The following is a 144,179-nucleotide window of genomic DNA, read 5'->3' on the forward strand; positions in this document are numbered from 1 at the left end:
TGAAGAGGAAATAGGCAGTCTACCTGAAAAAGAATTCAGAATAATGATAGTAAAGATGATCCAAAATCTTGGAAATAGAATAGAGAAAATGCAAGAAACATTTAACAAGGACCTAGAAGAACTAAAGGGTAAACAAGCAACAATGAACAACACAATAAATGAAATTAAAAATACTCTAGAAGGGATCAATAGCAGAATAACTGAGACAGAAGAATGGATAAGTGACCTGGAAGATAAAATAGTGGAAATAACTACTGCAGAGCAGAATAAAGATAAAAGAATGAAAAGAACTGAGGACAGTCTCAGAGACCTCTGGGACGTTAAATGCACCAACATTTGAATTACAGGGGTCCCAGAAGAAGAAGAGTAAAAGAAAGGGACTGAGGAAACATTTGAAGAGATTATAGTTGAAAACTTCCCTAATATGGGAAAGGAAATAGTTAATCAAGTCCAGGAAGCACAGAGAGTCCCATACAGGATAAATCCAAGGAGAAACACGCCAAGACACATATTAATCAAACTATCAAAAATTAAATACAAAGAAAACATATTAAAAGCAGCAAGGGAAAAACAACAAGTAACACACAAGGCAATCCTCATAAGGTTAACAGCTGATCTTTCAGCAGAAACTCTGCAAGCCAAAAGGCAGTGGCAGGACATATTTAAAGTGATGAAGGAGAAAAAGCTGCAACCAAGATTACTCTACCCAGCACGGATCTCATTCAGATTTGATGGAGAAATTAAAACCTTTACAGACAAGCAAAAGCTGAGAGAGTTCAGCACCACCAAACCAGATTTACAACAAATGCTAAAGGAACTTCTCTAGGCAAGAAACAGAAAAGAAGGAAAAGATCTACAATAACAAACCCAAAACAATTAAGAATATGGGAATAGGAACATACATATCGATAATTACCTTAAATATAAATGGATTAAATGCTCCCACCAAAAGACACAGACTGGCTGAATGGATACAAAAACAAGACCCGTATATATGCTGTCTACAAGAGACCCACTTGAGACTTAGGGACACATACAGACTGAAAGTGATGTGACGGAAAAAGATATTCCATGCAAGTGGAACTCAAAAGAAAGCTGGAGTAGCAATTCTCATATCAGACAAACTAGACTTTAAAATAAAAAGAGACAAAGAAGGACACTACATAATGATCAAGGGCTTGATCCAAGAAGAAGATATAACAATTGTAAATATTTATGCACCCAACATAGGAGCACCTCAATACATAAGGCAAATACCAACAGCCATAAAAGGTGAAATTGACAGTAACACAATCATAGTAGGGGACTTTAACACCCCACTTTCACCAATGGACAGATCATCCAAAATGAAAATAAATATGGAAACACAAGCTTTAAATGATACATTAAACAAGATGGACTTAATTGATATTTATGGGACATTCCATTCAAAAACAACAGAATACACATTTTTCTCAAGTGCTCATGGAACATTCTCCATGATAGATCATATCTTGGGTCGCAAATCAAGCCTTGGTAAATTTAAGAAAATTGAAATCGTATCAAGTATCTTTTCTGACCACAACGCTATGAGACTAGATACCAATTACAGGAAAACATCTGTAAAAAATACAAACACATGGAGACTAAACAATACACTACTTAATAACGAAGTGATCACTGAAGAAATCAAAGAGGAAATCAAAAAAATACCTAGAAACAAATGACAATGGAGACATGACAACCCAAAACTGATGGGATGCAGCAAAAGCTGTTCTAAGAGGGAAGTTTATAGCAATACAAGCCTACCTTAAGAAACAAGAAACATCTTGAATAAACAACCTAACCTTGCACCTAAAGCAATTAGAGAAAGAAGAACAAAAAACCCCAAGGTTAGCAGAAAGAAAGAAAGAAATAAAGATCAGATCAGAAATAAATGAAAAAGAAATGAAAGAAATGAGAGCAAAGATCAATAAAACTAAATGCTGGTTCTTTGAGAAGATAAACAAAATTGATAAAGCATTAGCCAGGCTCATCAAGAAAAAAAGGGAGAAGACTCATATCAATAGAATTAGAAATGAAAAAGGTGAAGTAACAACTGACACTGCAGAAATACAAAGGATCATGAGAGATTGCTACAAGCAACTCTATGCCAATATAAATGGACAACCTGGAAGAAATGGACAAATTCTTAGAAATGCACAACCTGCCGAGACTGAACCAGGAAGAAACAGAAAATATGAACAGACCAATCACAAGCACTGAAATTGAAACTGTGATTAAAACTTTTCCAACAAACAAAAGCCCAGGCCCAGATGGATTCACAGGCGAATTCTATCAAACATTTAGAGAGGAGCTAACACCTATCCTTCTCAAACTCTTCCAAAATATAGCAGAGGGAGGAACACTCCCAAACTCATTCTACGAGGCCACCATCACCCTGATACCAAAACCAGACAAATATGTCACAAAGAAAGAAAACTACAGGCCAATATCACTGATGAACATAGATGCAAAAATCCTTAACAAAATACTAGGAAACAGAATCCAACAGCACATTAAAAGGATCATAAACCATGATCAAGTGAGGTTTATTCCAGGAATGCAAGGATTCTTCAATATATGCAAATCAATCAACGTGATACACCATATTAACAAATTGAAGGAGAAATACCATATGATCATCTCAATAGATGCAGAGAGAGCTTTCGACAAAATTCAACACCCATTTATGATAGAAACCCTGCAGAAAGTAGGCATAGAGGGAACCTACCTCAACATAATAAGGCCATATATGACAAACCCACAGCCAACATCATCCTCAATGGTGAAAAACTGAAAGCATTTCCACTAAGATCAGGAACAAGACAAGGTTGCCCACTCTCACCACTATTATTCAACATAGTTTTGGAAGTTTTAGCCATAGCAATGAGAGAAGAAAAAGAAATGAAAGGAATCCAAATCGGAAAAGAAGAAGTAAAGCTGTCATTGTTTTCAGATGACATGATACTCCACATAGAGAATACTAAAGATGCTACCAGAAAACTACTAGAGCTAATCAATGTATTTGGTGAAGTAGCAGAATACAAAATTATTGCACAGAAATCTCTGGCATTCCTATACACTAATGATGAAAAATCTGAAAGTGAAATTAAGAAAACATTCCCATTTACCACTGCAACAAAAAGAATAAAATATCTAGGAATAAACCTACCTAAGGAGACAAAAGACCTGTATGCAGAAAATTATAAGACACTGTTGAAAGAAATTAAAGATGATACAAATAGACGGAGAGATATATCATGTTCTTGGATTGGAAGAATCAACATTGTGAAAATGACTCTGCTACCCAAAGCAATCTACAGATTCAATGCAATCCCTATCAAATTATCACTGGCATTTTTCAGAGAACTAGAACAAAAAATTTCACAATTTGTATGGAAACACAAAAGACCCTGAATAGCCAAAGCAATCTTGAGAACGAAAAACGGAGCTGGAGGAATCAGGCTCCCTGACTTCAGACTATACTTCAAAGCTACAGTAATCAAGACAGTATGGTACTGGCACAAAAACAGAAATATAGCTCAATGGAACAGGATAGAAAGCCCAGAGATAAACCCATGCACATATGGTCAAGTTATTTTTGATAACGGAGGCAAGAATATACAGTGGAGAAAAGACAGCCTCTTCAATAAGTGGTGCTGGGAAAACTGGACAGGTACATGTAAAAGTATGAGATTAGATCACTCCCTAACACCATACACAAAAATAAGCTCAAAATGGATTAAAGATCTAAATGTAAGGCCAGAAACTATCAAACTGTTAGAGGAAAACATAGGCAGAACACTCTATGGCATAAATCACAGCAAGATCCTTTTTGACCCACCTCCTAGAGAAATGGAAATAAAAACAAAAATAAACCAATGGGACCTAATGAAACTTAAAAGCTTTTGCACAGCAAACGAAACCATAAACAAGACCAAAAGACAACCCTCAGAATGGGAGAAAATATTTGCAAATGAAGCAACTGACAAAGGATTAATCTCCAAAAATTACAAGCAGCTCATGCAGCTCAATAACCAAAATCAAACAAACCAATCCAAAAATGAGCAGAAGACCTAAATAGACACTTCTCCAAAGAAGATATACAGATTGCCAACAAACACGTGAAAGAATGCTCAACTTCATTAATCATTAGAGAAATGCAAATCAAAACTACAATGAGATATCATCTCACACCGGTCAGAATGGCCATCATCAAAAAATCTAGAATCAATAAATGCTGGAGAGGGTGTGGAGAAAAGGGAACCCTTTTGCACTGTTGGCGGGAATGTAAATTGATACAGCCACTATGGAGAACAGTATGGATGTTCCTTAAAAAACTACAAATAGAGCTACCATATGACCCAGCAATCCCACTACTGGGCATATACCCTGAGAAAACCATAATTCAAAACGAGTCATGTACCAATATGTTCATTGACGCTCTATTTACAATAGCCAGGACATGGAAGCAACCTAAGTGTCCATCAGCAGATGAATGGATAAAAAAGATGTGGCACATATATACAATGGAATATTACTCAGCCATAAAAAGAATCGAAATTGAGTTATTTGTAGTGAGGTGGATGGACCTAGAGTCTGTCATACAGAGTGAAGTAAGTCAGAAAGAGAAAAACAAATACCGTATGCTAACACATATATATGGAATCTAAGGGAAAAAAAGAGAAAAAAGGTCATGAAGAACCTAGGGGTAAGACGGGAATAAAAACACAGACCTACTAGAGAATGCACTTGAGGATATGGGGAGAGGGAAGGGTAAGCTGTGACAAAGTGAGAGAGTGGCATGGACATATATACACTACCAAACGTAAAACAGATAGCTAGTGGGAAGCAGCCTCATAGCACAGGGAGATCAGCTCGGTGGTCTGTGACCACCTAGAGGGATGGGATAGGGAGGGTGGGAGGGAGGGAGACACAAGAGGGAGGAGATATGGGAACATATGTGTATGTATAACTGTTTCACTTTGTTGTGGAGCGGAAGCTAGCACACCATTGTATAGCAATTATACTCCAATAAAGATGTTAAAAAAAAAAAAAAAATCCGCTTGCCAATGCAGGAGATACTGTTTCGAGCCCTGGTCTTGGAAGATCCCACCTGTTGTGGAGCAACTGGGCCCGTGTGCCAAAGCTACTGAGCATGCGTGCCACAACTGCTTAAGCCCGTGTGCCTAGAGCTCGTGCTCCAGAAGAGAAGCCACCACAATGAGAAGCCTGTGCACCACACGGAAGAGTGGCCCCCGCTCGCCGCCGCCTGCGCACAGCAAAGAAGATCCAATGTAGCCAAAAATAAAAATAAATTAATATTTTAAAAAATTAAAAAAAAAGAAAACTGCAGGCACAGATCACAGATGGTTCCACCCGAGAATTTTTCCAAACACTTAAGGAAAGTATAATACCAATTCTACACAAACTCTTGTAAAAGGTAAAAAGACTTCTCTGAGTATTGTACCTGATGCCCCAGGTATTAAGATATCTCTTCCCTCTGGCTGATGAAAATGTAATCTCTTCCAAGCCATATACGAGCTTTGGAAATTGTCTGCCCTGCTGGTTTTTGATGATTCTTTCCCGAGCTTGTGGAGTTTCCCCAGATGTGCTGATGAGTATTCAGCCAGAAATTTGAAAGATCCCTCTGCCAATCTCCAAAGATCTCTCACTTTGCAGCTCCCTCTTCCCCAAACCAGCCATCTGGCCTCTCTGAACTTCAACCTCTGTCTCCGTAACTCCTCAGGACTTCTGGACTTCTGTTTGAATTCTTCTTTCCTGCACTGTTACCTGAAAATTACCTCCAGTCAGTCTGTGAGGGCAATCACAGAGCTAACCTAGCTTGCTTCCCTTTTCTCACAGATCACTGCCATATTGAGTCCATTACCCAATGTCTGAAGAAGTGTTGTTTAATGTATTTTCTCTACGTTTCTAGTTGTTTACAACAGGAGTTCAATTCCCATAGCAGTTAATCCTTCATGGTTCAAAGCAGAAATCTTTTAAGTTTTAAGAAATTTTGAAAACCATGATAAAAGGTACATGACCTTTTAATTTAGGTGGGTGTGGCTTTAAGAGCATCATTTTGTGAGAGGACCTAGTCCCAACCTAATAGAGAATGAGTCCCATTGATAAGATGGAAAGACCACAGTAAAGCTACACTTGATGTGTAAGGCTCTGTTGACAATTATTCAAATGTCCTTGCTAGATTACAGACTATCTGAATTTATTATTAAAATTTACAATTAGGAGCTCGTTATAAAGCAGGATAAATGAATCTTGTATCAAGAGCATACCTATTTGTATTATATTAATGTTTCTTCTTCAAAAATACTTTTAATTTTAAAATTATACATTGAACAAATGTTTGATTAAAAGGACAAACATAACAGGTATTTTCAGATGTTATTTTATGGCTGGAGGCTCTACACAGTTGATTTTAATCTGGATTACAAGTGCTCTAAAATGTAAAGAAGAAATAAAAGCTTTTTAAGAGTAGTGTTCTCACAGTATAATTTTTTAAAGCATTTTGTAGCTGTTACAGTGACTAAATGAGTTGCACTGTTTCAGTATTCAAAGCTGTAAGTTATATTCTATTTATCTTCCTAAGAAACTTCTGTGCTAAATGTCCTTTACATATACCCCTAAGTTAGAAACAGTGGTTATAAATACCTAACAGTCTCAAAGAACACAAAGAGCCTTCATTTCTACAAGAAAGTCATTTTAAGACCACTTGCTATTAGAAAACACAATTTTTATATGACATTTGGATATACTTAGCAACATGACTCATTCTTTTCTATGTATCCATTGATACTTATGCATCTAAGTATGTATGTACATATGTATCTATATATTTAAGTAACTGATTATTTTATCTATATACAACATTTTTCTGGAGTATTTAAAAGCATATATTACATATATCATCCCATTTTACATTTTAGTGTGAATTTCTAACAGATATTTTTTAAAATATAAATCACAGTACCATTTTCATACCTAGCAAAATTTAACAATAATTCCTTCATATAATCTGGTAATATATATTTCCCTAATCTTTAATTAAATGCCTTTTTCAGTTTTTTTTTAATAAGGTGCACTTATGGTATTTGTTAATATTTCTTCAAAACTTTTAGTCTCTAACAGCTTCCCCTTTTACAGATGTGTATTTTTTGAAAAAACTGCTCTGCTCTACAGAATTTCCCTCATTCTGGATTCAGCTGATTGCATCCTCACAGTGTTTATTGAACGGGTTCTTCTATCTACATTTCCTCCAAACTGTTATGACTCACATCTAAAGGTTTGATGAGATTCAGATCAATAATATTTTAACAATGTAACAAGCTTTTAAAAATCCCTTTCAAATCTTGACTCTAAAAGACACTCATTATTTGTCACATGATGAATTTCTGAGCACTGGGAAAAAGAAATAATGCTTAGTTTACTGGCTCACTGGGTAATCCCGTATGGTATAGATGTTGGTAATAAAAACCACCATCAGAATAAGCAAAACTTCATTTGTCACAAATTCCTCAGTTTGTAATACAGCATTAACTGTTCCAACATATTTAAGTGAAAAAATGTAGATGAAGTATGTGTGCTTCAGCTAGTACTCAGCATTAAATAAAATACTCAATATCTCATTAGCATCTCTCAACCCATGTAACACTTTTTTTGTCTATTAGCATGATAAGTATAGTTAATGAAGATAAAATTTTATAATGCATGTTATAAAAAGAATTCTCAAGTGGTAGTTGGATGACCAGGGTAGAGTGAGGGGCTATTCTTGGGAGTACAGGAATATTACTAGTACATCATAAAGGGAATAAAGGAGAAAAAAAAAAAAGGAGGAATAAAACACACAGAAATTAACCTTAATGTTGTAATTATGACAACTCTGATGGGAGCATCACTTGCAAATTTTCTCTCCACACATATGTATGTTGGAGAGTAGTCACTCATGCATTTTGAAGAAAACAGATTAAAATTTTAATCTTAGTTTTTCTAGTATTATAATGAAGAGAGTTAGCCTTGCTAGCTAGAGTAGAAATTCAATGAGAAAGAAATTGAAGTATTCTCATTTGAATTTCCAAAATAGGTTCTTGAATCCTACATCAGAAAGAAAAATTGTGAAAGTTCTTTTTGTTTTGCTTTGTTTTGTTTTGCAAAAGCAAGATATGGTTGAGAGAATTACTTCCCTACCATAAAGAAGGGTAGTGCATAAATGTTTAACAAAATACTGCAGAGAATCCTGGAAAATCCAAGCTGACCCACCCTCTTCAGACACCAAACAAATTTCATGTGAGGAGGAGAAGAGAATGGGTAAGATGTGAACATGGAAAAACCAGTAGGAGCCTAAGATGAGGGACATCCTAGTGGATAAGATTGGAGAAAACTAACAGGGAAAATCATGGACAGCAGAACTAATATACCTATAAGCAGTGTCCATATATCCAAATCAGCATCAAGGCATGGCCTGGAACCATATGGCACCAAGACCAGGAACATAATGCAACCTAAATGTCCATCAGCAGATGAATAAAGAAGATGTGGTACATATACTCAACCATAAAAAAGAATGAAATAATGCCATTTGCAGCAACATGGATGGACCTAGAGATTGTCATACTAAGTGAAGTAAGTCAGAAAGAGAAAGTCAAATACCATATGATATCACTTATATGTGGGATCATAAAATATGATACAAATGAACTTATTTACAAAACAGAAACAGACTCACAGACATAGAAAACAAACTTATGGTTACCAAAGGGGAAAGGGGGTGGGGGAGGGATAAATTAGGAGTTTGGGATCAGCAGATACAAACTACTATATATAAAATAAACAACAAGGTCCTACTATAGCACAGGGAACTATATTCAATATCCTGTAATAAAACCATGATGGAGAAGAATATGAAAAAAAATATGTATATATATCACTGAATCACATTGTTGTACATCAGAAATTAACATAACATTGTAGATCAACTATACTTCAATTTAAAAAAAAAGGACCTAAATGGGGACAAGCCAGCACTGGCAGAGTCACTATCACCATTCAAGTGACCAGCACCATCACAGAGTACCTGTGTTGACATTAACCATTCTCATTACTATTTGATGGGATTTTCCTATACTGTTTCCTGAGTATCACCAGTGGCTTGTCCTGCAGAGGTGAAATCTGCTCAAGGGTAGAGACTTAGCCAAAATTAAGTGAACTACTCCAAGTGGAAATTCCCTTTCAATGGCCCTATGGTCTCAAAAAACCTGTTCCATGAATCTCAAAAAGCTTGTGGTTTGGGCTTCCCTGGTGGCGCAGTGGTTGGGAGTCTGCCTGCCGATGCAGGGGACATGGGTTCATGCCCTGGTCCGGGAGGGTCCCACGTGCTGCAGAGCGGCTGGGCCCATGAGCCGTGGCCACTGAGCCTGCACGTCCGGAGCCTGTGCTCCGCAACGGGAGAGGCCACAACAGTGAGAGGCCCACGAACCACAAAAAAAAAAAAAAAGCTTGTGGTTTTATGGAGAGGAAAGGTCCCCAGCAGTCTCTGCACTGGGGTCATACTGGGCAGTGGTGAAACTCACTCCACTGGCCTCTATGGATCCCCATTCACCTCTTCTATTCCACTGGCTACAAATCAATCCATCTATTCTCTTCAGCTTTAGGTACAGAAAGCTACTGCTTCTGATAAAATGGCAATCTGAGAGACACTAATATCACCTCTGATGCTGAGAATCTCACCCATCCTCACTTGACTATCCCATGCCTTTAAAATTTGACCATCACAGGGACAGTAAGAGTTAATGAAATTTATGATAGATCTGAGAATATTAACTGGTAATTGATAGAAATAATGATATACAATCATAGGTCCAAAATCAAATAGAAGTTAGACTTAACTTTCTGTCACTGTTAGTATCTCTAATTGTTATTGCATATGAGTAGGCTGATTGATAATATTGTTTCAGACCATAAATTAAGGTGCATGCTTTTTATATAATTCAATTTCCCACTTTCTGTGAGGGAACACCTGGTGAACCAGAGCAATAAAGCATCACCATCGAGATGATTTTCATCCCAGGAGATTGTTGTGCAGCACAGAACATTAATTATAGCTACTAAGGAGGGAAAGGCAAGTGTCCATCAAACTCTCAGACTGGGAATAATTACCAGGATTGGCAGGTAAGGTCTCAAGGGGAAGGGTTCCTAGAATCTATCTTTTTTTTTTTTTTCCTCTGAACATAAAAAGGAGCCAGAGGAAACCTATTATCTGGTCCTGCTATTATACCTGGAATTTCTATAACACAAAGTTCAATGATTACATGTGCACTTATGTTAATATAATCTTGCTATTCCCAAATAGAGAATCTGGAGTTTGATAAACCAAAGTTTGAAATGGCTCTGCCAGTTTCTAACTTTAAGCAATGGAATGGGCCTTTTGTCTGCCTACTGAACAAACATCTGTTCCTCCTTGGTAAGGGAACCTGACTTCTACTGACGTAATTTGGTCCTATGTTAGTCCCAGTCCTCTAGAGGCAGAGGCTGAGATAAAGATGAAACTGTGATTATTGGAGAGGTGCTAATTAGGGAAGTAAGTATGAGGACAAGAGAGGAAGCGAGACACGTGAAAGGTCAGAAGATATACAGCTATTTAACATTGTGCCAGTGGTGATGGCTGCTTCACAGGAAGCTCTGAAGGACTGTAAAGGGCTGGTCAGCAAGTGCCTTGATTCCATTACAGGTCCTTGGCAAAGGGGAACCTTCTCCAAGCAGTTCCGGGAAGGGAGATGGAGGATTTGTCCGTCTGATCTCCCTTCAATAAATGGTGTTGCAAAAACTGGACAACCACATGCAGAAGAATGATTGAACCTTTATCTCACATCACATAGAAAATCAATTCCAAATGGATTAAAGAATGAAATGTAAGCTCTGAAACCATAAAACTCCTATAAGAAAACAGAGGAAGAGCTTCCTGATACTGGTCTGGACAAAGATTTTTTAGATATGACACCAAAAACACAGGCAGCAAAAGCAGAACTGGACAAATCCAATTCCATCAAGCTAAAAAGCTTCTGTATAGCAAAAGAAACAATCAGCAAAGTGAAAAGGCAACCTATGGAACAGGCAAGAATTATTGAAAACTATGTATCTGATAAGGTGTCAATATCCAAAATACATATATCCAACTCAAAAAGAAAACAAAAAAACAAAACCCTGATTTTAAAATAGAAAAAGGACCTGAATAGACAGTTCCTAAAAGAACATACACAAATAACCAATAGGCATATGAAAAAGTGTCCAGTTTCACTAAACAGGGAAATACAAATTAAAACCACAATGAGATTATCACCTCACACCTGTTAGAATGACAATCATCAATAAGACAAGAGAAAACAAGTTCGGTGAGGGTGTGGAAAAAAAGGAACCCTGTACACTGCTGGTGGGAGTGTAAATTGGTAGAGCCATTATGGAAAGCAACATGAGTGCTCCTAAAAAAAATTGAAAATAGAAGTACTAAATTATCTAGCAATTCTACTTCTGAGTATATACCCATAGGAAACAAAAGCAGTATCACAAAGAGATATCTGCACTCCAATGTTTGTTTCAGCATTATTCACAATAGCCAAGAAATGGAAACACTCTAAATGTCCATTACTGAATGAGTGGATAAATAAGATGCATGATACACATCTAATGGAATATCACTCAGTCTTATAAAAAGGGAGTCCTGCCATTTGAGACCTCATGGATTAACCTGGAGTCTATTACGCTAAGTGAAATAACCCAGATGCAGAAAGACAAATTCTATATGATCTCAGTTATATATGGACTCTAAAAATAAACTCACAGAAACAGAGTAGAAAGTGGTTATCAGGGGCTGGGGGAGGTGGAAACAGGGAGATGTTGGTCAAGGGGTAAAAAGTTTAAGTTATGCAAGATGAGTAAGTTCTGGAAAGCTGGTGAACAGAAATGTGACTGTAGTTGACAATATTGTATTGTGTACTTGAAATCTGCTAAGAGGGTAGATCTTGAGTGTTCCCAGTGGGGGGAAAAAAAAAGGAGAGAGAGAGAGAAGAAGGGGGAAAGGTGAGGAAAGAGGAAGGGGGAAGAGAAAGAAAAATGGTAAAGGTGTGAAGTAATGAATATGTTGACTGACTTGGCTGTGGTGAATATTTCACAATATGTACAGATATCAGGTCATCAGTTTGCAAACCTTAAATATATACAATTTTTGACTGTCAATTATTCCTCAATTAAAGCTCGGCGAAAAAAAGTAAAGGGGCTAATGGAAGATTTTTACTTATTTGGATCTTGGTGCATAATACTTTCTTCTCATGTGAGCACGTAGTAGAACTGTATGAAAGAATATCCTTGCTGGGAGATGTTCCTAACCTTCATAGGCCAAGCAACATGAGGTGGAGACCAGGTAGGGTTAGTTGTCTGGTGGTGAATGGGGGTGAGAATAGTTCATTCATGATTTTTTTTTTTTTGCTTTAGGTAGTAGGAGAAAAAATTAAGAGGCTTTTTGCTGTCTACTGAAAAATCTATAAAATACACATAATTAATGGTAAAATATTTAAAACATTCTTTCTTAAACTAGAATAAGACAAAAATCCTCCTGTCATCACTTTTGTTTGAGATTGTAATGGGGGTTCTAGCATAAAATGAGAGAACACAAATGAAAGAAACAAAACTGTGAAATAAGAGGTATGGGGGAGGTCATCAACTATTCTGGTAATAGCTTTCTCTTACTCTGCAAAATGCATGTTTTAGTAGTATCCTTTAAGTGGTTCAAATATGAGGTATGTGTATATATTTCTCAATGAATGAAATATTTCATATATGTTTAATAAAAGAAAAGCAAAGAAATGTTAGAGCACTTTAAGAATCAAATACAAAACTAATATTGAAATCAGAATAAAGTAGCTTTATACTTATTTTAAAAAAAAACATTAACAGAGGCTTTTTTCTTTCTGCTTTTTTTGTTTTAAGCTCTATCGTCCTTGTATCAAACAAGATGCTTGTTTTGAAACGCCAATAAACGAAACTGAACTAAGCATATATTTTTTGAGAAAAAAGAAAGGATGCAGCAGGTATCTGGATAAATATTTGGGTACTAACTCTGGATGGAAGATTTGGATAAAGGCCCCCCCAAATATCTCTAAAAATTCACTCTTAAAAAATTGTGTGTTTTCCTCTAAGCAAGAAATGCAGTAGGTGATGAGCTTGAATCAGAACAAGTGATACTTATTCACCTCGTAACTGATTTAAGAATCCCTTTTATTTTACTTTCACTTAATAAGTTGTCAATATTTCTCACAGAGAGTTCCACATTAAGATCATAAAACTGTTGGCAAATAAAGTACTCCATGGTCAATTAGAATTGGGAAAAAACCACATAATCCTCCTGCACAGACACAACATAATCCACATATTAAATTCTGTGTGAATTTCTGACAGTAAAAATATTACACTTAGACAAATTATGAGGTTTTATTTCTTTCACATAAACACCTGGGTAAAATCTCTTTCTGTTCATCTAGCTTCACAAAATTCATTTACTCAACATAATTTATTATGACTCTATAATGTGAAAGCTCAGTGACACAGTTAATAATAAAAAACTTAATGATTCTGTATATCTATTGTGCACATTTAGAAGAAATGCCACCTATGGCTAAAATACATTAAATTCCTATTTGCTCCTTCATAACTAATCATTGCTTCTATATATTGCTATATAAATTTATTTGGATAAAGGAAATACTTTTTAAGTTATGTGCTTCTCAATGAAAGCCACTAGTAGTGGGAAATTATTCCATAGTTTAAACTCAAATTCTCATAACTCTTAGCTTTGTTTTCAGGAGAGTAGGCTTTGATGTAATCACACAGAGTCACATTTTTCTGAAAAAGAAAAAATCTTTTAAAATATTTCTACTCAACAAAATAAATTTCACTAGGAAGAAACCAATTAACCAAAGCATTTTTTTTTATTCTTTAAAAGTCGTTAGTAATTTTTTCCCCAATAAGAATAATTCTTTTTAAATTAATTTTTGATTGAGTGATTCAAATCAAAATATTAAACACTCTGGTGGATATAGAAGCAGTGATAGTGTATACTAGCATTTTTAAAATTTAAATATAGAATAATAATAAGATTTAAATTAAAATTTCCAATGATGCATTTAACTTTAATAAGATTTTGGCAATATTAAACAAATGCCAATGAATCCCCAAAATCCTATTTTAATATACAATGATAGCTATGATTAAGTATTAGTTACATTCATTTGATGTTCTTAATGACTATTAAAAAATTAGAATTTGAGAGTTGTAGTCAATGTGTTGTAATACAACGAACAAAGGAATGAGACTAAAGGTGACTGACTTCTGGCTGATTTGAGGAGATCAGATGCCATCTTATTCTGGAGCAAGAATATCAAATCATCAAAATAAATCCCAAATTTCTGAATTAAAAAAAAATAACAATACTGACACATTTAAAGACAAATACTGAAAATAGCTACTGATTTCTGCTGACCAAAGAACTTTAGAAATCCATTTTAATTCCTCTCAAGGTGTTATCAAAACTCCATTCTAGGGGACTTCCCTGGTGGCACAGTGGTTAAGCATCCGCCTGCCAATGCAGGGGACACAGGTTCGAGCCCTGGTCTGGGAAGACCCCACACGCCGCGGAGCAACTAAGCCCGTGTGCCACAACTACTGAAGCCTGCGTGCCTAGGGCCCGTGCTCCACAACAAGAGAAGCCACCGCAATGCGAAGCCCGCGCACCGCAACGAAGAGTAGCGCCCGCTCGCCGCAACTAGAGAAAGCCCGTGCGTAGCAACGAAGACCCAACGCAGCCAAAAATGAATAAATAAATAAATTTATTTTAAAAAAAACAAAACTCCATTCCATAGCAAACCAGAGGCACTGAAGATTGGATTCCTCCGTCTTTCCTTGCTCTGGCTGGGCTGGATATGTTTTGTAGCATCAAATGTGCTTCTTTTAAAATACGCTCCAACCATGCATATAGCTAATTATATTGGGTTAGAGCGTCTCCATGGCTAAACGTTCGACATCACAAATAATTCAGTTAATTTGGTTCCATTGGAAAATACACTGTACACTAAATGACACAATTTTCACATTTCTTTTGAATTGTAAATATCACAGTTTAATTTTCAGGAAGCTCCATATGACCACAGGAAGCACCAAATTAATTCATTTATTAGGTGTTAAGTTACATAGAATTGATAATGCAATAAAATCCCTGATCCTCATTCCTGAGGGGCTCATATCTGCATAAAATTCAAGGAAGCCGTACCCCCTACCCCCACACACGGAGCCATAGCTTATCAAGACAGTAATGATGGAATAAGGCCATTCTTGGAGGTCCAGGCTTAACAAACTTCCTTCAGCTCATCCAAGAAGAAATGTTTTCCTACCTCATGCTCTTTAAACATGTTATTTCCTCTACTGGGCACATTTTCGTCATCTCTCATCATTCTAAAACTCCTCAAACATGCCAGTTTCCACTTAAGGTTTCAGGCTGGTTATCATTGTTTCCAGAAAGCCTAGGAAGTTCACAGAGTACTAGGCACTCCCTTCTCATAGCAGTTACTGCTTTACATTTTAACATCCTGCCTTCTGCTCTGTGTCCTGGAGGCTAGGTTGTTAAGCCCTAGAAAGGTTGGAGTCTTGACTGTTATGTTCATGGTATATCAACAACACTTAATTTCATGCCAAATGAATGAACACACGAATGATCAAAATGAATAGACTAGAAAAGTCCAGGACTGAAATAAGAGAAGTACAATAGTAAGTTAGACCAAGGTCTGTCTAATGCTGTTAGCTAATTTAAGAGCTAAGACTTTTTATAAGGCTTATAAAATATTTTTTAATTTAGTATAATCTCGATACTTTTAAAAAGTTCACTAACTTTTGAACACAAAGAGTCTCTGGATTACTCACATTTTATAAGGTTAGAAAAAGTCACCTATTAAAGAGTAATAAGTACCACTATACTCACTTACAGTAATGAGAATTTATGTGTGCCATTTCCTAAGAGGGCCACCAAAAGGTCAACTGTTTTACAAAAAGTGATTCAATTTTTTAAAAAAATAGGCTAGAAGGACTGCAAATCTACTTAAAACAAATAAAAATATACAGATTGGGTGTATGTGCACACATATGTATATATATATGTGACATATATATATATACATATTCTTTGGAAATATTATTTTAAATTATACCAAAGTACAGCTAATGTTGAAAAACTGATCCTGAGTGGTTGAAGAGTTGATACAGACACTTTTAGCTCTTTTTGGAGTATACAGACCACTGCTGTATATATAATTTCATAGTAAAGTTTGCTCCATTTGATCAATTATTAAAGTGTAGAAATCTACTGATTCTTGCTGCTGTCTGCCCCTCTCCATATTGCTAATCAGCTTAATTCTAATTTTAACCACTAAAGATCTGGAATAACCAAAGCAATATTGAGAAAAAGAACAAAGCTGGAGGTATCATGCTCCCTGATTTCACACTACACTACAAAGCTAATCAAAACAGTATGTTACTGACACTAAAACAGACATGCAGATCAATGGAATAGATAGAGCCCAGAAATAAACCCACTTACACGTGGTCAATTAATCCACAACAAAAGAGGCAAAAATATACAATGGGGAAAACCAGTCTCTTCAATAAGTGGTGTTGAGAAAACTGGAAAGCTATATGTAAAAAAATGAAATTAGAACACTTCTTCACACCATATGTAGAAATAAACTCAAAATGGATTAAAGGCCTAAATATAAGACCAGAAACCATAAAACTCCTAGAAGAAAACATAGGCAGTTCACTCTTCGACATAAGTCTTGGTAATTTTTGTGGGTTTTTTTGGATCTGCCTCCTCAGGCAAGGGAAACAAAAGCAAGAATAAACAAATGGACCTAATTAAACTTAAAAGCTTTTGCACAGCAAAGGAAACTGTCAACAAAACAAAAAGACAACCTACTGAATGGGAGAAGATATTTGCAAATGTTACATCTGATAAGGGGTTAATACCCAAAATATATAAAAGAGCTCATCCAACTCAATATCAAAAAAATAAACACCCAGTTAATAAATGGGCAGAAGACCCGAATAGACATTTTCCTGAAGATGACATACAGATGGAAAACAGGCACATGAAAAGATGCTCAACATCACTAATCATCAGGGAAATGCAAATCAAACCCACAATGCAGTATCACCTCACACCTGTCAGAATGGCTATCATCAAAAAGACAAGAAATAATAAATGTTGGAGAGGATGTGGAAAAAAAGGGAACCCTAGTACACTGTTGGTGGGAATGTAAATTGATACAGCCAATGTGGAAAACTGTATGGAGATTCCTCAAAAAACTAAAAATAGAACTACCATATGACCCAACAATTCCACTTTTGGATATTTATCTGAAGAAAACAAAAACACTAATTGTAAAAGATATATGAACCCCAATGTTCATAGCAGCATTGTTTATAATATACATACATACAATGGAACATTACTCAGCCATAAAAAAGAATAAAATGTTGCCATTTGCAACAACATGGATGGACCTGGAGGGTATTATACTTAGTGAAGTAAGTCAGACAGAGAAAGACAAATACTGTGTGCTTTCACTTATATGTGGAAACTGAAAAATAAAACAATGAATGTATATAGCAAAACAGGAACAGTCTCATAAACACAGGGAACAAATGAGTGGGGAAAAGGGTGGGAGGAGGGGCAAGATAGGGGAAGGGGCCTAAGAAGTACAAACCACCAGGAATAAAATAAATAAAATACAAAGATGTAAGGCACAGCACAGGGAATATAACCAATATTTTACAATAACTTTAAATGGAGTACAATCCATAAAAATATCAAATGACTACATTGTGTGCCTGAAACAAATAACATTGTATGGGTTGCCCGAAAAGTACTTTGGGTTTTTCCATAAGATGTTACATAAATAATACTTCAATAAAAAAAAAATAGTAAATAAGATCATATAATTTACTAATTTTCTATTCTGTCCGTTGTTATTTTCTTTTTAGTTTGCATATTTTTTTCTTCATATTATAGAATTTTTTTTTTTTAAAGAAGGGCTAAAAGTCTCTATGAATAGTTTTAAAAGAGTTCATTGGAACTTGAAGGAAACAATTGAGTGTTAGCTCCCACAAAGTCACCTGAGATGCAGTAAATATATTTTACATACATTGACATTGAAAAGATAGATTTTAGAAATTACCTTTTGGAATATTTTAGATCCTTTGACCTTTTTTTTTTGACATTTTAAGTGATGGCAAATATCTAGCCATGGAAATAATTCTATTAAAAAAAAATCACATGAAGTTAAGATGACAATGAGTAGTAACATTGTACTTTTAAAATCTCTTCCTCAATTTTGTCTCAATCACACATACTCACACAGAAACACACACACACTCACACACTCCTGCAACAGTAAAAATATGATTATAAAGAATTAAATCTGATTTTGAACAGATATCAAACTCTAAATTAAAATCAATATCAAAAGAAATATTGTCAAAAAATTTAAGCAAATGTAGCTCCATGCCTAGATAATGTAATTACTCTTCATGGAGATAATACATACACACACAGAGACACACACACACACATTTATATACATATGATTTTTTAATCTACAAAATTAAATCAACCAATTTATTTTAGCATATCTCATATGTTTACTCATTCCTAATATTCATTTGATTTCTCTGGACATTTAAAAAGATAAGGGTCCATGTTGGTTAAACACTACAAACTCATTTTAATCATTATCTTAGGTGAACTGACCTGCCTTCTATCTTCATTCCTCAATCTCAGTCATGGCTAGCTGAGCTCAATTGGCTATGGAACATTTAGCCTAACACCAGATGTTTAAAAAAATATTTTTAAGACACTTCTGTGGCACAGCTGACTGTGGCCCTTTGTATTAACTTGCATCTGATTTCAAGTTTGTTATTTTAAGATATACATAGTAAACAAGAGATGATTTCAATTTAATGCAGTCCTGCCTGAAGGATAGGGTTGCTTGGCTTTTATTGTTTAAAAAAAGAGATAGATGAGCAGAATAACTGAAGAAAGCTTGAAACATCTGTAAACTTTCAGATTATAGATTTCCCCAATTAAAGTTATACAAAATCCAAATTAAAACACTTGCTGGTAGAGCAGTGGAAGGTAACAAGTTTCCTCAAATTTCTTGAAGGATTTGAAATCTGGATGTAGACTCTCATTCCTTAGTTCTTCTACTGTACTATCACAAGCAACAGGTAAAATATTCCTAACCACTCAAAAGACATTTCTATTGTATGACATCAACTTGGAGTTTTATGGAAGGTAAAACTGAATTAAATTTTACAGTATTAAGATCACTCTAAAACTATAAAGAAACGTAATAAGCCATGCCCAAAGGCCTTCTGAAATAAAAGTGGACGTAAAGACTGTATTAAAAGACAAATTCTTTGAACATTATACCAGAAAGTAGGGTATTCTATTTCTGTAGATCCTCAAGGCTAAAATTTAAACCAATTGCCACTGTTAGAAGGCCCTGGCAATTAGGTCCAAGAAATACAGAGAAACCAGACAGTGACCAAAAAAAAACAACCCTGCTTTCCTTCTGGAGCAACTAGCAAATTATATTTAAAATTATTTTTAAGAGATCATTGTCTAATACTTCTATTCAATAACAATCAAGTTAATTTAGTATCTAATATATGCCAGGGATTGTGCCAAACACTGGAGAGTCAGAGATGAACACGACATGCAAAGAATTTAAAAAGAATCAGAAAGAGACAAATTATAAATGCAATGCCAGAAAACATTTTGTAGAAAGGTGTGTGAGTGTGTGTGTGTGTGTGTGTGTGTGTGTGTGTGTGTGTGTGTTTGTGTGTGTGGAACCTAAATTGGTTTGCAAGTGAGGGGTGAAGGAACAGTGAATGAAAGCAAAATCCTTCTGAGGAAAAAAAAAAAAGGTTTTTTTTTAGTAACTACAATATGGTGAATATGATTGAAATTTGTAGAAAATGGAAAAGTACTAAAAGAAAGTTTCATAATTGCATAGCAGTCACATCATATAGTGTTTGCTCAAGTTTGGTGGGGGATTTTGTCTGATTTTTACTCTAAAGGTAATGACAAGTCACTGAAGAGCATTTTAGCAGAGCATGATGACAAGATTTATCTGTAATCTCTGGTTCACTGTGGTTTGGGATTGGGATAAAAGTAAATGATCAAAGACCAGCTAACATGCATTTAGTTTACAGTAATATAGGGAATTGGTAATGATATCTTGGAAGAATTGGGTACCAGAAGAGTGTCAAAAACACAGGTGTAGAATTGGTAGGATTAATGATTTGGATTGATTGGATATAGAGGATGTGTTAGAGGGAGATTTTCAAGATGACTGACAGGTTTCTGACAAGAGTAACTAGAGGTAATCAGTAATTGTAAAGCAGGGGAAGATCGTGAAATGATAAAATCTAATTTTCTGCTTCCTTTTATTCACAAAAAAAGGTATTAGTCTTCCCAACCCATAAGCATGAGAGATTAGCCCGACCATAAACATATTATCCAAGAGTTGACAAAACAGTCTTTGCTTATTATCTCTAGTTACAATTGCAAGATATTCTTATAATTTTAAAATAGAAACCTTTAGGGTAAATTGGGTATTAGGAAAGTGAGAGAAAGTATAATAAAATTTCAAGATTTTCATCTTGGAAGCTGTGGTTAATCATTAACATACAACAAGAATATATTAATGCTATCAAAGAAGAGTTTACTTTCATAAATTTCCAATTTTACATGTCCTAGTAATAGCCAAATGAAAATGTCGGGTATGAAGTCTGATAGGTCCTGGAGCCTGCAGGACAGTTTTAGTTATATCTGCTTATAAGTGGTTTTTAAAGCATGGATGTGGATGAGAAAACTCATAAAAAGGTAGTGTGAGAACAAAGGAGAAACAGGGAACTGCCCCCCAAAAAAAACACAGCTGAAAAAGTGAGCAGGTTAAGAGGAGCCCGTGAAGGAGAAAGGTCTTAGAGTTTCAAAAAGGAAATGGGGTAATGATGCCTTCAAATCCAAGGAAAGAGAGCTCCAAAAAGCACAGACAACTGTGTCACTGTGGTAGATTATTATTAAAAAATGTCTGCGATTATATACCCCTTTTGTCACCAGCCAAGCCTGTTAACAATTCCCGAGAAATAAAAATAGAATCTGGGTAATAAAAGAAACTCTAACCCTTTTCTGTTCCTCTGTGCTTCGTCTAGTTTCAGTTGCTCACAGGGGGGCATGTGCAAAGGCCTGGCACCCGGCCCTTCAAACACCAGAGCTCCTGGTGCGAAATGGCTGCTCTGACACCTCAGCTCAGGGCCGTGTGCAGAGGCATGAAGATGGAGCCTGCACCCTGATCTGAGCTGTGAGCAGCGCAGCTGCACCCACCCCGCAAGAAACCCGCCCACAGCCTGTCCAGAGAGCATGTGCTCTAGAGCTGACCTCACACCAGTCCACTCTCTGATCCAAGAATAAAGCTCTCCTTTGCTTCTGAACCCAACTCGGTCTCGTTCGGTTGGCTTACACCAAACAACACTCGGCAGGAGGCACAGAAGGGTGTGTAACACTTTATTTACAGCCTTTTTCAATATAATTTTCACAGCTCTTCCCATCTAGGGTGGATTTTTCCCCCACTCCTTGAACCTGGGCTACGTCTATGACTTGGCTTTGACTAACAGAATGAAGGGAAAACATCACCATGCAATTCTGTGTCCAGCCCTCAAGAGGCCTTGCTTCCTTCATTCCTTCTCTCTGCTTTCACAATGGGAACAAGTCAAACCAACAAAACCCCTTAAATCTGAGAGCGCCTGGACTGGAACAAATGCACGTAAATGTAAGTTCGTGTTGACTGTACACAAGAATTGCCACCAAGGTGACATAGAAACTTATGACAAATAACAAATAAATGTTGCTCTGCAATTTGTTAAATGATACAAGCATGTATTTCATTGAACTTGAGTAAGATGAGAAAGAAAACCATTTAAATTGTAATTTTTATCATTTTTGAGTTAATACTTGTTTATTATGGTGGTATTAACAGAAGTCAGATAGTAACACTCTGGAGAGAAAATGGAGGTTGGGGAAATGGATGAAGGGCAGAATCAGGGCTCCTGGAACATTCTTTAGAGAACAAACTTCAGTCATTGGAGATTTGCGAAGGATTTCCCAAAAACACTGAGTGCTCTCCAAGCTATTTACAGTGACTCTAGAATTGTCCCTATTGATTAGATGGAGATGACAAACATGGTTTTATTTGACTGGACAATAAAAATGTAACCTGCAAAGGCAAGATGAAAAGAGGACTTAGACAGTGAAGGACAAATACTGTATGATTTCACTTATATGTGAAATCTAAGAAAACAAAACAAATGAAAAAACATAACAAAACAGAAACAGAGTTATAAATACAGAGAACCGAATCATTTTGCTGTACACCTGAAACTAACACAACATTGTAAATCAACTATACTCCAATACAAACTAAAAAAATAATAATAATACAGAGAACAAATAGGTGGTTGACAGAGAGGAAAGGAAGAGGAAAGAAACTGGTGTGGGAGACTAAAGGGCACAAACTTGCAAAATAAATGAGTCACGGGTATGAAATGGACAGCGTGGGAAATATAGTCAACAACCATGTAATATCTTTGTATGGCGATGTATCTTAACATCCTGGTGATCAGTTTAAAATCTATACAAATATCGAATCATTATGTTGTGTAACAGGAATTAACATAGTGCTGTACGTTAATTATACTTCAAAAGCAGACAGACCAACTCACTTATTGAAAAGAGATCAGATCTCTTTTCAGTGGCGTGGGGGGTCAGGGGAGGGCAAATTGAATGAAGGCAGTCAAAATGTACAAAATTCCAGTTATAAGTAAGTACTAGGGATGTAATGCACAACATGATAAATATAATTAACACTGCTGTATGTTATATATGAATGTTGAAAGTAAATCCTAAGAGTTCTCATCACAAGAAAACACTTTTTCCTATTTCTTTAATTTTATAATCTATATGATATGTTGGATGTTCACTAAACTTGTGATAATCACTTCATGATACACGAAAACCGAATGATTATACTGTACACTTTAATACAGTGCTGTACATCAATAAAACTGGGGGGAAAATGCCAAGGCAAGATGAAAAGAGAACTTCTTAATAAAGAAAAGATTCAAAAGGGAGAACTTAGCTTACAGGAAGGAAGGGAATTAGATGACTGGGAATAGTAATATAGTTAAAACAATAATTGAAAAACAAAATAATGGTCCAGAACAAAGGAAATGGCTCCCAGCATAAATCAGTTAACAAATACTTGTGAAAATATTCTGAATCAGGTATTCACACAATTCCCTTAACCAGATGAGGAAATTGGGGATCACCAACATCATTTATCTTTGCAAAGTTTACACAACTAAGAAAAAACTAGGATTACATCCCATAAAGTTGTTTTACTCAAAATTCACTGGCAAGTTTGGAACTCTATCTCCATTTTCATCCAAGAGCCATGCCAGTATCAATGGATGCTTTTCCTTACAAGATGTTTACTACAACTGACGAGCTACAAAATTGAGTTCACCAATCAATGTTCCTTCTCTGAACATTTCTTTCTATTTTAAGAAATGCTTTTGGGCTTCCCTGGTGGCGCAGTGGTCGAGAATCTGCCTGCCAATGCAGGGGACACGGGTTCGAGCCCTGGTCTGGGGAGATCCCACATGCTGTGGAGCAACTGGGCCCGTGAGCCACAGCTACTGAGCCTGCGGTCTGGAGCCTGTGCTCTGCAACAAGAGAGGCCGCGACAGTGAGAGGTCTGCGTGCCGCAATGAAGAGTGGCCCCCGCTCGCTGCAACTGGAGAAAGCCCTCGCACAGCGACGAAGACCCAACGCAGCCAAATAAATAAATAAATAAATTTATTAAAACAAACCAAAAAAAGAAACGCTTTTAAGTACATTCCCATACTTTGAACAAGGAGTAGGAATGAATACCATTAACGAAAAGTATACTGAAGTTTATTGTGTTCTTAATAGTAATGATATTCATGTTCAGTGGTAATATGGTTATTAACATTAAATTCCAACTCAACTGAAACTGAATTTCTTTGGTTGACTAGAGTTTCAACTCACAAAAACCTTAGTATATTAAGTTTTCAAAGCTACATCTATTAAAAATGCTTCTGTTTCCCCTTCTTCATTAGAAATTACAGCCCTCATTATCTTATGTAGAGAGAACTACAACACTGCAGGAGACTATCACCTGGATTAGACGTGAGGTGACACTTCTGATTAGGGAAGAGGGGATACTCATGTTCTCTTTCTATTTGCATTTGACTCAGAAAACCTCAGGAGAGAGAAAAGACAACTCTGATTCAGGAAAGCGTTCAGACTCATTGAATTGTTAGAATTACTTTGTTCAAAACAGCCTCCAGAGATATAAGTTATGTCATGAACCTAATTCATAGAGTGACAAAAGGTACCCATTGTGCACCTCTAACTTTCAAGCTCAATGGTTGTTAAGCTTAATAATGAGTCTCTGATTTGCTAAAAGGCCCAAACAAGGCTGTGTGTTAGGGAACATGAGGTATCATTCACTCCTTAAATGCAACTGTGTAGGGGAAAAGGGGTATAGAAATTGCAGATCTTGTTCTAATGTGGAAATAGAATGAAATTGATTTTCAGTGGAAATATTCTGAGCCAATGGTAAAGCAAGAAGATCCCATAGCAAATACAAATAGTAAATGATTAAACAAAAAAATATTCAGAGAAATTAAAGTATATATATTATGAAGTCTTCACTCCAATTCTAATCATTAGATTCTTCTGCATATAAAAATATGCATATTTCTAAAAATTTTAGAAATTTCAGGAAGAACTCTCTTCTACATGAACACAGTGGGTGATGCTTCTCAAAATCATTAGTATTTCCTAATTTATTAATTATATATTTAATGCCTGATACTTTCATACAATTCTCTTGCTTCCATTTAACAAAATTCTGTCTCAGAGATTCAATTCCTTCAATCTCACTGGTGTATATAATTGATAATAGATTACAGGCAGAGTTTTTTAATTTTTAGATATTTTTAGAAACTATTAGATGTTCTATGATAAATACACATGATTTGTGTGTCTATTACACCTCTATCCATGAGATATAATGCATAATAGCTCTGAGAATGGTTTTATTAAATAAACCCATTTAATTATTTAATTTGCTTAACCAATTTTTTTCAAATTATTTAATAATGAAATATTACACCTCTGTTTCCTCCTCCCTGCCACAAGTTACCGATTAACGTCTTGATGAAGGATATTTGTCAATATATTATTGTGGGAGATCCTAAAGTGTTATCACTCTCGGAAATAATAGCTTTAAATGGACAGAATCCTTCCAAATTCAGTAAACAGAAAAGGAATTTATAATTATTGAGCCCTTGCTATGTTCCAGATGTTATATGATGAGCACATTTTATGCTACAGGAGAATGGTGCTTTAAACATTTTAATTCTGGCTTGGAGATATAGCATGCAGACAAGGGTGCTGTTCCCACATTTATAACAAGAAAAAACCTGGAAAAACTAAAAACAACTTCTCTTAAACTCATTGGAGAACTGAGGTTGCAGGGTAAACAACTGACCCAAAATATGTAATGAGGCATTCACCTGCAAGTAGAAACAGGATGAGGGCATTTACTTACCTGTAAAAGAAAGACATCACAGAACGCCATAAAACCCAGTGAGAATTGCCAAAGGTCCATTATGGGCTAGTGTAAGAGAATAAAGCCTTCGGGGGCCATAGGAGGGACGTTTCACACTCCCTGGCAGGATTTTCCTACAGGAACTCTACTAGGTGCTTGCATTGAAAACCACAGAGCTTTCTGAAAATGCTTTCCCATGGTGCTGGCTGGAGGAGGCGACCAGCAAGCCACTGCCAAAATCCTCCCAGTCCTATTTCTATGATTCTCTCTATAGAACAAAAGCCCTACTCTGAAGGGGGAAGAACAATAAACACTGTGCCTTCAGAGCTCTCATAGAAACTCACTGCCTCTGGTAGAGAAAATAACTTCAGTCAATCATCAATCAATCAATCAAGCACTGTCCTTTGAGAGGAGCAGAATCCCTTCCTCTGATGGAAGGGTCAGCATTCTATCTGGAGGAGAAGCAGAGCACTGCGAAGGCCGTGCCCGTGAGACCAGGCTCACAGTGCTGGCCAAAGACTAAGGTTTTATCAGATTATCAGGGCAGCCCCCACCCGCCTCCACCACCACACTAGGAGGCGTCAAGGAAGACGAGAGTGGAACACCACTGGAAGGGCTGCCAAAGACACAGTCTCCTAGGAAGCAGTGCAAACAGAAGACCAAAAGCCAAGTGGGAAGACTCAACACCAACAGGGATTAGACTCTGAGACAAACTCCTGAAAAATTAGCCCATCCTGTAAACCCAAGGTGTAACTAAGGGGATTTGGAGCTTCTTAGGCACTGACAATAGCCAGAGCTATGACTTCAAGCCCAGAAAAATGTGTGACTAGATTAACACAGATCTTCATGTAAAAGGCCTTGCAGGAGGGAAAGCATCAGTGAACTTGCATAGGCCCATAGAAATGTGATGAAACTGAAATGCAAGTAGAAAAAGTAAAACACTCATACACACACACGAAAACACCATTATTTACATAGTACCCTTACCAACTTGATTTTAATACTGAAGAAACTATCAGGCAAATCTAAAACTGAAGGATTCTAAAGGAAAATTTAGACTCTTCCAAAATGTCAAAGTCATGAAAAAGAAACAAACAAAAATGGGCAGGGAACCATTCTAGATGAACAGATTTAACAACCCAAGGCAGTAAATTACCTTGATGATTAGATCCTGGTAGAAAGATGAGAGAGGGACTGACAGAGAAAGAAAGAAAGAGGAAAAGAAAAAGTTAGAACAAGAACAAGAAGAGGCAGAAGGAAGAAGAAAAAGAAGAGATGCCACCACCAACATCACAGTGAACTTAACCAAATGCGAAACATTTCATGGATGTTCATTACATTTTTCTTTCAAATTTTCGGTAGGGTTAAAAAAATTTTTAAGATAAAGAGAAAAAAGGAATATGATAGTTGTTTCTTTTGCCTGGCCTTCTTTCTATATACCTGTCAGTATCATGACAGTTTCCTAATCAAATAAATAATTGCTGAATGAAAAAATGAATGTGTGAATAAATAATATAAAATGCAGTTTTCTTCTGGGGCCCATACTAAAGGAGAAAAATGTTATATTGAATCAGACTTTCTCTATGCTATTAAAAAATAAAAACAATTTTTGAGAACACTTTTTCAATTCACCCGCAGCTCTCTCAAAGTTTCAAAAACCGAATCACCTCAAAGGACACAGACATATTTTATGAATTTTAAGTTCAGTCACCATTGTTAATTTCTACTTTGCATTTCAAGTTTTCATTAAGAGTAGACACTTATTCGCTAATAATAATAATCAGGATATTTTCATACACACAAACTATATGGAACGTGAACCACTTGGAACTGAACAACTGAACAACAGTTCAAAAAATCCAGATTAGAACTAAGGTAAAATTACTTTCCAGTAAAATGTATACATCGAAAACAGCATTTACAGATAGTTACATAAATTCATCCTCTGGAAATGTAAACTAGGACTTTAGAAGAACCTGGACAGTTTTAGGTACCGGTTGGAAGCAAGCACAAACCAGAAGTCAAGAGGAAGCGAGGACAAATTTGACAAAGTTGAGTAGGAGGTGAAGGAGAGTGGGAAGAACCTGAAAGTGAGGAGAAGGAGAAAGTACTGTCGAAGGGGAAAACATATTTGCATCCCTGGAATATTCTTGTTCAAAGAAAACCTCTTCTAACACCCCTTCTAACATAATTACACTGTGGAGATGGTTACTACTTTCTAGAAAGTTACAATAATTTTCAAAATGGTTAAGTAACTTCACTGTAACAGTTGAAACAATTTCAAGAAACTTGATTAGATTCTATTCATTACATATAAATTTTGCAAAGTTCAGCTTCTCACATATGGTTTCACATATAAGAGGAATGTTCCAGTATTTGTTATCCACTTTTAAGTGTGACTTTTTATTCCTTTCTTTCTTTTTTGTAGAGCCTTCTCCAAATAACACTTTTTTTGTTGTTTTGGGTTTTGTTTTGTTTTTTTTTTAATTTATTTGTGTGTTGGTTGTTTTGTTTGATGTTGCAATTCATTAGCTCTAATATCAATCAATGATTTAGTCAATACTGTGTCATTCCATACTATGTGTATACTTAAGTGTTAGGATGTTGGGGCAATTAAACTTTTTCAAAATACTGAAATGAAATGACCTATAATTTGTGTATATACATATTCATTCTGAAGAATTACCATAATTATTATTCATTTTGAAATGATATTTTTAATAGTACCAGCATCAACACAGTAAGCATGTTTATTTTACTGTTTTTTTCTCCATTTGGAAGCAATTGATTTTGAGTTATCATTTGTGCCAACATTCTCATAGCACTTTATAAATACACGTGTTCTACCTGCAGATTTTAATGAGGAATGATTCTGTTCACAGCAGATACCTCAGAACATCGGTCCAAGCGATTGTGTTTGGCACACTAAGCTGTTAAATTTTCCTATCATTTATGTGTATTTTTAAAGCACTGCCTGCGGCTCTGCTGTTCATTATTAAAAGGAAAGCACTCTCAGAATCTCAACTGGTTTCTTCTGCCTGAACACCAATTAAAACCTGTTTAGTACAACAGTGGAAATGCACTCTAATTCATCACTTTGTAACAGAATTTCTTGGCTCTAATAAGTCTCTTTTTATACACTAAAATATGTATTAGAGTATTTCTCAATTCTGAGGAATTACATCTGATTAGGAGGAAAAAAAATAATCAAGTTATAGGAATTAGTTGTCTAACCAGGAAAAAGGAAGCTGGCATTAAGGCCAGCCTTTGTCTTAATTAGAACTGTGTGAGGTAACAGTGAGACATGAACTTGAGTCTAAAGATACTGGGAAAAGGCATTAGTGTGTGATTCTGTGTTGAATAAGAGGGAGAACAGGAGAGGCCTTGATAACAGAATTCCACGATAACACATAAATATGTGGCAATTAAAAGACAAAATAAAAGAGCAATTAATTTCATAAAAATGCTATTTGCCTTTAAAAGGCAGATCAACATGCTTTTAGTATAACTAAAAAAAAAAAATTATGCCTGGCTTGTAATAGGATACCCCAAAAAGATTATTGAAAACCTCACTAGCTAGTTAATGCAATAGGAAAAGTGAGAAATTTATCAATGTATCAATTTATCAATGAGGGTGATATACCTGATATTCATGAATGAGATAAAAAAAGTTTTAAATGCATGGAGGAGATTAAAAAATAATTTTAAAAGCATCAAAAACAATAATGCATAGCACTTCTATTTAAATTTTTCTGGACTCATAAAAACCCTGAAAAATCAGTCTATATAAAGGTTAAATTACCTAAAAGATGATTTTGTTATTCATATGGAAATGAGCATAACTTCCTAAGCAGCAAATTCCATCAATTTGTAAAAAACATTTATTCTGCAAATATAACTGCATATATAGGTGTGTGTATATATATATTTATTTATTTATGTATGTATATAATACTTTTTAACTGAGAAAAACCTTTTAAGCACTGATATATCTGTATTTTGACTTCAGCAAGAAATAGTATTGTTTGCTGAGAAAAGAACAGGTTGGCGAGAAACGGGATTAGAAGCAGTGTGAGGGGAATGAATATTCTGTGTTAGCCATGCTACACTTACATCTACATCCTTGAACACAGAAAATGCTCAGTAGGCCAATGGAAAAAAGATAGAGCTCTGGGGAGTGGTCAGCACTGAAGATGGCTGTGTGGGACTTATCAATAGGTACCTGGAACTGAAAGCTTTGAGACTGGACAAGGTCTCCTCAGAGGTAGAGTAAGAGAATGGACATAAATGAGACGATGGAGGCCAAGGAATCAGCCCAGCGGAAGAGTCAGCAAAGGAAACAGAATTAAGAATTAAGTAGGAGGGCTTCCCTGGTGGCGCAGTGGTTGGAAGTCCGCCTGCCGATGCAGGGGACACGGGTTCGTGCCCCGGTCTGGGAAGATCCCACATGCCACAGAGTGGCTGGGCCCGTGAGCCATGGCTGCTGAGCCTGCGCATCCGGAGCCTGTGCTCCGCAACGGGAGAGGCCACAACAGTGAGAGGCCCGCAAACTCAAAAAAATAAAAAAAATAAAAAGAATTAAGTAGGAAAGAGTAGTATCACAAACAAAACAAAACAAAACATAATATGGTTTTAAGAAAGGAGAAAGGCCCATCAACAGATGAATGGATAAAGAAGATGTGGTACATATATACAGTGGAATATCACTCAGCCATCAAAAAAGAATGAAATAACGCCATTTGCAGCAACATGGATGGACCTAGAGATTATCATACTAAGTGAAGTGAGAAAGAGAAAGATGAATATCATATAACATAACTTATATATTCAATAAAATATGACACAGATGAACTTATCTACAAAACAGAAACAGACTCAGAGACAGAAAACAGACTTGTGGTTGCCACGGGGGCGGTGGTGGAGGGATGGATTGGTGGAGCAGATGCCAACTATTATACAGAGAAAAGATAAACAACAAGGTCTTATTGTATAGCACAGGGAACTATATTCAATAGTCTGGGATAAACCATAATGGAAAAGAATACAAAAGAGACTGTATATAGATGTATAACTGAATCACTTTGCTTTACAGTAGAAATTAACAAAACATTGTAAATCAACGATACTTCAATAAAATAAATATTAAAAAAAGGAAGAAGAAAGGGTTAAATTTGTTAAATGCTGTTAAGATGTTATGGTAAGGACAAATAATAGAACACTGGATTTGGCAATATGTAGTGGTGATGACTTGACAGGAAGAGATTGCAGAGTTATGGGTACTGAAGCTAAATTGTAGTATTATATAAAGAGAGAATGATGAGTGAGCAAATGCAGACTGTGGGCATACAAAACTCATTTGAATAATTTGCTTTGAAGAACAGAAGAAAAAAAAGGACAATAGCTGGAGAGTAATATAAGGCAAAGTGAGGATTACTTAAGAGTTAAGATACTAGAGTAGATTTCTGTGCTAACAAGAATGTTCCAAGCCCAAAGGGCACAAGTTATGACAGAAGAGAGAATGGGAGAATGAACACAGAAACAAAAACTGCTCATTAGAAAATATTCAGAGCCACATAAAGGTAAGTGATATTTTGTAAAGATAACTCTTAACAATTAGATATTCCAATAATATAATCCTTGTAAGTAGCTAACTGATTTTTTTTTTAAGCAACTTTAATTGAAATAGCATGGACTCAGACTATTAGGGCTCAGAAGCAAATTCTGCCAATTCAATAGCAGTGAATGCCCTGTAACTAGCATGTGAAAAGAAAATGATTATCTGACATGGTCAAGATAGACGGCACTCTAGCTAGTCTTGGCTAACAGTTTCATCAAAACCTTCGGGAGAATGTGTAACAAACTAGGCACTTTGCACTGTAGTTTGCATTATTTATATGCTACTTGTAAAGTGTATGTAATTAATCCCGAGTATATGTTCAGGGTGGGGGTCAGTATACATCCTTCTACTGCCTTTTTAAATGAACCACAATGAAAGAATTTTTAAGGAGAGAAATCAACTGGTAGTCATAATCGTTCTTTTTTTTTTTTTTTTCTGGTCATTTGTTTGTTGTTCCTATTTTTCCTGGTTTCTGGAGTCCAGAGTACATTTGTCACCTTGTTAGAAGTTTCTCTTTGAGTGTGCAGAGTGTCTCAGTTAAAATAGGATCACAATGCAAGCATAGTCCAGTACTTTTTAAGAACATTTGGAACATACTCCTATTACAACTAGAAATGTGACAGAAAATGTGCCTGGACATTTGAACATTGGTACAGGAATCACTTCAGACACTCGCCCTTTCACTCACCAGTCCCTTTTGGTTTACAACTAAACTTCTCATTGCCTCATCCTTCACCACATAGTAACATGAATCCAGACATCTTTCTCCCGGCTAACAGGTACTTCCTTAGGACATTAAAAGGGGCTAATCTTGATGTGAACAATGTGAGAAAAAAAAAAGAAGCAGCACAATAAATGAACAAATTTTATTTCATTTTCCTTCATTGGACCTTGCTTTTCTACCCTTTTTTTTTGACATTTTGGGAAGATACCATGACTTTTCAAGTAACCTTCAAATATTAATAAGCATTATTTTTCAAGTGTTAAATATTCATATCCAGCTTAATAAAAACTCAAGCCTTATTGATAACACCAAATGTCAGCAAAGATGTGATGCAACAGGAACCCTCATTCATTGCTGGTGAGAATCTCATTGCTGGTGAGAATGCAAAATGGTACAGCCACTTTGTAAAACACTTTGACAGTTTCTTATAAAACAAAACATGCTCTCACCATATAATACAGCAATCATCTTTCTTGGTATTTGCCCAAATGAACTGACATCATATGTCCACACAAAAACCCAAATCCACATGTTTATAGCAGTCTTATTCATAATTGCCAAGGCTTGAAAGCAGCCAGGATGTTCTCTGGTAAATGAATGGATGAATAAACTCTGGTACATCCAGACAATGAAATATTATTCAGCAGTAAGAAGAAATGAGCTATAAAGTCATTAAAAGCCATGGAAGAGCATGTTATATAGTTGAAATCATACAGTATGTAGAACTTTCAGACTGGTTTCTTTCACTTAGTGATATATATCTAACATTCTGAGAAAGGCAAAACTATGAAGACAGTAAAAGGATCAGACCAGGGTTTAATGGGGAGGGTGGGATGAATTTATAGAACACAAAGGATTATTAGGGCAGTGAAATGTCTACTACAATGGTGGATACATGTCATTATATCAATTCATTTGTCCATACCCATAGAGTATGTAACACCAAGAGTGAACCCTAATGTAAACTATGGACTTTGTGCAATTACGATGTGTCAACGTAGGTTCATCAACTATAATAAACATGGTGGGAGATGCTGATAAAAGGGGAAGTCATGCATGTGTGGGGACAGGGGTATACAGGAACTCTCTGTATTTTCCACTCAATTTTGCTATGAACCAAAAACTGCTCTAAAAATAGTCTATTTAAATATGTACATACACACACTAGAAAATTTAAAGGTATACTGTCCTGGGTATATGAAAAACATCTTTGATTAAACTGTTGAGATAATTGTAAATTCAGCTGCCTAAGAAATAATTCAGAAAGATCCCATGTATCCTCTACCCAGTTTCCCCCAAGTAACATATGGCAAAACGAAGACATGGATATTGCTATAATGTAATAAATACACAACATTTCTATCACCACAAGCCTCCCTCAGATTGTTAAACATTAGGAATTCTGCTCTTCGATTTGATGGAAGTTCTTCCCATACTCTTTTTAAGTATGCCAGCTGACCTTTTAGAGCTACTCCCACTCCCACTGCCTCTTTAGCCCCTGGCAAGGACTAATCTGTTCTTTATTTCTATGTATTTTTTTTAATTCCAAGAATGCTACATAAATGGAATCGTAAGTATGTAGGCTTCTGAGATGAATTTTTTTCTCTCTTGTCCTTGAGACCTATCCACATCGTTGTGTGTATGAATCATCTGTTTCTTCTTATTGCTGAGCAATATACTGAATACTGAGCAGTATTCCATGGTATGGATGTACCATTGTTTGTTTAGTTACTCTCCTGCAGAAGGACATCTAGGTTGTTTCCAGCTTGGGGCTATGAAGAATAAGGCTGCTATAAGTATTTTTTAAAAATCAAGACTTTGGACTTGACTGGTGGAGCAGTGGTTGAGAATCCGCCTGCCAATGCGGGGGACACAGGTTTGAGCCCTGGTCCAGGAAGATCCCACATGCCACAGAGCAACTAAGCTCATGCACCACAAGTACCGAGACTGCACTCTAGAGCCCACAAGCCACAACTACTGAGCCTGCGTGCCACAACTACTGAAGCCCACGTGCCTAGAGCTGTGCTCCACAACAAGAGAAGCCGCCACAATGAGAAGCCCCTGCTCACCGCAACTAGAGAAAGCCTGCACACAGCAACGAAGACCCAATGCAGCCAAAAATAAATAAATAAATAAATTTATGGGAAAAAAAAATCAAGACTTTATCCAACCTACATATTTGTGTCTTACAACTCAGGCCTGACACAGGGCAGGAAACCTACAGTGGGTGGGGTACCATGTCAATTTCTACTCAGTTTTCAGCTTTACTTCATCTCCCATTTAGTAGCATGGCTCCTGGGTGGGAGCAATTGGAGACGGTTGATAGAGGGTTTAGGACATATTCTTCCTCCAGGTCGCATATTCCTATAATCTGGTTTAGTATACTTTGTGTGGCAGATGCTGGCAGTGGGGGAACTCTTGTAGATTCTTCAGAAAGTTCCCCAACAGGGAGCTTGTCTTCAGATAGCACACTCCAACACAGATCACCTCTGTGAGATCCATGCTCCTAGGGCATGCTGCCTCATAAATAGTACCCTTTCAAGCTGATTCAAGCCCAGGTAAATTATCTATTATCTATTGCTATGGAATAGAGGAAAAAGTAGCTTCTCCTTCGGGAAACTGGATATAAAGTTATCCACATGTTAAAGCTCTCTCTTTCCCCTGTTAACATTAACATGCCTGGTTTTCCTTCATCATATAAAATAAAGTTATCTCTCTCTTTCCCCATTAACATTAACATGCCTGATTTTCCTTCTTCATCATATAAAATAAAGTTATAGACAGATGCAATTTTCCAGAATTAGTACCTTGTTCAGGAGAGAGAGATTAGACATTTGCTATCTTATGTACTGAATTATATACAGCTTATTCAATGTTTTTAAAAATGTTTCTCACTGACTTCCCTCTTATATAACTAATAAAGTCATATCTAAAGTAATTGTAAAAATGAATAAAGTAATTGTATATATTTTGTCATGCTTTGTAACAAAAGAAAAAAAATTATAAATGAATTTGTTATGAAAATGACTCAGTTTCCATGTACAAAAAGATGAAATGGACACAGCTAAGATTTACAAATTTATTTATATATTTAGATGGTCAAAGAATATAGGTGTGTATGCACAAAGAACTGCATTCAGTATTTTTAATTTTTGAATTATTTTGTGATAATAGAGAGCTCATTTAAAAAATATAAAGTACTAAGCTACTGCCTGTACTTACTACCTTAAAACTTTAGCTATTTTGAACCTTTTTTTTTTAGACACAAGAGAGAGAAGATATGGGGATATATGTATACGTAAAGCTGATTCACTTTGTTATAAAGCAGAAACTAACACACCATTGTAAAGCAATTATACTCCAATAAAGATGTTTAAAAAATTTTTTTTTTAGCTATTTTGGTCAAACTAGTGGGATTCACAGTAACCTGAAATATTATTATATGAGACATAAAAAATTACAGAAAGGTACTGAAATCTCAGGAGATGAGACAGCAAGTATCTTCCTAAGGACAGAGATTTTCTGAATGGAATGAGATATCAAATACAGTGCAATACCTTCCTTTCTGAGTTAGGGCTATACCTCAAATAATTTTTGTGTGTGTGTGTGAGAAAGTAAATAGAATTTGACCATTGCCTCCAATCACACATACTAAGCTGTTTAAAAATTATGAGAAATAAATTTTTCAGCCTATTAAAAGTTATTTCAGAAAATAATGTCTTTATTTTTGTAAATGTAGATACATTTTTTTCAAATCACGAATAACCTCAAACTTAAGATAGAGTGATAGTTTCCTGCAGTGTCATGCTGTAATGTGATGCTTGTCAAATCACCTATGTTGAAAGTCATACAGAGAAAGAGGTAGTTGGGCTATAATTGTATTGTTATGTTTACTAGATTTGTTCATCTGTTGAAAAATCAACTCTTTCTCTCTATTGTGTTTATTCTTTTCTTGTAAAAATCTTATCTTATACTGACAGAGATGTTCCTTACATTTTTCATTTGATTTGAAAACTTCTTCATCTTGTCTCTTTCATTTAATGGCTCAGTGCTTGAAAACAGCATAAGACGAAAATCTTGAACTAAGTGCAGATGTTGCACAAATACTGTACAGGACTGTTTCACCATAATAGGCAAAAATATTGATTAAACATAACACTGGCAATTACAGTCCTGAAAGAATATGACTTTTCTATTTAGCAATTCAATAAATCTATTTACCACTTCAATCATTAAACAAATTTGTATTTCCAGAAATATTTCAGGAAAACACAGTAGAGTCTTTTTGTATTCATAACGACATCTCACAAAATTTTTAAAACAGCAATATAAATCAATATATAGCTTTTAAAAGCCCTAACTAGGAATACACAAATACACACACACACACACACACACACACACACACACACACACACACACACTCACTCACTCACTCACTCACTCACTCCAAATTTGCGACATTTTCAGTGACAGGTAGAAATTTCTGTATCGGTTTAAATAATAAATCCAACAATGGATGAGTTCTCTAAAACCACACATATGTTATCATAAACAAATATTATGCAGTCACATAGTCTGCCTAAATTGTAAATTAATAATGAAAGCAAAATTAATTTAGCTAGGTAATAGAATCCCCAAGCAAAGAATGAAGACTCAAGATTAGAACAAAGAAAGAACTTAAAGGAAAAGAAGGTCATTACATAAGGATAAAAAGTCAAATTATCATTAAGATGGTGCTGGGGTCCAGGGTAGGTCACCCCCAAAATGTACCTCCATGGCATATTGATTATTTTGAATTAAAGTTACTAAGAAATGGCCAGTGCAAGAGGGACAGTCTGACTCTTTCTGTCTCCCTGAGAGCAGGAAATAAAACTCTCATGTGAAAGGTGCACTCCCTACATCTGAAGGGAGATGGACACCATTATCTTATCACTAGAGACTGAGAATTCAGGGCTTAGAAGCCTATATAAAGAAGTTACAAGGTCTGTTTAATTCACAACCCCAGTCCAAACTCTCTTTAGATTCTTCACTGAGTACCTGTGAAACCTGAGTTTCTTTATCCTGTCAACTCACAAATGTATTCTTTCTTTGTCTAAAATGTATAAAAGCGCCTTCTTTGGCCACTTCTTCGGTCCCATTTCTATGAGACTGAACTGAGCAGGACCCTGTGGGGATCCACAGAAACCTTTCTGTCCCCCTGTTCCTTGTAGGCAAGACTCCAGCCTCCAGGACCTTCTCTGAGTTCCAAAGGGCAGATCTGAACAGTTGCTAATCAAGGGAGGAGCAGCCAATAAACCACCTGAGGCGAGATTAAAGGGACCAGAGAAGCTCATTAAGATTAGGAGACCGACCACCTGAGACCCAGCACACACCCTCATCTTGCCAGCAACACTGCCCTTGAACTACTGCTATAAAACTCATCAAATCCTCCAGGGTTGGGACACACAGTCTTGAGGGCATTAGTCCACTGTGTCCCCCTTTGCCTGGCAAAGCAATAAACCTATTCTTTTCTACTTCACCCAAAACTCTGTCTCCAAGATTCGATTCGGCACCGGTGTACAGAGAGGCTGAGCTTTTGGCATCAAGATCTCCAGGCACATGAATTAAAATTTGTTTCTTTTTCTTCTGTTAATCTGTCTTGTGTCAGTTTTCTTATTAGTCCAGACACAAGAACTCAAGAAGGGTAGAGGGGGAAATTTCCCCCTCCCCAACAATAGAAACACTAGAAATGTGTGTGCACTTACTAATACAACCTTAAAATATGTGTAACACAACAAATGACAGAAAATTAGGTGAAAAAGATAAAGCCACAATCGTGGCAAGAAATTTTAACACGTCTTTCAATAAATAATAGATGAAAAAATAATAAGTAAATATATAGATGTAAGCAATACAATCAGTAAGCTTTGTGTGAGGGTCATGCTTAGAAGACTGCATCAAAAGTATCAAGGTCCAGGACTTCCCTGGAGGTCCACTGGTTAAGACTCTGCACTTTCCCTGCAGGAGGCCCGGGTTCGATCCCTGGTCGGGGAACTAAGATCCTGCATGCTGCACCGCGTGGCGCTCCAAAAAAGTATCTAGGTACAAATACTTTTCAAGCACATTTAGAAAGTTTATTTTAACATGAACTCTACAATTAGACATATCATTTAATAAAATATATTTACTACCTGATAAAAATATAGCAAACAGGACTCTTAACGATAAGTATTCTGTATAAGAAAAAGAATAAAATTACTGCAGCTCTTAGCTAGCATAATAGGACAAGTTATAAAAAAATTAAGTATTGAGAAAAATATATAGTTATTCACACTTGATAATTTTCTATGGTCTACATAAAACCTGTAAATAAATAATTAAAATATATGGGCTTTGTGAAGCTGCTAATTGTAAAATCAATATGTAGAAATAAACTATTTCTATATATCAACCAGAGATTTCAAAATTAGAATTTTAAAAAGATAACATTTATAGTTCATCAAAAAAATATAAAGCACCTTGACTAAATCCAACAAAAATGCTAAAATCTTGAAAAGAGAAAAATAATAGTTTTTAAGGATATTAATGAAGAAAACATAAAAGAAGAAATGTGCAGTGTTCATGGTTCAGAAGACTAAAAATTATAAGTATGTAAATTCCCTAAATTGATCAAAAATCTATACGACCCCATTCAAATTTCCACCAGCTATTTATTCTTATTTTTTACTTGTTTGTTTTTGTGTTTGGAAACTTGACACAGCTATCATAAACTTCATATAAAAGTACAAAAGTTCAAGAACAGACCTGACACACTTGAAGACCAAGAAGGGTGAATTGCCATCTCGTGTAAAAAGACATAGTCAAAGTAAGAGAATTTAACGTTGTGTGAAATTGCCAACAAGATAACTAGAACAAGGGAACTGAATGGAGAGCCCCCAGGTAGCCATGAATATATCAACATTAAGATAAAAGAGAACTCTTACAGGCCACTCTTGAAAGAGGAGAGGATAGTATGACAACTGGTTTTGTATTTTAAAAATATTTACCCTTTTGGTTATTTTTCCGTTTATAGCCTCATAACAGTTCTCTCCCCTTCTCTACCCTTTTTGTTTCCTGGGGAAGCTGACTTTATCGACTGTATGGCATGGGCTTCCTTTCCCTCTGGCTTCTGGCTGAGTTTAACCAATAGCAGGGAAAAAGTAATAGGAGAGAAAGACAGACGTAGTTTTCTCCTCTGCAGCCTTACTGCCTCAGCTGCGGCAGTCTCTCCATGACCACAGACCCTTCTGGGTGGCTCCTTCCCATTTACTCCAGTGACTACCAGACTCCTTCAAACTTGGGGTGGCAAGGACTGCACCAAAGGCTGAAATTTGCATGCCTAAGCATTCCTTGTTTCATTAATTCCCTTGGCACCTCTGTAACAAGGCTCTTAAATAATCTCTTTGCCAAATCCAAGTTGACTCCACCTTTTGTCCCTGGCTGCTTCCCTGATTAATATAGAACTATAATGTGCAGTCTCACTCCATTTTTTTTTTTTTTTTTTTTTTTTGCAGTACGCGGGCCTCTCACTGCTGTGGCCTCTCCCGTTGCGGAGCATAGGCTCCAGGCGTGCAGGCCCAGCGGCCATGGCTCACGGGCCCAGCCGCTCCGTGGCATGTGGGATCTTCCCGGACCGGGGCACGAACCTGTGTCCCCTGCATCGGCAGGCGGACTCTCAACCACTGCGCCACCAGGGAAGCCCTCACTCCATTTTTGATATTTGACTGCTGACAGCTTTCAAGCCTCCCTTTTCCCTCTTCTCCCTGAGGGCCACATCTGGGAAAACTGGTAAGAAGGATGCTCCCTCTTTTTGTGCTGGCAGGAACTCAACCCATGTGAGCCCAGCCCCATCCTCTAACCACAATAAAATCCCCAAGCCAGTCTCCTTTCCCTCCTTTCTCAAGGCATTTCAGACTCGCTTGAGAGATACACCATGCTCCACAGACAAACCTCAATATTGTAAGTAATAAACACTTCATACCCTCTTAGCATGTATGTGGCATCATCTATTGCAACATCTAAGCCAAATTTTTAGTAAGATTCATCCTGACTCTGCAGGGTAGTCCCAACAGTTGGTAGATAAGCAGGATGACTGGGCAATGGTCACTACCACCCACCTGGGGTCTTTATTTTCTTGCTCTGACTTGCTAACTGGCTCTGATGCCTGAACACAAGCATGCACTTGGGAGTTATAGCCTGCTGACCAGCTTGACCTTCCAGCTGTGCCCCTTGTGTTGCATTGGTGAGTTCCTCCTCAACCTCTGCTATAGAGTTAGCTGACCTAAGTCAGAAATTTCTCTGTTTGGCATTTAGGGACAGGAATATGAGGCCAGAGCCCTCCTTAAAGTGGCCCTGGGTCGTGTGTCTTAGCCCAGACCAATCTCTTTGTCTTAAAATGAATCTGTGACTGACAGTAGGCTCAGGAAAAAAAAAAAACTATACCCTGTGATGCCATGGGTGTGTGTCTCAAACAAGCATTGACTCTGATCTATGTCACACTGAGAGGAAAGACTCCCTGTGGGAGACACAGATCCATCGAGTGGTCACTTATGAAAGAGAAGTCAAAAAAGAGGGAGGAGGGGGAGAGAGAGAAGAGGCTAATATAGCAGTCATTATGTAACGTGCTGAGATCCACACTCCTAGGAGCAGACTGCTCACCAGGATCCGTAAATATTGCTGCTGCTGCTGCAATGCCTCTGTTGCAACAAAGATCCTGATTTTCTCTGTTACAGGAAAACCATCCAGAGCACCCCTGCGTGACGAAGGAGGGGGTGATCTAAACTAGAGCTTGCAGTCATGAAATTCTATAAAGTAACCATTTCCACTGTTAAAAAATACAAAACTGAAGTAAATTTGAAGATCTAATTGACTTTATTCAAAGACCTATAAATCAGGCAGCATCCCATCAGGCAACTGGAAGGACACAGAGTGGTACAGACTGGGAAGTTCTTATAGGCAGGAGGGTGGAGCAAGAGGTATTAGCAAAAAAGAGAAAGAAAGAAAGGATTGTTTCAGGTCCAGCCTCTTCTTTGGGGGTAAGGGATCTGCAGGGGTCTCTATCATGCAGATCCCTCACTAGTGTTCATTGGAAATTTCAGATTGACTGTATTAAAAGTCACATTTCTAGGAGGGGTTGAAACCAATTAAGTCTTGGATAGCTGTAGTGGGGAGCAAATGACTCCACTTCTTTAACACCATGAAGGAAATTTATAAATAAAAGCATGATAGGGTTTCCTCCACCCTGAAATATATCCAGTGAACTAAATAAACAAAAACAAAAAAGAAGGAAGGAAGGAAAGGGAAGTAGGAAAGAAAGAAAGGAAGATAGAATGGAAGGAAGGAAGAGAGGGAGGGAGGGAGAGAGGGAGGGAGGGAGGGAGGGAGGGAGGAAGGGGGTGGGGGCGGAGGAGAAATACAGAATGAATCTTGGATACAGGAGGAAAAAACAAAAGAAAAAAGCAAGCGATGAAACAGAGGTCCACAATATGATCCAATTGGAAATCTAGATAATTACAAGAATTTATACAACAAAACAATAAATGGTTTTGTGCCTCTACAACATAGGTTGATTTAACATCTACATCTGCTGAAGTTCATCAACTGGCAAACCTCATGGACTTAATCAGTACTGGAGATGGAGTTAGTTATACATGGGGACCCCACTAAATGTTAACAAGGTATTGCCTATAATCTTCAGGGACTTACAATACATAAAATAGAAGACAAGTATGCCTCATCTGAACTAAGGCCTTGCCTAAATTCCCCATGGTAATACCACCCATTGCCCTTAAATATCCCATAGTGAGTAAGAACACTCTGATGCAGTCAGTAATAAAGTAAAATTAAATTAAGTTTTTGGCACTTCCAAACTGGCATGACAAAAATGGAACACAAGGACCATTCCTTAAATGTAAATAGTGAATATGGCCTAACAGGGCTTTCAAGATTGAAACAGAGATTTCAAGGTTCAAATCTTAACACACCAGGCCTAGATTGAAAAGGAGTGATTATCGCTCCACTACTTCTCCACTTAACAATACAATTTGGTCTCTTTCTACACTTGGAAATAATCAGTGGTGTGCCTCCCTCGTGGTGGATTACTGAAATCTTAATAGTGTCCTTCTATCTATTAAGGTCTCATATACAATATTATTGAAATTACTGAATTACCCAATCAGCAACTAGTAAATATTTTTCTATTAGAAATTTGGCTTACATGTTTTATTGCATGTCCATTTTGACAGCCTCTCAGCCTCAGATTCTTTGACCTCCAAAGGGGCACAACATCCCTTTACCCATGAGGTACCGCAATAGCCTTTGCACTGCATACAACCTTTACAAGCAGGATCTTAAGTGCATTCAGTTTTCTCCAGAAGCACAGGCATTGCATTACATTAATGACACCCTCCTCCAAGGACATTCATTTGGCACACTGATTCAGGACAAACACAAAGGAGCTCTACAAAGGGGATGGGCGATTGTCCCACATATAACGCAATGCTCTCCACCTCGGTTAAATTTCTGAAACTTATTTGGTAAAGTGAGAGCTGCTCCACACTGACAGTGTCAATAAATAGCTACTGATCAACTCAGCACCCATGATATTAAAACAAGCCCCCAAATTTTAGGTCTTTCTGGCTTCTGGAGGCAATATGGTTTGCACTTACACTGTTATTTGCAAATTGGCCCACCTTGAATGGGGCCCCCTCCAACAAATGGCTCTAGAATTTATCCAAATTGCAATGTGACAAACCATACCACTAGTACCCTTCAGAGACTCCTTCACTCCAGAGGCATAACAACTTGATGTCATGTCTCTTGGAGACTCTGGACATCCACATCACAGTCACAAGCTGCCCATGAATTTCTTATGCAAGAAACTTCCCTCGTTAGCCCCGCATTACACCCCAGTAGAATGGCAATTGCTGGCCACATAATGAGCTCTCATAGAATAAGAGGAGCTCACAGGCTCAGAGACCATAATCCCTCCATACCCAGCTACCCATTGTGCTTTGGATCATGGAAGCAATACCCTACAAGTTCAGCATGGCTACTGAACCCTCCTTGCTATAGGTGCAGCCAATTCTGAGCCCTGTGGTATATCCCAAATGCAGGAGGAGGTGGCCTCCCCTATCTTCAGTCCCCTATCGGGTTCTGGCGGAGATCATCCCTCTCCTAGACCATTTTGCTTCTTGGGAACTGCTGGGGATCAACTGAGTGTTCTACATTGGGAGTCCCTATATTTATGGATGCAATCGCCACCATACACATGATGGAGCTTTGCTGGATAGCTGCTGATTTTCATCCCTGAAAACAAAGAGGCCCCCAATAAGAACCGGCATCCAAGTCTCAGCACAACCGGCCAAACTTCAGGCAGAAATCTTCGTACGAGATGCCCTTGGCAACAAGCTGCACATTTTTACACTCTTGGACCACTGCCTAAGAGTTTCCGTCTTTGGAGTGGAGAAGTCTGGGAATCCCTTGCCTCACACATACTCAAGAGATAAATCAAGGTAACGCATCTCTACATATACTGAGAACATAAACCAAGGTCTCACCGGAACCCTCCCTGTATGGTTCTCAACATTACTGACAGTGATCAAGTCACTCATTTTACGTCTCAGAACGTGCAATGCTGGGCTTTTGAATTAGGCATACAATGCAATGTCCATCTTCCTTACTAGCCTCAGGCTGAAGTCTCACAGAGCAACATACTTGCTTATTTAAATATGCTTGAGTTCAATTAAATAAAACATGGCGTATTTCAGCCATCAGTCTAACATCAGAAGAAAATTTTCATGAGGAATTTGACTCCATTTCTTGGTATCTGACCACTGACATCTTTTAACCTCACCCTCTTCCTCTTACCCTTTGTGTCTCAGATTTCCTTGAAAGACTGAATGTGTAATTGAGTTGCAGCCGATGGAACTAGAGTGAATTAATATGTACCAATTCCACTGCTGGCCCTTAAAAACATGCCATATTTGATTCTCCATGATCTTTCTTTTGCCTTGCTTTGATGCAAATGAATATGTTGACATTGAAAGAAAATTTTTGAAGAGAATAGAGCCATAAAATGGAAACAATCTGGAATTCATGTATAATTGCTTAGAGGAGAGTCATCATCAGCCAGAAACAGTTGGAATTCGTAAGAAATTAATGTCTATAGTTTTGATCCATTAAATATTTTACAGTTTGCTTGTTAGAGCAGCTACCATCATCTTAAAAATGCACTGCAAAATTCCGTTCATATGAAGTTTAAAAACAAGTAAATCTAAGTGATACACTGCTTTTTCAATAAAGATGCAGGAAATAAACTATGAAGAAGGCATGATTAACACAAATATCAGGAACGTTGTTACCTATGTTAGGGAGGAAGCAGGATACGATTACGTAGATACACTGAGGCTGTTCATTTCATTTGTAGTTAAACTTCACGTACTTTATAGCTACAGTTGACCCTTGAACAACATGGGTTTTAACTGTGTGAGTTTACTTGTATGTGGGTTCTTTCAATCGTATATACTACAGTACAACTTGATCTGTGGTTGGTTGAATCCAGAGAGGAAGCGTGTATATACAGAGGACTGACTATAAGTTAAATGTGGATTTTCGACTGTGCAGAGGGTCTATGCCCCTAACCCCAGCCTTGTTCAAGGGTCAACTGTACCCTTTTATAGGTATGGTATAGTTCACAGTATGCATTTTTAATGAATTGGCATTAGCTCTGATATATAATATATAAGCAGAGAATGAAGGAAAATATTTGGAAAATTAAAGCATACGGTATTAGAAATTTGATATTCAGAAAATAATGTAAGGGTAAAAGCACTGTAGTATAGTGGAAAGAATAGTTCTGAAGGCATACTATCTCACACCTGGAGATACTGCTACAGTTCACATACTGGTTGACACAAAAGGCTGACAGTGCTAAGTGGGGCCTAAAGTGGTGCAGGATTCCTCAGCAGGTAGAGGCTTTGGTACTTGGGCCATAAGACGTAAGATATCCTGTCATATCAGGTAACTGTGATAAAAGAAGATGCTATGCACGGTTATGGCAATGCCAAATGGGAGAATCACAATATGGAGGCTTAGGACCCGTGACCATGCTATTTTCAGTGGAGAATTATACGCTTTTTAAAAGAACAGCTCCTAGCGTGCTATTGGAGCCTGACAGAGATGAAACACCTGAAGATAAAACCTTTATAAACCATGTGGTCAAAATTATTCATCATGAGATGGGTTCTGCAAAAATCACCAAGTCATACAGCTATGCAAGTCCAAAAAAAAAAAAAATCATAAGATGGAAGGAAATGACACATCTAGGACTGGGCATGAGTTACAATCAGAGGGCAAAAATAAACTGCATGAATAGGTGGGCTAGATACCCATGTCATCCATCAGAGAAGACGCACCTAAACATCAAGTAAAGAAATGGCGTGGCTATCACGTTACTGGCACGATGTGCAGCTTACACATAGACCCTCACTCTTCAACAATAACTAGCTACTTCCACTGAGAAATGTCAAACTTGCCAACAACAAAGACCAGCACTGAGTCCTCAATATGGAACCATCCTTAAGGAAACCACCCAGCCACTTGATGACAAAGTAGGTTTCATTGGACTCCTTGTACCACTGAAGGGGCAGAAATTCATCTTACCTTCACTGACACATATTTTTGGTTTGGGTTTGCTTTTTGTGCCCATAGATCTGAAGTTAGCATCACTATCCCAGGGCTAAAGTGCAGGATACACTGGCATGGAATTATGCATGATACTGCATTGGCTTCAAGAAATCACTTTATAGCAAAGGAGGTAAAAGTAGTAGATGCATGACCATGGACTTCACCAGTCTAAACTCACAGAGTGTCACTTAAAAGCTGCTGGCCTCATAGAAGAGATAGCCTATAGAAGAAACAGCTGAAGTGCCATCTTGGACAGGGTACTTTTAGTGAATCGATCATCATCAACCAGGATGCAATACACACTCTATAGCAATCGCTGTGATATGGTCTGCAAACACTAGACTACATGGAGCTTAGAATTTAACAGTAGACATAAGAGCACCCTAACTTATTACAAATCCCAGTGATCGACTTGCAGGATTTGTACTTCCCATACCTGCAGCTTTGAGCTCTGTAAATGTAGAGGTCTTGGCTTGCAGAGGGTAAAATACTTGAATCTTACTATCAACAGGATACAGAGATGCTGCCATATAATGAGGGCAGGGAAGACCTGAGGAAGGTATGGTGACCAGGGTGTAGCTGTGTGGGTCCAATCAAGAGACAGAAGCTAGACAGTAGGTTAAACAGGTTGTTTAATATGTATCATGATTAACTACGATGAAAAAGTAACTACGAAACTTAAGGACACTTTAGATGGTATCCTTGGACTTGAGAAAGAACAGATTTGAAAGGATTTCTGACCTCATTGGAGAAGGTATGGTTCAATCCATCAGATAGCAGAATTATATCTGGTTTAGCTAGTTTAGAGCTGGTCTGAAGTTGTTGTATAAGCAACAGACTATTCACCACAGGTGCAGGTAGAGGAGCAGGAGATTAACAAGTCATGGGACAGATATTCAATGTCACTCCAGGCACTGGTGGGACAGGAGGCCTTCAAAGCATGCAGCATGCAGGCCCCATGGGGCTTGCAGAGGGTGTCTGGGTGTCGGCCTAGGCAGGAGGTCTTCAGAGCTTGTAAACTATGCAGGGACTTTGCTTTCTGTGTCAAGAGGGCTGCAGAGAGTTTATCACCAGGCCAAGGTTGCAAAGGGACAATATTCCAGGCTCATAACCAGAGGCATATTCATACCACTCACCCCCAGCGAGTCCGGGGCACAGCAGCGGAGCCTCTTCCTCCTGCAATCCCCTCCAATGCACTCTCCTAAGAAAGCTTAACATCACACTCCCTTTAAAGCAGAAATGCTTAAAAGAATTCCTTTGTGACTCACCAGGCATACAGTGAAGAGTGTATTGAAGCTGAGAGGCAACATACTGATAACTGACACACCAGATTTTGGACTCTTTAGAGATGAGGGTCTGAGTTATCCCACCAGTATGCTACCAGATTAAGCAGACATACCACACTGTCCAACAGTGAGGGGCGTCTAGAATACACAGTGGTCCCTCTTAATCCATGGGGGACACATTCCAAGACTCCCAGAGGATGCCTGAAACCATGGATAGTACCAAACCCTATATATACTGTGTTTTTCCTATACATACATACGTACGTATGATAAAGTGTAATTTGTAAATTGGGCACAGTAAGAGGCTAACAATAACTAATATTAAAATAGAGCAATTACAAAAATATACTGTAATAAAAGTTACATGGATATAGTCTCTCTCTCCTCTCTCTCGAAATGTCTTACTATACAAATTTAATGCCTTTTCCATCTTGATTAGTCACTTTTTAAGCACTGTGGATGCAACTTTTGCAGTTGGAGCTGCAAGAGCAAAACTAGCATCTTTTTCTTTCTCCACAATTTCACAAATAGAAGACTCATTTTACCAAAGATCTTAGCAATGTCAACATATGATTTTTTTCTTTCCTTTGAGTCAAGAACTCTCATCTTTTCACTTAATGAAAGCACTTTACAGCTTCTATTTGGCATATCCAAATTGCCAGCATCACTACTCTTGTGCTTTGGGGCCATTACTAAGTAATAATAAGGGTTATTTGAACATAATAACCCACTGTGATACCCCGACAGTCAATCTGAAAACAAGACGGCTACTAAGTGACTAACGGGAAGGATACTTTGGACAAAGGAGTGACTCACATCCCAGGTGGGACAGAGTGGAACAACACAAGAATCATCAGTGTTTAACTCTGGAATTTTCCATTTAATATTTTTGGACCTCAGTTGACTTCAGGTAACTGAAACCATGGAAAGAGAAACAGTGGGTAAGCAGGAACTACCGTACATATTGTGAAGGATAAAAATGGTGACTATCAGGTGGGGTCATGAGAACAGCTGCAATTTTAGGAGGTGACTATATTTTGTACCATTAACCATAAGACCCTCCCCCCAGGAGAACAGGTGCCGCAGAATCCTGAAAGAGCTGTTCTCGAAAATGTTATGAGTCAAATGGGACCAAATAACCCAAAGGGTAGATTGTAGTAGATGCTATGGTGCTTAGCAAAATCCGTCCCTTCTCCCTCACTCTCCGGCTCCTGAGAATGGGACTGGCATCTCATAGCTGAGACTGCCCTCCAGTGAAGAGAATCACTTCACACAGTGTCATGTCCCATTCTCAGGAGCACCTCCCATCCAGTGACTGTTGATGAGAAGTTTCAAGTCCAGCCCACTTTGTCAAATTTGGGTCAACACTGTTGGTCTTTCTGGCTCCAAATTCTCCCACTGGATTGGCTGAGGCCTTTGTCGTGACTGCACTGCAACCTAACATCTCCCTTGGCCCAGTCTTGATCTTTCTACACAAGTATGTGTCCACAACACCAGTCCTGCACACTAACGCCTACCTCAGAGTCTGCTTTACAGGAAATCAACCTAGGGTAGTTGTCAAGCCTCTGGAAATTATACTTGGCCACAGAATTCTAAAACCAATTAATATCAATATCCCAAATAGCAACTGATGAACTAAAAATTGTTAAACAATGATGCTTTCTCCCAGATGTTATTAAAAAAAGAAAACACTGTAGAAACTCCTTAAAAGTTTTTATATTACTTATTACTAATATCAAGTACTATAAACTTGAGGGTAAAAAGTCTCTTTCAAGGAGATACTTCAAGTGGACAGGCGGTTCAGCATTTGGAAAAACAAAAGCTTAACTTCCAGATTCCCTCCTACCTGAAAAAAATCTCCTGGTACTGAGTTACTATTACCTCTCTGTTACCTCCTGAGTACTAGTAAAGGCCCTATTAACCATTTGTGCCTAGGTGGTTGCTTTTTATTTGTTACATGCTCCCTACATGTAGGCTGCTTATGAAAGACTTTTGAAAATAGTTTCATTTAATTGAAATATATTTTAGGTAGCAAGGTGGTCATGACTTTTTCATACATGATCCACCACAGACAGCGTGTTTTAGAAAGCATTTTGCTTTTTTTTTTAAGTTCTCAGAACAGCCCACAAGACATCATTTTAAAATTTAAAATTTTCATGTCTTCAATTCACACTACTTCTGTAGAACTAAACTATCGCAAAATACATCTGAGAAATTCACTTCCTTAAAAGTCACCAGAAAGTATTGCAACCAAAAAGTAAGTAAACATTGCATGATGAAATAAGACAATATGCTGAGAAGTATTACTGTGAAGTAAAACTGCATGGCTTTATTTTCCTACCAGCGCCAAACAAGGGAGTACCTTAGCTTTCTTCTCAGCTCTCCCAGATGAGGGGCAGGAGGAAAAGGAGGAGTATCTGGGCTTAAAAACTACCAGCAGTCGGGCTTCCCTGGTGGCGCAGTGGTTGAGGGTCCACCTGCCGATGCAGGGGACACGGGTTCGTGCCCCGGTCTGGGAAGATCCTACATGCCGTGGGGCGGCTGGGCCCGTGATCTATGGCCACTGAGCCTGCGCGTCGGGAGCCTGTGCCCCACAACAACAGAGGCCACAGCAGTGAGAGGTCCGTGTACCGCAAAAAAAAAACAAAAAAAAAACATCAAAAAAGGAGTCATATACTTACTATTCCTCTCTACCAGATAAAAACCTTTATCAATCTTGCTTGAGCCTTTTGCCCCTCTCTACCACATTTACCAGCATAGAGTACTTTTTTTGTTTTTTTACATTTTCAAATTATAATAAAACCAACCATTCCAACAATATCATACTTTCCTTAAACCTTGACTTTTCCTCAAATCAATTTCATTCTATTATAATGGAAAAACATCCTGTGCTATGCTTTTCTTAGTAGCAGCTTTACTAGTTCAAAAATATGCACTTAACATTCAACTTCTGAGAAAAATTCTGTAGGGCAATACCTGCATAGATTTTCCTAGGAAAATAACATTCTGATGAAAAAAAAAAATTAAGGTTAAAAAAATGAAATTTGAAGCAGTTCCTCAGAATCTAATAGTTCAAAATAAATAACCTAAAGATTTATCTGACTTCAACACATTCATGCAAGAGAATGTTAGGGAACATCAGATTCAAAGAAGGTATATTTTTGGTATTGACAGAGGACGATGAGCTTACCTTCAAGACTTTAATTGTTTTCTGTGAATCTACACAGATAGGCCCAACCCAATTTACAGTTCGATGCACAGAGCATGCAATTACTTTCTGAGCATCAAACTCCAAATAACTTGTGAATTTCATACCTGTCAGCACCCTTACTTTATGAGATACACTAGGATTTTACATCAGAAAAGTGATTCACCTAAGTGATTTTGAAGATGTTTTTATTCTGTAGGAAAAAAAAATACAGAAAAACTTTCTATTTAGATTTCTTTAAAGTAATTCTTGGCTTAGGATAGAGGTTAATTAATGTTTAATTGCTGCTTTGAAATTATTCTTCCAATTAAATTCACACTATATGACTAACAATAGTATCAGCAATAAAATTTAACTATTCATGTCTGTATATGTATGAATTAAGGATACTATTCCTTTTATAAATGATGCCCCAATGTCTGTCTTTTTTTTTTTTTTTTTTTTTTTTTTTGCGGTACGCGGGCCTCTCACTGTTGTGGCCTCTCCCGTTGCGGAGCACAGGCTCCGGACACGCAGGCTCAGCGGCCATGGCTCACGGGCCTAGCTGCTCCACGGCATGTGGGATCTTCCCGGACCGGGGCACGAACCCGTGTCCCCTGCATCGGCAGGTGGACTCTCAACCACTGCACCACCAGGGAAGCCCTGTGTTTCTTAATGAAGTGAAATAATCCATTTCAAAGCTAAGTGATTAATCCCAGTAAGGTTTATTTGAAAGAAGTCAAAGAAATGGACTGTAAACAAGCATGTTACCTGCTCCGCAAGCATATAAACTTCATGAGGAAATTTCTCTTTTTTTCTTGTTTTCCTTCTATTCCTCAACACCTAGAGAGAGCACTACCTTGAACATAGTTGGTGTACAGTAAATACTTATTGAATGATTAATGAGGAATGGATGTTTCAAAAATGAAATCATAATCTCCGTTACTGGAATCTGAAGAAGAATCAAGTGGTATCAATTATCAAGAAATAGGAAGAGATGATGATACTTGATATCACTTCCTATTCAGAAATGAGCATTTGATTATGACTCGGTTAAGAAGATGTATCTAAGTAGATATTTGTGGAAAGGAGCTTGAACACAAGTGAGGATTAAAATTATCCCATTGAATATTTAAGAATGACAGAGTTCATTTGTAGATGAAACCATTCAGGACTGTGTAAAGATCATGGGGTGGTAGAATGATCACCATCAGTGACTTGACTGATGGTTCAGTTTTTCTGGTTCTACACTTTCCTATCATCTAACCTTTACTTACTAAACATCTCCAAAATCTGTGACTTGTACCGGAAGCTTCCGTAAAGAAACACAAAGAAGGAAAGTACTGATAGGTAGTCTCACAATCACTTGCTTAAGAATATAGTGTAAGACATAAAATACATACATAATTATAACACAGGGCAGAAGAAAAATCCCACCTGCAGAGCAAAATCAGTGTCCAAAAGAAAGATCTGTATTGAACTAGAATTCATCTCAACAATATTTCAAACCTTGTAAAACTGCTGTTTTAAGCTTTAATATGGTGTGTGGTCCCTAAATACCTTGGAGTTCATATTTATACAAAAGAATGTTTTCCTCTAAAAGAATCCTGTTAATAGTATTTAAGTTCTCAATTTAACTTACAAATTAGTCGAAATAGTTTTTCAATAATAATGGAAAAATGTCTGTTTTAATACAATTTGAACAAAATAAATAACCAAAGGATGCACGTTTCATCATTTATAACGAATGCTACAACTTTAACTACAAATATTAGATATTTACTTATCCAAAAATTAATAAAATAATAATAATGGTAACATCAATTTCTGTCCTTGATGTTGTCTATAGGAAAATAAACTAATTCCTTTATGAGGATGTTTAAGGCCCTGACATCATCCCACCCCTAATGTTCCATTTTAACCTCATTTCCCATGCCCTCTACCTGTGCAATAAAAATACCATCATTGGGATTAATTGTTGATCTCCAGCATGTGCTATGTTTGTCTACTTTTGTGTCCTGTTTTGCATGTGTTAGGTTCTACATAATATGTAAAATCTTCATTATTCTTTACAAAGCCTAGCTTAGATGCCCTGTATTCAAAATATCAAGATCTAAACCTTCATTATAAAATTCTTCACTACTTCTTTGTGTGTTGTGTTTGGTTAATTCTGCCAGCCTAGGCCTAGGTTTCCTATGTGATGGATGGTTTATTATGTTTCTCCTTAAGAGCACAGATAGATTCTTATCCATATTTGTATTCCTAGACCTTTGCATTGAGCTCGATATGTAACTGATTTATTTGATTAATTTAAGTCATATGTAATTTTTAAAATGTAGACACCCCTGTATCTTATTAGTAAAATGCTTATTAGTAAAATGTCAGGAGCTCAGCTGAGCTGGAGAGAGAGCTGACTTTTTAGGTGTTATAGGAGCTGATTAAGGCAACAAGGTAAAAATGAAAGAGTTAAAACCTTTAATCACTTACTGAGATAGTATAATAAGCAAAAGCTTAAACAAACTGGGAAAGCAGCTATCCCCTCTGTTTCATTTTCCCCTGTGGAACGTCTGACCAGTCATAGGTCAGATGAATCCAGAAGATGTGGGGTTCCTCTCACTGTTGAGGGATCCCCAAACAAGTCTCTGGCAGATTTATAAACTATGAGGTTAGGGGGAGTGTGATGGGGAAGGGCTGGTAGTGGAAAAGTACTGGGTACTGAGTCATGAGTAGGGAAATGTGTCTTCAGATTTCCCTTTCTTTCTCAACTCTCCCAATAAGGAGGCATCTTATGAAGAAATTTAAGGGCCCAGGTTTAAAGACCTCGAAACAAGGCATCTGGGCTAGGAATGCAAGTATGAAAAGAGCATGGATGGCCTGGGGGATGGTGGGATGGCACTGAGACCTTGGACTGCAGCTTCCTTCAGAGACTACAAGGCTCTGGTTTTGCACCCACTCTGGTGTGGGGAGGGCAGCTTTCTCTCATGAGGCTTGCCGGGTAAAACCTTTGTAATGGCCTATGGTCTGGCCTGAAATATTACGCAAAGGATTTTAACCAGGAGCCAAATTCCTCACACTGCTGTTAATACTCTCTTAATATTATCCATGCTGACACTTGAAATTTTCAGTTTTCCTACTATGTGATATATATCAATAAAAACTTCTTTTTTTTTAAGTGACAACACTAACTGTTGACGAGAATACACAGCAACAGGAACTCTCACATCCTGCTGGTGGGGATATAAATGTTCACCACGATTTTGGAAAACTTTGTGACACTATCTACCATAGCTGAACAAATGCATACCTTATAACATAGCCATTTTACTCCTTGGTGTGTGTGTCACAGAACTGCACGGACTTGCACATCAATAGATAAACACTTGAGGTTTATGGCAGCATTATTAAAAACAGCTCAAAACTGGAAACAACCCAGATATCTATCAATAGTGGGATGCATAAATAAATTATAGTACATTCATGCAATGGAATATTTTATAGTAATAGAAATGAATGACCCACTATAACATACAAGTTACGTTTGTAGATTAGTCTCAAATAAAATGAGTCAAAGAAGACATTAAATAACACTTTTTAAACATTCCTGTTCATTTAAAGTTTTTAAAAGTAAAACATTGTGATATGAGAAGTTTAGCTTGGGAAAAGGGAGGATAGTAACTGAGAGAGCATCAGAGTGTCTTCTGGTGCATTTACCTCAGTGGTGCTCATACAGATGTGTTCACTACTTGATTATCATTTGAGAGCTGTACGCTTATATTCTGGACACTTCTTCTACATATGTTATATGTTTTTGAAGTTTTAAAAAAGTTTTCAAGTATATAAGAAGTTTCATCATGATTCTGATTATTATCTCCACTGTTACAGAAAAAAGACCAGGCTATCCAGGCAAAAGGTAAACTAGACAGAGGTAATGAAACAGCAAGAATACTCTGGTGAAAGTGATATTCTATGAAAAGAAACTTAATAAGAAATATACAATAAATAAAGAAGAAGAGAAACACACGTGGCTCCAGAAGACAAAAATTCAGGGTGAGATCAGAAATGGTAATCACAGGTAACAATTATCTATGTTGGGAATGGGGACATGTTGATTTAGAGTGGAAAGAAAAGAAGGAAGAATCTTACAACTGACCATTTACACCAATCCAAAAATAGCATGTGGGGATTTTATGACTGTAGAAGTATCTTATTTTAAAAATTATTTTCTTTTCCATAATTGTTTTAGAAACACAAAAATCATCCAATAAAAAGAGCATTTTAAATTACAGTGTAACATTTATTAAAAAAAAAAAAAGACCACAGCTGGTATAATTTAGGCATGTTGGTGTGAGAAAAAAGTTTTAAAGAATCTAGATGAATATTTGCTAAACAATATTAAAAAATTATAACATTTTTTGTTGAGACAGATGTATTTTAATACAATATTGTACATGGTAATGTTGATGAAATATTATCTTATGCTTAACCTACTATTGTCAAATTGATATAGGTATAAGGAAATGAAAAAGAGAAGGCCAGAAACTGACATTCTTATACTCTTTGCCATAATTTCTAACAGATACTTCTCACAAATTCCAGCAGTTGGAGGGACAACTTTTATGGAGAAAACTAAAAGCATTTTCCATCTTTTACTATGGAACTGTGTGCTTCACGATGGCATAGAGCAATTGTCAATTTGAGAAAGTAAGGAACAGAAAACTGCTCAATGAATGAATAACTTAATGGCAGGTGCACTGACATGCAAAAGCTTTTGGAGATAAAGATGCTTTGACTCCAAAGGCCTTGTCCTGGACCCACATTGGACTTACCTAGTCACTCCAAGTATGTAAACCATACTCTCTTCAACAACTACTACATATTTCAACAGAGAATAACCTCACAAATCATTCAAGTAAGAGGTCAGAAAAGAGCGATGCAAGGATCAAAAGTCTTCAGTTGTTCCTGAAATGACTCATCCCACATCCCCTCATTAGCAATAAGGCCAGTAAAGAAAGGCTATTAAAGGGTCCAATCTGACTCTTCATTCTCTCATGGATGAACTAGTAGAGAAATCACACGGAAGTTGGGTGGTTCATAATGTGCTGGGGGAGAGAGATGGGAATAGTTATTTGTCATGGAAGAGTTATTCCTAAGAATCATTTAGTTTATAATTGCAAGCACATTCAGCTAAACTTCTTCAGAGCGATCACTGATCATTGGGAAGAAGTCAGCACTTCTGGAGGTGCATTAACTCTTTGGCATCATGGCCATTTAATGCACGAACATTAACAGTTCACTAAACAGGACCCTGATGTTCTAATAGGACCAACGGGGAATACACTGGAAGGAAGGAGTTAGCTATAAATAACTTCCTTCATGTTTTAAAAATATATTTGCCAACCTGTGAAATGTTTCTCTGAAGAAAATTAATTTAATTAGAAATGGTGTATTAATTGTCACATTTTCGTGAATATATTTTTCCTGGTTCTTACAAATCATTTTAAGCACAAGTTGTTAATATTTTTTTTCTTTTTCTTCTCTATTTTCTTATTTAAATAAAAATTATATTAAATTTGAACACAAATGTAAATCTAATACCACTAACTATATGCATGCTGCACTGATTAATGAACAGGCTGTCTGGAATGTGATAACCAAATACTCCATAGGCTTATACAATTTCACGATTTCCTTGACACCTCAGAGTGTGGGAGAGCTCTGGTTAAGCAGATATAGCAAGCTTTCCAGTACCAGTGCTCACTATTCTTGGCTTTTCACTGAAGAATCCTGTCCTGAGGATCTTATTGTAGTAAATTCCAACCCACTGAAGACGATGAGCATGAGGGCCTGTGGGTTATTAACTTCTGATTTTCGTCTCTATCTCAGTTTACCCACTTTTACATTTTGAACTGCTGTCTGTGGCTAATTATCTCCACCCCTCATCTTTCCAATAACAATCTGAGCTGATAACATTTTAATTATTCCACAGTATGATTTTTTTCTTAAAGCATACATTTTAACCTGCCTTATTTCTTAAAAGTATCTTTAATTTTGTGTTTTTGCCTTATCATTATTAAACCTTTAAAATTTTGGATTTTTTTCCCCATAATTACCTTCATTTTTTATTTGTTGACTTTTGGTATTGGCTGAGATTAAATAGGAACAAAATATCTGGTGACTTACTTAACTTTTTTTTTAACATCTTCTACATGCACTTTTTTTTTTTTTTTTTTTGCAGTACACGGGCCTCTCACTGTTGTGGCCTCTCCCGTTGCGGAGCACAGGCTCCGGACACGCAGGCTCAGCAGCCATGGCTCACGGGCCCAGCCTCTCCGTGGCATGTGGGATCTTCCCGGACCGGGGCACAAACCCGTGTCCCCTGCATCGGCAGGCAGACCCTCAACCACTGCGCCACCAGAGAAGCCCTACATGCACTTTTGAATAAAATTCACTTTTCTCTTCCTTAGAGTGTATTTAGCATTCTTTTCCCATTTTAAGGCCTTGGTTTGTATTATTTTAACTCTATTTTACTGTAACTATATTAATTTATTCAACTTATTTTTCTTCTGAACCAATTTCATTTCTTTATGTTGTGTTTTAGGTATACATTTATTCACTGCTATTTTTTTTTTTTATTTTAGCTTTTGATTATTCTAAAATACAGGCATTTGAGAATAGGTCCAATAGCAGTTCATTTCCTAGGCTAGAAAGAAAGCTTTTTTTCCCTCCTTTTGTTTGATTCTGTATGGGACTTTTAGGGCTCTAATCCCATGGCACTAAATTCTTTATTTGAGATAATATAATAAATTAATAGGACAGTATTCCTTTACAGGTATTCTCCAGGAATTTTCAGCTTGAAACTCTGGGATTTTTTTTTCTATGATAAATTAATTTTTTTGGACTCCAAAATCCATCATTACTTCCTTATGCAATTATACAATTAAATAAGTCATACAAATGATATTTTATGAAATAAGAGTAGATAAGAGATAAGAATATTTTATGAAATTAGTAGGAGGATATCTATCACAGGGAAGACCTCATTTCAATTCCCTATGGTTAATCTTAGTGAAAAAGTAAGACAGAAGGAATTTTTGATCAGCAGATCTGTCCTTAAAGAAATGTTTAAAACAAAGTTCAGAATTATTATGAATCAAAAAGACAACTGCTTGTAATAACAATGTATTGGATGATTATAGCATATGGGTAAGTAAAATGAATGATTGCAATACCAAAGGGGAGGGAGCAAGCTACTGGAAAAACTGTTATAAGATACCTGCATTACGCTTGAAGAAAAATAGCTTATTTGAAGATGAGTTATTATTAGTTAAACATATATATTGCAAACTCTAGGGCAATTTCTAACAAACTTTTAAAGTAAGTATAAATGATATACTAAGGAAGGACAAAAGATGGTTATTTTATGAAGTACTCAATTAAACCAGAGGAGACAGTAAAAGATAGAGGGAGAAAGAACAAATACTGGGTTAGCCAAAAAGTTCATTCAGAGTTTTCCATACCATCTTATGGAAACCCCTGAATGAACTTTTGGGCCACCCCAATACAAATGAAGTGAAAATAGTTAAAAACACAGTATAAACCCTTCAACAAATGATGCCAGGAATACTAGATATACACATGTAAAAGAAAGAGGTTGGACCCTTACCTTATACTAGATACAAAAACTAACTCAAAATGGATCAAAGACCTAAATATAAGATGTAAAACTATAAAAGAAGACGTAAGGAAAAAGCTTTGTGACTTCAGGTTTCGCAATAATTTCTTGGATATGACACCAAAGGCACAGGTAACAAAAGAAAAAATAAACTAACTGAACTTCAAAATTAAAAACTTTCATGCATCAAAGGGCACTATAAATAAAATAAAATGGGAACCCACAGAATGGGAGAAAATATTTTTAAATCACATATTTGACAAACAATCAATATCCAGAATATATAGAGAAATCCTAAAATGCAACGACAAAAAACACAAACCAATTCAGAAGTGGGAAAGGACTTGAATAGACATTTCTCCAAAGAAGATATACAAATGGCCACCAAACATATTAACAGATGATCATCATCACTGCTCATTACAGAAATACTATGATCAAAATTACAAAATACCACCTCATACCCACTAGTATGGCTGCTATCAAAAAACCAGAAAACTAACAAGTATTAGTGAGGATGTAGAGAAACTTGAACCCCTGTGTACTCTTGGTGGGAATGTAAAATGGTGAAGCCACTATGTGAAACAGTGCAGCAGTTCCTCAAAAAATTAAACATAGAATTACCACATGATCCACGAATTCCACTTCTGGGTATATATCCAAAAGAACCCAAAATAGGGTCTCAAAGAGGTATTTGTGCACCTGTATTCATAAAAGCATTATTCACAACAGTCAAGAGGTACAAGGAACCCAAGTGTACTTCCATGGATAAATGAATAAACAAAAAAATGTGGTATATACATACAACGGAATATTATTTAGCCTTCAATAGGAAGGAAATTCTGACAAATGCTGCAACATGGATGAACCTTGAGAAAATTATACTAGATGAAATAAGTCAGTCACAAAAAGATAAGTACTGTATGATTTCACTTATATGAGATATCTAGAGTAGTCAGTTTCATAGAAATAGAAAGTGGAATGGTGGTTGCCAGGGAGTGGGGAAATGGTTAGTTATTGTTGAGTGGACAGGGAGCTTCAGTTTTGCAAGATTAAAAAGTTCTGGAGACTGCACAATAAAGTGAATGTATATAACACTACTAACTATACACTTAAAATGGTTAAGATGTTAAATTTTACCTAATGTGCATTATACAATTAATTTTTTTAAATCACACTAGATATTATTCCATCTATATCAAAAATAATTTTAAATTAGAATAGTCTAAATAATACCAGTTAAATGACACATTATCAGAGTAGATTAAAAAACAAATACACAGACAAGACCCTGCTATATACTGACTACAATAAATCCACTTTAAGTATGAAGACTCAGGTTAAAAGTAAAGAAATGGACACAGATATACCACGTTGACACTAATCAAAAGAAACTGGAGTAGCTATATTAATTTCAGACAAAGCACACTTCAGATCAAAGATACATGTGGCAAAAAATGATAAAACTGCAAGGAGAAAGAGATGAATCTATTGTTACAGTTGAAAATTTATTATTCCCCTTACAGTCGTTGACAGATCAAGCAGTCAGAAAATCAGTAAAGATACAAGTGACCCAAATACCACTATTAATCAACCAATATAATTAACATTTATAGAATACTTTATCCAACAACTGCACATTCCAACACATTCTTCTCAAGGTCAGATGGAACATTTACCAATATAGTCTACACTGGGCCATCAAACACACCCAAACAAAATTAAAAGCTAGCAACTTATATAAAGTATCTTCTCAAACCACAACAGAATTAAACTAATAATAAATAACAGAAAGATAGTTGGAAAATCCTCAAACACTTGGAGATTAAATAACATACTCCTAAATAACATATGGACTAAAAAGAATTCTCAAAATATATTAAAATATATTGAAGTAGTAAAAATGAAAATTCAACTCATGAAAATGTGTGGGGTGCAGTGAAAACAGTGCTTAGAGGCAATTTATATCATTGAATGCATATCATAGAAAAGAAGATCTAAAATTACAAATCTAAGCTAAAACTTCAGGAAACTAGAAAAAGAGCAACTTAAGTCCAAAGCAAATGAAGAAAAAAATTAAAGCAGAAATCAATAAACTGAAAACAGTAAAATGACAGAAAAAAAAGTCATGAAAATCAAAAGTTAGTTCCATAAAAAGGATTAATAAAATTGATAGAACTCTAGCCAGACAAACTAAGAAAGAGCGAGGATAAAAATTATTGATGTCAGAAACAAAGAAGTTGTCATCATGCCTGGCCCCACAAACATTAAAAGGATAACAAACTCTATGCACACAAATTTGATAACAGATGAAATGGTCCAATCCCTGAAAAGACACAAACTATTAAAACCCACTTAAGGAAAAACAGATAACCTGAGTAGGGTTTTTTGTATTAAAGACATTGAATCAACAATTAATAACCTTCCAGAAAAGAAAGCACCAGGCCCATATGGTTACACTGCTGAATTCTACCAAACATTTAAAGAATAAATGATAACTATTTATGACAATCTTTCAGAAAATAAAAGCAGAACGAATACTTCTTCACTCATTCTACGAGGCCAGCATTATCTTCATACCAAAACTAGATAAACAGTTATAAGAAAGGAAACTAGAGACTAATATCTTCCTGAACCTAGATGTAAAAATTTTCAAAAATATATTTGCAAATCAAATCCAACAATGTATAAACAGTTATACACCACAACCAAATGGGATTAATTCCAAGAATACAAAGCTGATTCAATTATCATAAAGAAAATTTTTTAATTAATGTATTTTACATGTATTCTAGAGTTCTACATTATTTTCTGTATTTCATTATTTCTGTATTTCTGGTGTCATTTTCCTTCTGTCCAAAGAACTTCCTTTAACAATTTTTGTAATGCATACATATCTAAAACTTGAGATCATGGTGGGGGGGAATCTTAGAGTTTAAAGCACTATTTTATTAAGAATAATCAGAATACCATATAAGACCAATTTCCAGTTTTGCAAAATACTGATTACTCTATATACCTTTGGACCTCATATTTGATCTTCCACTTATTATCAGCTGAGACTCACAAAAACCCTCTCCTGAATGATAGTTGCCCATCATATATAGAAATTTTTGAACTATATATAATTATCTTGATACATAAAGCTTTATTCCTTGGTCCTGTTGTGAGATATTTTTTTCCCAAATTTTCTTTCCTTAGCATACATATACCCAAATACCTGTCAGTAGAACCAGTTTAACATTCTCACTCAGAGTACCCAGCTATTCTCATTTAGTCAACTCTACAAAATCTCTTCCCTATCATAAGCTACCCAGTCTGGGAAGTGAAGAATTAATAAACCTGGTTATATTCTACCTCAAATACTTGAACACTCAGTGTATTAGTTTTCATTTGTTCTGTAATAAATTATCACTAACTCAGTGGCTTAAAACAACTTTCAGTATTTTCTCACATTTTGATGGATCAGGAGGTTTGTGCACAGCCTTGCTGAGTCCTCTGCTAAAAGCATCACAGGACTGCAACCAAAATGTTAGCCAGGTCTGGATCTTACCTGAAATTTAAAGTTCTCTTCCAAGCTTATGTGGTTTGGGTAGATTTATTCCTTTGAAGTTGTAGAATATATGAGGACTCATTTCTTCCAGGATAAACTAAGAAAGATTTTTCTCACCTCTAGATTCTTTGTTGAAGTGCTCACCTCATCAGGACCACTGGGATAATTTCTTTTTTATTAAAGTCAACTGATTAGGGACTTGAATTACATTTGCAAAGAACTCACCTGTGTGATGTATACTAGTTAGATGACAGGAACGGGTCCTACCCATGCTCCTTGGGTGAGGATTATAAAACGGTGTGGGTCACTGGGGATTTTCTTAGAATTCTTCCAACTACAATAAAAAAAAAATCCCAAAAAAACTGTATGAAACAACTGGGTATTGAAATTAATTTACAAAAGAGAAATATATGAAATCATAATGTCACAGACACTTAGTCTGTTTCAAGCCTCTCAAAAAAAGTAACATCCTTTCAAATATTATCAACATCCTTGATTCCACACATTTATTCAGATAATTAATCAAATCTTCACTGAATGTTTAAAAACATTTTTAAAAATGAAAAGATCCCTGTCCTCTGTTCTACTTTAAAAACAAATTAATGACATACACTCCCAAACCTCACCTTTAAAAAAAATCTTACTTCTGATATAATTTAGGTATTCTCACATTCTTTTATTACTCCACAACTTTTCAGAATGATCTTCTCTGCATGGGTTCAGAGTATAGCATTTAAAAAAGCATGAAAGGACATAGGATTCTCAATTTATTAACATATAAACGTGTAATCTATTTTCAGAAGAAAAGCAAAAATGATGAAATCAGAACTATTCTCATAATAGGCAAATAATGCATTCATTAACTGGATTTTAAATATGTGAATTCAAGAAAAAATTGCATGCAGTTAAGAAATAAGAAATTCACTAACAGTACAATGTTAAGTAATAGCACACATAAATTCAAGACATGAACATACAAAATTTTCTGATTTTGTTTGGCTTTAAGATTCTTTCTAATATTCTATACTTCATGGTGATGCGTGGTAGAACTAATGTTTATTTACACCATAAACTTAGAAAAAACTAAGCAAATTTACCAGTGTTGCTGATAAATAATAATTATAAACATTTATAATGATACATAGTAGAATTAATTTTTGCTACAATTTTTTGCCAAAAATTACAAAAAGAAGACCCGTATATATGATGTCTACAAGAGACCCACTTCAGACCTAGGGACACATACAGACTGAAAATGAGGGGATGGAAAAAGATATTCCATGCAAATGGAAATCAAAAGAAAGCTGGAGTAGCAATTCTCATATCAGACAAAATAGACTTTAAAATAGAGACTATTATAAGAGACAAAGAAGGACACTACATAATGATGAATGATGAAGGGATCAATCCAAGAAGAAGATATAACAATTGTAAATATTTATGCACCCAACACAGAAGCACCTCAATACATAAGGCAAACACTAAGAGCCATAAAAGGGGAAATCGACAGTAACACAATCATAGTACGGGACAATAACACCCCACTTTCACCAATTCACAGATCATCCAAAATGAAAATAAATAAGGAAACAAAAGCTTTAAATGATACATTAAACAAGATGGACTTAATTGATATTTATAGGACATTCCATCCAAAAACAACAGAATATAGATTTTTCTCAAGTCCTCATGGAACATGCTCCAGGATACATCATATCTTGGGTCACAAATCAAGCCTTGGTAAATTTAAGAAAATTGAAATTGTACCAAGTATATTTCTGACCACAACGCTATGAGACTAGATATCAATTACAGGAAAAGATCTGTAAAAATTACAAACACATGCAGGTTAAACAATACACTGCTTAATACCCAAGTGATCACTGAAGAAATCAAAGAGGAAATCAAAAAATACCTAGAAACAAATGACAATGGAGACACGATGACCCAAAACCTATGGGATCCAGCAAAAGCAGTTCTAAGAGGGAAGTTTATAGCAATACAATCCTACCTTAAGAAACAGGAAACGTCTCAAATAAACAACCTAACCTTGCACCTAAGGCAATTAGAGAAAGAAGAACAAAAAAAACCCCTAAGTTAGCAGAAGGAAAGAAATTATAAAGATCAGATCAGAAATAAATAAAAAGAAATGAAGGAAATGATAGCAAATATCAATAAAACTAAAAGCTGGTTCTTTGAGAAGATAAACAAAATTGATAAACCATTAGTCAGACTCATCAAGAAAAAAAGGGAAAAAACTCAAATCAATAGAATTAGAAATGAAAAAGGAGAAGTAACAACTGACACTGCAGAAATACAAAACATCATGAGAGATTACTACAAGCAACTCTATGCCAATAAAATGGAAAACCTGGAAGAAATGGACAAATTCTTAGAAATGCACAACATGCCGAGACTGAACCAGAAAGGAATAGAAAATATGAACAGAACAATCACAAGCACTGAAATTGAAACTGTGATTAAAAATCTTCCAACAAACAAAAGCCCAGGACCAGATGGCTTCACAGGCGAATTCTTTCAAACATTTAGAGAAGAGCTAACACCTGTCCTTCTCAAACTCTTCCAAAATATAGCAGAGGGAGGAACACTCCCAAACTCATTCTACGAGGCCACCATCACCCTGATACCAAAACCAGACAAAGATGTCACAAAGAAAGAAAACTACAGGCCAATATCACTGATGAACATAGATTCAAAAATCCTCAACAAAATACTAGCAAACAGAATCCAACAGCACATTAAAAGGATCATAAACCATGATCAAGTGGGGTTTATTCCAGGAATGCAAGGATTTTTCAATATATGCAAATCAATATATGTGATACACCACATTAACAAACTGAAGGAGAAAAACCATATGATCATCTCAATAGATGCAGAGAAAGCTTTCGACAAAATTCAACACCCATTTATGATAAAAACTCTGCAGAAAGTAGGCATTGAGGAACTTTCCTCAACATAATAAAGACAATATATGGCAAACCCACAACCAACATCGACCTCAATGGTGAAAAACTGAAAGCATTTCCACTAAGATCAGGAACAAGACAAGGTTGCCCACTCTCACCACTATTACTCAACATAGTTTTGGAAGTTTTAGCCACAGCAATCAGAGAAGAAAAAGAAATAAAAGGAATCCAAATTGGAAAAGGAGAAGTAAAGCTGTCACTGTTTGCAGATGACATGATACTCTACATAGAGAATTCTAAAGATGCTACCAGAAAACTACAAGAGCTAATCAATGAATTTAGTAAAGTAGCAAATACAAAATTAATGCACAGAAATCTCTGGCATTCCTATACACTAATGATGAAAAATCTGAAAGTGAAATTAAGAAAACACTCCCACTTACCATTGCAACAAAAAGAATAAAATATCTAGGAATAAACCTACCTAAGGAGACAAAAGACCTGTATGCAGAAAATTATAAGACACTGATTAAAGAAATTAAAAATGATACAAATAGATGGAGAGATATACCATGTTCTTGGATTGGAAGAATCAACATTGTGAAAATGACTCTGCTACCCAAAGCAACCTACAGATTCAATGCAATCCGTATCAAACCACCACTGGCATTTTTCACAGAGCTAGAACAAAAAAATGTCACAATTTGTATGGAAACACAAAAGACTACGAATAGCCGAAGAAATCCTGAGAAGAAAAAATGGAGCCGGAGGAATCAGGCTCCCTGACTTCAGACTATACTACAAAGCTACAGTAATCAAGACAGTATGGCACTTGCACAAAAACAGAAATATAGATCAATGGAACAGGACAGAAAGCCCAGAGATAAACCCACACACATATGGTCACCTTATTTTTGATAAAGGAGGTAAGAATATACAGTGGAGAACAGACAGCCTCTTCAATAAGTGGTGCTGGGAAAACTGGACAGGTACATGTAAAAGTACAAAATTAAAACACTCCTTAACACCATACACAAAAATAAACCCAAAATGGATTAAAGACCTAAATGTAAGGCCAGACACTATCAAACTCTTAGAGGAAAACATAGGCAGAACACTCTATGACATAAATCACTGAAAGATCCTTTTTGACCCACCTCCTAGAGAAATGGAAATAAAAACAAAAATAAACAAAAACAAACTAATGAAACTTAAAAGCTTTTGCACAGCAAACGAAACCATAAACAAGACCAAAAGAGAACATTCAGAATGGGAGAAAATATTTGCAAATGAAACAACTCAAAAAGGATTATCTCCAAAATTTACAAGCAGCTCATGCAGCTCAATAACAGAAAAACCAACAACCCAATACACAAATGGGCAGAAGACCTAAACAGACATGTCTCCAAAGAAGATATACACATTGCCAACAAACACATGAAAGAATGCTCAACATCATTAATCATTAGAGAAATGCAAATCAAAACTACAATGAGATATCATCTCACACCAGTCAGAATGGCCATCATCAAAAAATCTAGAAACAATAAATGCTGGAGAGGGTTTGGAGAAAAGGGAACACTCTTGCACTGTTGGTGGGAATGTAAATTGATACAGCCACTATGGAGAACAGTATGGAGGTTCCTTAAAAAAACTAAAAATAGAACTACCATATGACCCAGCAATTCCACTACTGGGCATATACCCTGAGAAAACCATAATTCAAAAAGAGTCATGTACCAAAATGTTCACTGCAGCACTATGTACAATAGCCAGGACATGGAAGCAACCTAAGTGTCTATCATCAGATGAATGGATAAAGAAGATGTGGCACATATATACAATGGAATATTACTCAGCCTTAAAAAGAATCGAAATTGAGTTATTTGTAGTCAGGTGGATGGACCTAGAGTCTGTCATACAGAGGGAAGTAAGTCAGAAAGAGAAAAACAAATACCGTATGCTAACACATATATGTGGAATCTAAGGAAAAAAAAAAAAAGGTCATGAAGAACCTAGGTGTAAGACAGCAATAAAGACACAGACCTACTAGAGAATGGACTTGAGGATATGGGGAGAGGGAAGGGTAAGCTGTGAGAAAGTGAGAGAGTGGCCTGGACATATATACACTACCAAATATAAAATAGATAGCTAGTGGGAAGCAGCCACATAGCACAGGCAGATCAGCTCAGTGGTTTGTGATCACCTAGAGGGGTGGGAGAGGGAGGGTGGGAGGGAGGGAGATGCAAGAGGGAAGAGATATGGGACCCTGTGTATAACTGATTCACTTTGTTATAAAGCAGAAACTAACTCACCATTGTAAAGCAATTATACTCCAATAAAGAAGTTAAAAAAAAAAAAAGAAACATAAAAATCAGGATAGTAGTAACTGTTGGGGGTGAGGGTGAGGTTATGGGGGTGCAGTGCAAAGAGATAAGGAAGTGGGAAAAATGAGAATTACCTAAGTGATTCTTGAGTCGAGTATTTCTTGAGTCGAGTGATGGGATTCCAAATGTTTATTTTATTGTTATGCATCTCGACATATTTTAAATATAGTGTTTTGTAAGTATGATATATTAAATATGATAAATAGTTTTTAAATAAAGAAAGATCATAACATACACCAAACATAACATATACAAAAGCCTATAGGCAAATCGCAACCAGTAGCTTCAAAATCTTCTTGTCAGCCTAGGCAGAGTTTTGTTAATTTTTTAATTGTTTAGAACTTTGGTTTGCCTTTGCAGTTATCATGTAATGAACTAAATATATACCTATTTTACTTTCTTAAAAAAAAAGAAACTATCCATTTCTAAACAATAAGGTAAAAAATCACATTTTAATTCACATTTTACACACACACACACACAAAACACAACTGCAAGAAATATATCCAAAATCAAGAGATTACTTCCTATTTCAAGATATGTTTATCAATGTGTAGAAAAAATGATTGTTATTATTTTCAATAGGCTAGCAAAAAGTTGCAGGAAAAATACTCTCATATCTTCTCCACATACTAGCTAACACTTAAAATTGCTGATCCATCTTAATTTTAGTCACTCTAGTCAGTGTTAGTAGAATCTTATTGAGAATTAAATTTGAATTTCCCTACTGAATAAAATTTATGAACATTGTTTCACATGTCTATTAGATTTCTATACAGCTCATTTAGTGAAGTATGTGTTCAAACATTTTATTGATCTATTGCTGTGATGTTGGCCTATCACTCAGTTGTAAACATTTATTACATACTCTGGACACAAGTCCTTTGTCAGATATGTTTCAGATATGTGTGTTTTCCCTTATTCTTTTCTTATTGGTGATTCTTAAAGAGAAATTTTAATTTTGATGAATTCTAAATTACATGTTTTTTTAGGATTCATGCTTTTGTGTTTCCCTAACCAAATGTCATAAATAATTTCTCCATTCTATAATCTGTTTTGAATAAATTTTGTATAGACTTTTATATTTTCTTCTTTTCTAATGTAGTAATTTGATGCTACATATATCTTTCAAAAGCTACACCATCATATGTTGATGTATTGAGTATTCAGTTTCATTCATTTCAAAATATTTTCTGATTTTTCTTACCTTCTTTTTAATTTTCTAATATTTGTAGATATTTTCCTGTTATTTGCTTTCAGTTTAATTCTGTTATGATGAGAGAAAATATTTTTAGATTTTTAATTGAAGTATAGTTGATTTACAATGTTTCAGGTGTACAGCAAAGTGATTCAGTTATACATACGTACATATGTATACATTCTTTTTCAGAATCTTTTCTATTATAGGTTATTACAAGATACTGAATGTAGTTCCCTGTGCTATAGAGTAGGACCCTGGTGTTTATCTATTTTATATATAGTAGTTTGTATCTGCTAATCCCAAACTCCTAATTTATCCCTCCCCCACCCCCTTTCCCCTTTGGTAACCATAGGTTTGTCTTCTATGTCTGTGAGTCTGTTTCTGTTTTGTAAATAAGTTCATTTGTGTCACATTTTACATTCCACATATAAGTGATATCATATGATATTTGTCTTTCTCTCTCTGACTTGCTTCACTTGGTATAATATCTCTAGGTCTATTCATGTTGTTGCAAACTGCATTATTTCATTCTTTTTTTATGGCTGAGTAGTATTCCTGTGTGTGTGTGTGTGTGTGTGTGTGTGTGCGCACGCATGTGTATATAGATAGATAGATAGATAGATATACACCACATCTTCTTTATCCATTTATCTGTTGATGGACATTTATGTTGCTTCCATGTCTTGGCTATTGTAAATAGTGCTGCAATGAACGTTGGGGTGGACGCATCTTTTGGAATTAGAGTTTTCTCCAGATATATACCCAGGAGTGGAATTGCTGGGTCGTATGGTAGTTTTATTTTTGTTTTTTTAAGGAACCTCCATACTGTTCTCCATAGAGAAAAAATAGTTTTACATTTAACTATTTTTCAATTTATTAAGAATTTATATAATCTATATGATATGCCATATGGTCTATCTTGATGAGTATTTCATGAGTAATTGAAAAGAATGAATAATCTTGTTTTATTGAGAAAGAAGACTGTCTTATAATTGACTATCAGGTGATGCTTTTGATAGTGTTGTTCAAATCTTCTACCTTTTTTAAGAGAGAGCATTTAAATTTACAACTGCAATTTTAGAGTTATCCATGTCTCTGTTCAATTATACCACATTTTACTTCATGTAAAGCCATTTAACTTTATCACATCTCATATTTCTTAAATGTGATTTTATCAATTTATTTCTTGGTCTCTTCTTAAATAGGTAATTTTTAAACCATTTCACATTTTAAAAGGATTTGTCCTTCATTTTCAAATTCCTTTATCATTTTTTTCACTCTATTTGTCATTCTTGGATAATTTCCTTAGTTCTTGTATTTCACAATTCAGGGTTTTGCTGCATTCAGTCTGATGTTTAACATATGAAAATTTTAACTTCCATGATTATATATTTTTTCTCTTCCAATAAATAACTGTTCATTTTCAAAGCTGCTCATTATTTTTAACTGTTGTGTTCTTTTTAGAAATTTAACCTGTATTTGAACATTTTATCAATTTAAACATACTTATTTATCCAGTATCTAAATACATAGGGGCCTATTTCCCATGTTTTTGGTATTTGCTATGTTTCACTCCTAAAATTTAGTTTTCTCATGTATTTTGCTATATTTTATTTTTCATTTTGACATCGCCTCAAGGAGAGTTTTTGTGTGTTGGTGAACCCTGTGCCTTCTCACTCTCAGTATTAACGCAAGGATTTGTTTTACATTGATTTGCCCAAGGCAATTCAGAGCACCTGAGACCAATTTTATGATAATTTATTGACAAGACAGTTTCTATTTTATACACTATAACAGGAGTGTGAACATTTCTTATTTTGCATTTTTTTTCTATCCAGAATTATGAAGCTTCATTCTCTCTCCTTGACCAATGACTGCATTAATCAGTCCATCTTTATTAATTAAGTCCATTAATCAGTCCATGAAGTTAAGTTAAACTTTGGCAAATGGAATTACATTTTTAAAGTGTTCTGTATTTATAAAGATTTGTTAATGTTCACCTCCCACCTTGTTTTGGCCTGAGGTCTCTGTTCTGCTCTGGGATGAAACCCAAGCAGCTGGCAGTTATGCCAGTACAGCCAGGTGCTGCCAGGAGGGAAGATTCTATGGCTATGTCTCCCAACTCCCTTTTTGCTTAAAGAAATTGGTTAATCCCTTTTCTTCTCTTACTGGTTCCTAACGCTTTCAAAATAATTTTGCTCCAGTTTGTGGAACATTTCTCTTTGTTTGTAGTGGGAATATTTCATATTAAGACAAACAAATATTCAGGAAGCTTTGCATTTAAAATTTCCTTCCTAAACATAGATATAACACTGGAGTGGGTTCTGAAATACTGAATACAATTTTAAGAAGTAGAGGGGCTTCCCTGGTAGAGCAGTGGTTGGGAATCCGCCTGCCAATGCAGGGGACACGGGTTCAAGCCCTGGTCTAGGAAGATCCCACATGCCACGAAGCAACTGGGCCCATGAGCCACAACTACTGAGGCTGCGCGTCTGGAGCCTGTGCTCTGCAGCGGGAGAGGCCACAACAGTGAGAGGCCCACGCACCGCGCTGAAGAGTGGCCCCCGCTCGCCGCAACTAGAGAAAGCCCTCGCACAGAAACGAAGACCCAACACAGCTAAAAATAAATAAATAAATAAATATTAAAAAAAAAAAAGAAGTAGAGATAAGTGCATTTCAAGTTTACAGAATGAATTTAAAATATGCATACAGTGAAATGCAGTGTGTTCTCAGTACACAGACACATTTGCCGGAGAATTGGTTACTTAGAAAGATTTTGATGGTGAAATATGAAACTAGAAATTTAGATAAGCCAAATTTCATCAAAAAATATCTTTCAAACAGTAAGAAGAAATTAACATTTTGTCCATGCTATCATTGTATTATTGTTTGTGGAGGTGGTTTCTCCAATACGGGAATAACATTACTGTACTCATCTTGTAATTAAACCAAAGCTAAAAACAAGTCAACAGATCACTTTGTAGCCATGTGCATGTTGAATGGATGCTTGGGTGTGGGAGGAGGTGGGATCTAGTGAGGTCGATTACTGGGTACCTTCAATGTTCTCAATATATTTGAGGGAAGTAATCACACCATCTATACAACCTTAGAATAATCTAATTTGGCCTTATTTTTTAATTTCAAGATATGAAATTGTACTTAAAATGTTTACAACTTATGTCTTTATTTCAGACTTGAATCCCCCAAAAGTATTCCATTACATTAATCAAACATACACAATGCAGTTTAAAAGTAAACATACACTTTTTGAGAATTAAATAAATGCAAAACCCACAAATCATTCTACTGCCCTATTTATGATAAACCACCCTATTATCCCATGCTAAAATTGTCAGATAATTTTGTATCTTAAAATTGAGAAAACAGTTTAATATTGTAAATGTTTTCCTTATGGCATATTATAAATTCAAACTTAGTTGATTCAAACTAATTAGGGGGTTAAATCAGTTAAAATTAATTTAATGTAATAAATCATCACATACTAAGAGCAATCAGAAGTCAGAATCTGTCTGCGAAGCTGGGGTGAGACACAATTTTATTCAAACTAGGAGACAGTAGAAATAAAATACTTGAATCAATCTTCAATCCAGTAACAGATCAGAAACAGATTTTCAAACAAAAACCAAAATCAGGAACACATAAAAAACACTCAACTATTATTCTGAGGTCAGATCTAGGTACCTGTGTAGTGAGAAATCATAGTGGTTCAGATTTACTGAACTGATTGAGGCATAAAGTTCACAAACAAAAACAAGAGTCACAGAAAAAAATGCCTGAAAGTCCTGTGTAGGTATTTGACTATAACTTTATCTCTCTCTTAATCAAATTTCTGTGTGTCAATCTCCTTCATAGATTCATCAAGCAAACTTTTTCTGTTGCTCTGAAGTCTGTTCTAAGGATCCAGGGCTGAGGATGACTATCAGCAGTCATTTCTCACCCTGGCCTTCAGAGTTCTTGAAACTGTAATAGCATAACTGCTTCTCATCTCCCAAATAGACTCCTTATGAGTTTCACTTTTAAAAAATGAGTTTTAAATAACTGGAAGTTCCTTTATCTCAGTTCAACATTCAAAAGAATCACGAACATGAAGTTAAGTTAAACTTTGGCAAATGAAGATTTAAACAAAAAAATAAATTATGCCATGAAAGACAATGGGATAAACCCTTAGTATGCAATTTTATTTACTTGAAAGATTAAGTTTGGGTAATGAAATTGTGTCAAAGGTGTCATTACTGTTGCTCGTGAAAAATGAGGATATACCTGAATGTACAATTTACTTAGCTACTTCATCTCAGTTATGTATTTTTCTACTATCTTACAGGTAAAGACAAGTACTGTATGATATCACTTATATGAGGAATCTAAGAAAAGTCAAATCTGTTAAAAAACAAAAACAAAAACAGTAAACTGGCTTTCACCAGGGCATTGGTGGAAGGTGGGGATAAGATTGATGGTACTTAAGGTACAGACCTGTAATAAGTAGTAAATAAGCCATAGAGATCTAATGCACTGTATAATGAATACAGACAATAATATTGTGCTATACAGGAGTCCCTCTCTCATCTGCAGCTTCACTTTCTCCAGTTTCAGTTACCCACAGTCAACTGCAGTCCAAAAATACTAAATGGAAAATCCCAGAAATAAACAACTCATAAGCTTTAAACTGCACACCATTCTGAGTAGGGTGATGAAATCTCACGCCATCCCACTCCATCTGCCCAGGATCCCCAACCAACAACATCATCATACGCTCAATGATCTAGGATCACCCAAAGCAGACAATCCTCCTTCGGACATATCATCAGAAGATCTACCGCAGCCTAACGTAACGCCACAAGGCCTCCGTCTTTCACCTCACTTCCTCTCATCACATAGGCATTTTATTTTGTGATTTTTACCCATCACATCATCACAAGAAGGGTGAGTATAGTACAATAAGATAATTTGAGAGAGAGACTACATTCACATAATTTTTAACATAGTATATTGTTACAACTGTTCTATTTTATTATTAGTTACTGTTAATATTTTACTGTGCCTAATTTACAAATTCAACCTTATCATAGGTATGTATGTATAGGAAGAAACATAGACTATATAGGGTTCAGTATTCTCCACAGTTTCAGGCAACCACTGGGTTCTTCTAACATATGAATAAAGTGGATGGTGGGGACTACTGTAATTATGTAATGTGATAAATATCGCTATATAAATGTATCAAAGTAACATGCTATATACTTTAAACTTTCACAATGTTACATGTCAAATTTATTCAATAAAAAAAGAAATGGCATAATAACCATAGTAACAGTGCATAACATAATGTTTGCTATGCATCAAACACGGTTCTAGACACTTTAAATGCTTTAGCTCACTAAATTCATAAACTTTATGAAAGATTATTTTTCCCATTTTGTTAATAAAGATCCTGAGCCACAGAGAAGTTAAGAAACTCATTCAAAATTACCTGACTAGTAAGTGGCATGCCTAAGATTTGAACCCAGATGCTTGGCCCCCAAATCCATCTACTTTCCCACTACGCTATACTACCTATTCAGCTTATAGCAGCATGGAAACTGGCCTGAGATAAAAGCCTTATCTGATCAGAAACTATAATAAAAACTTTACCAACAACTACAGGCAATCAATGTTTATATACTCATTAATTCCTTTGTATCAGTACAAATATTTTTATATCATGTATCAGTTTGATCTATTCTTTTATAAATCATTTTAAGCACAGTACTGGTCACAGAGGTGACACTCAATAAACAACATTTGTTGACTGCATTGCCCAAAATGTTTGTATGCATTATTGAGGCAATATATGTACTGGTGGTTCTTAAGTCCAGCTCTATCTGTTACTAGCTCTGTAAACTTGGGCAAGTTACTCATCCTTTTGATGCCTCAAATTATTGTCTGGATAATGGGGACAAAAATTTACTGCCTTAGTAAATTGTTGTATTAAATGGTAAATGCATAAAAAAATATTGATTTCAATGGTTGGCAGAGACAGAGAGAGGAGAGAGTTAGGGAGAGAGAAAAGAGAGGGAAAATTGGAGCAAAACTAAAAAAAGGAAAATTTTGCTATAGACCTAAACCTTATAAATTCATATGTAATCATTCTTTTTAGTTTATCTTTGTTTTTTGTGGTTTCAGTTTCTGCTAGAGTTTCTCCGAGATGTTCAGTTCATCTTAACATGGTGTTTGCATTCTCCCACTGGTTCCTGACCTCTGCTGGGTATTCGTTTTTATTCTTTACCTGTATTTACTAATGCTATTCTTCATCACAGTGGCTAACAGTCTGAGCTACTGACTCACAAAATGGGGAAGAAAATGATCCTATTTTGTACGATCATTTCCTAGAAAATTATAAATAAACTCTTTAGTCTTCAGATAACCCTGTTTACGACTCTCTAGACAACTGTTTTATACTAAGTGCTAATTCTAGTATTCGATACCCAATATTGAAAATAAAAGAGGATCTGGCTTTATATGATTAGTGAAAATATTTTACTCTGACTATATTATCTAAATTTATGTATGAAATATTTTTTATGGTAAGTTCCCTGATGGCAATGGTACTAATTAAAATATTTTTGTTAGCCATTTCTATTTTTACTGTACTTTGAAATAATACATCTTTAGGGCAGAAAGCTCGCATGTGTACAGACATGCTGGACTGGCAGTTTAGCACCTGTAGTATTGCCTTAATGTGGAAGTGTGACAATTTTTTTTTCTGTTTACAAGCAAGGCCTTCAAAAACCTATTTAAATCAAGTTAAAGTGTAGATACAGAATAGAGAAGAAAAACCTATTTTCTTCAAAAATAGATAATCTATACCTCTTCATAAATCTTGATTTCTAAGACATTTATATTTTGGACAACTAAGCAAAATAAAAAGCTCTCTAACAGCAATGAATATATGATATATTTAATTTAAACACAAGCAAAAAACTGTAATAAAGCAAACTGTAATAAACAAAAAACCATGTTCAGCTACTGCTTGTACTTTAACAATAAAAGCAAAAGAAAACAAAATGAGAACAAATGGAAACTAGATATATATTTTTATCTGCATAATGTATGCATTGTTTATATGCCAAAAGAAGAATAATACAACCTTTATTTCTGGAAACAGACCACTGCTACATCTCTAGAGTGGAAAACATAAAATAAACCAATCGATTGTGAAAAAGTAATTGATTGAGATTGCTGACCTGTTGGCTCTAAGATATATAGCTTAGAAGTAGCATATAGCAACTCTCAGTTCCTAAGCATCCTATAAGTTCCATGTTTTCACTTAATTTATCCTGAAAAAGGATAACTTGCTGACTAGTATTTCAAGATTAGATAATGTCATTTAAAATTTGTAAGTAAATATTCCAACTACTATTTTGTCTCATAAAAATACTGAATATATTTAAACAGGAAAGCAAATAAACAACTAAGACCAAAAGAAATTCTGGATCACCATTATGTGTGGTAGCCTGAATGAGACCAAGGGACCTCAGCATGTCCCAAATTTCTTGTCCTGATAGGAGGAAAATATTGACATCCCATTTTGTTGCTGTTATTGTTAAGGTACAATTATATTAAACAGAAATATAGAGGGAACATAACTTCCTACTCCTCAAGTACAGGCCCCACATAATAACTTCCTCCCAAAGAGGACAGTACAGAAATGGGTAAAAAGTGTAACTCCACAGTAGAGAAAGCTGACGGACACTACTTCAGCCAGGAGGTCAGGCCAACATCAACAGTTCTAAGCCATGTTGATGGCGTGTTCCCTCTACATGTGGTGGTGATGGAGACAGCACTTTACCCCTGTGGTCTTCCTCCCCAGTGGCCACAGCCCAGCCTAGTTACCAGAAAAGCACCAGATAAACCCCAGGAGAAGGACACCTCCAAAATGTCTGACAAACTCTCCTCAACACTGTCAAGTTCATTGGATACAAACAAAATCTAAGAAACTGTTCCAGTCAGGAGGAGCCTAAGGAGACAATGTCATATGTCACCCTGGATAGAACCCCAGAACAAAAAAAAGGAAAAAAGGTAAAACTGAGAAATCTGAATAATAATATTCAGAGATCAGATAATAATAATATATTAATACTGGTTCATTAACACTGCGACACATGTACCCTACACATGTAAGATATTAATATTAGGGGAAACTAGATGTGGGAGATAAGGGACATTTGGAATTTTTCTGTACATATAGAACTTTTCTAAAAGCAAAAGTTTATTAAAGGCAAAAAAGAAAAGGAAATATAGAAAAAGGAGGAGAGTAAAATACAAAGTAACTTGTTAAAACAGCACTAAATATTTCAGTAATCTAACAAACATGAAAAACTGCCTATTCCAATTTAAAAGACTGTCAAATTGATTTAAAATAATCAAGTGATATTCTGTGTTAAGATACACATATAAAACAAAAATTAAAAGTCTACAAGTAAAATGTCAGAGGAACTCTATCTTACCAAGTCTAAGCAAAAGAAAGCTGGCATGGCTAAATTAATAAGAGATAAACGGACTGCATTGCAGCAAATGTCTTTTTGAATGAAGCGAATCATAACAAAGTGTTAACAGATTTACTTCATCAAAAGGAATTAGCAATTGTGAACATGTATGCATCAAGAGTATATGAAGAAAAATTGAGTGGCTTACTATGAGAAAATGACAAATCACTATTAGTATATTTTAACATAGCTCTTTCAAACACTGAGAACACTATCAGACAAAAATGTAACAAAGGTAGAGAGGAACTGAATATCAAAAACAAAAAGTTTAACTTAATGAATGGATATATAGGGAATTTTGTATGTATCCAACACTTGGAGAATATCAACTCTTTTCAATCAAACATCAAATACTGCACCGGTAATCATTTTGCAATATGTACACGTACAACACGTTGTATACCTTCAACTTTTAAAATGAGATTTAAAATGGAACATTTACAAAAATTGTCATATAATGGTTCTAAGCAAATCTGTCCCAATTTTGTGGAATAGTTATCATATAGAGCATACAGAGTTAGAATAAGGAATAAAATAGATTTAGTTTTAAAGAACAGAATTTTAAAGATTAAATATCATAAAATGTGCCGAGTTTGAAGTTAATAAGAAAATCACAAATATAAAAATATCGTATTATTGTAAATTTTAAAATATGTTTCTAAGTAATATACTGGTCAAAGAAAAATCATAGATGAATTTTTTTAATACTTAGTACTGAAAATTTTAAAAGAAACAAATGAAAACTATGTGGACACAGTGTTTTTTCAAATGAAAACTATGTGTCCACAGTGTGGACACATTTGTTTTTTCATTTGTTTGTTTTTTCTTACACAGTGAAGCTACTATGATGCTTCCCATAAAGTTTTATACCTATGTAATTACACCTGAAAATATGAAAGGTTAAAAATGAGTTAGTGAGAGTTAGAAAAAGAACAATAGCAAACAAAGGGAGAAAGAAGTATATAATATATAGAAGATGCAAATCAATGAAATGGAAAACAGAGTTAGGAGCCAGTGTTTCAAGCAATGATAGATTCTAACAATAAAGGTGCTACTGGATCAATCCCTGCAGAAAACAGGTATAAAACCTGTATATAATACCAATAAAAAGCAAGCAGGGCTTCTCTGGTGGTGCGGTGGTTGAGAGTCTGCCTGCAGATGCAGGAGACACGGGTTCGTGCCCCGGTCCGGGAAGATCCCACATGCCGCGGAGCGGCTGGGCCCGTGAGCCATGGCCGCTGAGCCTGCGCGTCCGGAGCCTGTGCTCCGCAACGGGAGAGGCCACAATAGTGAGAGGTCCATGTACCGCAAAAAAAAAAAAAAAAAAAAAAAAAAAAAGCAAGCAGACCAGGGAGGCTGGGGGGGATGTATGCCCAAAGGAGAAGACAACTACTTCCTGTTTTTTTGTTTTTTTTTTCTTTGCAGCTTTTAGCTTGGGGCTACATGCAGTTGGCTGGCAAATGCCAGATGGCAGCAGTGGCACCAGGGAAAGATCAGTCTTTCTGGCTTGGGGAAACTAGAAATGCCTAAATAATCCTATAGCTTATTTAAAAAGAAATAAAACAACAAATATATCAAAGAATTTTAAACATTTCAACAAAGATATATTACTAGCTTCAAGCAACAAATCATCTCAATCTTATTAAACTCTTCTGGACAACAGGAAAAAAAAAATCTTACTTCCCAGAACACCTTCTATGATGTCAGTATTGCTTTGATAAGGGCAATACAACAGAAAAATTTTATAAATAAATTTAATTTATTAGTAAGTATTTTTAAATCCTCAATGAAATATTAGCAAATAAAATGCAACTTTACAAAAGATAATAAAGGATAAATTAGACTATTTATTGAGAATGAAATAATATAACACCTAATGACAATTTACGACAATAAAATGTTAAAATATAAAATTAATTTGAGCCTCTCAATAGACGTAGAAAAAAATGTATAGAACTCATTATGAATTTAAAATTAAAAAAAATAAGTACATTGGGAATAAAAGATAGCTATCTTATCCTGGCAAATTATATCTACTAGAAAACTGTCTAAACACCATCTCAGCTGTGTAAAAAGCATTCCTTAAAATCCAAAACAAGACAGGCATACTGCTGCAAGCATTTGCAATTGTTGAAGCCAGTCTAGTAAAACAAGAATAAAAAATTAAATAATTTCTAACTGAAAAGCAGGAAAAACACCCTGCAATATTAATCTGCAAACATCAGTTGCAGTTTAAAACAACAAAGCATTAGAAAATGTAATTAAGAAGAAAATACAATTGGAAATAGCATAAAAAGGCAAGTACCTAGGAATAAATCTTAAAAGAAACAAGCGTTTCTTCTACGTGTAACATTTTAAAGGTTGATTGTGAGATATCGGAAAAAAAACAGACCAAACATAAATATCCAATATTATAGAGATGATAAAATACACTTTGATGCCACATGGCAAGTACAGAACATAAATTTTCTGTATGCCTAAAACCTGAGATTTTCTTAATTTTTCTAAGTTTCCCTTTCTTTTTTTGTTTGGTGTGAATAAAACCTGCCTTTTGGATTGCTGAGATGATGAAATGATGTTAAAAACAAAGCTCATATTTCTTGAAACATAGTAAGATCTTAATTATTCAATCCAACTCTTACATCATTACTAATACTGAAAAGACAAATTAAAAAGTTTAGGAAATAACATGAAAACCTTTCATGAAAAAATTTTTGAGAAAATGAACTTTGTGGAACACTTGAAAGCTAAGATATTTTTTGAAAGATTCTTGGCCACTACTTTGACTTGAGTTTCTAATTTAAAGTGAAGATGTCTTTGCTAAGGTTGAGGTTGTTTTAGGAAACAGGAGAACCAAGTGACTGTATGCATTTCTTTAATGGAAGCATGTAGATGTTTGTGAATTCCTGGATGAGAATGATAGTACAGTGAAAACTGAGCTTCTCATAGCCAGCAAGTCTCTTCCTTGATCAGCATCACAGCAGCAGTGTGCCAGCGTTTGGAACTCTGGGAGTATGGGGACCCATGACATGCCACCTCTCTTCTCACTCAGTGTGGCCACCTTGGTTCCACTAAGTTTCCAAACTCTTGGCTAAAATATCAGTGACTTGATCTAATCTGAAAGTGGGTGTGAATGTGCGTGATGTGTCACTACAAAAAGACATTTCAAATATTAAATGATATTAGTGGACTACGAAATGGTGCTTGCAAAATGATTGCGAATTACACACTGAGTGAGAATACTTAAAAACTTAAAATTGATGTGTTATCTTGGTGGTTTTTATCAGTTATGTCATTATGATATATAATATTTAATTCAAATTTTAATAAAAATAAGAAAAACAAATGTACATTTGTTTGAAAATAAACTGCTCCTGAAAGGAATCCCTTAAGAGTATATCAGGTAAATACTCCCAAAACAACAGAAGTGATAGGTGTAATTTTATTCTTCACTGCTCTTTCTTGACAAATTAGACAGCAAACTACCCCTGTCAATCAGTTGCTGGTTTTAACCCAACAGCACTATGTCATGACAGCACTGTAGTTCTCTACAACAACTGTTATAAAGAGCGATGACACAAAAGTACCACTAAGTGAAGAGGCTTACTAAGTAACTTTTTGGAGCAGAAAATGTACAACAACATGATGACTTTAAGAAAGAAAATTATGTACGTTGTCTTCGAGAATAAGAATTTACCTTCCACTTCCATGTGTCTTTTGAAAAACCACACCAAAGAATTTTAATTATCCAGTCGAGGGCATTTTCACTTTGCCAGTTACATTGGTGCTGAGTGTGTAACAGTGGTAGGAAGCAACTCATGACTGATCCTATATCGCAGACCAGCGGTTAGGCCTTTGAGAGAAAGAATACAAAACTGTTCCTACCAATCTTCATGGATGTAAAATCAAGGGAGATTGTCCCACTCATATTGGTTTTGCTGAAGTCATATAAGGACACTAGGAAGATGAATGAAAAAACCATTAAAACTCCAAATGTGGTTTGTGCATCAGCATGAAACTTAAAACTGGCTGAGTGGCTGTTGGCTTATGTAATAAAATCATTATCAAGATCAAGCTAAAACTATTCTGATTATATTTGAATTGTGCACCCCTCCACCCTCAGCCATTCCACTCTATTCTGGAAGCAATCCAGTACTTACATAATTGCCTGAACAGCTCAGAAATAAGTTGTGAAATAAGATGTTTGTGCTTTTGACAGCATCCTTCAATGGATCTACAGCTCTAGCAATAATGTGTAATAAGACACTAAATTTAAATATGTTACTCTCTTTCAGGGCATGGTTTTCATTAGGTTCCCATCATATTAGTCAATACAGAACATCTTCAGTTCATAAAGTATTTTTCAAAATAAAACAAAATCAAATAAACTGAAGACAATATATTTTCCTATAAAGTTTATACTGTCCTTTAAAAATATTAGCCTGAGGGTCAGATCATGATGAGGGAATAGAAGGACATGGAGCTCACCTCTTCCCACAAATACATTCAAAAAAATACATCTACATGTGGAACAGTTCTCACAGAATACCTGCTAAATGCTGGCAGAATATCTCATAAAACCAAAACTGCAAGAAAGACTGTCACATAACTGGGTAGGATGAAAGGGAAAAAAAAGAAGGGGAATCAGGACAGGACCTGCACCCCTGGGAGTTAGCTGTGAAAGAAGAAAGGTTCCCTCACTTGGGAAGCTCATTCCCTGGTAGGGAGATCAGCCAGCACAGAAAGGGAGCTTCATAGGCTCAGGAGAGTGGAGCAGCTGGGTTGCAGCAGGCAGAACAGAGACCTGCACAGGAGATCTTGACCATCTCACTACAGTCCCCAGCCCAAGACATGCATCTGCTGGTGTACGCAGGGGCTGGGTACTGAAACTCGGACTTCAGAGGACAGACTCAGGGAGAGGACTGTGGTTGGCTGCACAGAGACAGCTGGAAGGGGATAGAGTGTAGTCCAAGCCACAACCAGGGATGGTGCAGGATGGAGCCCAGGTCCACCACTAAAGCTCCATAGCCGGCGTGCACACTCGAAGGGAGGGGCAGGTCCCACTCCAGCAGTCTCATTCTCCCTGTGCTCACAGTGGGCCCGGCTCTGCCTCTATGAGCTCTGGGACCACCCAAGCTCCAGGAGGTTGTCCACACTCAGAGGAGGGGTTGAAATCCAAGCCATCCCCAGGGGCTGCATGACTTCTGAAGCAGGGCTGGACCTGAGTTTCCCAGCAACTATGTGATCTGCTGATTTAAACACCACAGGCTGCTTTGTAAACTCATAGCCTGAGGGACATCCAAGAGGATTACTGGTGTTCCCATGCCTGGGGCGGGTCCTGCGATGGTGACTGTAGGCTCCGTAGGTACAAGTTAACACAGAGGTGGGGCTGGGGTCTGGACTGACTCAGACCCCGCCCCCATGGTGGGTCCAGGTGCACTATGGCAGTCCCAGTGCCTGACCTCAGTGGTTCTGCAGCAACAGATCTAAACTAGTGGCTCTGTGAGCACAGCACTTAAGGAACAGCAGGGCCAACTGCCTGTTTTCCCACAGCTGAGGCAGGGCCGAGTGCAGTGCCAACAACTGTGTACTTTGTGAGCCCACACACAAAGGTGACACCTCAGAGCACACTCCCCAGTGGACAGCTCCCGTGGAGGAATACTCAGTGGCTTCTCTCCCAATGGGAGCACTCCAGTCCCGCCTACCTCACGCTGCAGTTCAGAAGCAGAACTGGGGTATATACTCCAAAAACTGGGGTGCGGACCCTGCCCCTGACAGGCCTGTGACAACCAGAGAGCAAAGAGGAGGCCCTGTTCAATATCCAGTGCAGGCTCTGGTCACCACAACAACAATCATACCACCATCAAGGTGATAATAGCCAGCACATACTGAGGAAAGATGTGGCAGGCATTCATACTAACAACAGACCTCACACCAAAAACAGATTCATGGACACTCCCACCTAAAAACAGCCCTTAAACACCACAGTAGATAACTGTTTCTCCTAAACTCACAGAACCAGAGAAATAAGTAAAATGAAGAAGCAGAGGAACCACTCGCAATTAAAAGATCTAGAGAATTCCCCTGAAACAACAAACAATTAAACAGATATCTCCAGTATACCAGATCCTGAGTTCAAGAAGGAAGAAATGAAAATACTGAAGAAATTAAGAAAGGCTATCAAGAGAAATGCAGATTACTGTAAAAAGAAATTAGAAACTATAAAGAAGAACAGCCAATTAAAATTAGAAAACTCATTTGCTAAGACAAAAGCTGAGCTAAACGCAATAAACAGCAAACTGGATAATGCAGAAGAACAAATAAGTGATCTGGAAGATAGAATAACGGAAATCACCCAATCAGAACAGCAAACAGACAAATTAAAAAAAATAATAAATAAATGAAAGCAATATATGAGACCTATGGGATAATATAAAGTGTCCCAATTTATGCACAATAGGGATCCCAGAAGGAAAAGAAAAAGAAAAGGGGATCAGAAATGTATCTGAAAGAATTATGGCTGAAAAGTTCCCAAACCTAAATAAGGAAACACAGAGGAATGGGGACAGGAAGCACAGAGGGTCCCAAACAAGACGGACCCAAACAGACACACCAAGACATAATGTAATTAAAATGGCAAAAGTTAAAGAGAGGATTCTAAAGGCAGTTAATGATAAACAAAGAGATAATTACAAGGGAACCCCCTAAGGCTATCAGCTGATTTCTCTACAGAAATACTGCCAGCCAGAAGGGAGTGGGAAGATATATTCAAAATCCTGAAAGGGAGAAAGCTGCAACCTAGGATACTCTACCCAGTAAGATCATCATTTAGAATAGAGAGAGAGATAAAGAATTTCTCAGACAACCAAAAACTAAAAGAATAAAGCAATACTAAACCTATCCTAAAAGAAATATTGAAAGGTCTTCTATAAATAAAAAAGAATCTACAGGAAAGAGAAAATTCACAATTGGAAAATAAATCACTTGAATAAGCCAGTACACAATTTTAAAAAAATCAAAAAAATATGTATGAAAGTGATGATAACTACAATGAACAGCAAAAGAAAAAACATGAAGATGTAAAAGAGTACATCAAAATCATAAAATAGGGGGAGGAGAGTAAGGAAATGTAGATTTTTTTCTAGAATGTGTTTGAGCCTATATGTCTACCAGTCTAAAGCAAGTAGATATAATGATGGGTTAACATACTTGAAAAACAGAGTAACCACAAAACAAAAACATACTATAGATTCACAAAAAACCAAAAAGAAGAGGACACAAGCATAATACAAAAAAACAACAATTAAATCACAAAAGGAAAAACAAAAAGGAAAAGGAACAAAGAAGAAATTAAAAAATCAACTGAAAACAAGGTTTAAAATGACAATAAATATATATCTATCAATAATTACCTTAAATGTCAATGGACTAAATATCCCAATCAAAAAGTCATAGAGTGGCAGATTGGATAAAAAAAAAAAAAAAAAAAATTGGCTACAATATACTGCCTACAAGAGACCCACTTTAGGGCAAAGAAAACACATAGATTTAAAGTGAGGGGATAGAAAAGATATTTCATGCAAACGGAAATGACAAGAAAGCAGGGGTAGTAATACTCATATCAGACAAAATAGACTTTAAAACAAAGGCCATAAAGAAAAAGAAAGACACTATATAATGATAAAAGAATCAATAGAAGAAGAGGATATTACACTCGTTAACACATATTCATCCAATATAGGAGCACCTAAACACATAAAACAAATATTAACACACATAAAGGGAGAAATTGACAGGAATACAATAATAATAGGAGACTTTGACACCCCAGTCACCTCAACAGATCTTCCAGGCAGAAAATCAATAAGGTAACAAGATCCTAAATGATATACTAGAACAGTTAGACTTAATTGGTATTTTCAGGACATAACATCCAAACAAAACAAAACAAAACAGAATACACATTCTTTTCAAGTACACATGGAACATTCTCTAGAACTGATCATATACTAGGACACAAAACAAGACTCAACAAGTTTAAGAGGACATAAGTTATTTCAAGCATCTTTTCTGATGACAACAGTATGAAACTAGATATCAACCCCAGAGACATAAGTGAGAAAAAAACATTATCTGAAGAGTAAACAACATGCTATTAAAAAACCGATGGGTCAATGATGAAATCAAAGAGGAACTTTAAAAATACCTTGAGACAAATGACAATAAAAACACACCCATACAAAATCTATGGAATGTAGCAAAAGCAGTTCTCAGAGAGAAGTTCATAACAATGCAGGCCTTCCTCAAAAAACAAGAAAAATCTCAAATAAACAACCTAACCTACCACCTAAAGTAAGTTTAAAAAGAAGAACAAACAAAACCTAAATTAAGAAGAAAGAAGGAAATAATAAAGATCAGAGTGGAAATAAATAGAGACTAAAAAATAGAAAAAAATCAATAAAACCAAGAGCTGGTTCTTTGAAAGGGTAAACAAAAGCAACACACCTCTGGCGAGGCTCACCAAGAAGAAAAGAAAGAGGACCCAAATAAACAAAATAAGAAATGAAAGATGAGAAATCACAACTGATACCACAGAAATACAATCATCAGAGAATACTATGCACAATTTGATACCAACAATTGGAAAACCTAGAAGAAATGGAAAAGTTTCTAGAAGCAAACAGTTCACTAAAACTGAATCAAGAAGAAATGGATAATTTGAACAGACCAATCACTAGAAGTGAAATCAATTCTGTAATTAGAAAAAAATGAAAAACAACTCCCTACAAACAGACCAGATGGTTTCACTAGGGAATTCTACAAAACATACAAAGAAGAACTTATACTGATCCTTCTCAAACTCTTCCAAGGAACTGAAGAGGAGGGAATGCTCCCAAAGTCATTCTATGAAGCTACTATCACCCTGATACCAAATCCAGACAATGCCAAAAAAGAAAATTACATGCCAATATCTTTGATGAATACAGATGCAAAAATCGTCAACAAAGTATTAGCAAACTGAATCCAACAACACATGAAAAAGATCATACATCACAATCAAGTTAGATTCATTGCAGGGTCACAAGGATGGTTCAACATACACAAATCAATGTATACACCACATCAACAAAAAAAAGAAAAAAAACACATAAGCATTTCAATAGATGCAGAAGTATTTGATAAAATTCAACATCCATTCATGATAAAACTCTTACCAAAATAGGTATAGAGGGAACATATCTCAACATAATAAAAGCTATTTATGACAAACCCACAGCCAACATAATAGTCAGCAGAGAAAGTTGAAAGTCTTCCCTCTAAAATCTGGAATAGGACAAGGATGCCCACTCTCATCACTTCTGTTCAACATAGTATTGGAAGTCCTAGCCATTGCAATCAGACAAGAAAAGAAATAAAAGGAAACCATATTTGAAAAGTAGTAAAACTGTCACTGTTTGCAGATGACATGACACTATATATAAAAATCCTAAAGACTCCACACAAAAACTATTAGAACTGATATGCAAATTTAGCAAGGTAGCAGGATACAAGATTAACATAAAGAAATCTGTTGCATACCTTTATACTAACAATGAATAATCAGAAAGGGAAAGTAAAAAAAAAAAAAAATCTCTTTTAAAATTGCATCAAAATCTATAAAATACTTAGGAATAAACCTGATGAAGGAGGTGAAAGACTCATATGCTGAGAACTATAACACATTAATAAAGGAAATTTCAAAATGATTCAAAGAAATGGAAAGCTATCACTCCCATGCTCTTGGATTGGAAGAATTAACATTGTTACACTGGCCATACTACTCAAATCAATCTACAAGTTTAATGCAATCCCTATCAATTACCCAGGACATTTTTCACAAAACTGGAACAAATAATCCTAAAATTTATATGGAACCATAAATGACTCAGAATTGCCAAAGCAATCGAGAAAAAGAACAAAGTTGAAGGCATAATCCTTCCAGATGTCAGACAATACTGCAAAGCTACAGTAATCAAAACAGTGTGCTTGTGAACCAAAAGCAGACATATGCATCAGTGGAACAGAATAGAGAGCCCAGAAATAAACCCACACAACTATAGTCAACTAGGCTTTGACAAAGGAGGTAAGAATAAACAATGGGGAAAAGGCAGAACACACCCTCACACCATACACAAAAATAAACACAAAATAGCTTAAAGACTTAAATATAAGACATGACACCATAAAACTCCTAGAAGAGAATATAGGCAAAACATTCCCTGATGTAAATCATACCAATGTTTTCTTAGGTCAATCTTCCAAGGCAAAAGAAATAAAAGCAAAAATCAACAAATGGGACCTAATTAAACTTATAAGCTTTTGCACAGTAAAGGAAACCACAAACAAAATGGAAAGACAACCCACAGAATGGGAGAAAATATTTGCAAATGATGCACCCGACAAGGGCTTAATTTCCAAAATATTAAAACAGCTCACACAACTCAGTAACAACAACAACAACAACAAAAACCCAGTGAAGAAACGGGCAAAAGACCTAAACAGACATTTCTCCAAAGAAGATATACAGATGGCCAATAGGCACGTGAAAAAAATGCTCAATATCACTAATTATTACAGAAAAGCAAATGACAACTACAATGAGATATCACCTCACATCAGTCAGAATGGCCATCATTAAAAAGTGTAAAAAAAAAAAAAAAAATGCTGGAGAGTGTGGAGAAAAGGAAAACCCCCTCCACTGTTGGTGGGAATGTAAACTGGTGCAGCCACTATGGAAAACAGTATGGAGGTTCCTCAAAAACTGAAAATAGAGTTGCCATATGATCCAGCAATCCCACTCCTGGGCATATATCGAAGACAAATATAATTCGAAAAGATACATGCACCCCAATGTTCATAGCAGCACTATTTACAATAGCCAAGACATGGAAGTAACTTAAATGTCCATCGATAGATAAATGGATAAAGAAGATGTGGTATATATACACAATGTAATACTACTCAGCCATAAAAAAGAGAATGAAATAATGCCATTTGCAGCAACATGGATGGACCTAGAGATTATCATTCTAAGTGAAGTAAGTCAGACAGAGAAAGACAAATACCATATGATATCACTTATATGTGGAATCTAAAAAAAATGATACAAAGAAACTTATTTATAAAACAGAAACAGACTCACAGACATAGAAAACAAAATTATGTTTACCAAATGGGAAAGGGGGTGAGGGAGGGATAAATTAGGAATTTGGGATTAGCATAGCAAATTACTATATATAAAACAGATAAACAACAAGGTCCTACTATAAAGCACAGGGAAGTAGATTCAGTATCCTGGAATAAAACATAATGAAAAAGAATATGTGTATATACGTATAATTGAATCCTTTGCTATATACCGGAAACTAAAACAACATTGTAAATCAACTATACTTCAATTTTAAAATGGCATAAAAAATATTAGACTGAAAATAGTTTTATATTTTCTTGAATTGACTCACATAGTTGTTCACAAGTGTATTAAACTTTGGATAAAAATTCAGACATAGTATTTAAATTTAGAAATGTTCCATTCATGTATTCATTCATTCATTTATTCAACAAAATGTTTGTTGAGAGCCTATTATATACATCCAGGATTGCAACAGAGATTGGTGACAAGAAGATGTTCTATTCTTCATTCTCTCATCAAGATAGTCAATATAAATATAAATAAGTGCAAAAACACATAATGAATGTTATAATGTGTGTGTGTGGATATGTATTATATGAGAGAGACACACATATATATATGAGGGTATTATGAAGAGAGTTGTCACTAAGTGAAAGAAGAGGATACAGGCACCTGTAGACATGAACACAGGGTACAGAAGAGTCTCAGACGTATGGATCCTCAACTACCTCAGCAACACTACAGCATAACTACTAGAAATGGAAGGGAGAGCTGAGAATTAAATTGTGGGCAGGAACCTCATTACAAGAGTTCTGTGTACCATAGGGGGATTTCAGTATTTATGACTGCTTTCCTACATAAGAGCTTGAGGGTCAAACGTTCTTCAGCTCCATTTTGTCTTGGACTACAGACTTCCAAAAGAGATTACAGTAACAGACAAGATAAGCTAAAATACAGAAATTTATATGCAAGTATGAATACATAGGAGAATATTGAGGGGAATACATTCATGCCAGGGGAAAATCAAGAAATATTAGTCACTATGATAATTTTTAAATGAACATTAACTTACTTATATCTTCAACAAATAGTTCTCCATATGTACACGGACTAGGGTGTGAGCAAAAATGGCACAGTCTCTGCCTTTGGAGGTCTTCTTGGAGAGACAAGTGTGTATTGATCACACAAATACAATCCCATTAGTATAACTGGAAAAGTGTCATGTACAAGAAATATAGGCTGCTATTTTAAAATATATTAAACCCTGATTTAGATTGGGGAAAAGGAACAAACTTTTTGTTTGTTCTTAAACTGAAGACTAAAAGATAGATACACAGTTGCTAGAGAAACAAAGTGGTAAAACAATTTGTGTCTCAACCTGGCAAAGGGCATTATCAAATAGGTATCACTCATAGTATTATTTAAATTCTACTATTTAAAAGAATTAAATTTAAATAGAGATTAATAATTTTTATTACTTTTATAAAAATGACACATTTTAGGTCAATTTCATTTGAAACCGATTTGGCAAGTTCAATACACCGTTACACAACTGAATTTAAGAAGTTCTCCACTCAGCAATCTGAGAGTTCCCCTCCTGTTTTCTTTCATTAAAGATCTACTAAATTCCTGAAGAGCCAAGAAGGTTGCTAAACGTGGAGGAAATGATTGCTGAATTTTGAGACTTTACACATCAGCGTGGCAGACAAACAGAAAAGTGGAAGGCTGCTAACTCTTAAGTACCAATTCTACCAATATGTGGTCAGGAAAATAAGCAGCTGCAAATGAAGTTCTTGGCTTAGCCAGGGAGCTGAGAGCTGAAGGTGCAATTCAGAATGGCTGTTGCAGCTGAGGATACAGAAGTGAAGGGCACGTCCCACTGCCCGCAGTTCCATTAGGCAGAGGTGAGCTATACAGCCATTCCCCTAATCACCTGTCCATAGGGAGGAGTGCAAGTCCTGGTGAAAATCCTATGCATTATCTCTTAGACTTACTAGAGATGATTAAAAAGACTTCCTCCGGCAAGCCTCATGGCAGGACGCTGCCCTCTCCACACTAGGCTGGGTGCCCCATCCCTGAGGAGGTTGCAGTCAAGGAGCCTGGCCCCTCGGCCATGCCTACTCTGATGGTATCTGCATTCCTGCCTCAAGCACCTCCATTCAGATGCCTCTTTATCAAGAGGCCTCGGCTTAGGCCCTCCCCAGACACCTCTGCTGAGACCTCCTTACTGGAGGCAGGAGGGAGAGGGGTCTCAAAGACACTTTTCTCCTCTCTCAATTACTCAGTACCTTTCCTCTCCTAGCCTCTCCTTCCCCCACCACCCCCTGCAGGACCCCGGGTCAACACAGGAGCCCTTTTTTTGGTGTTCCCTCAACAGTGAGACAATCCCCTTATTTGTGCTGACGCATCTGGACCTCACTAGGTGCATCCCATGCGGGAAAAACGTGGATCACTGAGGGAGCTGGTGCTTTCTCCTTTTGCTTCTACTATCACAGTAAGTGACTAAAGGCTCCAGTGTTACTTTTATTTTGGCTTGTTGTCTCAACGGACAACTCCACCCCTGACAGTGCCTCTCTCTCCACGTCAGCCCAGCTCTTGACACATAACATATAATTAATCACTGCACTCCTTCAAGTGGGTTTTGAAAAAGGTCTCAAAAACCCTTCCCAACAGTTTCTTAGTCTGGTAATACCAACTGTTTAAGGTGGGCACACAAATTAAATCTATTCATTCTGGGTACACAGGGTAAAAAGGAGGGTAAGGATAGAGTTCATGAGCATATTAATATTTAAATATTCTGGAACAGAAGAAAAGGCAGCGGAAGTACCATCTTGTTTCACGACTATGAATTTGTTGGCAAAGTAACTACACGGTCATTAGAAAATCCCAATTAATTAATGTCAATGCTAATGGCTTTAAATATATGGAGGGCTTAGGAAGCACTTTCCAATCAATGTCCTCATAGAGAAGACAGAGTGAGTATAATTCCTAGGGAGAGCTGGAGGCTGTCAAATGAATGGCCTGCTTGAGATGAGAGAATACAAATAGCATCATTTAGGTTATTCTGTAGTGTTCTGCCCTTCCCCTAATACTTCAACTGTTCAAGCCAAATTCCAGTCCAGTGGCCCTTAAGAGCAACAACTTAATTATGAAAATATTAGATTTTATCATTTATAAATGGTTACAGGCTGGAATTTCATTAATTCAAAAATTTAAGCTACAGAGGTGTGCGTGTCTAGAACAATGAAATGGATATTTTAAGTAAGAATAAAAACCATAAACGGATATAGCCTACTTCACTGGAATTACAAATGTGAGTAGTTTTTCACCCAAGAGATGAAGAAACTTAACTGAGTTTTAAAGGCAGTTGTATTGATTAAATGCTGTATTTTCTAAAGCTATATATGCATCATATATATGTGTGTGTATATATGCACATATATATAAACACATATATATTATACTTCTGGGTTGGAGGACGTTTTCTTTTTATTTTCATTTGTAAAATGAGGATAATAGCTTATTAATAGGACTATGTAAAGGAAAATGAACAACGTAAAGTACTTAAAACAGTGCCAAGCATCCATCATCGACAGATAAAACATATATGTGTGTGTGTATATGTGTATGTATATATATGTGTTTGTGTATAAATTTATGTATCTATAGTACATGCTATTTTCTTATGGTTGAAGAATACAACAGACTCAAGCGACACCAAATTGTATGTCTGAATATGAAGAGAAAGAGAGATACAGGGAGAGATCATATTTAGTTAAAGGATTTGGAATAGTTTCATAAAGAAGGGTATTTTTAGATAAGCCTGGCAGGAAATGAGGTATGTACCTATCAAACTACTAGGAAGAGTGCTGGTAGATAAGGAAACAGCATGGGCAGAGGCAGAAATGCCTCCAGCATAATGGAATAATAGCAATGTTATACCGTTACTTTGTTATAAGGGTTTTTAAAAAATTATTATTGACTTAACTGCACTATGAAAACTGCCACATGATTAAAGTCACATAAATAAGTAAATAAATACAAGCGGAACGATAAATTAGATATGATATGACTCATGTATTTAATAAATTGGATGAAGTGGTAATATAGAAGACATATTCAACATGTTGTTATAATTTGCTTGCTTTGGTTTCTGAAATTTAACTTTAGAAAATGTGTGTGTTCTAAAAGAGGATTTTGAGAAATGAAAAATTTGGAGGTGGATGTCAATATTATTTAAGGAATAAGGGCTTGAACATTCATCATACAAATAATTATCAAATACCCATTTGTTTCCATGCAACACCTGTTCCTCGTGTGCTTGCTTTCTTTTATTATGATTTTTACTTTCTATTACCAATGGTGATTTATCATCTCATTTATTTCAGGTCTTTGGTAACTACATATTAAAATGAAATACAAAAGTGTTTTGGGGGACTTCCCTGGCGGCGCAGTGGTTAAGAATCCACCTGCCAATGCAGGGGACATGGGTTCAATCCCTGGTCTGGGAAGAACCCACATGCCACAGAGCAACTAAGCCCGTGCACCACCACTACTGAGCCTGTGCTCTAGAGCCCGCGAGCCACAACTACTGAAGCCCGTGCACCGCAGCAAGAGAAGCCACCGCAATGAAGAGTAGCCCCCGCTTGACACAACTAGAGAAAACCCACGCACAGTAACGCAGACCCAATGTAGCCAAAAATAAAAATAAATTTAAAAATTTTTTTAAGAAGGAAAAGTGTTTTGCTTTGTTTTGTAAATAAGAAACACATTCCTATTCATCCAGTTTGGGAAAATCATAGTTACGTGTAAAATATTGATTTGTTGCTAGATTGTTTATTTTTAAAACATCATTTCACACCTAGAAGTAATAGCTTTCATTAGCATATACTTTATGCTGCAGCACACAATTGCAGGCAAATTATATGTTAACAAAATTGGCTGTGTTTCCTATTTGAAAAAATGAACCATAGTACGTTGCTTTCAAAAATCATCACCTTTTAGATGGACTTCTGCCTTAAATGCATTGACAATAATCTCAGAGCACAATGTGTGGCAAAGCACATAGTTGAGCATTAGCTTTCTACTCAGAAAAACAAAACAAAACAAAACACCTGCATTTCCCATATCCACGTCACGTACGGCTTAGGTGGGACCACCAGGTAGAATTAAAATGATGGCAAATATACTACAGAACCAACACTTCCTTTTAACTCCCAACTTTAAGCAAGGTCATGCCCAGTGAGTTATGGGACTCATGGCCATCCTTAGGAATGGCCGGAGTGACACTTTTCTCACATCAAAAATCAAGTAAATATCAATTCCCAGAGCTGTCTTAACAGAGAAAAGTCAGTCATGATTATGAGACTACAGATAAAGCATAAAATAAATGGGGGATGGGTATCAGGGAGTTGATTATAGGATTGTATGAAGGTAATTAAAGCTAAGATATTTTAAAGTTTTTTCCAAAGATGTGCATGTGTGTGTGTGTGTGTGTAAAACTAAGCTAGGCTCTTTCTCTGAATGACTGCCTCCCTTCTACCCCCTGACTCTCTTCCCAGGCACTACTATTTGTTTCAGTAGCACAGTACCCTCTAGCTCACTTTCCACTTTATCAGCTCAACTCAGAACTCTTAACGCCTCCGTGAAAGGAGGAAAGAAGAGAAAGTGTTAACTGCACACTCTTTTTATTTTACCTCAGCATCTACTGATGACTTTTCTAAGCAAGCTATTCCAATGACATCAGTATAGGGCAAATGCCCTTACGAGCATAAAACAAACAAATCAATGCTTTGGTAAGGTTTCCTAGGTCTGCGTGCCTTATTAGAACATCCAGTGTTCTCAGGATGTCAAATCAGCTACACTTTGCCTCAGCCGAGGCACTTACGTGTCTCCTTCCTGGCACCCTGCCACAACTGAGTTGCTTTTCATTCATCAAACACTGCAGCACACACCACTCTAACTAGGCCACTGCTCCGCATTTCTGCCCAAATCTCTTTATCATGGAATTGGGCTCCTTTCAAAAAGTTTATCATGTTGAAAAGGGCCTGCAATGCAAAAACAATGCCATTTATCAGCTTAGGCAAGGAGACTGCTAGAAAATGATGAATTTTCCACACATGGCTGTAGTTTATCACCAGTTTATTTTAACTTCTCTTTGTACTTGCTGGATACGTTTGTACGACCAGTAAACTTTAAGTACCTCATGCCCATCTCCCCTGATGAATGTGCTTAATAATGCAGATGTGCACTTATAAAGTTGTCTTCTACCAGAGAGTGTACAAGAAAGGGAAACTGTAAGAATTAGAAAATGTTTTAAAAATACACGATCTTAGGAATCACTTAGTTCCTGCCAGAACAAAAGGCAAAGAATAACATCAAAGGAAAAACTGCTTCCAAAAAATATTTTTACATAACTAAATGAACTGAAAGTTTAGAAAATGTTAAGTGTTAGTGGCATACAGTGAAAACACAGACAAAATCTAGGGTTATTAGTGAACCGGTATTTCACTGCAAACACCCCCACTCTCTTGATGAGAAAGATGCCTTGAGCATCATTAGGAAGCTTCCATGAATCCTGGTGGGGCTGGAGAGTCAGGCTACTCTATCAGAATCAAGTACATTTCAGGAGTGGTTCTCCATGAGACATCACTGACACTCACACGAGGCACAGTCTCTCACTGTGACACTGCACCTCTGAAAACTATAATAGATGCCCGTGAAGGTCAGATCCCTCCAGGAGGGACTCTGTGCAGTGTCTTTTTTGGGGGGCCACTGCTAAGCGCAGCGTGCAGGATCTTAGTTGCTCGACCAGGGATGGAACCCGTGCTTCCTGCAGTGGAAGCGCGGAGTCTTAACAACTGGACAGCCGGGGAAGTCTGTGCACCGTCCTCTTTACCCCATATCGCCAGTTTCTGTATCGCAGCTTTGGAGGAGTTTACCTGGCTTGTGGAACCTAGGCTACCTGCCTGGGCTGAGAGGCACAGAGGCTGGGAGGAAGTTTCTGGATTCCATTTTGAGATACATGGATGTTCATAGGATGAAAAAATTCCTCCAACTAAATGGCTGTGTTTAAAGGCTTGTGGAGCAACAACAGCGCATCCACATTACGGTGTTGAGGCAAAAACTGATATGCGTTTGCAATTGTTTACCTGCACGCTGGCAACTCTTAGTTGAAGACTGCTAAACCACCTTATTTGTCTATTTCAGCTAACCCAGATAATATCAGATTATTACAAAATAAACTCAACAGAAAAGGACCAGAATCCATTCCAATTTTACGCTATTAGCCACTATATGCTAAGAGATTTGTCCTAATACCAACTCTGAATGAAATACAATCTTAACACAGAAGCTTGATTTATAATGAGCTCGTACAATTCAGTTCATAACTGATTCTGACAATAAGTCAAAGTTCAATGAAAGCTCAAAACAATTATGTATCTCATAACAGAGTTCTCTACAGAACTGCTGCCTCTAGCTGCTCTGAGAATTTTGCTTGATAACCTTTGCAATCTATCAAGCAATTAAATGATATATAAAGTATTTTACATAAAGGCCAGTGTGTAAATATGTCCAAGAGGAAAAAAAAGTTATTCTCTTTTAAAAACAAGACAATAAGCACTTTTGGTTTATTGCAGACTGCTAGGACTCATGTAAGTTCCCATTTCAATTTGGGCTTTCACTAAAACCAAAACCTAAGGTAGCTGTATTTTTGGTCTTTTGGCAGGAAGGAAGCTAGAAAGGAGACCTAACAGGCTGTGTGGCTGCAGTGGCGCATTCTTTGTTTAAGCTGTTTACCTGAGATAACTTGGAAGGCAAACTAAATCCCTCCTGGGAATTCACATCTAGGTGAAGAGGCAGGAAACAGAACAAAATGGCAATTAGCAAAAGCCAAAATGGAAGGGAATACAAAGAGTCTAGAAATCTGGGTGCCTGGCAGGTGGAAAAACCGGATGCTTCTAGATTCCAAAGAGCAACTGAGGGGCCTGAAAAATATTTTCAGTGACAAAAATCCAGCAAGAGTTTTAGTCAAACAAAAATTCCTGACAAAATTTATATTATAAGTACATTGTTTTTTCACCTAAAGTTTTTAAATGTCTTAAGAGGAGGAAAAAGTTGATAGGGTCGGGAGGCAGTAAGAGAGGTGAGAAGGGAAAGGGAAAGAGAGGCATGGCCTGTAAAAGTAAATAAATCAATCAGAAATTTATCAGAAAAGAACTTTGAATTTGTTAATATAGCACATGAAACTGACCAAAATTCAAACGGTAAATAGCCTACTAATATTTTGAGAAAACTATGTTTCCAAATAAATCACAAAGCTGGATAATAAATGATGTGCTAATAACTTGGACTTCATCAAAATTAAAACCTTCCTCTCTTTTAAAAGCACCATTAACAAATGAAAAGGCAAGCCACAGCTGGGAGAAAATATTTGTGATTCATATATCTGATGAAGGAATGACAGCCATAATATAAAAATCTCACAACTTGGCAAAAGACAAAGAATTCTGCACCCTAATGTACAGGAGACTTGACAAAAACTTCAAAAAAGATGATAGCCACATAGCTAACAAGTATACTAGATGTGCTCAACATAATTAGTTTCCAATGTAAGTTTATACCAGAATAAGATTCATTTTATTAAAATAGCTCAGGGACTCCCATGGTGGTATGGTGGTCCAGTGGTTAAGACTCTGCTCCCAATGCAGGGGGCCCGGGTTCGATCCCCGGTCAGGGAACTAGATCCCGCATGCCACAACTAAGAGCCCATATGCCGCAACTAAAGATCCCACGTGCTGCAACGAAGATCCCGCGCAGCCAAATAAATAAATAGATATTTTTTTAAAAAGTATTTCTTAAAAATAAAGTAAAATGGCTCAAATTGCAAAGACTGACAAGATCAACTACTGCTGAGGATGGGGAGCAACTTGGAGCTTTTTCAGTTGCAGAGGGAACATAAAATGATACAACCACTTTAGAAAACAATTTTATAGTTTTTTTTTAAATAAAGTGAAATATACACTTAACACACAACAAAGCACTTCAACTCTTAAGTATCCCTCACTATGAAAATATATATTCATACATAGACTAGTATGTACACAAATATTCATAAAAGTTTCATTCATTGTAGTCAAAAATCGGAAACAGTCCATATTCCCACAAACCAAATTTGGTCTATCCATACTATTCAGCAATAAAGAAAAAAATTACTGATACAAGCAACTACATGGATGAAAGTAAAAACATTATGCCATAAAAATTGTGCCAGATATGAAAGAGTACATCATGTATGATTCCATTTATAGTTAATTCTAGAAGTAATATTAATATTTAGTATCAAAAAGTCTACCAGGGACTACGTAAAGCTGAATCACTTTACTGTACAGCAGAAATTAACACAACTATACTTCAATAAAATAAATTTTTCAAAAAAGAATAAAATTAAAAGAACTAAGCCTTCTATGCAAAAAAAAAAATGTCTACCAGGGACTAACTATCCATGGAGTCGCGGGGGTTTTGGCTGCAAAACACGTACAAGAAAATTTGGGGGAGTGAAGAGACTATTCTATATCTTGAGTATGGTGTTGGCCACATTATAACATCTGATAAAATTCATCAAACTATTTTAAAATTGGTACATTTTATTATCTTTTAAAATTTCATCACTTTTTTTTTTTTAGATGTTAATGGAATTAAGTTCTGAGCTATTATGGTCAGCAAGCAATAACTCTTTTTTAAATTTTATTTATTTATTTATTTTTGGCTGTGTTGGGTCTTTGTTTCTGTGCAAGGGCTTTCTCTTACTTGTGGCAAGTGGGGGCCACTCTTCATCGTGGTGCACGGGCCTCTCACTATCGCGGCCTCTCTTGTTGTGGAGCACACGCTCCAGACGCACAGGCTCAGTAGTTGTGGCTCACGGGCCCAGTTGCTCTGCGGCATGTGGGGTCCTCCCAGACCAGGGCTCGAACCCATGTCCCCTGCATTAGCAGGCAGATTCTCAATCACTGCACTACCAGGGAAGCCCCATCACATTTTTTAAAAAGCATTCCATATTCTCGACATTAAACCATCCTCAGGTCTCCAATCATAGGCTGGAAGCATGCTGTAATTATTTACTATTTATTTATGTAACTATTTACTATTTATTTACTAAGCCAAGGAAGTCTTCTAAGAAGAGAATCTCCCAGGGAATATAACCAGGGACCAAGAAAAAAAAAAAAATAAAGCAATTCCTGGAGACCAGAATCAGGGCCTATTTGAAGAATTTCTGCTCCGTCGAAGTAAGGGCCTTCACACTACCTGCCCAGTGAGATTTCAAAACAGTTTTGGATAAACAACTCTTCTGTATCTTCCATTCTTCCATTTTTACAATGTTATACTCTTGTTTACTCTGTGTGTGTATATGTGTGTGTGTGTGTGTGTGTGTGTGTGTGTGTGTAGAGGGTAGGGGTCTGGTAGAGATAAATTGTTACTAGCTCGTAATCACAAGATCTGCCCCTAATTTAGATGAAAACACCAGAGCTCTTGGCCTTTGAACAGAATGGAGGAACTGGATGGGTCTTTGGTTGCCTCCTTTGATGGGGGAAGAAGGTACTGTGTTTGAGAAAGAGAACAGATGAATAGGTGAAAGGAGGTTAGTCAGTGGCAAAGAATAATGCTCACTATCCTCTGCCTATGACCTTTCTCTTTCACTGACCCAGAGCTAACATGTATTCCTTAGTCTACTTTTATTAACTGGGGCCATTACACTGGGCTCTGGTCAATGAAATGTTGGCAGAAGTCATATATGCAAATTCCAGGTCTAACTGCAAAAACGACTCATTCAGTTGTCTATGCATTCTCTTGACCCCTATCTGTTAACTTGATTTCAACGCCAAGATGACCTTGGGAGTCACTTACTGAAGAAGGAAGAGCCACAAAGACGAAAAGTCAATGTCCCTGATTGATTTACATGCAGTAGAAATCTGCGTTGGATCATGATATGGGTGAGAAATAAACTTGTATTTTGTTAGGCCATGGAAATTTTTCTTTGGTACAGCACTTAGCATTACTCATTCTGACAATTTTAGTGTTAAATCACACAGAATTATACCAAAAAAGTTTATAAAAATTATAAAATATTGCAATATTTGAAACTTATCATTCAAAACCCTTGATAAGCTATGAGGGCAAAAAAAAATATTTAATTTTTTATCTTTCAAGTAAATTGCATTACATGAGAGAAAATTTCCTGGAACTGCTTGAAAAGCACTTCAAGTACAATTAACCTTCGGTTGTAAAACTGAGAAAGATAAGTATCATTGAAAATCTGAATTATTGCAATGGCATTCACCAAATTCATGCCCTAAAATGTTGGTCTCAGAATCTTTTACTATGGCTCTATTAGCCAAACCTAGGTCCTCACACTGAAAAAGGGATTTAGTTTTACTCTGTTCCAGATTTTGAAGGAAAAAACATTTTAGACTAAGATTCAATAACAACATACTGATTGCCTCTTCTGATTTTTGTTTCTCATGCTTTGAGATTAACATTTCCAGCGTTTGTTTGTTTTACTGCCTGAATAGATTTCAAACCAGAAGACCTTTCCTCACATCACATTTTCAGAGGCAAAAAGATGGATAAAATAGGTCTTTCAAGTATGAATAGTCCAAGAGAGGAGGAACTCTCCCTTGACACTCTTGAGGTAGATTAAAAACAAAAAAATGCTCCACAGAAAATTTGTTTTAAAGTGCCCTATTCTTCAGGCAGCATAATTTTCCACTTCAATCATGAAGACAGAGTGCCTCATCTATACCCTAAGAGTTAAAGCAGCATTATCCATTTATAATAAGAATATTCATCATAAGAATGCTAATGGGCAGACAGAATCAAATAATATAATTAATATATAATATAGCTGTCTGTTGAGCTGTCTACTAGAGAATCCAGCCCTGATAGAGAATTTCACTCTGGATCTTGGGTAAACAGGGGTGAGTCATTTTGACCAAGTTATTTAACCTCTCTTTCATCCACATTCTATCTGAAAGTAAGGAATAATAGTAGTGCTCATCTCATACGAGTATTGTGAAATTAAGTACATTAATATGGGTAAAATGCTGAATAAAGTGACTTCTATCAGATCATATGCTCAAGAAAATATAATTTGTTTACACATTCACTTATTCTTTCATTTATTTGATGAGTACTCATTGAGCACCTACTTTTTCAGGTACTGGTCTACATGCTAGAAATATAACAGTGAACCCCACACACATAAATTTATGTTCTCATTCATATTATATTGTACTGAAAGACAAGCAATAAGTAAAATATGTAGTATATCAGGCTATAATGAATGCTACAGAATAAAATAAAGGAGCAAAGTTAGGAGGTGATATAGAAATTAAGATTTTAAATGGGGTAGGAGAACATATTAATTTACTCAGCTGCCATAACAAAATACCATAGACTGGGTGGCCTAAACAACAGAAAGATAAATGTAAATTCCTCCTACATGTATTTGTAGTCTAATAGCTAAACTTAACTAATAGCTTATAAAAGGGGGGGATATTAAAAGATGAAAAAAAAGAATACAGAGAAGATATAAAATAAATTGAAACTTAGATATTAAAAATATTTTAAAATAAAGGCATAGAATAAATTAAAATTTTCAGTTGAAATGAAGTAAAACCTGAAAAAAAATTTAAAAACCAAATATATATGGCTTAATACTTAAAAACAATTTATTAAAGATATAAAAGTAATTACACTGAAGAACAAAATGATAAAATAATATAAGCCAATGAGAAAAGAGGTAAGAAACAAGAAAGTAAAATGATTTTTTCTAACTAATATATGAGTATGGTACTAAAATTCATGAAAGTTTCCATTATAAAAATAAACAGAAGTGTAGCTTGAGAATAAGAATTAATGGTGAAAAAAATGTGTAAACATTTTCTAAAATAGATTAAAGATGACTAAAGCAGAAAGCATGGAGATTAGAAGAAGAGATATGTAACAAATACACTAATAAGGAAATAAAATAAAAATATCAAAGTAAAAATATTTAAACCTTTCAAATGTATTAAAATATTTCTTAGCTTATTAACATGCGGTCTGTTGTGAATCACAATCTTCTGGATTACACCAAACATAAGGATTCCTGGCCTCTGCTACACAACTCTGAACTCGTAACTTCTCAACTTGCTGCTCAGGCAGCTGCACTGTAGCAGGCATGCCAAGTTATATGCATGTTACATACATTAATACACACTAACGTATATACATTAATACACATTAGTAATAGAATCGTGGCTTTAAAGTTAAACAGATTTTTTAACTTTATTCAACAAAATTATGTTTATGCTTAGGTAGTTCTGGATTCCTGGGGCATATAGATTCTCATTGCTAACCTCTCCTTTTCAGTCATTAACTTTGTGCTAATTTCTGCTTACTTGTTAGGCAGCAATAGGAAACTATGATGTAGAGTATAGGAGGGAAGAATAATTATGTTCCTGATGGCAAATAGTCTTATTCATATGCCCAGACAGATGCTCTAAATCATCACAGCCCTCAGTCTTTCTAATCCTACACAGAGCCTCAGAATACTTCTTAACACAGTTCTTTGGAAAGCAATTTCTAATTTATCACACTTGGCATATGACTTGAAATGAGGTCTTTTCTTTTGCAGTAGCACAGGTAAGTGGAATACCTGGTATGCTGAACACTGAGGACCCAAAATTATCTCAGTGGGAACTACTCTCTTTCCTTAAAAAAATGTCCACATTTCATTAAGTAAGTCTGGAAAAAATACCTTTTTTCACTCAATGAAGCAAAGATGTTAGCATATTTATTGAGTGTTCAAAATCTTATATCTCTAAGCTAGTACATATTATTTTTTTCCCAAGAAGGAAAAAAAGATATGCTCATATTTTAAAAATAGTTCTTTCATATGAAATGCCAAAACATATCTCATGATTGAAATGTTTCATGGGATTATATTTCAGTCATAAACTATTTTAATTAGTAATTTTATGTAAAAATTATAATAAAATTATAAAATATGTAAAATCTTAAAATATTGTAAGAATATGTAACTCTGCCTTTCAACAACCGAAGCTAGAAAAGCCTCACACATAAGAGCTATGGGTTCTTAAAATGGTTTCCAGTCCATGAGCTTGAAATCTTTATTTTTTCATGAATCTGAGGGAATTTTTAGCAGGTAAAGTTAGCCTGGTTTGTCATCTGATTACAGTGTTGCGGTCACTAAACTTGGTCTACTATTCAGTAACAAATTATCAAAATCATAGCAGCTTAAAACACCATACCTTAGTAACCTCCCAACCTCCACGGGTCAGGATCCCAGGCAGGAATAACTGGTCCTGTGCTCAGAATCTCACAAGGGTAAAATCAATGTGTTGGTCGCACTGCATCCCTTTCTAGAGCTTACGGTAATGTTCCAATTCAAGTAGTTGTTGGCAGAATTCAGTTGTTTGCAGCTGTAGGTCTGAGGACCTCAGCTCCTAGTAGCTGCCTCCTCTTCCCTGCTACGTGGGCATCTCCACAATAGGGCAGTTTGTGTCTTTAAAGTCCACAGACGATCACCTGCTGCCTATTGCCACCTAACTCCAGACTCCCTTTTAAAGGTCAGGGACACCCAGGGTGACCTCTTTTACTTTTTTTTTTAAGTCAATGGACTGACGACCTTAACCACATCTAAAGACACCCTGCCCTTTGCCATATGATGTAACCTGACCATGGAAATGAAATCCACGACATTCATATAAGTGCTACCTACACTGCAGGAAAAGGACTTATATAGAGCCTGTTTACCATAGAGCAGAAATCTTAGGGGCTATTTAAGATTCTGCCTACCATACTAAATCCTTCCCCTCACAAAAAAATTTAGTAGATATCGAGAATGTCCTTTTGTGCTTTCACGTACGATTTCAACTCTGAGATGAAATCCAGAATAAGTGTGAATACAGTGTTCTTAATTAAACTAAGGATATATGAGTAAGAGAATTGGTATGGGCGCTCACATAAACCTTTTAAAACTTAAACTGGGTATAAAATAATGTTCCCTGCTTTCCTTTCCCTACACACACACACACACACACACACACACACACACACACACACACACACACACACACACACACACACACACACACACAGATGGGTCTTCAAAGTAAACACAGGAAGAGCTCCCAAGCAATGAAGACCACTGAGACGGAAAGTAAGGAAAACGTCTAAATTAATTTAGCTCTGTATCAGTATAAATTTAGACCGTTTACAAATAAATAATAAATGTAGTAATATGTAATATCATTATGCAATCAGTTATAGCATACAATATGTAACAGAATATCAACATATAAATTTCAACAGAAAATAAATTATCAATTCATAACTTTTTGATTTTTGATAGATGTCATATAATTATAAAATTACATAAACAAATTATGTTGTAAACACATACTCTTATTTATCATGTTTATATAACAAATTATTACTCTTTTTGGTATTGGTATTCTGCTAGATGTTTTTATTCTAATATTGGTTCATGTACTGACTTAACAGAAGAGCAAATTTCTTGAACTATATCACAGTATTTTCAAGGTTGTAAGGCCAGGGGTCAAGGCCTATATCACACTTCCTTTCCCTTAGTATAGCAAGTATACATAGTTTTTTAAGCATAGGCAACACGTTCCAATGATGAAAATTAAACTAGGTAACTGCCTTGCACAAGCTAGCATTAATTTACAATCTAGTTTAATATTGCTCTTAAGAATTGCAGTGTAAGACAATTTTAACAACACACACAGGAGAAAACATTATGAGGCCCTGTGAAATTCATATTATATTTTCGACCCAGCTAAAATCACAGCATATTGAAAATATCATAGAATTTGCAGTGGTTTGGTAGTCTTTGAACTTGTGTATAAATTATATTTTCTTTTATTATTTTATTTAGATTTTACCAAATATACATTTTTAAATACAAAGTGTATAATGATAAAGTGTTAAAAATAGCAAAATATTTTATATTGAATTTGTTTTGAAGAGTAACTCATTTTTTAAATGTTTTGTATCTAGATTTTAATCACCTTATAAATAATTTGACAGAATCTTAGTTCCTGGTATGAAAGATAAGATTTATGAAATTTCAACATAAGAAAATATTAACACTTCAAAACATCCAGACTAGAATAGTGTTTCTAAGAGCAACGAGAAATAAATTGAAAGAGGACATAGCCTCATTGTAAAATACTTCACCTAATATTTGTTTAGCACTTAAAGAGTAACTGGCACTATGGTGTTTTACACTTGATTTATCATTTTTACCTCAAAACTATCATATGAGGTAGGTATTCTTTAGATTTAGAAATAACCATAGGACGTCAAATACTTAAATCATAGAGGTAGCAAGTGATGATTATGAGATTTCAATCTATTTCTCTTTGATTCTAAAGCCTGAACTATAAACCACTAATATTATTATAATTTTTTAATATGTTTGGTATTACATAATATTACAATCCCCCAAATTCTGAAATTGCAAATTAACCTGTTGTAGAGACAGTTTATATGTGAATTTAATCATTCAAACTTATTTTTATGTTTAATCACATTTGAGGGGGGGATTTTTAATGCTTTATATTGCTCTAATTATAAATTTTCTTTAAATCTTATAGGGTTCTTCCTAGTTATCCTCTAATATAAATCTTGGCTGCAACCAGAACTTCTAGACAGTAAGATATGAGGAAGAGCTGGCTGGGGACCACTAGAGCTGAGTCACCTGACCTGATGTCTGTGCAAGCTTCCCCTTCTTCCCAACTCCATGCAAGTACCTCCCCAACTCACGTGCTTATTTGAGAAGTATTACCTTCCAGTTAGGAGAATATCCTTCAGCCAAGGACCTGATTGCATTATCCATGCCTTGTTTCTATTTGCATTCTCCCCAGTCTCAAAGAAGTAAAGAGGTAGGTCTTTGAAGCAGTAAATTGGCAGGTCTTTAAATAACAAGTGGGAATCTATGCTGATCCGAAATATAATGCTCAGTCATCAGTCCTCATTAAACCTGATTTATGAGCTGCATTTACATAGCTGATCCCTCTCTTCTCAGGATTATTTTCTCTCCTTGTCTGAGGATACTACTTCTGTTCAGAGTTCTCTCGTATCTCTTTGTTCCCTCCTTCAACATCTCTTTTGCTAGTTCCCCTCCAAAATATTTTAAAGCCCTGGTATATCTTCTTTTTCCTATTTATATTCACTTTCTAAATCAATCCATTTAGTCTCATTACATTAAATGCCTTGGATATGCTGAGGAATCAAATTTGTGTATCTAATCTGGACTCCTCTGAGACCCGACTCATGTATTCCAGCACCTACTTCAATGTATAGTTGGCATCTCAAATTTAATATTGTCACCAGGGGATGGGGGGTGGAGCAGGGGATAAACACCAATGATAGTCTGATCCTCTCACAATTACCCTAATATCTCCATTAATGGAAATTCTACCAGTTACTATGAAGAAAAACCCTGGGGTCATCGTTGCCTTTCCTCTTTCACACCTCACATCCAGTCTTTCCAGTAATCCTGTTGGTTCTATCTTCAAAATATACCCAAAATCAAAGTAGTTCTCATTTCTTCCACTGCTACCACTCTGCCCCTAGTCAGCATCACATCACATGGGTTGTTAAAACAGCCTCCTCTTGGTCTTCCTACTTTTGCTCAGTTGCTAAAATTGTGAAGATGTAAGTTAGATTGTGTCACTCCTCTAAATCCAAACTATTCACTGCCTTCTCATTTCATGAATAGTAAAAGAAAATTCTAATAATAGCCTAATCGTCTTAACAATTCTTTACTCTATGTCTGTTTTCCCCAGTGGAGCACCTCTGACCTCATCTCCTTCTGAACAAACACCTTTCTCTCTGGTTGTAGCCATTCAGGCCTCCATGCTCTTCCTCCTGCCCCAGGATTTTATCCCTTTTTTTTCTCTTTACCTGAAATATGCTTCTGGCATCTTACTCCTCCCACTTCTTTCAAGTCTGTGCTCAAATATCCCTTCTTTATAAAGTCTTCCTGGGCCACTTTTTAAAAAGCTGCTCTTGGACAGGAATAAAGATGCAGATGTAGAGAATGGACTTGAGGACACGGGGAGGGGGAAGGGTAAGCTGGGACAAAGTGAGAGAGTGGCATGGATACATATACACTACCAAATGTAAAATAGATAGCTAGTGGGAAGCAGCTGCATAACACAGGGAGATGAACTCAATGCTTTGTGACCACCTGGAGGGGTGGGATAGGGAGGATGGGAGGGAGATGCAAGAGGGAGGAGATATGGGGATATACGCATACATATAGCTGATTCACTTTGTTATACAGCAGAAACTAACACAACATTGTAAAGCAATTATACTCCAATAAAGATGTTAAAAAAATTATTTAAAAAATAAAAAGCTGCTATCCACACTAATACTCGTTAACTTTTCTCTCCCTTTGACTTTTCTCCATAACACAAAACACCGAATGAAATATAATTTTTGCTTATTTATCTTGTTTATTCTATCTCTACCTATTGGAAAGTAATCTCCATTGGCACAGGTATGCTTTTTTTTTTTCTTGTTCAGACACAGAAACTAAAATATTAGAGTGTTAGAATTAATCAATGTGTTTATTGAAGAAAACCAAAAGATAACAATGGAAAAAGAAGAACCTCTTTCCTATCCTTTAGGATTTTCATATATATATTTATTCACTTAACAAGTTTTTACTGAACACCTACACTGTAATAAATATAGTTCATTGTGCAGAAGATAAAGTAGTGTGGGAGCTGACAACGTCTATGCTCTCTGTAGGCTTTCTCTCTATCAGGGAAAAGGGCAAAAAAACTAACAAGCAAGTGATTTTTAAAATACGTTCAAATGATAGTAATTACTGTTAAAAAACAAAACATTAACTAGAATGCTGTGTTAGAGTGTGACTGGGCTATAGGAAGCTGTGTTGGCAAGCATGGTAAGGGACAGCCTCTTTGCTATTGAAGAAATGATATTTAAACTGAGACTTTAAGGCTGTAAATGAGACTGCCTAGTGAAAATATGTGAGGATGTCATTTTGTACTGAAGGTCAAGCATGAACAAAATAGAACTGCAGGCCAGGGCAGCACAGAAGGTCCAGGAACCAAAGGACTTCGGAGTGCAAGGACCATGATGAGTGAGGGGAAAGCAATAAATGGGTTAAGGCAGGAAAAGGACGAAACTGGATTAATATTTTTAAAAGTTCACTCAGCATGTTCCTGGAAGAATGCATTATAATGGAACAAAAGTGGGAGCCAGAAGGTGACTAGGAGACAACTGTCATATTCAAGGCTATTCACGCTAGTTTTGAGGATTAAGGCGGTGGTCGTGCAAAGTAGGGAAAATGGAAAATAGAGTCCACAGAATCTGCTGATGGATTATATGGGAATAAAGAAAGGAGGGAAATAAATAATCAACATTCAATTTTCAGGCTGGAGCAACTCTGTGAATTTTAGTATTTCCTTTTGGGAAAATCAAGAATTATGTTTAGTATGCATTCTGTTTGAAATATCTATTAAACATCCTGGTAGAGATGTAGCTGAGCAATTACAGGCATTTGGAAGTAAGATGAATGTGGAACTGTACCTGCTGGTGATCTTATTTGTCACTTTGTCCCCACTGACAACAATAGTGCCTCACATGTTGCTGAAGATCAAAAAATAAATGTTGAATCAAAGACTGTTCCTCGATCTTCCAAATGTGCATGTGGAAAATCTTACCTTTGTTTATAAACCTAATATTCAAAAATATTTAGAGATTTCTAGTTTTTCTAATGTTTTTCTTTACTGTTGGAAATAAAGTGATTAAAATCTAAATCATTAGTTCTCATCAACTTTTTTGTGGGAAGTAACTAAAATCTGTATTTTTCTAAACACATGACAAAATTATGCTAATGCATGCCTAGACTACTCCTTTTTGAAAGCAGACCATTTGCAAGCTCTAAAACTATGTTAATTAATGCATATGCTAAATCTTTAAAAATCAAATACCTCCCTTGAGACTTTTCTTTCTGGACAAATATTTATGATTATTTTTCTCTTAGAGTTTTCTTTTTTTTTTTGCTAGAGATTTTACTCTTTTAAATATGATAAAAGCTTAGTATAAATGACAACAACACAACACAAAACTTCTATTCTGCTTCAGAGTCTAAAATCTAATTATATTTTATCTGTGAGAGTTGGAATAAAGTAAAAGAAAAGAAGTAGGAAACACCAATACATCTTATAAGTAAAGTGAAGCAATTTCCCTGGAGACAAGAATAACACATATCTTCCAACCCATCCATCTTAGTATTCAGAGTACTGTGTACTAAAAAGATTTTAAATAAAGCCAATATGCTCATCTTTCTTTTTCTTCATCTATTATTAAATCTTAATGGACTTCATTAAATATTCTTAAATATACAAAATGACTGCCTGTCCCCTCTTTGGATTAGACAGTTATTCAAAACTGTTGAATAAGCAAATAATTTCACTTTCAAGGTACAATTTACTAGCGTTTGTGTGCACATGTTTTGAGAAGGGCTTGTCTAACTGCTACAAGCATTATCACATAGTCCCATGGTTAGAACGTCAAAGAAGTGGGACAAAAATCAAAGAAAATTGGAGAAATAGGACTGATACGATTAATTATATGCACACACCTGTCATGAGTGTGTTTTCTTTGCTGTACTGTTATTGGAAATAATATACTGTTGTTTTGAAATATTTTAAGACTGTTCTAGACGCTATTTTAGAAATTTTAATAGGCTAGTGACAGAGGCAGCTTCATTATATTACATTACCCACTTTTACCTGATTTTTATGCAATAGGCCAATCTGATATGGTTTATTACATCATACACACAAACTCCCATTCTAATTTACAATGAGAAACAAGGAAGAGAATATGTTCCTGGAACATTAAAAAAGCAAAACTATATAATTAGAAAACAAATCATGTGTTTGGATATATTAGAAAGCTAAAGCAAATTAAAATCAGATTACACAAGAAATTATTCATTCATTATGTTTCTATTTTGTTATATCCAAACACAATTATCAGTTTGTGTTTGCAGTAAATATTGCAGTAAGTTTCAAAATCATCTGAAGTGTTTATTGCTTCTCTCTCTAACCTTCCCCTTCACCCCCTTCCTAGTGCACAGGGGTCCTTCCTTTCCCTCTTCCCTCCCTATTTCAATCCCTTCTACCCTAAGGGCAAGCAGAAGTCCACTTGGCTCTGTAATGCCTTTCTATTTCTTATTGACTTTCCTTAATTCCACAGCACATTGTTTTCTTTATATACTATTTTCCAAAAGAATCCTGGAATAAGAAGAGATTCAGAGATTACTGAACTCACACCTAACCTGCTACACACATTCACTGTCCTCTATGACATCACTAATAAACACATCCATGGATAGTCATCAAGTGAACTATGATTCATATGATTCGTGAGGCATCTCATTCATTCAACAGTTTAAAGGGTTCCCCCCACCCTTTGCATTCAGTCAAACTCTACTTCCTAGGCGCTAAATGCATATCTATCTCTTCACTGTTCAGTAGTCTATAAATTCCTAGATGGGAGGAAGACTATAATTTGAATAGTGCCTGTGCAAAATGGAATCAATAGGTATTTGTTTGCCTGTCTTCCAAAGCAAAACTTCCGGTCTTCTACCCAAAGCTAAACTTCTGATCTTCTACTCAATGCTTCAGGCGATGTCTGATCAGCACCAACGGAACATGTACATTACTTGCTTTATGATGAACACCATACATTTACTCATGTGGCCAACCATTATACTAGACATTCTGGCAGACCGATCCCATGTCATTAAATTGTATTGAACTTTCAGTCAGCTAAAATCTCAAAATCTTCCTAATATTTTGTGATGTTTAGCCCTCATCTCTCAGTTTGAGTTGTTTTAAGCACAGAATTAATATTTCCCATTTACACAATGCCTGATATATAGTAGAAATGCCATATTTTTACAGAATGAAAGACCTTAGAATGAAGCAATTTATCAACGCATGATTTTTTTAATCTTAGGAGTAAATGAAGGTTCTTTAGAGATGTAAGCTATAAAAAGAAATACATCCAGCCTGTTTTAACTCTGGACTTTCTCATAACTTCCTTTTTTCATCTACCATGCCCTAAACTTCATTTATAAATGAAAGCTAAAATCTAGAAAAATAATAAAACAAAAGAAATCTTGTGTGTGCTCAGTAAAAGGAATATATAAAACATTTCCAATAAAAATCTTCAATATAAACACAGCCACAGAGAAATATTACCAGAGCCTTAAGAGCTTAAAAATACAGAAAATTAAACAAATAAAAAGTCAGATTTCATTCAAGAAAATTTTATAAAAGTAGTCCACTGGTGAAGGTTTAGGTTAATAACCCTTGAAGGGGAATCTCAGGGAAAGTGGAGGAAAATAAAATTTCTACAAATTGTGTGGTCACACCCATCAGATAGTCATCAAAATCACATCTTTCTCCATCCTCAAAAACCTCCTTCTTGTGCTCTACTTAAAAAACTGCACATAATCTTTAAAGTTCTTAATTCCCTAACTTGTATTTCCCACTTGATATAAAGCCTAAGTGCTGTTCTTTCATGTATCAATTTTCTCTTTAATACAGATCAAGCACTACTGAGTACCGGATACTGTGAGCACTGTGTGGTACAGTCTGGGAGAGGCAAAGTCCAACAAGATGGGGGAAGCTATTCATGGGTTCTGAATTTGGAGTTACAGTGATTAGTGACAAGTAAGTAGTTATTACGAAGGTCTAGAAATTATTAACCAGGATTCACAACAGGCAATATAGCAGAGCCAAGAAATGGGAAACCTTGGTGTAACAAAATACAAAGAAATAGACCCACATTAGGCATTAGAGAAATGTACATCCAGAAAAGTAAGGTACTGAGCATAGGAAAGTTTGGAAAATGCATTTACTCTCTCAGTTCATTTACTAAGTGGTAAGTAATATACACATCAGTCCTAAATAATTAAGCCACATTGCTAAAAGCATCTGCTTCACACTAGATAGTTGTGCTCTAAGGAAGGACCATTGGGAATATCAAAAGCAACAAAGTCTTCACACCTATGGGATCCTGTGTCCTAAAGTGATAATCCAAAAAGGTAAGCAGGCATCAGAAAGTAAGACTGGAAGAGAAATGTGGGATAAATTCTGATCCTTGGAATAAAGTTTTAAAAGCCTATATCTAGTAAAAAGGACTGGAGGGCAGAGCAAATTAACAGCAGAACTGCCATGGGTAGCAGACTAGGAAAACTCCTTTTAAAAATGGTCCCTGGTAAGGCAAGACTGTTCTCAAATTCAGTCCTCAGACTAAGCCTGGTCGGACGATGTGGATGAATCACGTGACCAAGGCCTTAAGACGAGGTCTAGAGAGGCAGGAAACCAGATGGATTATTACTGTAAAGTGGATATTACCATGTATTATCCTAGCATACACTTTTGGCCCATTAAGAATCAAATTTCCTTAGGGATAGTAAAGACGTACAAAGCCAACATCCCTCAGTACCTTCAAGTTTTTGACATTAAGCTGCAGAGGAAGGGAGGCTAGTCTCTATTCAAACAGTGACTGAGAAACTCACAGAGGATGGGAGTCCATCCACTCCTTGTTTTGGTATTTCTGTACTTCAGTGTGCAAATTGGATTGAGGATGGAGGAATAAAGGAAAAAAGGGATAAAGAGATATTGAAAACGCCCATTTTCTGTACAAATTTAAGTTAGAGCTACAAGAATATTTAATCACATTGCCTGCTAGCTGCAAAAGCACATCAACTAAGTTTACCACAGTGATTACTAATTGTGTGTCTACTGTTATAAGGACATTCTGAAGTAACGAGGAAAAGGCAAAGACAGAGAATTCCCCTAACAGCATTTTGCATATATCCAGAGGAGAATTTTGACATAGTTATTAAACTTTAGAGACATATACATATATATATACACACACACACACACACACATATATATATAGGATGAAATAGATACACAAAGGGGAGGAATGACCAAACTTTATACTTGTGTTGGTCTTTTACGTATCATGAAGAAGGGATAATAATTCAATTATTATAGAGAGATGCAAACTATGTAAAGAAAACGATAATGCACAATTACAAGAAGGCAGTTTAAATAAACCATGATTACTCTGATTATCTGTGTTGCAGATATCAATAAACAACAGAGCATATAACTTTGGAATTATTTAGAGACGTTACAGTTTGAATGCCCTGTAAGAGTAAGAGAATTGGACAGAGGCAATATTTGAAAAGACAAACGCTGAAAAACATCTTGAGAACTGCTGCATTTATAGATCCATGAAGCTCAAAAAGATCTCTGCTGTTGCTGGAAAAACAACAGCAGCAGAAAAAAACTATGATTAAAAACTTCTAGATAAGTCATAGTAAAACTGTCCTACACCAAAAGCAAAGAGGAAATCTTAAAATCACCTAGAGGAAAAACAAAGGATTATCTTTAAATTAGATTATCTTCAAAGGACTATCTTCAAAGGAGAGTCAATTAGTGTAACAACAGATTCTCTATCTCAACAATGAAAACCAGAAGAAAGTAGAAGAATATCTTCAATATGCTGAAAGAAAATAACAGTGAACCTAGAATTCTATTAACAAGTGAAAATCTTTTAAGATACCTATACAAAAGAAAAAAAACCCAAAGTGAGCAATTTCATCACTAGATTTACTTTACACTAAGAGAAAAAGCATACACTTTAAGTTGAAAGGAATTGATCTTGTGCTGTAAACTAAGATAAGAAATTTAAAAATTTAGAAGGTGGTAAATATGGGACAAGTATACATTAACACTGACTATATAGAGTAATAATGTCTGTTGGTGTTAAAATGAGATAATTAAAATACATGACAATAATATAATTTGGAATATATATAGTGTATGAGGTTAAATTTTCAAAGTCCATTGCATAATCTTGAGAGGGTATTAAGTATTGATTAACTTTGGACAAGGATTAAAAAAAATTATCCACCTATAATAGTTTAAGGTCACTTCCAAAGGAAGAAAAACAGAACAGGTAACTTATCAGTTGGTGCCATTTCCCCCCAAAAATCAACATTTCTGTTCACACTAGTAGTTTCTTACTTCAAAAAACCAGAGACTTTTTCTGGCTAAAGAATCTGGCTCACTTATCAATGGCAACTGAAATAGTCAACAAATAAACCAGTGTTCTTGCTTTTTGGGAGCTAAAACTGAAGGACACTGTCTACAACTTTTCCAAGAGGTGCCCACCAGGACTGAGACCCATCTGCCCTCAGTAGTATCATGCTCAGTAGTAACTCACCTATGTGAACTTTCTTTCTCTTCCTGTGTCACTTCTCTACTATCTACTGGTTTTTCTGTATTACCTCTAACCTAAAATGCTAACACATCCTACTCTCAGGGAATGCTTCTGAGAGAACTCAATCTATAACATTAATCAAATAGAGGGAATAATGGAATAAGAAATACTCAAACACCAAAAGCTGGTAAGGTAAGAGAGAACAAGATACATTGATGCTGGGACAAAAATTTGATAGTAACATGGTAGATTTTACTCAAATATATTGATTAATTAGATGAAAACTGACTAAAAACTCCAAACTAAAGGAAAAGGTTACCAGACAAGTAGACAAAACAATCAACAGATACATAGAAAATCTAAAGAACACTATCAACCAATATGTACTAATTAACATTTATAAAACGCTATACCCCAGATCTGATGATAGGCCAAATAATGGGCCATAAAATACATTGACATAATACATTTCGAAAGACTTAAACATTCCAAAGTATATTCTGTGAATTAGAAATTAATAACAATGACATTCTAAGAAAATCTCAACTATCTGAACTAAACAACACATACTTAAATAACCTATAGGTCAAAGAAGAGACAGCAAAAGGAGTTTAAAAATATTTTGAACAGAATAATAAAAAAAATATATCAATTCCTTTAGATGCTTACATGGTAAATGAAGAAATATTTTAAAGAAAGATCAAAGTTTCTAATTTAAGAAGTAAAAAAAAGAGGAAATTAAACCCAAAATTGAAGCAAGGGAATAATAAAGAGAATGAATCAATGAAATAAAAATAAATCCATGGAAAAATGTAACAGCAAAAAGTTGATTAAAATTAACAAACAGTGATCAGGAGAGTGAGAACAAGAGTGAGAGAAAAGAGAATAGAAATTACACACAACAGGAATGGATATTTCTACAAATTCCATAAACATTGAAAGCATAATGAAGGAATATTAGGAACAACTTCATGCTAATCAGAAGCAAACACCATAAAAAACATATTTTACTATATACTGATATGAACTGAAAGTATATAGGATATATATCTATTATATTCTTAATTAAAATCATTTTTGAAAGGAAAACTCAAAGTTCAGATTGCTTCACTGGTGAGTTCTATCAAATATTTAGCTAAGAAATAATATCAACATTACAAAAATTCCTGCTGAGGAAATCCTCTAAGAGGAAACACTTTCCAGCTCATTTTAGGAGAACCATATAACACAGCCATCAAAGGCTAATAAAGACACTACCAAGAAAATTAAATTATAATCCAATATAGCTCTTAAAATTAGAAATAAAAATCCTTCCATAATAATAGCAAAACAAATCCAGCAACATATTAAAAGTATAATATATATAACCAAGTGGGGATAATCCCAGGAATACAGTTAATGTAACAAGCATCAATCATTGTAATTTAGCAATTACTGTAATTAAGAGAAAAAAATGTATGATTATTTTAATAGAGTCAAAAAGGTGACAAAATTCAGTAACTAACCACTTATGTTATAAATAAAAATAAAATTATGATCAAATTAGATGTAAAGGAGAATTCTGTTAATTTGATAAATGGCACCTGTGAAAACCTAGAGTTAACACCATACTTAAAGGTGATATAATAAATGTTCACGCCTTCAGATGAGAAGGCAAGGAAATTCTCTCTCAGCATTTATATTCATCACCATACTGGAAATCTTAGCAAAGACAATAAGGCAGGAAAATAGAATCAAAAGAAAAATATTAGAAAGAAAGATGCAAAGCTGTCATTATTCATAGCAGACATTAATGTCTATAAAGAAAATCCTAATAAGCACTAATAAGTGAATTTAGAAAAGGTTACAGGGTACAACTTCAGTACACTGTAAGGGTTCAGGCTGGTGGATTATTTTGAGTTAAAGGCAGCTGAGTCCCTGCAGACTCAAGAGAAACTATTGCCCCTCTCTTAATTATCTAGAAGATTTTAAATTAGGGATTTTTCCCAAAGAGTTACTGACCAAGATAAATTTTATCTAGGAAGTGCAAGTTTCTAATAACCCAACATCTGTTCTTCTTACTGTCCTATGAATTACCCTCCTGTCCCTAAGAGCCCCAGGCCCCAACCCATCCCTTAGCTCAGAATGGCATATACAGCTAATTTTACCTTTCTGTCTTTGAACCTCTCATGTATGTGGGATTCCCATATGTACAAAATAAAATTTGATTTTCTCCTGTAAATCTGTCTCATGTCAATCTGATGACCAGACCAGCTAAAAGAATCTCTGAAAAAGGTAGAGGAAAATTCTTTATCTCCAACAACATAAATATCAGTTACATACTCTAGCACTTAAACAGTGGAAAATAAAATTAAAACACTGTTTACAATAGAATCAACAATAATATAGAAGAATAAATTTAACCAAAGATGTTTAATACTTCTAAACTAATAACAACAATGATTTGCTGAGAAAAATATAAAATAAGACATAAAGAAGTGGAAAGATATATTTAGTTCATGGGTGAGAAGACTGAATATTGTTAAGACCTGGATTCTACCTATGATTGCGCTATAAATTCCACTTAATTCTTTAAAATCGCATTTTTCAAAAAATTGACAAGCTGATTTTGAAGTTTATACAGATATCTTAAGCACAAAGAATAGCCAAAACAATCTTTAAAATGAAGCGAATTGAAGGACTTGTCCCTATTTCAAAACTTACTATAAAGCTACAATAGTCAGAGTGATTTGAAACAAAAATGACCAAGGTCTGTAGAACACATTATAGGGTGGAGAAATAGACCCAACTGATTTTTGACAAGGCCACAAGACTACTTATTGGTGGATATAAAATGTTGCACTTTTTTTCAATGAATAGTGGTAATGTAACAGGACAAACACATGAGAAAAATAACCTTGACCTGAGGCCATACACAAATAATTAATTTTGGATAATTCATGGACCTAAACAGAAAAATGTAAAATATATATAAATTATAGTTTTTACTTTGGGGTACGCATTTTTCTTAGAGAAAACAGAAAAATGATAAATGGAAAAATTAGATAATTTTTACTTCATCAAAATTAAATACTTTTTGTCACAACACCATAAAGAAAACAAAATAAAACAGAGACTTTGAGAAGATGTTTTTTTCTATCATCTATTAATATACTATCTGACAATGACTTGTATCTAGAATGCATGAATAATTTACACATATCAATAACAACCTAATAAAAAATTAGGCAACAGACTTAAAAACATTCTTACCAACATCAACAATAAAGATATACAAATTGCCAATAAACTCATGAGAAGATGCTAACATCATTAGTAATCAGGGAAATGCAAATCAAAGTGTGGAAGCACTTAATATTGTTATAATACATAAAGATAAAATGACTGTCAACATTAAATATCAGCAAGCATGTAGGAAGGTAAAACAGTACAACTATTTTGGAAACTTTCAGTGGTTTCTATATGGTAAATATGCAATATCCCCATGACTCATCAATTCCACTCCTAGGTATTTACTTAAGAAAAATAAAACATTTATTCACAAAAGTAATTGTTCAAGAATATTTGTAGCAACATTATTTCTAATAGTCTCAAACTAGAAACAACTCCAATTGCTGAAAGGAGAATGCATAACAAATTGTGGTACACCCATAGAGCAGAATACAACTCAGCCAAAAATATAAACAATGAACCAAGCATATGCAACAATATGAATGAATCTGAAAAACATTATTTTGAATGAAAGAAGCCAGATGTAAAATGTACATACTGCACGATACCATTATATGAAGTTCAAAAACAGGAAAAACTCATCTATGGTTACAGAGATCAGAAAGTGGTTGCCTATGAAATATGTATATTGTCTGGAACATGGTTTTATATACTATTTGAGATGACAAAAATATGCTATATCTTGATTGAAGTGTTGATTAAATGGATGTATGATTTGTCACTGAATTATATCTTGAGATCTGAATATTTTACTGACTGAAATTTTACCTCAATTTAAAAAATATTTTCTATCAAGATTGATTACAATTGATTGTCTTCTTACCTACCTGTGAATAGCAGAAATTTTGAATAAAGAATGTATTTCCCACACCCACAATGACATATTGCCAGAATTCATTTATGATATTACTCCAGTTATTTTACAACCTTTAAGGAAATGTAAAAAGTACCTTCTCTGGAAAAAAAAAAAATGTTGTTAAATAAGTGTGTGTGTGTGTGTGTGTGTGTGTGTGTGTGTGTGTGTGTGTGTGCGTGTTCTGGCTAGGATTCAAAGAGCTACCCAATTTTCTTTCCATATTCTTAAGAATTATGTCACAGTATTCATTGCAGTGTCTGGAAATACTAGGCATTCAACAATAAACAGAAAAAATCAATAGCATTTTTCACAGAACTAGAACAACAAAAAAAATTAAAATGTGTATGGAAACACAGAAGACCCCAAATAGCTAAAGAAATCTTGAGAAAGAAAAACAAAGCTGGAGGAATCAGGCTCCCTGACCTCAGACTATACTACAAAGTTACAGTAATCAAGACAGTATGGTACTGGCACAAAAACAGACATAGAGATCAATGCAACAGGATAAAAAGCCCAGAAATAAATCCATGTACCTATGGTCAATTAATCTATGACAAAGGAGGCAAGAATATACAATGGAGAAAAGACAGTCTTTTCAATAAGTGGTGCTGGGAAAACCAGACAGCTACGTGTAAAAGAATGAAATCAGAACATTCTCTAATACCATACACAAAAATAAACTCAAAATGGATTAAAGACATAAATGTGAGACCAAATACTATAAAACTCCTAGAGGAAAACACAGGCAGAACACTCTGACATAAATCACAGCAGGACATTTTTGGATCCATCTCCTAGACTAATCAAAATAAAAACAGACAAATGGGACCTAATTAAACTTAAAACATTTTACACAGCAAAGGAAACCATTAAAATGAAAAGACAACCTACTGAATGGGAGAAAGCATTTGCAAATGATATGACTGACAAGGGCTTAATTTCCAAAATATACAAACAGCTGATACAGCTCAATATCAAAGAATCAAATAACCTAGTCAAAAAATGGGTAGAAGATCTAAACAGACATTTCCCCAAAAAAGACAGACAGATGACCAACAGGCACATGAAAAAATGCTCAACATCGCTAATTATTAGAGAAATGCAAATCAAAACTATTAGGTATCACCTTGCAGCAGTAAGAATGGCCATCATCAGAAAGTCTACAAATAATAAATGCTGGAGAGGGTGTGGAGAAAAAGAAACCCTTCTCCAGTGTTGGTGGGAATGTAAATTAGTGCAGCCACTATGGAAAACAGTATGGGGGTTCCCCAAAACACTAAAAATAGAGTTGCCATAGATCCAGCAATCCCACTCCTGGGCATATATCCAGGGAAAACTATAATTCGAAAAGATACATGCACCCCAATATTCATAGCAGTATTATTTACAATAGCCAAGGCATGGAAGCAACTTAAATGTCCACTGATAGATAAATGAATAAAGAAGATGTGGCATATATACACAATGGAATACTACTCAGCCATAAAAAAAGAATGAAATAATGCCATTTGCAGCAAGTTCAGATTCCCATACGGAAAAAATGTAACCACCATCTATACTCAGAAATGTGGATTCTGAGAGGCAGCATGTAGACCGGACAAACTCATGGAAAAGAATAGTTTACTTTTCCTGGAAATGGTTATAAAACTTTGGCTCCGGATGATGCTGGGATTAAAAAGCACAATACACATGTTTGGAAAAATAAAACTACTTACATATCAGTAACAGAAACTAAAAATTCAGTATTAATCTTACCAAATATTAGAGAAATCTCAGGCCATTTCTACAACCTGGGATTCAGCCACTTGCTCTGTTGTTTTTCTCAACCCCATCTCATCCATTTTGAAGGAGGCACATGTGGGAGCATGCACAGACACGGTGCCCTAACAGGACACTCTACTTCCCCCCTCCTCTCTCCTTCTTTCTCTCTCCCTCTCAAGGTTGAATTGAATTATTCAGCCCCTCATTCTGAGGCTAAATGATAGGACTCTGGGGAAAATTTAAAATAATGCTTTTGTGCTGCAGTTCTTTTAAAAGATTACCTTTATCCCTGGAGGGGAAGAGGGACAGCAGTTTTGAATTTCCAGTTACATTCATTTACAGTTTGTCTCTGCCCACCAACACCCTCCCCAGGCTCAAATTCTGTTCTAATTATAAGCCCCCTGAAGGCAAGAACAATGTTTTATTTATCTAGCGCTAGATCTAGGTAATGAGCTAGTTCATAAAATGGCTTAATAACAACACCAAGAATAATTTTTCAGATGAATATACAGCAACTGTGAGGAATTAAGTTTTTGTTTTTGTTTTTTGCGGTATGCAGGCCTCTCACTGTTGTGGCCTCTCCCGTTGTGGAGCACGGGAACTCCGGACGCGCAGGCTCAGCGGCCATGGCTCACGGGCCCAGCCGCCCTTGCGGCATGTGGGATCTTCCCGGACCGGGGCACGAACCCGTGTCCCCTGCATCACAGGCGGACTCTCAACCACTGCGCCACCAGGGAAGCCCAGTAATTTTTTTTTTTTTAATATCATACTGTCAACACGTTGTTAAGCTGGTATTTGAACTAAGGCGATGTGATTCCAGAGCTTGTTCATGTGTTCTTTGTGCATTTTGCCTCCAGTTAATGATTCTCCATCCCAATAAATACTGATACCTTCTCCTTTCCTCTCAACCCATCCAAATCTTCTCTCCTGAAGTCTTCATTTTAGAGCATTCTCTTCCAGCTCATTCCTCCCTTGCTGATCTCCCATATCTGCTGCCTTTATACACAATTCTGTCATTTTATTGCCATCTACATTATATTTGGCCTCTATTGATTTCTAAAGATAATGGTAAAACATGTTTATACAGTACTTAGGAAATTATCTAATATCTATACACATAATCACACTGATATTCCAACTAAATTATAATATTAAAAATATATTGTTTTATATATCCTGTAGCATGTAGCAGGACTGAGATACATAGAAATGACTAAATATTTCTAAAGTAAAATGTGATTTTATCAAATAATGATTTATTTGAACCAATTATGTAGAGTATAAAACATGTAAATCTTTTACTTCCAACTTTACATAAACAACCAATATTAAAAACTGGGCATATTGCCAACATTTACTACTTTAGAATTTACAGTTATAATAAATCTAAGAGGAAAACACTTTTTGGTTACAAGAGCAAGCCGATCAACTCATGATATTTTTCTTCATTCCATCTATGTGCTTTGCTACATAAGCAAAAAAAGGCCTATTTAGATGTCAGAGAGAGAACATGAATAGAAAGCCATTAGCTATAGCTCTTCCAAATGTATAATAGGCTGGGATTATGAAACCAACAAAACATCTGTTTTTCCGGTAAGGTTCTGACAACTTAAACTCTAGTTGTGGTAGTCTGCTATTAGCTACCATCAAAGCCTGTACTGACTGCACACGCCATCTGTTCTCATGAAGCTGCATTAACTCATTTAATTCCATGCCCTTTCAAACCATGCCCTTTAATGTTAACTTCACAAAATTGTTCTAACACTTTTTAAAATACTGTGTATCCTCTACATTTATCATGTAACAATGAGATGTATTCATTTGGGGGGGAAAAAAGTATTTTCTATATGTGGAATAAATGTAGCTTCTCTACTGACTCTCCCTTTCCCTCTTGTCTTCTCCCACCTTCACCAAAAGATAGAAAAATATGGACTTTCTCTAAGAATCTAATCACAAAATAATTATTTACATGCTCATTCCTAAGAGAAGTACATTTACCTCCCAATCTATGCAGTGTCTGTTTAATTATACCATGTGTGCATTAATTTCCTCCTTTCCTTCTTAAATTTCCTCCTTTCCTACTTATCATGACACATCCTATTGATTTATGCAGTTATAACACAATTCCTTTTAGTGCAGATGTTTGTGAATTTCAAGTTTTGTTTCTACATGGAAACATATGCCACTTGAAGTCAGTGGCCATCTTTCCATGAGTCAAACATACCGCCTTGTTCTAAGTATATGATGACTATAGTAAAAGAGCAATTTACAGAAAAAAGCAATTAATCCTAGGTAACTATAATAGGCTAGTTATAGAAACATATCTTATGGCAATTGATAAATGAATGTAAAGACTAACAGCATAGCAATTTACAGAACACAGATTTTCTAAATAGCATTTCACAGTGGAATGCTCCCTCTGAATTACTTTTGTAAGTAAACTCTGTTCTAACAGTATTGTGAGACTCTAGACGAATTTTTATGATACTTGAAAGTGCTCTTGAAAAGGCAAGAATGCCAATGAACGACAGAATGGATGTCAGCTGATATTTTGCATCTTAAATTTACTGAAAACTTCACTGCTTTAGTGATGTACAGAATTAACAGCTATATTTAAGTCACTGTAACTGGCTATGTTGTATACTAAAAATAGTGGGAGGTAAATTTATGTTGTTTTCATAGCATGCCAGATACAAATGTTTACAGCATTTTATTCATGAAATTATGTGACTGACACATAAAGATATTTGTTGAAGAAAATGTGTGAAATAGTTGGCAGTCCTGATAGCTAGTGATTTTACATGATTTAGCATATGTCACCTCTTGAGCGAAATAATGGCATTCTACCTCCTCTAAGTAGAACTCTCTCTCCTGAAGTGGATAGTTTATATTTTTATAAACATACCACCCTCATCTTTATTATTGAAAAAACTATCAAGCTAATACAGTAGGTCCCCTACATACGAATGAGTTCCGTTCCGAGAGTGCGTTCGTAAGTCCAATTTGTTCGGAAGTCCAACAAAGTTAGCCTAGGTACCCAACTAACACAATCGGCTATATATATAGTAATATATATAGTACTGTATCATAATAGGTTTATAATACTTTTCACACAAATAATACACAAAAACAAACACACAAAAAATAAAGAAAACATTTTTAATCTTACAGTACAGTACCTTGAAAAGTACAGAAGTACCGTACAACAGCTGGCATCCAGGGGCTGGCATCAAGTGAACAGGCAAGAAGAGTTCCTGACTGAAGGAGGGAGAGGAGGTGGGAGATAGTAGCGCTGAAGGATCCTCAGCAATAGGCGACAGAAGACAAGCTGCAATTTCACCCACGCCTGACATTGATAGCACAGGTTCTGGTTCCTTGCTGGATTCAATTCTATTCACCCTCTTGAAAAAATGATCCAGTGATGTCTGGGTGGTAGCTCTTTTTTTCTCGTCCTAGATGACACGGTAGCACTGGATTGCATTCTGAACATCTGCTGCAACCTCTGTGTACTGTTCTGTGTTTGTGTCCTGTGCCTCAAAAACTAACAGTGCCTCCTCAGATAAAGAAAATCCCCTTGCCATTTCCTGTATCGTGAATCTCTTCAGTTTTTCAGTTACTTCTTCTTCCTCGTTTCTCTTCTTTTCTCTGGGCCTCCAGTTCCACTGTCATCACTTGGCGCTTCTTAGCAGTACCAGTTACATCACCATTGCTTTTACGCTTGCTTCTGGACATGCTGGGCTTGAAATAAAGATACTGTACTACTGTACTCTATACAGTACTGTACAGTACACAAAAGCACAACCACTTGAGAGGATGCACACAGGTGACAATGTACGCCAGACACATGAGCTAACTTATGTGACTGGACACGTGAACACACGTTCGCATCTGTGAAAGTTCACAACTTGAAGGTTCGTATGTAGGGGACTTACTATATTTTAAGTAATTATACATTTCAACTGTTAACTGTTTTCTATTAAAAGTTTTCTGCTTTGGACCTGCTAGAGAATGGACTTGAGGACACGAGGAGGGGGAAGGGTAAGCTGGTACAAAGTGAGAGAGTGGTAGTGTATATATGGACGTATATACACTACCAAACGTAAAATAGATAGCTAGTGGGAAGCAGTCGCATAGCACAGGGAGATCAGCTCAGTGCTTTGTGACCGCCTGGAGGGGTGGGATAGGGAGGCTGGGAGGGAGGGAGACGCAGGAGGGAGGAGATATGAGGATATATGCATATGTATAGCTGATTCACTTTGTTATACAGCAGAAACTAACACACCATTGTAAAGCAATTATACTCCAATAAAGATGTTAAATAAAAAAGTTTTCTGCTTTCTATTATTTCCATTAAGTAACTATTGTTTTAACTGGTTAATCAAATCAATGAGGTATTGGACATCAATCCAAAATGTCAAAAATAATGCTTTGACAGAATTTAGATATTAAAATTAGCACATATATTCTCTTCCTATCAATAATATCCCTTGTTATTAAAATTAGTATATTATTAAGTTGTTTGAAAACATCTACATAAAGAAAGAGTTACAATGACCTTCAATCTATTATCACAATTGGTGAGGCTTAAACTAAAGAATTGACTTGATGATGTATTTCCCAGAGATTTAAAAAATTAATGGCATGTACTTAAAATGAACAATAATGTAATTTACAGTTATTGGCAATTTTCATGGTTTCTAAATTTAAATATTAATAAAAACAATGCTCAATTTACTCGGTTCTAACACCCCTGGAAGTCTCTCTGGTTTTCAAAATTAAAATTGCATTAATATAAGAAAACAGATAAAGAGAACATAGTCAAGCGATGTGGATAGTATCTCCAACTTACATTAGTAATCACTTATAAAAATGACTTCTGAGAACTTAGATATGAGTTCTTCTTTCATATTTTACCAACTTCTTTACAACTCATCTTTCCTGTATGTGAGCTTGATTTATTCCTCACTTATTTCATCTTTATTAGTTAATAAATATTTAATTTCACTCTTATTTCCAGGCTAAGACATTTCTGTGTCTCCCTGACTTTCAGCTCTAAATAAAAATAAAGGCAAACAAACAAGCCCCTCCCTGCACCCCACATACACAAAGCCATATACGGCCCAACTCCATGTATATACAAAACAAAATGTGAAGATGACATTGTATGACAACTTTCAGAATACTGTCTACTGCTATTTCAAATGTAAGACATACATAAGTTGAGAAAGATATTCTTTAAAAACACCTGCACTTTTACATAGAGGAACTTAATTCCACAATAAAGAAATTACTTATCCCATTATTACTTATTACCTTGCCTCATCGTCATATAACATGGGTAGATTTGGTTACTTGATCTATGAACATAAAGTTAAGACTGTTTAGTAACTGAGTAAAAAATAAAACCCACCTCTTAAAATGGATAAAGTGTTTTTCTAACCTAACTATGCACATCACTATGTTTTCAAGAGCAATCTCCAAAAATTGGTTTTTTCATTAAACATTGATTCACTTATTTTTCTTTTTTGTTCTTTGAGAACCCACGTTTCTCATCATGAAAATATGTATTTGTGTGTATGTACATATACACCTACAATATGTAATTTTATTGACATTTTCCCTTGTATTATTATATACACATAATTTGGGTTTTTAAAACCCCTTATATAATAAAGGAAAAATATTTATTCAAAACTTTAAAATTATTTTTTAAGTTTATTGCCAACTCTATATGTAATTACATGTAATCTTTCAGCATTTAGGAATTTTGAGTTTATAGTTAATAAATATAATAATGTAATATACATAAAATTTCACAAAAGCCTTATAAATAGAAATTTCTATCATCACAACAGCTTTTTTATATGGTGAAAGAATCTCAAAAACATATACACTAATTACTCCTTGCCTAATACCTTTATTGAACCAAATACATCAGACAGGGAATATTGGAAGAAATGGATAAAGTCTCTTATGCTCATGCAATAGACTAGAAAGGATATATAACTAAAACCATTTGCCACATGCCTTCAAAACAGTTTCAATGTATGTTACACTGATCCTAATAAATATATTTAGCCTTACAGATTTACAAAATGATTAAATTTCATCTTTCCAGTTTACAGAAAAAAATTACTTCAGAATTTATTATGCTATCTTCCTTATTTGCCATAATGAAACAACTCAATACTGACCACTTTTTAAAATGTGTAAATAAAATAGTGTGTCAATGTAGGATACAGATTAGTTACCAGAGATCAGAACTGATGTGGGGAAGTCAGTCATTTCATATCCTCTTTTCTGTAAGTGATTTTAGATTATACCTACTTCCTGATACAGTTCCAAGATAGTATCACTGGGGAAAAGTGAATTTCTATATTTAAAAATTAAGATAAAAATAATTTTATAATCATATACTTTTATTTGAAGCTCACTGTTATATGACATTAAATTAAAGTTGAGTTCAACTTCAGTTCAACACTCAAACTTTAGGGGGAAAATAATGGCTTAAATCTTACCTCATAAAGGAAATTTCATTTGTGGACCATCTAATGTCACACCTAAAATAAGGCTCTAATCGTCTGATAATTAATATTAAAAACTCATACCTCTGTAATTACTTTCAGCCTAGCAATTGCAAGGATATTCTCATAATACCAGAAGTACCAGAAGTAGAATTTACCCTACGGGCATTTGGGAAAATGCCAAGTGACTGGACTGGACTGTTACATAATTGTTCCTGAAACTGAAGATGGACAAGCTCTAAATATATGTCTTATCATTGTTTCTGTATTTCCCAATAACCTTCCTCATCAGCATGTTAAGAGAAAACTTCACTCACCATGTGGTTCATAAGACAAATATATTATATTCTTGGGGAACCTCTCTCCAGATTTGCTAACTTTCTGCGAGTGACAATAAATTTAAAAGATTCAAATTAAAAAAAAAAAAAACTTAAGGCAGCCTTGGTCAAAATAAAATGACACCTTTAAAATGACACTGTACCAAAAGTGCAAGCAACAACAAAAAAATAAACAGGACATCATCACAATTAAAACTATTGTGTGTTAAAAGATACCATGAGGATAGTGAAAAGATAATGCATAGAATGGGAGAAAATTGTTGTAAATCATGTATCTGATGAGGGACTTGTATCTAGGATATATAAAGAGTCATTACAGCTTAATAAAAAAATTAAAATTGTCAAGGGCTCTAAATAGGCATTTATGCAAAGAAGATACACAAATGATAATAAGCACATGAAAAGTTCAGTAACTTTGGTAAAGAGTGTGGGAATTTCTCAAATGGTTGAACACAGAGTTAGCCATGGGACACAGCAATTCTACTCCTAGGTTTATACCCAAGAGAAATGAAAACATATTCACACGAAAATTTGTATACCAGTGTTCACAGCAACATTGTTCATAATAACCAAATTGTAGAAACAACCCAAATGCCTATCAACTTATGAATGGTTAAATAACACGTCACATCTATATAATGAATTATTACACAGCAGTAAAAAAAGGAATCAAGTACTGATTCATGTTACAATCTAAAAGAACCTTGAAACCATTATGCTAAGTAAAAGAAGCCATTAAGTTGTACCCTTTAAATGAGTGAATGGTATGATCTTTAAACTATTTCTCAATAAAACTATTTAAAATATATGTATTCACATATACTTCATATTTGTGTTGCTGTTTTAAATGGCACTTCACTTTGAATTATATTTGTGCTCATTTATAAAATGCATGTGTACTTTGTATATTCATTATATCCAGATTGTATCATGATTTGAATTTTTATTGTAATGATATACTTAGTGAGTGCTTTAATATTGGAATAAGAGGTTTTACAGTACGTAAATATTTTTTAGCTTGTATCCTTTGTTTCACAATTTTGATGCATCTGAGAAAAATTTTAAGTTCAAGTTGCTTTGAGCAAAATTTCCACTTCACTATAGACCACTGTAAAGAGGAGGCCCTTGATATCCTTCCCTCCTATCTAATATTTCACCACCTTGCCATTATGTGCCTCAAGATTCCCAAAACACATCTCATAGTTACCTATTATCCTATAAATGGTGGCCACTCCAAAAGACCACTAACTCTGTGCCCATCCTTCCCCTTCAGCAGTTCACCCCCATGGAGTTCAGGCTCCTAATTGTGTCTCTCTATCTCACTAGCTTCCAAGTCCAGAAAATCACTCATAGTTATCTATCAGCAATATGTCTACCCCTGCTCTACTCTGAACTTTCCATTTATGTTTAGTTTATCTCCAGCTCGAATCTCCCTTGAATCTTTTCTGTTTTTTCCCCATAGTAGTGTATCTGGAGATGAGGAAGCACTGTCCCTTTACATTACAATCATTTACAGACCCACACATCACCCCTTTCAAGCTGCTTGAAAGTTTGACCTCCCAGGTCACTGCCACTCTGACATTACTCGTATCTTAATTTTTGGTCATTGAAATATTCTCTATATGATCCTTGCAACACTCTGGTCTCTCAATCTTTTGAAACCCATTCCTCCAATAAACTTGTCTTTCTCTCTGCCTCAACTACTCAAGCTTCCGTTCATTCCCTGTCTTATCATCATAAATACAAACCTTCCTTTAACACAACTGCAAGCACCTCACGCTGAGCGCCATCTCTCATCCTTCACGCTACCCCCATCTAGTACTCCACCTCCATCAACCCCTCTACCTTGACGTAACTTCCCACCAATTTAACTGAACTGTCCCTCACACTCCTCTGGTTTTTATTTCCCTATCATCAATTGTCCTTTTGTGTATACCTTAACTCCTTGCCCCTTTCTTTATCTTACTTCCTTGACTGGGTTTCTTTAACTTAAAGACAACACACCTAACAGAAACAACATTTTCTTCATAAAGAAAGAATTTCCTGAGGCTAAAATATCTAGATATCAAACAAGTCGAGAGAAGCTTTAGAGATTTATATAATGTCTCCCCCATCTGACTGCAACACTCTTCAAAGATAAGGGGATACGTAAGTCACTCACTTCCCCAGATCTTGACCTTTGCCTGAGCAGTTCAGTTTTTGGCCCACTGAATTCCAAGTGAATCTCACAATGTCTAATTTCCATTCACTCAAGTGATATGTATTGATGCCTTTCATTTAACCAAGCCCTCATTTAGGTGCTAGAAATACAACAATATACAAAACCAGTATGTTTCAATGTCTTTTGAAGTTTAAGTCTTACCATAAGGAGAAAATTAAAATTAAATAAGTAGTAAGATAGTTTAAGATGGTGATAAATACTATGAAGAAAAAGAATCAAGGCAATGTGAATGAGAGAACGGGTTGGTAACTGGAGCAGACAGAAGAGTCAGGAAAAAGTTTTCTGAGCAGTTCAGATTTTAGTTGACACCCAGAAGATGTGAGGGAGCTAGACATACAGGTTTTGCCAGGAGTGGTCCTGGGTAGGGAGCAGTAGTACTGGGACTGGGGAAAAATCCACATGCTAAACTGCCAGAAAGAAGACCAGCCTGATGACTGCAGCAAGATAAAACCAGAGGAAAATGACAATGGTCATAAGCCTGTATGTTGCCATTATTACTATGTGAGATAAAGTCAGAGAGAAAGGTATTTCTCAAGATATACATATACATCTATGATTTTCTTTTCAAATGAGACTTGTCTTTCTATTCAAACCTGAGCTGTAATTGTTTCCACTGAAAAAACTAATAAAATATCTGATTCCCTTCACTTTAAGCAATTTACCAAGCTCTTTGCCTGGTTTTCAAGTTCCTGTATGAACTTTTATTATTCTCCTGAGATTATATAGGGGTTATTCCCAGATATTGACAATATTCTTTCAACTTATTTTCCTTTGATTAAAGTTTCTCTTTACACTTCTAATTGAGTTCTACCATTTCAAATACTGAATATTTCTAATAAGCTTAATCTGTTATTACTTTTTCCTAGGAAATACCATATAATCTGTATTTTTTTCATGGCACTTTATTTGGAAGTACTGGCTCAAATATGATAGAAACTATCATTTCATCCATCTTGTAAATCCAGGAATTTGTTTTCTCGATATTTTTTTGTTACTGAAAGTAATCTTTTCTCTTCATTGTACAAGTGAGCTATTATAATGTGAAAAGAAATTCAAGCAATACAGAGAAATACAAAGAAAGTAAACATCATCCTAAATCACATTACTATATAGTAGGAAGATTTTCACTGGGTATGTGTATTTACAAAATGAGAACATACTTCGCATGAGGTATTTTCATTCAACATATATAATAGACATCTTTCCAAATCATTAAATACAGAGTGCCATAACCATTTTAACAGCTATAAACTACAGCTGTGATAACTAAACTCCATGTATATGATATATTGTGTATATAATCATTCTAAGTTTCTAGAAGTTCTTTGGCTTCATCAACACTAACTACTAATACTTAAGGTGCACATTCACCTGCAATGACTACTAGAATATATGGATTAACTTGCACCCCAGCGACAGTACCTAGAATCTATCTGAACTCTCTTTTCGAAATTTGGCTATTTAAAGTCCTTATGTACTTGTATTACTTGCCAATTTATAACATTAATTAATTAACAAACTGTGTGTTAATTTTGTTAGGCATGCTTTGGATTACTAGCGAAGTTGAGTAACTTTCCATGAATTTATCATATATATTTTTATTTTTTAATATAAATGCTTAATATCTTTACCTTTTTTCAGTTTTAATATTTTTTATTTTTATACATTCTTTTATGTTGGGAGTATGATGTTTCTCATATCTGATGCAAGTATTCTCCTAGTTTTTAATGTGGCTTATCAATTTTCTATTAATTTTTTATGTTTTAACTTTTAATATTTGTGTTTAATCAAAACTAATTTTGTCACATATATTGTTATAGAATTTTGAAACTTACATATAATAAAAATGATAACTTTGTCAACATTTTGTCTAATAAATTGCTTTAGTTTTTGCATCCACTTTGTAGTAAAATGAGCCAAGACTTATTTTGACAAAAATAAAAAAATAAAGATGTGTGGTACAACTAGAAGTGGGGGAGACTATGCATTAAGTTTCTCAGAAAATAGGAGTCTTCCCCTTACTTTAGCAATTAAAGTTTTGTTCTTTATTTCAAGTTGTTTTAGTTCAACTTGATTGTGAGAACAGAAGGATGCCTGTAAATGTACTTTTACAAAATCATCTGTCTTAACAGTCCTTATGTACAGGATGATATATCACACTCTTCACAATTTTTAATAAGCCGTAATCAGTCAAAACAAATGCTGGCTGGCCTGGAGGAAGAGTCTTGGAGAACCACTGCTGGGAAAGGTCTCAGTTCTTGAACGTTTGATGGTGGAAAGATCCTAGGGAGCTCACAGGAAAAACTGCATGACTAGGGTGGTCCAAAGTTGGGAAGAGGGAAGCCCTCAGGGGGTCAGTGTGAGTATTTCAATATTTTACAAAGCACTAAAGGTATCAGATATACTGAAACATACCTGCTGAATAACATATTTGTTTCTTCTCAATTTTCAAATTTCACAGAGATATAAAGCTAAAGTACTGCATTTTGTTTAAATTCAGAATTCAGCCCTCCTTTTCATATCAAATACATGATTCACGTGTTCCTATTTTGTTGTTAAATAATGACTACCTGATTTGTCTACTTTACTTTTAAGGATATTAAGTAATCAGTTCAAAGTGTTAACTTACCATTTATGAAAATAGTTACTAACATCCTTTTATTTTTCCCACATGTAAATATTAGTAACTTCTTTTACAAAAGAAAATCAGACTACAAGCCCTAGTAAGCAAACCACTGAGCTTGGCAAAATAACAAATGATTTAATTTTTAAAAACGCTCAGTAGCTAAATAATATTCAGACATGTAAACCACAATAAACTAGTTTATTTCAAAGATTATGTGAATTAGTCAAAAATAAATATACAACTTTGACTTAACATTTTGTGTGACTGATATGTTTAAATATAGCATAACAATTAAATTAATGGTCATTAAATATATCTAATATAGGTGCCTATTTTGTAACCAGGAACATAGAGTTTGTCTCAACAACAGAGCCAAGCATACAGAAATATTTTCTTTCAATCAAAATATTTCTAATTATTGGGAAGCAACAAAAATTCACCTTTTTTAAACTCAAAATTTTGTCTAAGTCACTAAGAATAATTTTTTAAAATATTTGTGCTAATATCTAAAATAAAAAAAATGAATTCTATTTAAAGTAATTACTTTATATTTTTCCATATAATATAAAATTTGATCTTCAAAACAATCCTCTTGGGTACGTATGACAGTTTTATTATCATCAGTTTTGAAATCAAAAGCATCTCCTAAGGTCAAACCTGGAAAATGACAGATAAAGAGCTGAATATATTCCATCTTCTTTCCCTGTGTTCTGTTAAATTCTCCTTTTATTTTAAGATATGCCTAATCTAAATAGTAAAAGTGGAAATCAGCTCAGTTTTTAAGTGAAATTCATTTCTCAATATCTAATTCTGACATTTTTCTTCATATTTTACATAATCTATAATTGAATCCAAATCAGCTACATATAGATTATGGGTTCAAGTAAAGCTCAATAATCTTTGTAAGTTTCATTCTATTGATTTATAAGATAGTGATTATTATTATTATCTTACATGTCACTAAATGGTTACTTGTGTAAGTTTACTTTATTAAACCTATGCAAAGTTTTAAAAATTGGACCTAGTACAAATTTCTTTATGTAACTTCAAAAAATGCTTCCAGTAAGAATGGCCTTCAAAATAACAATTATGTAACTTTAAGAATCTGTTGATCACAGAGTTAAGATATTACATCTGGCCGGTACCTGTAACATCTGTCAGTTGTAACACCTGCTCTGCTCAAATTGCTATTACATAGGTACCACTTTAACTTCAGAGTTTGAAACTGCCAGGTCAGTTTTTCAACCTTTAAATCCTAAACTTTGATGGTCACTTTTCTTAAGGAAAAAGATTACATAAGTTCACTGAATGTAAGGCAGCCTGTAAATGAGTCAGGGTTATTCCATACAACTTTTCTTCGATTTGATTTCACTTGTCGACTTTTCCCTCTTATCCTCCTTCTGACATTCCTCTTACTAGTACAAACCGGTGATTTCTACTCTTAAATCTTAGCTATCAACTTTTGACATAGCAAATAGTTTAATTAGGAAAATAAAAGGAAAAAACATATTTAGAGCTTGCAACAAATACAGTTAATATCAAGAGGGTTTGGTCTGCTCCTTTTTTTCAAAAACAGAGCAATTTATTTTAATAGCCTTGAATGAAATTTATGTCCTAATGTCCCATCTATGATTAAAGTATGATAATTATCTACACTGCTTATGAATTTGTATTTAGCCTAGTATTAGCTAAAACAAATGAACTTTGCCTGCATTCATGAAATATTTCTATGATGATCTCACTCAGTTGGCAGACAACCCTCTTGGAGTAAGTGGATTTTGATCCCCGTGACCTCTACGATTGCCTGCAAGCCTGCCACACCCAGTCTGGAGGTGAGGTAAGACATACTCGACAGATATCCATGCAACTACTAGAAACTGCAGAAAGGCACCTCCTCCAAAAACAGAAAGTCTTAAACAGAAAACAAGAAGGTGACAACACAATAAAACAAAGCATCATTTGGCTGCCAGCTACTAGACACTGAGCAAAACTCATTAAGAAAGTAAGTAAATGGATCATTCCTAATTCAGACGGCCCCGACTGGTAACAACTCCAGCTATTTGCCTATGTTCTCTCAGGACTCATTTCTGCTCCTCTGTGATCTGTTTTGTTTTAGGGAGGCTGGTATCCCAAAACCGTATTTCCAAAGCTCTCTTGCCAGTGGCCTTTGGGGCGTGAATGGGCGGCACTGGTAGAAGCAAACGCAGAGAAAAATGGCTCTTCCGTTGCTTCTGTTGGTTGCTAATCTAACTGGATGCAGACTTCTACAGTGACAGGGTTTTCTGTCCATTTAACACATTAAAACTCTTTTCCCTTGTCTCTGGCCTCCTTCATTTCTGCTGAGAAGTCATCCACTGCTCTTATAACTGTTTTATGGTATGTCACATGCCTATTTTTTCTGGCTACTTTTAATGGGTTTTTGTTTGTTTTCAGCTGTTTAAACATGATGTGTTCAGATGTAATTTTCTACATAATCTACTTGCAGATTATGGAGGGCCACTGCAGTGCACTTGCTGAAGGCCCAGAGCACCGTGAAGGGAGTTCTTTCATTTCTCCTGAACCAACTCCAGCTTCTGGATTTACTATCCCTCTCCACTCAGCAGAGGCCTGTGGGAAAGTGTTGAGAGCAAGCACTGCAGACTGACTCTGAGGTTGGAGGTTTCTGGTGTTCTAATGCATCATACAAGGCCATGGGCATCTGTAAAAGCTTATTAAAATTTCTGTTTCTGCTTAACTGCATCTAGGGTGTTTGCTCCTATTCTCCCATTCTGCCAGGATGAAAGCAGTTACAGATCTCTTCTGAGAAGTCTTGTTAATTACTAGAATTTTGTTATTTTAAGTTTCTAAATCTAATACATTTTTTAAAACTAGGATTTTCCCTCCCTCCCTTCCTTGCTTCGTTCCTTCCTTCCTTTTACCCAGCTTCATCTCTTGTATAGAGTGGGCATGATAATCTTTTGCAACTTTCTACATCTCAACAATAAGCGAAAGTCCACAGTTACTGGTTTTAATCAGAGTGTAAATCAGACATAACATTTTTAGTCAGTACTGGTTGAAGTATAAGCAAATGCATAAGGAGGCACTGGATTTAACAGAGAACACTAAGATGTAATCCAAAGTTGCGGCAAGAAGGATGAACAAAAGTATGTGAATCAAAGATATATCTATAATTCCTCAATTCCTGCCACACAATACATCATGTTCTTTTTTCAACAAAAAATTACAAAGCATGTTAAAAGAAGAAAAAAAACCGTCTTATGAGACAAAGGAAGCATAGGTACCAGATTCACAAATGACACAGATCTTGGAATTACCAGATAGGGAATTTTACATTACTATGGTTAAGATGTTTAAGAATCTAATCAAAAATAAGACGATACTCAAGAAGAGATAGTTAATGTAAGTGAGAAGATGGAAACTCTAAGAAGGAATCAAAAGGAAATTAGAAAACAAAAACACTGTAACATACATGAAGAATGCCTTTGGGACTTCCCTGGTGGTCCACTGGTTAAGACTGTGCTTCCACTGCAGGGGGCGAGGGTTCCATTCCTGGTCAGGGAACTAAGATCCTGCATGCTGCAGGGTGTGGTCAAAAGTTTAAAAAAAAAAAAAAAAAAAGAATGCCTTTCATTGGGCTTATCAATATCAATGGCCAAGAGAAGAATCACAGCTTAGAGACAGGTGACTAGAAACTTCCAAAATTGAAATGCAAAGGGAAAAAGGAATGAAAAACTGGAGCAGGATATCAAGAACTGTGAGACAATTACAGAAGATGTAACATACCCATAATGCACATATCAAAAGGAAAAAAAAAGGAGCAGAAGAAATATTTGAAGTAATAATAGTCAAGAATTTAAAATAATAATAATGGACACCTAGCAGGATAAACACCAAAAAACTACAGGTAGACGTATTATATTTAAACTGCAGAAGACTAAAGACAAAGAATTTTTTTTCCTTTAGATTTTTTTTTAGCATCTTTATTGGAGTATAATTGCTTTACAATGGTGTATTAGTTTCTGCTTTATAACAAAGTGAATCAGTTATACATATACATATGTTCCCATATCTCTTCTCTCTTGTGTCTCCCTCCCTCCCACCCTCCCCATCCCACCCCCCTAGGTGGCCACAAACCACCCAGCTGATCTCCCTGTGCTATGCGGCTGCTTCCCACTAGCTATCTATTTTACGTTTGGTAGTGTATATGTGTCCATGCCACTCTCTCACTTTGTCACAGCTTACCATTCCCCCTCCCCGTGTCCTCAGGTCCATTCTCTACGTCTGCGTCTCTATGTCTGCGTCTTTATTCCTGTCCTGCCCCTATGTTCTTCAGAACCTTTTTTTTTTTTTTTTTTTAGATTCCATATATACATGTTAGCATACAGTATTTATTTCTCTCTTTCGGACTTACTTCACTGTATGACAATCTCTAGGTCCATCCACCTCACTACAAATAGCTCAATTTCGTTTCCTTTTATGGCTGAGTAATATTCCATTGTATATATATGCCACAGCTTCTTTATCCATTCGTCTGTCAATGGACACCTAGGTTGCTTCCATGTCCTGGCTATTGTAAGTAGTGCTGTAATGAACATTGTGGTACATGACTCTTTTTGAAGTATAGTTTTCTCAGGGTATATGCCCAGTAGTGGGATTGCTGGGTCATATGGTAGTTCTATTTGTAGTTTTTTACGGAATCTCCATATTGTTCTCCATAGTGGCTGTATCAATTTACATTCCCACCAACAGTGCAAGAGGGATCCCTTTTCTCCACACCCTCTCCAGCATTTATTGTTTGTAGATCTTTTGATGACGGCTATTCTGACCAGTGTGAGGTGATACCTCATTGTAGTTTAGATTTGCATTTCTGTAATGATTAATGATGTTGAGCATCCTTTCATGTGTTTGTTGACAATCTGCATAACTTCTTTGGAGAAATGTCTATTTAGAAGACAAAGAATCTTGAAAGAAGCCAGAGGGAAGCCACTAATGGCCTGAAAGAAGCCATTAGTGAGGGGGGCAAGTCAGGGGGGGAAACACTTACAGGGAAACAAAACTAAGAATTACATCAGACTTCTCATCAGAAACCATGCAAGTAGGAATAAAGTGGAGTGAAATATTTAATGTGTTAAATGAAAAAAATCTCACCAACCTAGAATTCTGTATCTAGTAAAAATAACCTTCAAAAATGAAGAAATAAAGAATTTATCAGACAAACAAAAGCTCTACAGATTTGTCACCAGTAGCCCTGCCTTACAAGAAATATTAAAAGAAGTTCTTCAACGAGAAGGAAAATGATACAGTTCAGAAACTCAGATAATTCATTCATATGAAATTCCAGAAAAGGCAATATTTTAGGGATAGAGAACGAATCAGTGGCTTCTAGCAGCTGAATGCCAAGAAGGTAAGAATGGGATTGATTACAAAGGGGCCTTAGAGAACTTTTGGGGAAGATTATTCTGTGTGCTGACTGCTGTCATGGATACATGACTGCAGGCATTTATCAGAATGTGTATAATGTGTAAAAAGGTTGACTATTGCATCTCTGTAAATATTATCTCAATAAACCTTATTTTAACATGGGTTTTTTACTCTGATACTAAACTTGTAAGTGTTCTAATATTTTGAAATAACTAATTATCTAAATATTAGGTAGTATAATAGAATAACTCCAAAATAAAAATAAGGTCTTAAATTATGTTCACATGTATCCAAATTTATGGTTAAAACTTGTTTGTGGATAACACTTGTACTCCTCAAGAATCAAATACAGGGAGTTAAAATTTCTTTTTCAGAAACCTAGATATTTTAACATTTAAGAATGAGATTGATTTTAAACATGTTTTAAACATTTGTGAAATTGTCTTTTAAAACCCACTTTAACGCTTGTTTGGAAATATTTACAATCAAGTAGTAATGTGTCATACCACCTTTTCCCCTAAAAGCCATTAAATTGTAATGCTCTATGTCTTAATGCTTCACAAACATTATTGATTTTTTTTTGAATCTTTAGGTTTAGCTTGAGTCAGGCCTTAAAAGACCAATATCCTTATTTTTAAGCATATTTATTAAACTGAAATGATTCTTGCAATGGGAGAGGGGAAATTTATATTTCTTACTTCAAAATATTAAATGTTTGGTCTAATATCCTAAGTCATTAATTCCAAATAGCTCAATAAATTGATGACACTGAACACTAAAAAGAAAAAGTATTAGTTATATTTTTTTCCTAAATACCAAGTGTTTATGTTATGGATTATTAAAGATTTTAGTTAATTTAGCTTCTAAACACCTTCCACTTGATAGTCAACATTATAATTTAAAATTGTTTTATAAAGTTTTCTTAGCAGTTATTCAGAAAAACCCCAAGGCAAGTCAGACTTATTACTCCATTTTATGGATTAGGAAATTTACCACAAGCAGAAAAATGCCTTCATAGTGATTCAATGGTAGAATAAATTACTAAACTCAAGCCCTCAGGCATTGCTTATTTCATTATGCAACAAAATTTCTATTTGCTTACATTTTGCATGGAATAAATTTAGATAATGTATCCTGCTAGGTAGAACTTAGTTTAAGGAAACATTCATTATCAGAATAAACACTAATTACTGTTTAAAAAATGAATAAATAAATCTCTATACTAAAATAGTCTATCAAGAGATAGATTGCTATAGGATTTGAGAAATTTTAGAGTTTCTCCCTTAATTTTAAGAGGGGGGGAAGCTACGTTGCTCCAAATTAAAAGCCAAAAACACTAGTAAACAGCAATGCCCAGACTGAAATCCCAAGAGAATCTCTAATACAGCAGTTAACATAATCTGCTTTAAGAATTACTATTTGGATTTTGTGGTAGATAAAAGTAATTTAATATTTAGAATTATAGGGAAAGGTAGGTAATTAACATACCTATAACCTTGTCAGAAACACTGCGAAAAAAATTTAAATCCATTTTTAAGTAAATATTTTTAAATGAGTAGAAAATAAGTAAAGTTATACAAAAGAAACCCAGATGCCAGTTCTTAAAGCTTATCTTTATCCACATACTGTTATATGTCTATAAAGTTAAAGAAAGACACAACTTATGTGCACTGGGGCCAAAATCAAGTCTCTATTTGTAACTTTTGCAGGCTTTCAACGTTCTTGAGCAATCTGGCTACTTTTCTTTAGTATCTTCCTTGTTGATTCTCCAGTCTTTTTATTTTTTTAATTAATTTATTTTTTTTTTGCGGTACGCGGGCCTCTCACTGTTGTGGCCTCTCCCTCTGCGGAGCACAGGCTCCGGACGCGCAGGCTCAGTGGCCATGGCTCACGGGCGCAGCCGCTCCGCGGCATGTGGGATCTTCCCGGACCGGGGCACGAACCCGTGTCCCCTGCATCGGCAGGCGGACTCTCAAACACTGCACCACCAGGGAAGCCCCTCCAGTCTTTTTAATACTTTATTTCCACCATTCCTCAAGCCAAACCCTATCTCTCACCTCATCTCACAGAAGATGAGAACATCCACCTGATCATCTTCATTGTGCAGACCAGAAAATCTAAGTATTAGCCATCAGAGCCTATAGTTATCTCCTGTTCTCCAGTCTAAAATGTCAATGCTACAAATCCTTCTCCACTGAAGGCTTAATTCTTCTACCAGTGCTTTCCACAGACTCCACTGCATCACCACAGGCAGTACAATTCTTCAGTATCCTCTGTTCTATGAGAACATGATTTCCAGTCATAACTAAAAATAAAAATAAAATGTCCCACCACTCTACTTTCAGTATATTATCATCATCTCTCTTTCCCTTAAACTTCCTGTAAGATTTGCTTCGGAAAGTTAGAGTTTTTGACTGTAAGCAACAGAGATAAATTCTGGCTGTTTTATGGAAAATAATAAGTCCTGGAAAGAAATAGGGAGTTTTCAGAATTGAGAAAAGGAGGAGGCCCTGTAAAATAAGTAGCGGAAATAATTTGTCTAGCACATCAGCTGTCCTCCTCGTGGCCACGCTGACTAGACCCCTCTCTTGGCCATGGGTGAATGCTTCATTCCTCTTGGTAAAATGCATTTTTAAACACTCTTTCTTTGGTGTCATGTGCATCAGTTCCCTGAACAGGAACTTGTTCCTGTTATCTCTGTTTAAGATAATTTTATTTATTATCTCTGTTTAAGATAATTTTATTTATTATCTCTGTTTAAGATAAAGGTTTCCTTCTTTCTGGCTCTACTGTGAATGCACAAATAAATGTCCCCATAACTTCGAGCCCACAGTCCCATAATGACTTTGTCACTAATCCCTTTCATTCCAGTCTAGTTTTTTTTAAAACCTTATTTCATGTAGCTGCCAGTGCTCTTTTAAAACTGCAGATCAGATGGAGTAAAACCTGTTTAAAACTTCTTAGAGGCTCCCTATTTACCTGCTGGGTGAAATAGCTATTTTCTAACTACAAGGATGCCCATCACCCGGATAGCATCTATTCCACGAAGCATCACTTAAGGCCACTCTTTCTTTTATAGTTAACCCTATAAAAATTAAGTTGAGACTAGATTTGTGCAAATACCCTGACATTCTCCTCTTATCTCCTAGACTTCATCAACTCCATCCCTACTCATCCTTTTAAGAGTTTTACCAGGATGCCTCCCCTGACCATGCCTGTCCTAGTTAGAGTCCCTCAACCGTCTCAAAGTGTCTGTGCATATACCTATCATCATGATTTATACTCTGTATTACAGATAATTACATTTACCTATTTAGGATCCCCCATAATCAGACTATCAAATCAGTCTTATTTATTTTTGTACCACATATAAATTGATGACTCTCATACAGACAATGAACAGTGTGTTTAACAATTAACCTGAATTAACAATACACTTTTTTAGGGTGTCCTGATGCTAAATCTACATGTTGCCCTTCATTTACCCTTTCAAGTTCCAAATCCTTATTTTCAGTTGCCTTAAAGGAATATTTATCAGTAATTCTCACCTCAAGGCCTGTGTTCTTACCATCACTAACCTCATAGAATATTTTTCCCCGGGTACCCACAAAACTCCCTCACTTCCTTCCAAACTCTGCTCAACATTTTCTTCAGCACAGCAGCCTTCTTTGAATCTCTACATAAAATACCATTCTTCACCTCTTTCTATCCCTTTTAACTGACCATTTTTCTTCATAATAATCACCACCACTAATTATTTTTTGTTTGTTTATTATCTCTCTCTTCTCAGAGTGTAAGCTCCATGTAAATAAGAATTCGTTTTTGGGGGGGGGGATGTCATCTACTCAGTTTTACTAACCATGTTTGTGAAAACATACTCTTAAATATTAAAAGAAAGGAGGAGAAAGTGACAAGCCTTCCCTAATTGTCTTTTATGCTATGCTCTATATATCACTTTCCATCAGGATTTTGAAATGAGATGTTGCATACTTGCTCAACATCTAACCCCCAGTACTGCCGAATGCATCCATCAGTGTGCCAAAGAGATCTCAAACATATGCAGGTCTGAAGTTCAACTACATTTGCTCCCCTCCTCACTTTCAAATGAACCTACCTCCCTCTTGCCAGAGACAAGACCCTTCTGTCTCTCTAGTGTCAACATTATTCTTCGTGGCACCCAGATGGAAACCTTGGAGGATGCCCATGCTGGTTGTTTCTCATCACCATAGATGGACACTGTCTCTCAACAAAGCAATGCCACCCTCTAGTGATATGTGGCTGAAAGATGTTCTTCATGATCCTTTTGCCAAACAGCACTATTCTTTTACAAGTGTGAGAAGGGAAAGTACCTATCCCCCTGCAAATAAATACAGTTTTTAATTCTCTTGTAATCCACTGGCCTTAACAGTTAAACTTCCGGTCAACCAATACATTGATCCCCTTCAGAGGAAGAGGCTGGCAGGTAACCCAAGTAGTCACTGGCTGCCCACCTTATAAGATGACCTTTATAACTGTCATTGTCCCTTTATTTTTTCTTCTGGGAGGGGTGAGGATTGCTATTGTGCTTTAGCTTTCATAAGTCTCTGAAATAGAACAGGATATTAACTTTAAGGCCATGCTGCAACCTAGACAGAAAAAGAAAACATCTTCTGTTCTCTGCCAGATTATCTAATAACACTCATCAAAATGTATACAATGAGTGCAAACTAAAACAGAAAGGATGACCCAGATTTAAACACAAACACTTTCCCATTATGTCTCCCAATGGAATTAATACTTAAAAATCCAAATATTTGCTCCTTTAAGCTCTTATTCAATTAACTCATAGCTAAATGATTCCCAGTCAGATGCCTGGCAAAGGGGAAACTTTTTTCAACAAATAAAGCATTTCGAACAGTAGCCAGCGCATGGTAGATATTCAATCATTATTAGGTCATATTAAGCACCTTATTAATAGTAGAAATTTTCCTTTTTCAAAGTTCTAAAAGTCACTAGGGAACATAACAGAGTGCCATGATTGTATCAGTCAGAACGGGCCAGGTTAGACTGCAGTGATGAACACCCCCGGCATCTCAGTGGCTGATACGATGTCATACTCATTACATGTCCAAGCCCTGCAGCTGTTCCATGTTGTCTTAATATACTTTGCATGCAAAGAGTGAACTATTGTAAATAACACAATCTCTCATAGCTCTAACCATGAAAATTAGAAAATTCAAAAATTCACATATTTATGTTAAAAAGACAAAAATGGGGGAAAGGAACATCTTGTCATGGACCGGGATCGATGCTAGGTTTTTTTATATTTTCATTTTTAATTTTCACACTATGGAGTAGCTAATATTTATTTCCATCTTACAGATGAGAAAACTGAAGTCCAATAATGCATTATAGACAGTTTTACAACCTTACATTGTATAAGATACTTAAACTGAATCTGAGTCGGCAAAATGGTACCAACTAACTAAATACAGGTACTATTCCAAACACGCCTATAAAAATCATAAATATCTGCAGATTCATATTTAGATCTACCAATATCCCAAGGTACAGTAAACACAATATTTAAGAATTTCAATGAGACATTTTACATGTTTAAAAAATCTGGTTATATCCTACTTCTTTCTCTTTTTCTCCTGTACCACTGCCTCCTCCTTTGGTTTCTCCTCAAAACACGCTGAACTAAATCGGAAGATTAGCAGAAACTCAGAACTTCTCCTTGTTAGCTGATGCACGGCAGAGAAGACACCCCAAGAAAGCATTAGGCAGGGGAGTGGTTTTCTAGGGTTTTAGGACACAGAGTTACTCTAAGAACAGGGAGCAAAGATTTCAGGAACGGAAACCACAAAGTTTCAGCCATTCTGACACACAAGTTTCAGCAAAACAGAATACTCATTGGTATCACCCATGAGAGAAAGGCCCTCCGCAGTCTCCTAGGAAAGATTCAAGTAGTTATTTTTCTGTATGTTAGCTTCGAATTTGGACTCAGGCGGGTTTTCCAGCAAAGGTAGACAGTGTCTGCAAAAACCTGCAATAAGAACAGGAAGACTCTGCCCTGAATTCTCTCACATCTGACTTTCTGGTCTTCAAATATTTTCCTTAGAATTGTGAAAATTAAAAAAACTATTTGTTCAAAATACTTATTTTTGAAAAATGTGTATTTCAAACAAAATATTAATTGATTTTATTAGTTTTTTATGTATTCTATGTACACTGCCAAAGATTGTTAATCCAATTTGTATAAATAAGGAAACTATCAAAGTCCCAGTAATAGTGATGGAAAAATGAAGGTCAAGGTCACTGCTTAGAATTTAAGTTTATCTGACACCCAATTCAGTTCCCTTTCCAATATATCCATTGACTCTTTTGATTTGGTTAAAAATCAAAACAACCTAAATAGCTGATTATTGGGCTTCCCTAGTTATTGGGCACAGTGGTTAAGAATCCACCTGCCAATGCAGGGGACACGGGTTCAAGCCCTGGTCCGGGAAGATCCCACATGCCGCAGAGCAACTAGGCCCATGCGCCACAACTACTGAGCCTGCGCTCTAGAGCCTGAGAGCCACAACTACTGAAGCCCACGTGCTCTAGAGCCCGTGCTCCGCAACGAGAAGCCACCGCAGTGAGAAGCCTGCACACCATGAGTAAGAGTAGCCCCCGCTCGCCACAACTATAGAAATCCCACGCACAGCAACGAAGACACAACGCAGCCAAAAATAAATAAAATAAAATAAATTTAAATAAATAGTTGATTATTATCTAAAGTTAAAGTTAGATATATGCTTACATGTTTTAAAAAGCTTCTAAAAGATGAATAGCAATCAACTATTTTAATAAATGTCAACGAATTTCAAAGCTATAGATTTAGTCTGACATTTCTGAAAATATGCATACAGTTGTATAATTTTTCATGATATTGTATATTATATTTTGCCCTCTACAATATCAGTGGGCTGACACAATCATGCTTTTGATAGAATTTCAATATCAGCGGACCAAAATCTGTTTATTGGTTGCTTGGTTTTACACAAGTATGTTTCTTCTTTCCATATTCCATTAAGGATTTGTTTTTATTTTCTTAAAAGAGCAACTTTTCTGTCTGTGTTTGTTCTTGCTCTTTCTGTTGTTGCTTTTATGCCAGAGGTTGTCCTTTTTACCAGATTCCATAAAAGAATTACTTTCATTTTTATAAAGAGTTAGTTTTATTCTATAAACATGGCAGCGATGCTTTTGTTGTCGTCAATTCCATGGACTTTGAGTACTACATCTGCTTTCATGCCATAAATCCTAAGACTAAATCGCAGTTTCCTCCCAAGTGAGATGAAATGGGTTTGAATTGGACCCTGGAAAAGAAAACTGCTGTGCTATTTGTTACAGCTGGCCAACTTTGCTCTATTGAAGCGACAGGGATATGTTGAAAACCAGGCTGTTTCCGTAAGGCCATTATGAAGCTCACTTGTGGAATTGCCAGCAGAAAATTTCAAAGAATCTGTCCATGGAGTGTGGATGTTTCAGTACAACTAAAGTAGCAATCAGCTGTCCACAGCTAAGCATAGCAAAATTTGTAATCTGAAAGAAATTTTCAGGATTTTGACATAAGTTATGTTGGTTATAAATTTTGAATAGTCTTCTTTTAATTCTATTGCTTACTGCCAGAGTAACACAGAGAGAACTTTATTTTTTTAAAACATTACATTATAAGGAGGCAAATGTGTCTGCAAATAGGTTTATTTTTTGACAATCATTGGGAGGGAATAAGGGAAGCGAGAAACATGAGTCACTATAAAAAAAATTAATTATTCAGAAATTCTTCTTGGAAAGCTTTCATTACCGGGGCACCAAAAAAATTAACATTTTCTCCATGCTCATTGATATTTATTTTGTCCCCAAAACAATCAAAATGTAAGTTCACAATAAAAACAGTTTGGGAGTTTATAGTAAAATAATAGGCTATTAATTTGGATGTGTCAATTCATAACCATTGTGTTTCACTGGAGGAACTT

This window comes from Delphinus delphis, chromosome 1, assembly GCF_949987515.2.
Source record: "Delphinus delphis chromosome 1, mDelDel1.2, whole genome shotgun sequence".
Classification (NCBI taxonomy): domain Eukaryota; kingdom Metazoa; phylum Chordata; class Mammalia; order Artiodactyla; family Delphinidae; genus Delphinus; species Delphinus delphis.